This window comes from Hibiscus syriacus, unplaced genomic scaffold (assembly GCF_006381635.1).
Source record: "Hibiscus syriacus cultivar Baekdansim isolate YM2019G1 unplaced genomic scaffold, ASM638163v2 tig00110831_pilon, whole genome shotgun sequence".
Lineage (NCBI taxonomy): Eukaryota > Viridiplantae > Streptophyta > Magnoliopsida > Malvales > Malvaceae > Hibiscus > Hibiscus syriacus.
The window spans coordinates 5,840,203-5,955,629 of NW_024062882.1; the positions used below are offsets into that span (position 1 = coordinate 5,840,203).

Consider the following 115,427-nt stretch of genomic DNA (forward strand, 5'->3'; position numbering starts at 1 on the left):
GGGTCGGGTCGAGTATTTTTCACCCTAAACCCAAACCCGACCCGACCCGAATATCACACTTAAAAAAACGACCGACCCGACCCAAATATATGAATTAGAAACCCGACCCGAAATAATAAAAAATTATTTTTATTCAATAAAAATAGTGACTAATTGAAAAAATGTATATAGAGGAGTATTATTGTAATTATTTCTAAATATATAAGGTAAAATTATATATATTTTCAGGTCGGGTCAAGTATTTTTCACCCTAAACCCGAACTCGACCCGACCCGAATATCACACTTATAAAAACCGACCCGACCTGACCAAAATAAAGTTTCACCCGACCCGAATATATGAATTAGAAACCCGACCCGAAATAATAAAAAAATATTTTTATTCAATATATAAATAAAGTATCAAAAGATTGATGAGGTAGTATGATCAAATTTCAATTCCCTCCAACAAGGGAATTGAATTCTATCATAGAATGGATAATTCACTTTCCTCATTTGATGGAAAGTTGAAATCATGAGGGATTCCAATTCCCTTTGAAAACTTGAACCAAACATGGGAAATTGGTGGAATTGGATTCCAATTCCACCTAATTCGAGGGATTCCTACGAACCAAACGCCACCTAAGGGTTTGTTTGATAGGATGCCATTGGTTTTATGAAAATAGATTATTTAAAAATTATTTTATGTAAAATGAATTATCTAAAATTATTTTATATAAAATAAATTATATTTTTTGAAAAATATTTTTCGAAAATTATTTTACGGTGTTTTGATGGTATTATGTAAATTATTTTCACTAATTGTTTGTTATACTACAATTAATTTTATAGAAAATGATTAGCTAATTTACATAAATTGAATAATATTCGGTTCAGTTAATATTTTAAAAAAATTAGTTCGATTAACGATTAAAGAAAAAAAGTTTAGCTAATTCGGTTAATGATAATTCGGTTCGATTGGTGACCGAATTAACCGTTTGAACATCCCTAATTTTAATTATTAGTATTTTATTAACATAATACTAAATTATTATATTAATATTAAATATATAAATTAATATTATTCATTATTAATAATTTAATAATATTATATTTATAAAAATAATAGATAATGTTAAATATATTAATAATTTATTATACATTATTAAATTAAAAAATAATATAATATATTATTATAATATAACGGAGTACATATTAATATAATATTATTAAAATTATATTATATATTTATATTAAATATTTTAATAATTAATATTTTCACATTAAAATATTATATTAATATTAAATAAATAAAATAATATTTTTTGAATGTTTATACCTTGAAGTACAAAGTTAGGAAAATGTTTTACCGAAAAACAGATGGTAAAACATTTTACATAAAATATAAAGGAACTAGGAAAACTAACTACATTAGAAAAATCAATTACAACTATCAAACACAGGAAAACGTTTTCCGAAAAAAAAAATTCTAACTGTGAAACACAAGAAAATGAGGAAAACATTTTCCGAAAAAATATTTTTCGACTATCAAACACACCCTAAATTTATTTCTTCCTACAATCATAAAATTTATTTATTTCAATATAAAATAATGTGTCCATTACTGCTAATATATATAACACTATAACAGACTCGTAACATGTAACAGCCAATGGCTGCCTCTGTGATTGATATATATCATTACATATTACTAAGACTATTAGAATTGCCATGTTCAAATGGCTCGTTTCATTTTGATTATCTGCCGTTAAAAAATTAACAGAATTATTGAGGTGGTATTTTTATAAAAAAAATTCAATGTTGACGTAATGTTATCTTATGATGGCATCATCATCGGTATTAATTTTTTAACGGTGGGTGACCAAAATAAAACCAAAACGTAATGTTAAATATGATTTGTGACTAAAACGAAATAAAAATGATAGTTGTGATACTAAATGTATAGTTTACCCTAAAAAATTTAAAAACTCAAACCTAAATAAAATAAGGTTCATTTTGTCTTAATAGATAAACCCAAGGCCAATTCATCTCTGAATTCAATGAACCCAAACTTGGCCATAGATGGGCTCATGTCATTTGAGAACAGAACATGGGCTGTTGTTGCCATAGACATGAAATGTCAAATCCAAGTGAAGCTTGACCGATTGAGAAGTGTTGCCAATAATATCTTACTTAGTGGGGGAGGTGAGTAATGAAGTAGCCATATAAATATACGAAAGTGACCATTTTCTAGTTTTCTTTTTTGTCTTTCTATTTAATACATTTGCTTCTGCATTGGATTATCTTTGCTAATTTTATAAGCTAAGTTTCCACTATGAGCAACTTTACCCTATATATCCTACAAAGGGTCGAACCATCCACTAGAAGCATCATATTTCATTTTAAGTGAATCCCATGAAAATGATACGTATAATATAAGAATATGACTTAATTTGATTCAAGTTAAGCCAACGTTAATTTCAAGCTTCAAGCCAATTTGAGGATGACTTAATTTAATCGAAAAGCATTCATATGGTACGAATAGACGAACACACTTATAATTTACATGTATACAATGGTTCACCACTTGATTTCCGCATACATAGATGTCCATATGAACATGCAAAAAGAACAATATTCTGCTCCTCATCCTTCCATCTTTGGATTGTTGGTGAAAGGGCAACTTCAACTAACAATATTTTTCTCTTCATTTAATTTTTTTTATTAGATTTAAAGTCGTCTCGACTAATCAAGACAATGTTTATTTGATATTCTATTGATATGCACTATTTTGGACATTCTAATTGAATTTGGATATGTGGTTTGTGTTCGGAGATAGTTTCTCACGACGCTCGACTTCGATTTATGATTGTCGATGATCTTTTAGTAGTTTAATCTCATATTGTGTTTCACTTACTGATTCAATCAGTCTATTCACATATATATTATATTCAAGTTTTGGTTGATTTTTAACTTTTTTTCTTATATAATGATCCAATGCATTATTTGGGGTTTCCTCTTGTCTCTAGAAGTCTTTCTTACTCTGGTTGTGAGGGTCTAATAGGGAAGACTGTTAGAAGAATTTGCAGCTGGCAATCGAAGTGTCTTTCCTTTGTAAGGAGGCTTCAACTTATTCAAGCTATTGTGTCTAGCATCCAAAACGTTTGGAGTAGATTGTTCTTATTGCCTTCTAGGGTTCTGAAACGAATTGAGTAATTGTGTAGTGCGTTTCTTTAGAAAGGCTCGGATGGTTCGACCAAGGGTGCCAGTATTAGTTGGGAACATATTTGTTTTCCCAAATGCGAAGGACGGGCTTGGGATTAAAAATATGTTTGCTTGAAATAGGGCATGTATGATGAAGTGCTTGAGGCTCCTTCTCACACAGTCGAGTTTCTTTAGGTGGCCTGGGTTAAGGAATATGTTTTGAAGGGGTGTTCACTTTGGTAGGCCCATAATCATAGTTGGACATGGAAGAAAATTTTGGGTTTAAGGGATGACTATGCTCTTGTGGGTGGTTTGGATGGGAGCTTTCATACAAAGAAGGTTTGGGAAGTGATTTGGTGCAAGCAAGATAAGGTGCCTTGGTGTAGGATTATCTGGGTGATCTATTCATCCCCAGACACTCGTTCATTTCATGGTTGACTCTTTTTGATCGCTTGCGAACAAAGGTTCGCATGCTCCGTTGAGGGGTCATATTGATCTCTCTTGCATTCTTTGTGGTTATGGTTTTGAAAGTAGGGACCATTTGTTTGCTGAATGTAATTTTGCTAGGTAGGTCTGGTCTAGTATTTTTCAAGCCTGTCATGTTAGTTGGTTTGGGGTTTCTTAGAGTGATATGGTGATTTGGGTTGTAGCGCATAGTAAAGGAAAAACCTTATTGGAGACCATCATTCGGGTTGCTTGGTGTTGTTATATTTACCATATTTAGCAGGAGAGGAACAGTAGATTGCATGGAGTTAGTCCTAGAGGAATTGAGGTATGGTTTCACTGATAAAGAGTATTGTTACATTGAGGTTAAAGGGGTGTATTCAAAGCAAGTTTTCAGTGCTTGTTGTTGAATATGATCTATTATACGATTTGTTTTTTTTTCTTTCCATTGTTTATTATGGTGTTTATAGGTGACTTGTACAGGGTGATTCTTTGCTGGATGATGTATTTTGTAATTTGACTTGTACAACGAGATTCTTTTTAGATGAATAAAATTCAACATTTATCTAAAAAATGAAAATTTTAGAAAAAATAGATAATTTGTAATTTTTGTTGTAATGTTGCATGGTTACGGGGATGATGATGGCATGGTGACGAGATTCCATTGCTATGACCATGAAACTATATAGTGGGGGTGAGACATAGAGAGGGGTGAACCCCTCCACGCACTTTCACTAATGGGAACAATACATATTGCGCAAGCTAATAATAAGTCGCTCCCTCCCCCCAAGCGGTACTCCCATTCCTGATAGGTAGAAAAAGATTACATCATGATCTTTATTATTACCAAGAAAAAGGTCAATATGTTTATGAAACCGAAGTAGTTGTTTTAGTAGTTAAGGTCAGGACATTTTTTTAAATAATTTGAGTTGGAATAATATTATTTATAAAGTATGTATAAATTAATTAAACAGAAAATCATATTAGTATATTAAAAAGAAAATACTAACATAAGACCATATTAAAATGTCAAAAAAAAGTCAAGAAATTTACTATCGAATTACTATCAAGTGATACCGACAATGAAAAAATTCTATTATTAATATATACATGTTCATCCTAAAAAATATTTTTAGATCCATCGGCGTTAAAAATTGTTTCGGTTCTCGAGTCATGGGGAAACACAATCATGCATGCCAAAGTTTCCTCATTAAAATAACATGCCCTTATGTTTTGACAGGTAATCTCATTATGCGTTTCCACTCCTCTGCAGCCATTGGCACGCAAGTTCTTGAACTTGTCCTCTTGCTGTCAAGAATATACCATTATCAGATTACTGACATCAGGCTCCTGCAAAATGACTATGGAGAATAACTTGTTTATTAAATCAATTCAGGATTACGATCCGCACCAACCAAAAGCACGAGAGTCGTCGGATCTTTGGAACAAATTTTGGGGACAAAGGGACGACGTGATGGGGTTTTGTTGTTGTCTGTTTTAAAACATTCTAATTGTAGTTTAAGATAGACATTCCCCATGGCCTCTCCCATTAGGGCTTAAAAAGGACCTTTTTGTGATATTTTAAAAAGAAAGCGCCTTTAGTGTCATTTTCGTCCTTGGAAAATGCCCTAAAGGTGTTTTCCCAGGGGACCCTATGGGTACATATTTTAAGAGCAGGTGGAACAGATATTTCGTCTTAATAAAGTCAAAAAACTATGATGGTTCGACCTCCCTAAGAATATATATACATATACGGTCATTATTTAATCAATCTTCTCTGCAACTATTTCATCTCCCCACATGCTTCCAAACCAGGAGAATTTTAATCTGATACATGGAAATTACCACAAATTCCTCTCGTTATAGTCTAAACTTGCGGATATGATCATGGTTCCTGCTGGAAACCTGTCTAAACGAAACCATCTTCCTTGCCACGGCAGCGGCGGCGGCCTCGATATTTACGGTTGTAGAGGTGGCGGTTGTGCAGAGAATTTGGGTCTTATGAGGTGTGAATATCGGACTGAAGCTTGTTTAGGATCTGATCTAGGAGCTAATCACATGGCCGACGATGCATCGAGAACTAATAGTCTTAATGAGGTAGGCTCCAGCTCCAAGGATTACAATCATCAAGAAGAAGAGGAGGGAGATGAAGGTTGGCTCCAACTAAGTATAGGTGGTCATCAAGCAACAAGAAACCATCATAGCAAGCATGACCACGGCGGTGGGTTGACCGGACTCGATCTATTACCCGGTGGTGGCTCGCATCGAGAAAGCCGCATATGCCGGAATTTCGATCTCCTATACATCCACTGGTCATGCAAGGTTTCGCCACTTCATTATTCCTTCTACAACCAGGAAGCAGCTCCAATACATTTAGGCCTATAGGAGCAGCCGGTTCCTCCTCGTCATCGGTGCCGTCGGGCTCCTATTTTACCCGACCGTTCCGATTGCAACCCGGCATCGATGTCGCTGGGCCTAGCTCCGATGTTAGAATCATTGATCCTCCTAGAAGACCCCATTCTGGCATTTGGTTTATGTTACAAGCATCAGAAAATCAGTAAGACAAGAAATGGACTTCATTTAAAATAAATTAGAGTTTACTTCTGAACAAAATTAACTTCTTTTTTCAAACATTTCAGAGCAAAAGAACCGTTCTTGCCTCAAATACCAAAGAGCTACCTGAGAATCAAGTAATAATATTTGCTTTTCTTGTTTCATCAACAACTATTTCATGTTCTTGACTTCATTTGATTCAAAACTCTAGGGACGGGAAGATGACGGTACTGTCGGTAATGAAGTATCTGGTTAACAAGCTGAGTCTGGACAGCGAGTCCGAGGTATGACATGCAGCTCATCCGATTCCCTTTTTAATGCAACATTCCATTTGCATGTCTCATTAGCAAAACTAAATGCTGTAAATTAATGAATAATCACGATTATACGACTTGGTTGGTGTTATAGAGACATGACAGAAACCTCGGAACTAAACGCGTCTGTCAAACTGTTCTTGTTAGGTGGGAAGTACTTTTCGTTGTTAGTCTTTTAAGCCATAACCAATTGTACTTAAGATTGTCCAAATCTTTTTTAAAATGATTTAAACTTGTTGTTTTAGTTAGACATGGATGCTCTTAGTCGAAGGATTAGGGCTTGACCGTAGAAGATTAGGGATGATATAGAACCTTACCAACCACCTGCTTTTCTCTCAACTCCAAATAGAGACTCGTTGGGTTCCTTTCCCCCCCTGTAAATGGGGTTTACTGTTCCGCACCAGAAACTTATGTGAAATTAAGATATCAATAATCAACATAAGCAATGTAGTCTGTAAATTAAAGTAGGGAAATTTATGTATTTAGAAAAAAAAAAGGAAAGGAAGAACATATAAAATGATCAAGTGCAAGAAATGAGTAAGGGTGTTTTTAAGCGGAAAAATAATTAAATCGATATCAACATGAAATATATCATACACAAAAGATAAAATTTAATATTGTTCAATCCTCTCTACCTCTACAGGTGAGAAAACTAAAAATCTACTATAAACATAGGGATAACAAAGAGTTTAAATACTTAAAAGACCTATCTCTCAAACAAATATTTTAAAAAGATTACGTCTCTCCTGTAATTCTTTCTTACATTATGCTGACATACTCTGTATTTACTGAACTAAATACTTAATTATCAAAAAAAATCTTATTTCATAAGAATTATTAATCTTCAACCATTTGAATGATATCAAAGTCCAACTTGATTGTCAATTGAAATTTAAGTCAATAGATAACAAGTACCCTAAAATCCACTATCCGATCTGAATGATGTGCATTTTGCACTGACTATAACCATTGCTTAAAGCATAATTCATGGAAACTGGTATAAATGGCCTAAATTCAGAAAGGAAGATACATAAATTCTTATTATATACAATTAAAAACAGTGTGTAATCATTTACATTGTAGTTCTTTTAGGGTTTGGGCGTACGTCTATGTATGCACTCAATGGTGAAGAAAACATGCACGTAAACAGTCATTATCATAATAATTTGGGCACGAGGTACATGCTTCTGATGCACACTTCGTAATCAAATAAATTTTTTTTTCTCAAACAATGATGATGGTAAAGTTTTCTTCCTTACTAATTTAGCATCACGATACATAACCTAAGGATTTATATGCATATGCTATGTATATGAACAATATATATAGCTACTTTAAAAAAATCATACATGCATAAGTTATAGGTAAGAATATTGCAACTTCTTCTATGCAATTTGTGGGATAATAGGAGAAACATGTCGGTCCAAATGAAGAATTATTTAATGTGTTCTCTGAAGAAAATTTCAACGCGTTTCACAGCCAAGGCAGAAACATGCATTAATCTTTCCCTAGCTGTTAGCTAATAGCTTAGTTTGACATAAGCTGCTCTTCTGCTAAATTTACGTGGAAGGAGTGCCCTATTTATAAGTATTATATTTGAAAAATGTTAGTCGCATAGATGACATATTACATGGTTAGTCATTTAACTGTTTGCTATTTTTTTATTAAAGCATATTGATTTAGTCAGTCATACTACAAATACTTTTTTCTCATTTTAAAGAATATAATATTATCCTCATATGAATTAATGACATCCTCAACATTCTGTTTTGTTTTTGTCGTAATAATTTGTTGTTAGTGTCGAGTATATGTATTTAGAGTTAGGTAAACTCTCGTTTTATATTATAATTTTAATTTAAAATTAGTTTTTAATATCCTAATTATATTATTAAATCATTGGTATTTACTAATCGTAATCATTGCTAATAAAATCGTTATAAAAGTTATTAATTTTCATATAAACATAGTGTATTGTGTAATAATATTATATGGAATACAGGTAATTAGTGTTGAGTTTAAATAAAATTATGATTTGATACTAGAATATAAAAAGAATTATCAACAAATTAAGAGAAAAAAATAAAAATCAATAATCTTTTAACTTTGAAGGATATGATTCAATATCAATTATCATTTATGTCACATCATATTGTTATGTAATACACATCAATATTTACATGATAGGTAACAATTTTTTGGCAATTTTTTTTAATAAATTTTAACATCAGTAAATACTAATTAATCGAAATAAAAAGAAAAAAAACATATAGGAAGCATCATTTGACCTTTTAATGACTTCAAAGATTAGGGTTTAGTTTGAAATTTGAAATATAGAAAGCAACGTGAAGAAGACGTGCATGAGATGTCATGTTGTTGCATTGTACGTGGCAGTTGTTGGAGAAACTTAGGTTTTGTAGGAATGAATATATAAATATAAACAAAATTATTTCCCGTTCTTCGCCGGGCTTTCAGGATCCATTACAAATATTTTATTTATAATCTATGCATAGTGAATTTGAATTATTATAACATTAAATTATTTTAATGTATTTAACCCCACTAATTAACATAAAATTCTACGGATTCATGATTTTGGCTTACGAGTAAAGTCTAGGTGGGTCACCTAATGATTCATTTTTGGGCAGTTTTTTGTCCTTGTCCTGGGGAGAATGGAAAGTTAAAAGATATAAACTTTAATTTCAAGGGTAAAGCATAAGTTTAGGTTAAAGTTTAGGATAGCACGGGCAAGACGTCACCCACTCATCATGCATATTTTCATAAAAAAGTTACTAATTATATATCAATATATATATATATATATATATATATATATATATATATATATAATATTCTATTATTATAGTAAGTATGCATATATTTATAAAGAGATTCATTTATCTTGATTATTTGATGTGATTTATATAATTAGTTTAGGAGATATTGGGGCATATACCAATACTTTAACGAATGGATTATAACCCAGGGAATTTCAAAGACTAACCTAAAATTTAAATTTTAGTTTGAGGAGCAGTTCAGTTAACCTGAAAGAGTGGAAGTATATATTAGTATGTGATTATGATGTTAGATCATCTAATATTCATCTTAATAAGAAATTATAACATCAAGGTTATAATTTCACTCCATTACTTTAAAGAAACAAAACACGAGAACAATAATCTGACAAATGATTCGGTCTAATTTAGGTGTCGTCTGTTTAGGCAAGGTCCGAATTGAACTCATCGTTGATAGGGTGAATACACAATCTATTCAATCCTAAGCATAATGAGTATAACTCTATAAGGACTTCAAAATACTCTTTTCATCGAATGAATTTTAAGGCATATGAAGTTTCATTTTTAATAAGGAGGATAGAGATAATAGCGTCTGCTTATAACTTTTATAGTTAATTAACAATGGACGTGCACACATCTTGCAGAGAAATAACTATTTGAATATGAGATATTTAGAAAAAATAATACTCCATTTTATCATTAAAATTGTTTTATGAGTTCAACTCTAGCATGAAAACATGTTTAGAATACGAATATGATGTGGAATTTGGATGGGTGGACAAGCAGGTGGCGATAAGGTGTAGAGAGGAAGAGCTCCAACCTTCCTTGACGTTGCAGCATGTGAGAGATGAAATATGGAGTACTACTTCAAGAGACGGCGTCGCTTTGCTTCCACATACCCCAACGCCACCTCATCACCCCAATCTCATGCTTCTGCTCTATGGTAGGAGAGCTTGAAACTTGAATTCAAACACATTTATTTTTTTGTTTTTTTAATTTAATTTCTTATAATTTAATCTTCACCTCTCTAATGTATCATTCTTAAGTTATGTCCGTTCCTAAATTTCTTATACTAAGCTTGTAATTATATTTTTATTTTAATGGGCAAATAGCATGACTAAAACTGAATTTGCAAGCTCTGCTGGTTCTATATTATATTTTTATTTGAAAAGTCAGACTTTTATTTGTAATTATATTTTTATTATACGTGACAAAAAGTCAAAAATAGCATTTATTTTTGTAAACAATCTTGAGATGATATTAATTTCATAAATAATTTTAAAAGTAAGATGTGTGTCTTTTTTTATCATTAACAACACATATATAATTGTTCTAATATCATATCATTTTTTTTAGTTTTCTTTCGTTGCTATATCGTACATCCCCTTTTTTTCATCTTTGTTGATGAGTAGCATCACTAATTTTAAGTTTAGTTGTCGACTGTCAATATTCTTTATTATCCTTTTATTTTCTTATATCATATTTTTATTTTCTTTTATATTTTTATTTTCAATAAATATGTCTGTATGACACGTTTTCTTATGTCTTTTGACATGTTTTTCGATCGTTTGGTTGTTGTTATTACTTATTTTTTCTTAAGGATTGATTTGACATTGCCTTGATTGATCAAGATGGCACTTCTATGTTATATTGTTGATATTCCCTGTTTTAGACTCCCAGATTGGATTTGGATACCCGTTATGCGTTCGTGGATAACTTTTCACATTGCTCGAGTCTAATTTGTGGCTTGTCGGTGGTCTTTCAGTAGCTTGATTCCCTTTTTTTAGTTCGTTTGTCTATGCGATTAGATCTGTTTGTATCTATCTTTATTCGAGTTTCTTGGGTAGGTTTTAATATTTTCTTGTATGGTCCTTATGTTACCTTAAGTTTCTAGTTTTGTTTTAATGATTATATGAATTTGTCCTAATTATATGCTTAATTTACGATTATGATTGTAAATGACTTAATAATAAAATTACCCCATGTTTGCACAAATGGTCCCTTTGCCCTCTATCTTTTTCTTTTTGGAGCAGTTTGGTCTCCAACATTTCATTTTGGAGCAAAATGTCCCCTGGTTCGATCAAATTTAGTAGTTGACTAATTGTCAATGTTTCATACGAACGTGTCAAATCCATGTGTGATGTCACTTCAGGAAAAAATATTTTTAGAGTAAACTATAATTTTAAACTAATTACATATAAACTTATAAAAAATATATTTAAAAATAGTTTTAAAATATTTTTTGATGGCATGACATCATACGTAGACCTATCACATCAATAGGAAGCGTTAATCGTTAGTCAGTTAATGATTTTCATCCACCCATGGGGCATTTTATTCCAAAATAAAACATTAAGGGTTAAAATGCTTAAAAAAAGGATATGGGACCATGTAAATCTTCATTGTAATTCAAATATTTTCTATTTTAAATAAAATTAGTGGATTCTAAGAAAAATAACAATACACATATTATACAAGCGCATCTATTCAAATATAATTTTTTTAGAGTGAACAATATTTTCTTTTTTCATTTATCTCAATCAATGAATTTAGTATATATGCATAATAAAGTTTTATAATACTCTCTTGTATTCATTTAAGGTTTAGAAATTAGAGTTTTAATTTTTAAAATTTAGTGTCAATGAATTAAAATTTAGAGTCAATGAATTAAAATTCTGAATTGAAATGAAACCAAATTAAAATTTTAGTGACTATTCTCTGTCTTTTTGACACACTCTCTTCTGCTCCTGCAGCACGCTCTCTGTCTTTGTGATACGCTTTTTTCTTTTTTCTTATCTTTGTTCTTGTTCTGGTCATATCCCTTATGGATCAAACAGTACAAGCAAATCTGGCCGAACTGAATCTTGAGGATGAAGTGATACTGTTAATCTACCACAGCAGGATTAAGGTATTTCTTTTACAAACTGTTTCGAGGGCACTTTCTTAACAACGAGTATTATTTATTTCCAGGCCATGAGCACTATCTGGCTAGTGTTTGGCGTCCTCTTGGTGGCATTTCTATCACTGATATAGAAGAAGAAAGATTCCTTTTTTCGACTATATCATGAGGTCGATGTGGAATGAATTGAAGCGTGAGGACCTTGAAATTTTAATAACTATATGCTGATATTACATTGCCTTCATGAGGGTGAGAATCCTTTTAGAGTAGAGTTGAATCACATTGATTTATGGATGCTGGTGCATGATGTCCCCCTGGGTTTGTCTCTACTTAGTTGCACAATCGCTGGGTAACTTTGTGGGAGCTTTCTTGGATTATGATTCTGATGACGTTACTATGAATTACAAGAGGATGCGTATTGGAGTTCGTATTGACATCAAGAAACCTTTGAAACGTCGGAAAAAAACTTGCAACTCCGGGTGGCACCTCCTATTATGTCCAGTTTGAATACGAAAAAATACAGATTTTCTGCTTCATCTGTGGTAAACTCGGGCATGGCGAGAGTTTTTGTCCGGTGAGGCTGACTATGGACAAGTCTAAAATTGTGATCGCATGGGATATCAGTCTCTGGGCCCCTACTCGACGGACGACAATGCAGAAGTGTCGGTGGCTGCGTGAGGAATGGAACAAAAATTATGGGGATTCATCAGGATTTGGGGCAATCTCAAGAGAATTCTGCTTCAATTTTTAAAAATTTTCCTTCTTTGTCAAAGGTTCCCTCTAAAAACCAAGGGACTGATTATTCTAATCCCTTTGATCCCGCACATGCAGGAAATTCTATACAATAAAAAAAGAAGGTCAATTGTCATGTTTTGGATCCTTATCTACTGACCCAAATGCATGAGGATATTTCTACGGGCCTGGACATTGAGATGACCCAATCTGGAGAGGAGAGCCCTGTTATCCAAGTGAATGGAACTAAGCGACCAAGGGTCCAAAATCTATCATTGGGTGTTTCTGGTTTTGTTTCAAACGATGTTTCTAATTCTTCATCGGTCGACCTAGATAATCAGGCCTGCCGTTCCCAATAAAAATCTTAAGCTGGAATGTCCGAGGCCTTGGGAAGTCTCGGACAACTAAACGTCTCCAGCATATGCTGCGGACATCAGCCCCTATGTAATCTTCCTGATTAAAATGAAATTACAGGGTAATAGAATGTATAAGGTTAGCAAAATGTGTGGTTTCACAAATAGAATAGATATTGTTTCTAATGGTCGTAGTGGTGGATTTCTTGTTAGAAATTAAACGAGCAATTTCCCTATAACCAGATTAGTGAGAATGTGAAATAAAAGCGGAAAAATAATACCCGAAATTGATAACGGAGTTCAACCAATTATGCCTACGTCTATGGACTGCTGCAGATCTTTTACTGAAGAGAGAAAATTTACAGGTGTTTACAAAACACTCACAACTGCTTAAGGATTAATCTTATAAATATCCTAAAGTATAGGGACTAAATTATAATTATCCCTTGCCAAAAAATCAATATTGCCTAATTAGCCGCTCATTTTCCTGCCCAAGTTGCCAAAGAATTTTGCAGCCACTAAAATTGACTTTCAACAATCTCCCACTTGAAGACTTTTTTTAATCTGCCTTCACACATCGATCAATGCATCAGCATTTCTGGTATTGTTACTCTACATACCAACTGAAGTTGAACACAACTTCAGTTTGTCTGTAGTCACCGTCTTTGTTAACATGTCTATCGGATTTTGAGCTCACTAATCTTTTCAAGTTTCAAAATCCCATCTTCCAGAAGAGATCGGATAAAATGATATCACAATTGTATGCGCTTCATCCTAGAATGAAAAGACAAATTTTTCGCTAGATGGATATCACTTTGATTATCGCAATACAAGACATTATTTTCTTGTTTCTTGTTTCTTCGCTTCAGTTGTGGAGAGAGCAACTATCTTCTGTAGTTGAGAAACCCAACTCACTGCAATACCTCTTAGAGTATAGACATACCATGTAGTGCTCCTTCTGATGTCAATATTTCTGGCTAAATCAGTATCTACATAGCCTATCAGTATCATATCCACCTTTGAAACAAAGTGCTTTGTTTGTGGTACCCCGCAGATATCTGAGGATCCATTTGACTACTTCCCAGTGTACCTTGCTCGGATTATTCATGTACTGCTAACAACTCCCACTGCTTGAGTAATATCTGGTCTAGTACAAACCATGGCATACATTAGGCTTCCAATTGCTGAGGCATACAAACCACCATATATGCACGTTCTTCCTCCGTATTTGGTGACTGTTCTTTAGATAGTCTAAAATGAACACCTAAATGTGTACTTACTGGTTTATCATCTTGCATGTTGAACCTAGAGAGTTCTTTGTTGATGTACTCAGTCTGTGATAACATCAAAGTTCCCGAGTTTGTGTCTCTCTTGATCTTCATCCCAAGAATATGCTTTGTAGCGCCCAGATCTTTCATTGTAAACTGCTTCGACAATTTTTGCTTCAAGTTTATAATCTCTTGCATGTCTGAGCTTGCAACGAGCATGTCATCAACGTGCAACAATAAAATAATAAAGTTGTTGTCGAACTTCTTGATGTAGCAACAATGATCTGCTTGGCATCTGGTAAAACCACTGTTACCCATGAAATTATCGAACTTCTTGTACCACTGTCTAGGAGTTTTTTTAAAACCATACAAGCTCTTCTTCAACCAGCATACCGGTTTTTATTGTCTGTCTCTATGAAGCCTTCTGGCTGCCTCATATAGATTTTCCTCCAAATCACCATGAAGGAAAGCTGTCTTCACATCTAACTGCTCAAGATGTAGATTCTTTGCAGCTATAATTTTCAACACCAGTCTGATTGTATATAATTTCACGACTGGAGAGAAAATTTAATTGTAGTCAATACCTTCTTTTTGCTGAAAACCTTTGACAACCAATCTTTCTTTGTAGCGTTTTCTCCCATTGTGGTCTTCTTTGATCCTGTAAACCCACTTGTTATGGAGCATTTTCTTGCCTGGTGGTAATTAAGCTAATTTCCACATCTGATTTGACATAAGCGAGTCCATATAATCTTTCATGGAAGACTCTCACTTGACTGAATCCTCCACCTGCATTGCTTCATCATAGCACTCTGGTTCACTATTGTCAGTCAGCAACAAGTAGTGCAAAGAAGGCGAATAACGCTGGGTTGGTTTAGGAATTCTGGAGGAGCGTCTCAGTTTTGCTGTGACTGGTTCTTCTTGAACTGTTTCAGAACTGATCTAACATCATTTCCAAAATCTCCTCAAACTCAACAAATTCCTTTCTTTCAACTTCGGTATTGGATCTACTTGATTCTATGGTTGACTTGTCTTTGTACATCACATTTTCATTGAAAATGACATCTCTGCTTCTGATTATCTTTCGATTTTCGTAGTCCTAAAATCGGTAACCGAACTCATCACCACCATAACCAACAAAGACATATTTGTTGGACTTGGCATCAAGTTTACTTCTTTCAGCAGAATTTATGTGTACATAAGAAATACAACCAAACACTTTAAGTGTGAAAGGTTTATTTCTTTCTCGCTCCAAATCCTCTGGTATTCTACCATCCAAGGGAACTGAGGGCCCACGGTTGATCAGATAAGCTGCAGTGTTGATAGCTTCAACCCATATCAATTTGGGTAATCCGACATGTATCCTCATACTTCTGGCACGTTCATTTAGAGTTCTGTTCATACGCTCTGCTACACCATTCTGCTACGGTGTCATAGGAACTGTTGTCTCCATCTTGATCCTATTGTTTGCGCAGAAATCTCTGAATCTACTATTTCTGTACTCTCCTTCATGATCAGACCTCAAATGCTTAACTTTCAAACCAGTCTCATTTTCCACCATGGCCTTCCATTTTCTGAAGGTATCAAAGACTTCTGATTTCTTCTTCAGAAAATAAACCCACACATTCCTTGTAGAATCATCGATGAAGGTGACATAATATAGTGAGCCTGCAAGAGATGAAACTGGAGATGGTCCCTATACATCAGTATGAACCAACTCTAACTTTTCAGCCTTGGGTGTATTGCCAATCTTTGCAAAACTGACTTTATTTTATTTATCAAAGATGTAATCCTCATATAGTCCAACATCTATATTCTTTAGATCCGGAAGCTTCCCTTTTGACAAAAGTGTCTTCATCCCTTTCTCGCTCATATGGCCAAGCCTTTGGTGCCATAGGTTTGATTTTCCATCAGCCTCTGCTACTGCAATGATATTATCCAAATTTGAGGTTACATAGAGAGTACTGGTCTTTTTACCACGAGCAATGACGAGTGCTCCTTTGGTAATCTTCCATTCACAACCTGAAAAGGTTGTACTATATATACTTCTCCATCAAGCTGTCCTACAAAAATCAAATTTCTTTTGAGGTCAGGAATATGTCTCACTCTTTCAGCTTCTAGGTGGTCTGGTTTGGCAACTTTAATCGGATGTCTCATTTTTGACGATCTTCAAGGTTTCATCATCAGCTAGATGAACCTTCCCAAAATCATCACTGACATAGTTCTCCATGATTTCTTGGCATGGGGAGGAGTGGAAAGATCCCCTGAATCCAAGATCCCCTGAATCCAAGATCCATGATTCAATCAGACTGTTGACGCTTAGAATCATGGCATCACCTGTCTCCTCTGTTATGTTGGCATATTCTATGCGCTAGTATCTTTTTTTGGTGCTCGATAATCTCTTTTAAAGTGGCCCTCCTTGCCACAATTATAACAGTTAAAATCTTTCTTTCCCGTTCTTGATTTTTCCTTTCTGGATTTTGATCTGCCATGATTTGAATTTCTTTCTCAAGTTCTCCCTCTAGACTTCGTGTGCAAGGCTAAGGAGCTTGATGCTTCACCCGATTCTCTCTGTCGAATTTCTTCACTCAATACCAGATTTCGAACATCATTGAATTTCAATTTATTGTTTCCCGATGAGCTATGACTGATGTAACAGTAGCATTCCAACTGTCTGGTAAAGATGATAAGATAATTAACCTCGAACTTCATCATCAAATTCAATTTCCACGGAACTCATCTGGGTTGTGATTGTGTTGAGTTCATTTAGGTGTTGTGCCACTGATGCCCCTTCCGCCATCCACAAATTGAATAATCGCCTCATCAAGTGAACTTTGTTTGAGGTTGATGGCTTCTCATACATACTGGAGAGAGCCGCCATAAGACCCGCTGTGGTCTTTTCATTTACTATGTTGAAAGCAACATTGCGGGATAACGTCAGTCGGATAACTGAGGGCTTGTTTATCGAGAAGAGCTCAATCTTCATTCTTCATACCCTCTGGTTGCTTTTCTGAGAGAGGTTGATATAGATTTTTCTGGTACAAAAAATCTTCAATCTGCATCTTCCAAAAGTAAAGTTCGCACCATCGAACTTCTCAATTTTCACATTCCATTCATCTGCAGCCATCGCTCCCACTCGAATTTGGCTTCTTTGGATCGCTTCTGACAATTTCGAACCACATGTATTAGAACACCTCCGTCGACAAATTTGTATCACAGACAAAATTTTACTATTCACAAAATTCACTATTTGCGTGAATAGTAACATCAGAAAAACTGACAAAATTAACTACCAAAAGCTATTGATACCAGTTGTTGGAAATTAAACGAGTAATTTCCCTATAACTAGATTAATGAGAATACGAAATAAAAGCGAAAAAATAATACCCAAAATTGATAACGGAGTTCAGCCAATTATGCCTACGTCTCCGGACTGTTGCATATCTTTTACTAAAGAGAGAAAAATTACAAGTGTTTACAAACACTCATAACTCACAAGAAAGCTCTCTAGTATTGGGAGAAAGAAATAATTTGGGTTGATTTTGAAGCTAAATGTGATAGGGTATTTATAGTTGAAGCTTAAGGACTAATCGTATAAATACTATAAAGTATAGAGACTAAATTACAATTATCTCTTATCAAAAATTCAATAATTGCTGCCTAATTAGCCGCCCATGTTTCTAGTCGCCCAAGTTGCCTAAGACCTATGTTTCCAGCTGCTCCCAAAGAATTTTGCAGCCACTAAAATTGACTTTCAACATTTTTTTTCAACATTTCTATCGGTTGGAAAAATGTTGTTCAAGTTTCTCTAAAATCTTTTTCGGATCGCCACATTGATGTTTTCTTTCAAGATGACTCTAACGGGAAAGCTTTGAGATTTACCGGCTTCTATGGAGCACTTGAAGAATATAACAGACCTGCTTCTTGGGATCTACTTCGTCATCTTAATGATTCCCCATCTACTCTTTGGCTCGTTATGGGGGATTTCAATGAGATAGCTTTTTCTCATGAAAAAAGAGGGGGTTTACCTCGGAGTGAGAGACAAATAAGTGGCTTTCTCTCAATGATGACTGATTGCAATCTTGAGAATTTGGGCTTTTCTGGAAATTGGTTCACGTGGGAGAGAGGCATGATGGAGTTTACCAATATTAGGGAAAGATTGGACCGTGGGATTGTAAACCCAAAATGGTGGGATATTACTGAATTTCAGGCTTGGTCACTTGCCCCACTATTTCTCGGATCATTGCCCTCTTCTTCTCAATACTGATGTGGATTCCCCGGGTTCTCTGAAGATTTGGAATTTCTGTTTTGAAGCCTCTTGGCTCTTAGAGGCCTCATGTATGAATGAAGTGGAGAATTTATGGAAGAATTCAAGGGGGTCGGTTCTTGACCGTTTGAAAATGGTTGGTCGAGGTTTGGATAGCTGGTTTAAATGTATTACGAGAGAAAAATGTTTATCAATAAAAGACTTGCGTAATCGTTTGGAGTCTCTAAATGCTGCTGCCCCGGATGATGATGTTCTTAGTGAAATTACTGATGTCAATATGGCAATGAACCTTAAGGTTGATCGTGAAGAGCTTTATTGGGAACATAGAGCAAGGGCCAATTGGCTCAAATATGACGATCACAACACTGGTTTCTTTCATAGATACGCTTCGAATAGGAGACTCTCAAAGAAATATCTTCACTAACAAGTGATGCAGGTGTGGCTTGTGATGTAGAATGAGTAATTCATAGCTTAGCTCGTAACTATTTTAATTCCTTATTTACTTCTCAAGGTGTGAGCGACTCTACCATTATCTTGGAGGGAGTCCATCAGTGTATAACAGAATCTATGAATATGGAGATAAGCCGAAGTTATACATTTGAAGAGATGGCTATTGCTGTTCGATCTATGGGTCCCTTAAAGGCCTCGGGGGAAGACGATTTGGGATCCATATTTTACTAGCGTTTTTAGAGAACTGTTGGGAAATATATCTTGGATTATTGCATTGGTGTGTTTAGGGGTGACTGGCCTATTGCCGAAATAAATAAAATACATACCGTACTCATCCCGAAGGTTAGTAACCCCACGCGCATGATTCACTTCCGCCCAAATAGCTATAAGATTATAGCGAAAATGATGGCTAATAGACTCCAAGGGGTTCTCCACTTGTGTATCGACGAAGCCCAAAGTGCGTTCGTTCCGGGTCGGCTGATTTTGGATAACATTATAACTACGTACGAAGTGCTCCACTCCCTAAAGAATAAAAAAGAAGGGCAACATGGTTCATTTACGCTTAAACAGGGGCGTGGCTGAGGGTGTGCAGGGTGGGCGATCGCGTAGGTCCCCAAAAAAAGGGGCCCCAAAATCGAGTATATCTATCAGTTGTTGCCATTAATAAGCATAAAAATAGGTGCCTCAAAATTGAGTATATCTATCAGTTATTACCATTAAGAATCATAAAAATAGAGGCCCCGAAATTGAGTATATGTATCAGCTGTTGCCATTAAAAAGCATAAAAATAGGAGCCCCGAAATTGAATATATCTAGAAAATATAGGTCCCTTTATAAGAATTTACACAGGACCCCCAACAACTTAACCACGACCCTGCGCTTAAACTCGATATGAGTAAAGCGTATGACCGAGTATTCAAGGTGGTCGATTCCTGACCATTTGAAAATGGTTGGTCGAGGTTTGGATAGCTGGTTTAAACGTATTACGAGAGAAAAGAATTTATCAATGAAAGACTTGCGTAATCGTTTGGAGTCTCTAAATGCTGCTGGCTCGGATGATGATGTTCTTAGTGAAATTACTGATGTCAATCTGGCAATGAACCTTGAGGCTGATCGTGAAGAGCTTTATTGGGAACAGAGAGCAAGGGCCAATTGGCTCAAATACGACGATCGCAACACCAGTTTCTTTCATAGATACGCTTCGAATAGGAGACGCTCAAAGAAAATATCTTCACTAACAAGTGATGCAGGTTTGGCTTGTGATGTAGAAGGAGTAATTCATAGCTTAGCTCGTGACTATTTTAATTCCTTATTTACTTCTCAAGACGTGAACGACTCTACCATTATCTTGGAGGGAGTCCATCAGTGTATAACAAAATCCATGAATATGGAGATAAGCTGAAGTTATACCTTTGAATAGATGGCTATTGCTGTTCGATCTATGGGTCCCTTAAAGGCCTCGGGGGAAGACGATTTGGGATCCATATTTTACTAGCGTTTTTAGAGAACTGTTGGGAAATACATCTTGGATTATTGCATTGGTGGGTTTCGGGGTGACTAGCCTATTGTCGAAATAAATAAAATACATATACTCATCCCGAAGGTTAGCAACCCAACGCACATGATTCACTTTCGCCCAAATAGCCTTTGCAACGTCTTGTATAAGATTATAGCGAAAATGATGGCTAATAGACTCCAAGGGGTTCTCCACTTGTGTATCGACGAAGCCCAAAGTGCGTTCATTCCGGGTCGACTGATTTTGGATAACATTATAACTGCGTACGAAGTGCTCCACTCCCTAAAGAATAAAAGAGAAGGGCAACATGGTTCATTTGCGCTTAAACAGGGGCGTGGCTGAGGGTGTGCAGGGTGGGCGATCGCGCAGGTCCCCCAAAAAAAGGGCCCCCAAAATCGAGTATATCTATCAGTTGTTGCCATTAATAAGCATAAAAATAGGGGCCTCAAAATCGAGTATATCTATAGGTTGTTGCCATTAAGAATCATAAAAATAGAGGCCCCGAAATTGAGTATATGTATCAGTTGTTTCCATTAAGAAGCATAAAAATAGGGGCCCCGAAATCGAATATATCTAGAAAATATGGGTCTCTTTATAAGAATTTACACAGGGCCCCAGACAACTTAACCACGACCCTGCGCTTAAACTTGATATGAGTAAAGCGTAACACCAAGTATTCAAGAGGGTCGGTTCCTGACCGTTTGAAAATGGTTGGTCGAGGTTTGGATAGCTGGTTTAAACGTATTACGAGAGAAAAGAATTTATCAATGAAAGACTTGCGTAATCGTTTGGAGTCTCTAAATGTTATTGCCCCGGATGATGATGTTCTTAGTGAAATTACAATGAACCTTGAGGCTGATCGTGAAGAGCTTTATTGGGAACAGAGAGCAAGGGCCAATTGGCTCAAATACGACGATTGCAACACCGGTTTCTTTCATAGATACGCTTCGAATAGGAGACGCTCAAAGAAAATATCTTCACTAACAAGTGATGCAGGTGTGGCTTGTGATGTAGAAGGAGTAATTCATAGCTTAGCTCGTGACTATTTTAATTCCTTATTTACTTCTCAAGGCGTGAGCGACTCTACCATTATCTTGGAGGGAGTCCATCAGTGTATAACAGAATCAATGAATATGGAGATAAGCCGAAGTTATACCTTTGAAGAGATGGTTATTGTTGTTCGATCTATGGGTCCCTTAAAGGCCTCGGGGGAAGACGATTTGGGATCCATATTTTACTAGCGTTTTTAGAGAACTGTTGGGAAATACATCTTGGATTATTGCATTGGTGTGTTTCGGGGTGACTGGCCTATTGCCGAAATAAATAAAATACATATCGTACTCATCCCGAAGGTTAGCAACCCCACGCGCATGATTCACTTCCTCCCAAATAGCCTTTGCAACGTCTTGTATAAGATTATAGCAAAAATGATGGATAATAGACTCCAAGGGGTTCTCCACTTGTGTATCGACGAAGCCCAAAGTGCGTTCGTTCCGGGTCGGCTGATTTTGGATAACATTATCACTGCGTATGAAGTGTTCCACTCCCTAAAGAATAAAAGAGAATGGCAACATGGTTCATTTGAGCTTAAACAGGGGCGTGGCTGAGGGTGTGCAGGGTGGGCAATCGCGCAGGTCCCCAAAAAAAGAGTCCCGAAATCGAGTATATCTATCAGTTGTTGCCATTAATAAGCATAAAAATAGGGGCCTCAAAATCGAGTATATCTATCAATTGTTGCCATTAAGAATCATAAAAATAGAGGCCCCAAAATTGAGTATATGTATCAGTTATTGTCATTAAGAAGCATAAAAATAGGGCCCCAAAATCGAATATATCTAAAAAATATGGGTCTCTTTATAAGAATTTACACAGGACCCCGACAACTTAACCACGACCCTGCGCTTAAACTCGATATGAGTTTTGCTTCGTGGAATGGGTTTTGCTGATCCTTGGATCTCTACTATTATGGGTTTTCTGTCCTCAGTAACATATTCAGTGATTCTCAATGGAAATGCGGGAGAATCTTTCCAACCTTCAAGGGGATTGCGTCAGGGCGATCCATTGAGTCCTTACCTTTTCTTGATTTGTAGTGAAGGTCTTTCAACCATTCTCCGTCTAACCGCTCATCAAAATTCCCTCAAAGGTATCCGTATTAACCTATCGGCTCCTCTACAGCTCTACTTACTCATTTACTTTTCGCCGATGATAGCATTATTTTTAATGAAGCCACGGTCATGGGAGCTATACATTTAAAGGACTCTTTGGATATTTACTCGAAGTGTTCAGGTCAGCTTATTAATTTCGATAAGTCTGGCCTGTTTTCAGTACCAACACAAGCCAAGATGTTAGATCAGAAATTGGACATGTTTTGGAAGTAAACGGTACCACATATATGGAAAGGTACCTAGGACTCCCTTCTATTGTAGGGCGAAATAAGAGGAGGGCTTTCAAAGGAATTTTGGATAGATGCCACTCGTTTATCTAAAATTGGAATAACCATTCTCTGTCTATGGGTGGAAAGGAAGTCTTCATAAAGTCCGTTTTACAGGCCATTCCGGTTTATGCAATGTCATGTTTCCTGCTTCCAAATTCTATTTGTTCCGATCTACAGAACCTTTTTGCAAAGTTTTGGTAGCAGCACTCAACGAGCAGAAAAGGTACATTGGTGCCCGTGGAAATCGATGTGTATCCCAAAGGAAAATGGTGGTATGGGTTTTCGGGATCTAGGCAAACTCAACATCGCTTTGCGCGCTAGGCAAGGTTGGCACATCATGAAGGATCTGGGTTCACTCATGGCCCGTGTTGTTAGTGCTAAATATTTCTCTTGTTCGACTTTTGACAAAAACCCGTTTCGAGCCTCACATATATTAGGAGTATAAGCGAACATCACATTTATTAGGAGTATGATCATTCATTATCAAATGATCAAGTCTTTAAATAGATATTACCTTGTATATACATCATATTTATTAAAAAAGTTCTATAAGATTTCAAATTTCAAATTCAAAATTAGAGAGTATAAAAACGCTTAAATGGATAATTAGAGTCATTTCCTAAAATTGGGCATAATTAGAGTTATTTCCTAAAAAATAGATAGTTGAGCCCCATATACAAATCTAAAAAAAATAAATTTCAGGTAAATTAAATCAATTTTTATAAAAACAAATAATTTATAGAAAAAATCGATTAAGTTAAATTTTACTCCCTAATAGGTTTTTGTTAGTGAAGAAACTGCTACCTTCACATGGAGAAAGAAGAGCAAGAAGAAGAAGAGGCTGCTCTTCTTTCTCGAGTTGACAGCCAAGCTCTCCGTCAGCAATCTCAATGGCTTCAAACTATTCTTTATGGTATCGATATTTTCTTTATATTTTTCTATTGATAATATATTTTCGTTCATAAAATTTTATAAGTTCATCTCTAGCACAAAATCCCGTTCCTCAGTTTACTCGAGCAATATAACTGTTGCATTTGCTTTTGCTATAATGAGACACAAGCCCCATCACCTTCCTTGGCTCACACATGAAGGAAAACAAAACTTTTACTTGAGTCACAAGCATCCATAACCAATTTTTTCTTTAGCTCTGTGGGGGTGTTTTGTATGAGAGGGATTTACTATTGTTTCAGTGCTCAATGGAGTCTGGTTATAGATATAGATTCAATGGAACACACTAATGTCACTGCCTGCAATGGTAATAGTTATACAGCTGTAGAGATGCTTTGCTTCATGGCTTGTAATGTACCAGTAATTATGTGTTTGTATGCAGATTTGGATACGAAGATCAATTTGATTCTTAGCATTATCGTGCAAGACGACGGTGATACATTCTCCAAGAGGGCTGAGATGTACTATCAGAAGAGACCCGAACTCGTCGGAATGGTTGAAGAGCTGCAGAAATCGTACCGCTTGTTGGCTGAGAAGTATGATCAGCTGAGATCCCAAGGAATGCAAAATCATGTTCACGGTGAAGAGGGACTTAAAAGAGTTCGGTATTCTAATTTCGGTACCAAATCGACTGCTGGAGACCCCGATCACGAGATCGAATTCGATCAAGATCACTCTAATGGTATGTTCACTGCAGCTGAGTCTACCTAGACCTCAAATCTGAAACCATAAGACGAGGAAAAAAATAATGTCACCGCCGGTACCGCGTTCCAGCGCAATATGAGTAATGGTTCTGTACTAATGGAGAATGAGAAGCTGTGGAATGAATTAAGGTTCGAGGTCTCGGAACTGGTGAAGGATAATATGAGCCAGCAGGATGAGTTGATAAAGAGAAACAAAAACGGGAAAACATCAGAATTAAGCCACGAAGTTCCTGCTAAGAGAACTCGGCCTCGATTATCATGGCTGAAGAGACTATTCTGTGGAAGGAGTATGAAATCAGATGCTAGTTAGCTACCTAATTGTTTTCTCCTGGACTTCAATTTAAAACCATTTTTGCGTTTGATCTGTTACCGAATCATTAATTTATACTCTTTCTGAGGTTTTTTTTGGTCGGTGTGTTAATGCTACTACTATTATGATGTAATTCTTCGGGTGATAATGCCTACTAGTCTCAGCATTTGCATCTACCCTTGCTTAGATAAAACTACATGCTAGTATTTATGATGGGAGAATCGATCACGCGCTTATCGACGTTGACGATGACGTTATTGAATCGTCGACTCAGTTCTGTTTTTGGTGATGCGTCGGTAAGTTGATTGGCCGAGGAAGCATGAGACGCACCAAGAACATCATCACATATATGATAGGCAGGAGGTTGAAGCCATCTAGCGCGCAAATGCTCACATTTATGTCTACGGTTCTCGACAGAGCACATGAGATGAAACCCTGGCACTAGAAGGAGCTTCATGGCTCCCAATTGTCGGCCTGGCTTTATCTTTAAATTTCTTACCCTCGGCCCAAAATCCTGCTTCTCGGCTTGTGGATCGGTTCTTCATCTTCTATTTAAGTTGAAAGAACTCTCATATGACATAAAAGTGTAAATGAATATATCATTCGATAAAATATTTTTGAATTTTTGTATAACATTCATTTATACATATTTATTAAAATAAATAAATAATTATAAACAAAATTTCTATGTTCATTTAATAAACGAACAAATATGGACATTTGTGTATTCAGTTTGTTTATGTTTTGTCGCAACCGTCTTTCGGTTGGGCCCCGTAATTGGGCTTCGACTTGAATGAATTGGGTTAGAGTCGCCACCGACCATTTTAAAAACGTTTAGGTAGGTCGGACACCATCTTACCTGATCTGCGTTTTACCAGAGATATATCGGATTCGGGAGTCGGTTACAGTCAAGGAAGGATTAGCACCCTTGAACCGTCCTTTCGGTACCAATTAATTTATCTATTGTCTTAATTACAAAAATTAAAAAATTTAATTTTAAATAATTACATTTGATCGTTTGAAATTACCCAAAACAAAAATTAAAAAAGGTTAGATCGTGAAATATGGAGAAGTGTGGCTTATCTCATAAAGCAATTTCAAAATAAGAAATTCAAATACCCGTGTATTGCACTTTAAAATGAAAAAGACAAAAGTAGATCAAATATAAAAGTATAGGAGTGATAAGTTACTGTCTTTAAAGAACTATAAAAAAGTCAACAATCCACAGTATGAAATTGAAATTCAGCAAGAGACAAGTACGATCTTATAACCCACTAAATCATAGAACCAATATGCCCATAAATCTATAACCGTGAGTCCCATTAATCTATAGTAACCGTACACATGCATGCCCTGAATAATAGCAACAATATAACACTAACCACGAGCAACAAGGTCTAGAAACTTAAGCTGTAACGGTATGCGAATGAGTTGGGAAAGTTTAGTTATGCAAGCAGTATCTTAATTACAAAAATTAAAAAATTTAATTTTAAATAATTACATTTGATCGTTTGAAATTACCCAAAACAAAAATTAAAAAAGGTTAGATCGTGAAATATGGAGAAGTGTGGCTTATCTCATAAAGCAATTTCAAAATAAGAATTCAAATACCCGTGTATTGCACTTTAAAATGAAAAGCAAAAGTAGATCAAATATAAAAGTAGGAGTGATAAGTACTGTCTTTAAAGAACTATAAGAAAAGTCAACAATCCACAGTAATGGAAATTGAAATTCATTCTCAATCTAAGTTGGAGAAGAGAACACCCAATTATTGTGCAAACCACCCAAATATTCGTGATGAGGAAGGAAACAACAGCAAGAGACAAGTACGATCTATATAAAACCCACTAAATCATAGAACCAATATGCCCATAAAAATCTATAACCGTGAGTTCCCATTAATCTATAGTAACCGTACACATGCATGCCCTGAATAATAGCAACAATAAACACATAACCACGAGCAACAAAGGTCTAGAAATTAAGCTGTAACGGTATGCGAATGAGTTGGGAAAAGTTTAGTTATGCAAGCAGTATAAATTCATACTCTGAAAGACCAATGACTGCTCTCAATGCTTTTTCACCTTGTTAAGCTCTATTACCACTGTAACCCTCCATCATAGACAGTGCATGAGATCTCATAGCCATTGCAGAAGTAATAACATCTGGAATAGGTTCAGTAGTATCACCAATTCCAAGGCTAATCACTTGTGCGTTCGGGTACTTTAGCAAGTGTGCAACCCTTCTTCTAGCAACTTCTGGAAACAGGTAACCAGCTTGAAGCTTGGCTATGTTCGTATTGCGAGAAAACTTTGTCTTGTAAGCAGTCTGTTGTTCTTGAGGAGTGGCTATACATTTAACTATACGGAGTCTTTTCAGTGGAACCGAAACATTATGGGTTCTTGAATTGAAACTGGTTGGAACCAAGAAAACAGAGAAAGATGAAGAAATCATTGAAGTTGATAGATTGTTCATCCGATACTTCTTTCAGATTTCCCCCCCCCTCTTTCCTTCGTGTAGGTCCCCTTTTAAATTAAAAAAAATGCTAAAAGTCATTTGAAAGTGAGAGCAATGAGCTTCAGGAGGAGTGGTCCACAACTCCCATGAAAAACAAAACCCACGTGATTTGTGGTGAAAGTGGTGGAGATAATGGTGGGTAGTGTATGGGGCCTACAAAAAATAAAATAAATAAAATATTAATAATAATAACAAGTAAATAAATGTTTTAAAATCATATAATATAATTTCAAAAAATTATTTTTAAAAACTATATATTATATGTATTTCAAAAATGGGGTTTTAAAAACTATATTATATATATAGATATAGATATATATGTATAAAATAAAAATAAAAAATATGGATGAAAATGAGTGTCTACAGCTGCCCATCTTTGTCCTTTTTCGGGAAACGAAAAATAGGACAAAGATAAAAAGACACAAATTTTCGTTCAGTGGAGTTAAAATTGGAATAGAATAACTCCCTGTCGAATTAATTTGCGGATGATTCTTCCGTCGCGAAATCGATTTCATCTTGAAATGATCTGGAATTGAAGCCGTAATCCGAAATTTGAATCAGGATGCAGCTTCTTGTTGCCCAATTGTAGTCAACTTCGGTCTTCTTCTCGGTTTAAAGACCTTGGTTTAAAAATTCGACTAGGAAGTAGTTTCTTGACTCCACCCTATGGTTGATAGGCCCTCGAGCTGAATGAAATCGAACTCAGAAGGTCTTCGTTGGCAGATAGCCCTTCCCGACTTAAGCTATGCTGCAAATGACATGCGTTGGAGCTGAGCGTTGTCGAACTCAAAGGTCTTTGGTTGGCACGATTCCCTTCGTCGTGAAGTTGAAACCATGGATGGCCTCTCGTTGTGAAGTTGAGCCTCGAATTGGATATCATTCGTCGTGAAGTTGAAATCTGAGTAAGTTGTATTGTTCCGAGTCCAATATCCTCCGCCGTGAAATTGAAATTGGCTCTGGAACTGGAAAATTGTTTATTGACAACCAGCGGTCCCTTCGTTGTGAAGTTGAACTTGTGTTGCATGGAGTCCAATATCCTTCGTTGTGAAGTTGAAATTGGCTCTGAAATTGAGAAGTTATTTATTGACAACCAGCGGTCCCTTCGTCGTGAAGTTGAACTTGCGTTGTCTGGAGTCCAATATCCTTCGTTGTGAAGTTGAAATTGGTTCTGAAATTGAGAAGTTGTTTATTGACAACCAGTGGTCCCTTCGTCGTGAAGTTGAACTTGCGTTGTCTGGAGTCCAATATCCTTCGTTGTGAAGTTGAAATTGGGAAATTGTTTATTGACAACCAGCGGTCCCTTCGTCGTGAAGTTGAACTTGCGTTGTCTGGAGTCCAATATCCTTCGTTGTGAAGTTGAAATTGGCTCTGAAATTGAGAAGTTGTTTATTGACAACCAGCGGTCCCTTCGTCGTGAAGTTGAACTTGCGTTGTCTGGAGTCCAATATCCTTCGTTGTGAAGTTGAAGTTGGGAAATTGTTTATTGACAACCAGCGGTCCCTTCGTCGTGAAGTTGAACTTGCGTTGTCTGGAGTCCAATATCCTTCGTTGTGAAGTTGAAATTGGCTCTGAAATTGAGAAGTTGTTTATTGACAACCAGCGGTCCCTTCGTCGTGAAGTTGAACTTGCGTTGTCTGGAGTCCAATATCCTTCGTTGTGAAGTTGAAATTGGGAAATTGTTTATTGACAACCAGCGGTACCTTCGTCGTGAAGTTGAACTTGCGTTGTCTGGAGTCCAATATCCTTCGTTGTGAAGTTGAAATTGGCTCTGAAATTGAGAAGTTGTTTATTGACAGTCAGCGGTCCCTTCGTCGTGAAGTTGAACTTGTACTGTCTTGAGTCCAATATCCTTCGTTGTGAAGTTGAAATTGGGAAATTGTTTATTGACAACCAGCGGTCCCTTCGTCGTGAAGTTGAACTTGCGTTGTCTGGAGTTCAATATCCTTCGTTGTGAAGTTGAAATTGGCTCTGAAATTGAGAAGTTGACAGTCAGCGGTCCCTTCGTCGTGAAGTTGAACTTGTACTGTCTTGAGTCCAATGAGCGGATGTCTTCCGTCGTGGAATTGAAATCTGGCTTGAAAGTGTTAACTGGAAACATGCTGCTCATGGTTGAGTTTGAGTCGAACTAGACTTGTTTTGAACTGGTTCTCGAACCTATCTGAAATTGATTCTGAGATGTCAAGTCAGTTGAGGTGTAGCTTATTACTGCCGAGTTAAGCAACCACCATCGTTCTTTAAAGGCGCTTACAAGTCGAGTAGCCTTCATCCTGAAGTCGAAGCTTGACTCTAAAAGCTGCAAAAATTATGTATGCTAAAATGATGAATGTGATGCACCTAAGTATGTCTGAGATGCATGTAACAATGAGTTATGTTTATCTCTTGGATTGGAGTCCTGTGTTTTGCCTGCCAATCTGGTTCATGGAATTGACCGTGCCCCATTTGCTTCTCGAGCTTTGGCTTACAGACCTTTCATATTTGAGACTGTCATGTGTAAAAATGTTTTTCCTCCTTTTCTTGTTTTGGGGGGAAAAGGATAAAATTCTGTAAAATATTGTTTGCAATTGATCAAATTATAACATGAGTTCGGAGTATATCAAAGGAATCAATAGCTCTTTTAATGCTTTCAGAGTTACAGCTCTTTGACAGTTTCAAATGGATGAGTTGGCTTTAGGTTGGTCTCCTTTCTAAGGTTTTGGTAACCCAAATGTCATTTTTTTTAAATATCGACATATGCTTTGGCATTTCATTTGGGTGCGGACATAATGACGCAACTAGAATGACCACTTACTACATTTTATTTCGGTCCTCTGAAATCTTCCATTTGTTCAAGCTTTGTAGGCTCTCCAACAAAGGCAGTGCGAAAGATATCGTCTAAAAATGAAATTCTTGAGTACTCGTGTGTATCGACTATAACAGGTGTTCCTTAACTCCCTTAGTTCAACATTACCGAAAATTTCTTGCTCAGATAAATTTGATTTAATTTGTCATTATCTGGCAAGCTGGATCCATAAAGCCGGGGCGTTTAACCAATTGCTTTTAGAGGGACCACTTAATATTATAATCAGTTTTATCAAGTTCACTGAAGGGTTCATTTCATCACAGAGTCTTCAGCTGACAAGCAGTGGAGCAAACACCGAATTGCCAAGTGTCCGAGCAATGTCATGGTTTGAACGTAATCTACTCATAAGACCAGGGCTTTCGAGTTTCCTCTATAACCAATTGCCTTAGTGGAATATCTCAGCTTTACGGTTTTAATTTCTTAAGATTGTCAAGAGAACCTTTATAGCCTAGGTGTTTGTTGAAAGTCAAAATTTCATCTTTAGAGTTCAATTTTCAAGCAATTGACCTAAACTGGATTCACCTACTCGACTCTTTCATTGTAAAGACCATCATCGTTATTGAACATCTTAAATAAAAACATAGTAATTGTCATATGCAAATGATGCCCCATGTTTGTCCGTACTTATGAAAGGAAAAGGTTGTATTGGTTAATTGTAAGAGCAGGTACGGTTTTTAGGGTATATTCTGGGTAAGGTCAAGGTCCTTGTTTTAAAACATGTACTTTGTCAAAGATCCGTAACTTTGAACCATTCACATTTTCTTAATTCAAATGATATTCAAGAATTGCAAGTTTGCAAATGTGATTCATTGATCGTCATCATTAAATAACATAAATGTTCTTACAAACTTGAAAAAGTGAGAAAAACAAGTTCAAACAGAATGCCTCAAATGATGAAATGATCTTCCTCACTTGGATGCCCCCAAGTTGTTGAAGTCGATCCAGTTATGGTTACACATCTTCTGTACGACTTTCTTGAATGTGGAGTAGTTCTTGATAGTGCGCCCTGAGACACCGCTATGATATTCACAATGAACGTTCTCATCATACTACCTAGGGTACAAGGGCTTCATGGATTTCTCTGGATATGGTGACATCACATGTGCGTCAAACAACTGTTGGTAAAGCTCCTTATATGTCATAGGATCGAAATGTTCTCATTTTTTATGAGACATGTGAATGTAATAAAAAAGAGAAAAATAATGCGAAATATGCAGGAATGCATGATGCATGCAATGTTCGAGGCATTGATCCAAAAATGTGTATGTTATTAAAAATAATCCTTATGGGACAAAAGTGTTTATCTTTTAAGAGACAAAAATATCCTGACAGCTTCTGACATGTTGACTAGTTTTTGCCTTCGTCTGTCACCAGTTGAAACCCTGTCGAACCGTTCCGGCTCATTTGGCTAAAATGTGCAACTGACAAGCTGTTTGCCTCGAAGGACTGCATCTCCGACTTTCACTCTCTGTCGAGCTTGTTTCTAACGAAAGTGCCATTGAAGCCCTCCATCCGAAGCTTATCGACTTGTTTATGGAATTCATCTTATTCTCGTAGTTTTCCGAAAGGAATCTTCGGGTTAGTAACTTTTTCCTCGTCTTGCCCCCTGCAATCTTTGCCAAAAAATTTGACTTTAGTGTGCTCGGTGTAAATTTCGGTCCATTCGAAGTCCTTTACAATGTAGCAAAGTGACATATTCTTCGATGCGGGTACCCCGTCTTCTGGATTGAATGTGACACATAGTCACTTGTAGACTGTCCTCTCTTGTATTACAACCCCTTTGTCCATTAATGCAAATTATTCATGTTTAACAAACACATTTTTGGTGGATCAACACCTCTTTTAAATGATCGAATGAAAAACAAAATAAAAGAGGACAAATAAAAAGTTAGTGAGGTAAATCAAATAATAAATTGAAATCCTACCCCACATGATATCTACCCCACATGCTTATAATTCCTACCGGACATGATCTCTATTCCACATGTTAATTTTGAACCAATCCTAACCACATAAATTCTAGTTCACATGCTTTGAACAGAAAATAAGATAGGAATATATCAAAGCAGCATAGGGTTTGAAATGAGGTTTTAGGGTAGGCTCTAATTCTCCATAGTCTCCTTTAGGTTCTAAAAAGGGTACCCGTTTCTCCTTGCTGGTGCCCCATTGGACTTGCCAGACCCTTAGTCCTAAGCCCATTATAAGCTTATGTGGACTAAGTTAAACTCGAGAGGATACATTCTCTTATGCCCATACGGAGAATAAATTCACACGAAGACATAAGGTATATGAATCCCGAAGGTTACTTGCTAGGCCCATACGGAGAATAAATTCCCACGAAGGCGTCGCTTTCACCCCCACTTAAAAGGGTTCGGAGCTCGGGTATAGAGCTAGAGATGACAATTTTGAAAAAAATCTGAAATCATTAAAAAAACGTTAGTACAACTATTTATTTGAAAAAAATAATCAAAGGTAAATATTTGGAACCGAATAAATAAATTTAAATTTAAATTTACAATTTTCGCATAAAAAGACAACCGGAAATTAATTCTGGCCTGACTCACTTACCTTTCCCCAGCAGAGTCGCCAAACTGTCGCAACCGTCTTTCGGTTGGGCCCCGTAATTGGGCTTCGACTTGAATGAATTGGGTTAGAGTCGCCATCGACCATTTTAAAAACGTTTAGGTAGGTCGGACACCATCTTACCTGATCTGCGTTTTACCAGAGATATATCGGATTCGGGAGTCGGTTACAGTCAAGGAAGGATTAGCACCCTTGAACCGTCCTTTCGGTACCAATTAATTTATCGATTGTCTTAATTACAAAAATTAAAAAATTTAAATAAGAATTTAAAAAATTTAATTTTAAATAATTACATTTGATCGTTTGAAATTACCCAAAACAAAAATTAAAAAAGGTTAGATCGTGAAATATGGAGAAGTGTGGCTTATCTCATAAAGCAATTTCAAAATAAGAAATTCAAATACCCGTGTATTGCACTTTAAAATGAAAAAGACAAAAGTAGATCAAATATAAAAGTATAGGAGTGATAAGTTACTGTCTTTAAAGAACTATAAGAAAAGTCAACAATCCACAGTAATGGAAATTGAAATTCATTCTCAATCTAAGTTGGAGAAGAGAACACCAATTATTGTGAAAACCGCCCAAATATCCGTGATGAGGAAGGAAACAACAGCAAGAGACAAGTACGATCTATATAAACCCACTAAATCATAGAACCAATATGCCCATAAAATCTATAACCGTGAGTCCCATTAATCTATAGTAACCGTACACATGCATGCCCTGAATAATAGCAACAATATACATAACCACAGCAACAAAGGTCTAGAACTTAAGCTGTAACGGTATGCGAATGAGTTGGAAAAGTTTAGTTATGCAAGCAGTAGTAAATTCATACTCTGACCAATTGACTGCTCTCAATGCTTTTTCACCTTGTTAAGCTCTATTACCACTGTAACCCTCCATCATAGACAGTGCATGAGATCTCATAGCCATTGCAGAAGTAATAACTCTGGAATAGGTTCAGTAGTATCACCAATTCCAAGGCTAATCACTTGTGCGTTCGGGTACTTTTCAAGTGTGCAACCCTTCTTCTAGCAACTTCTGGAAACAGGTAACCAGCTTGAAGCTTGGCTATGTTCGTATGCGAGAAACTTTGTCTTGTAAGCAGTCTGTTGTTCTTGAGGAGTGGCTATACATTTAACTATACGTCTTTTTAGTGGAACCGAAACATTATGGGGTTCTTGAATTGAAACTGGTTGGAACCAAGAAAACAGAGAAAGATGAAGAAATCATTGAAGTTGATAGATTGTTCATCCGATACTTCTTTCAGATTCCCCCCCCCTCTTTCCTTCGTGCAGGTCCCCTTTTAAATTAAAAAAAATGCTAAAAGTCATTGAAAGTGGAGAGCAATGAGCTTCAGGGAGGAGTGGTCCACAACTCCCATGAAAAAACAAAACCCACGTGATTTGTGGTGAAAGTGGTGGAGATAATGGTGGGTAGTGTATGGGGCCTACAAAAAATAAAAATAAATAAAAATATTAATAATAATAACAAGTAAATAAATTTTTAAATCATATAATATATAATTTCAAAAATTATTTTAAAAACTATATATATGTATTTCAGAATGGGGTTTTAAAAACTATATTATATAATATATAGATATATATGTATAAAATAAAAATAAAAAATATGGATGAAAATGAGTGTCTACATGTTTATGAACAAATTTGTTTATTGACTCGTTAATAAGCTTGTTTATTCATTTCTCCTCTTTTTTAGTTTTTTTATATTTTAAATATCGATGTAGGTTGAGATTAAATTGAACACATGATGAATTTTAGAATTCAACTAAAAAATCTAAGGAGCTTAAGAATTAATAATATAATTTCATAAATAATTTTGATGACAAATAAAAGAATAAAAAGAGAGTGTAAAAAATATATTCATGAACGTTAAACAAGTATTTTGATAAATACCTTAAAAATAAATAAATAACACAAATATAATCTTATTTATTCTATAATTTACACCCTAAGTACATGGTTATTTTACGAGTACATAGTACCACTTGGAAAAGCTACCATTAATTCTGCTTTTAAAAATAGGGAATGTCTAAGGTACGGCAACATTAATATACTATAAAGGAAAAGCGCTACTGAAAACGTTAATATCTTTTAATATTTTCGGTAAAATACTAACTAAAACATCATTTTTTTACAGGAAATGTTAATATTAGGCGCTACCTAAAATATTATTTTTTCTAACAAAAATTAGATAGCGAAATTAACATTTTTGTTAAAAAATAATATTTTAAGTATCGTTTTATAGAAAATATTAAAAAAATATTAACATTTTTGATATGACATTTTATTAGCAGTATATTAAAGCTGCGATATAAAAAAAACTATCCTTAAAAACACTGTCAGCAACAATTAAATTACCTGTAAATGAACTGAACGTTCATCGAACCGTTCATGAACCGTGCGGCGGGAAGTTCGTTTATGTGCGTTTATTTATTAAATGAACGAACATGAACAAGATTTTGTGTTCGTTTAATTAAATGAATGAACATGAACATAGGTCTCGTTCGTTCATTTACGTTCGTGAACGTTCAGTTATGTTCGTTTATATTCGTTCATTTATGTTTAACCCAATCTTCTTAAATCAATTTTGGTGACAAATTTATAAGTATCTTAAAAATATTAATTAATATGATATTCTAATGACCAACTCTATAATTAACCTAATTTTATCTGGAGATTAAATCCAATATGTTAACCCGTGAGGCACCTCGCACCCATATTCATTTTCTCCCTTTTTTCCCAAACCCTAGTGTTCACTGGAGAGTGGAGACGATCTGTGAAAGCTTCAAAACAAGTTATATTATAGTACAATTTGAAGTTTTACAGGTCTGTTTTCGTCTCTTTCTCTGTTTTATTTGGCTTAATAGTTGATATGTAAAGTTATTGTGGGTATCTTCACATCTAAAACTCAAGAAAACATCATACTTCTTTCTAGAAATAGATGAGAAGATAAAAGTAACAATCAGAAGTATATGAGAATCAGTAAAGAGAAAAATATATAGAATTTGCCAAAAAATAAAACAAATGTTTCTACGTAATTTCTGAAAAAGAGTGTAATACCGGGAGTAATGGGTTTTCCAGGAAGAACCCATTAATAAGTAGAAAATACACTTTGACAATGAACTTTTGTTTTCATAGTTCTTGTGTGACATTTAGTTGTGGAATAGACTTTAGATACGTTAAAATTTTAAATGGTGGTTTAGCAATAATATCAGTTAGATATGTAGGATCGGAGGGATTTCGGATCTATGTTATTGTCTTGTAAAATCTTCATGCTGTTAAATTTTCTACTCTGCCAATGGAAATGATTATTATTAACAAATCTCACTAAAGTCTGACATTGATGTCACAAAACTTTTAGTCGACGAATTTATTAGAATAACGTAGTGGAAAATGATTGTTCATATGTAATCATGGACTACTAAGATAAATGTTATAACATTAAATTAAAGTCGCGTGAATCATTTAATATTTTTAAAAGATCGATCGAAATATCTGATATCTTTAGACATTTCATCACTGCTAATCAGCACTTACGCTATTTATCACTGTATTTGGTTGATTTACATTGTCGACTATTTTTCATAAAAGAACAATGGAAGGGGTCTCCAACGTTTATTTTGTTTATTTATGTTCGTGTTCGTTTATGTTCGTTTATTTTTAATGAACGAACATGAACAAGCTATATTCCTTAATAGACGAACATGAACAAAAAAAATTTATTCGTTTATGTTCGTGTTCGTTTATGTTCGTTTATTTATTAAATGAACGAACATAAACATACTTCCATTCGTGTGTGTTGAATTCGTTTACATGCGTAATTCTCAGTTCAGTAAATTAAAGTTTTGCTTTTTTTTCTTTAAAGAAATTACTTTTACAAAAGCTAAAGCTTATCGGCCTAATATTCTTTGAGAAACATTTTAATATTGAAGAAACAAGGGCAGTGGATTCAGATGTGAATTATGCAAGACTAGAATATATATATATATATATATATATAGCATTTGATATGAGTGAGGATGAATACACAGCTGTAAGGGACAGAGCTTGAACTGTGTGATTTACCATCCCAAATCATCCCATCCCATTCCATCAAATCACATCACTTCCAACATTTGAGGCCTGCAACAGCATGTGCATGACTCCCTTCTCAATCTCCCCACCACATTCTTTTTCTCTTACTTTATTCAAGCTCTCTATGCTTGATGACACCTTTCTGAATGATTTCCCGAACAATTTCCACCGAAAATGTTGATTAATCTAATCTAAACTCGTAAATGAAACAAGACAGTGAATAAGTTCAAACTTTAAATAAATTCCTAATTATATTTAATAATATTTAGAAGCTGAAAAATATGAATGATTTAGAAGCTGAAAGCATAGATAAACTATATTTAATTTACATCGACTGCTATTGCATGCAGACCTGCCCAAAGTAGAATAGAGTCTCTTATCACTGCAAACAAAGTCAATATCTTACCTAACCTCCATAACCCTTTTTAATTGTACTTTCCCCAAAATTCTATTCAACCAAATGTTCGAGTTCAAGATTGGCATGAAAATAAGGTCGAGTCCAAATCTTCATTTCAAAGTCATGCATATATGGCGCCTTGGATAACAAGTTGATTTTATTGCAAAAGCATCCGTGATTTTCAAAAAGGGTTTCCCAACAAAACGACAAGAAAGAAAAAACCCCACCATGATTAGTTGTTCTAAGAACACAATAATGCAGATATGTCTCCCATGGTTATCATATCAAATAGTCAATGCATGTACTATGGAATCCTTTCATCATCAATCTTCATTTATAAGAATCATCCATGCATGCAATGCTGCAAGCTCAAATTATGATATTGGAAATGAGTGATCTTAGTTGTAAGATTCGAACAATTATATCTGCATAATGGGTGCATTAACAGAATGTTCTGGAGTCGATCAAGCACAAAGAGCAACGTTTTTGGTCTCTTTAACTTGTTGCAAAATGGTTGAGTCCAATTCCTACAATTCTCAAAGGCTTGGATATATTTATATTTACATTTGCATCAGAAACTATGCAGCTGGGTTAACATGGTTACAAGCTCATCACTCGAAGGCCTATCGGCAGGCAAATCCGATAGGCAGACAATGGCAATTCTCGCTGCCATCAGCATTTCGTCTTCCTCTACTTCTTCCCCGAAATACTTTTATCCAAAGCTTCACGCGACTCCCCTGCCTGCTGCAAATGCCGGAGCCACTGTCCTAGACTCCCTCCGCTGGCCGCTTCCCGGAAAAAGGGATCGGTGGGATATGTACCGGTCAATAGAACCCCAATATCATCCCGAAGCTATAGATATCGCTCTTATCGGTATACCTGTTGGAATCGAAATCATCCATCTTGTGTTAGAACAAGCAATCTGGTTTAATTCGACAAGTGCCTCACAGATTAGGAATAGAATCAATAATCATTGATGCTAAGGTAACAGAACATAGAGGCTTCCATTTTACTTCAACATGTCAACCTAGGATTCTACAACAAAATCTAGATTATTAACAAGCCTAAGAATTCTATTACCGATTGCCAGAAACCAGATACAAATCATATGCATTAAGCTTGAACATCGAATACTTGGAGTACCTGCAGTTCTGGACACACTCAGGAGCACAATAACCCGAAGTTGCCCGATCGATGTTAGCCATGAGCTTAGCCAATCCGCAATCGGCCAGCCTCGGTTCGTACTCGGCATCCAACATCACATTTGTGGGTTTCAAATTGTAGTGCAAAATCTGAGGGTCACAAGTGAAGTGAAGATATTGAAGACCCTTAATCACCCCCACAGCAATCCTAAGCCTGACATCCCATCTAAGCTGCAGGTGGTTTTCCCTTACACCATTCATGGCATCCTCAAGGCTCCCCATTGGCATATAATCATAACCAAAGAAAACCTATTAGATTCACGGACATATGCCCTTAAGCTCCTCAAATGCCTGTGTCTCAAGCCAGCAAGACCTCAAGCTCATGTTGTATCCTCCTCTTCACCGACTTGGTCGGCGTCTTCGGCGAGCCGATGACGAAGGGCTCGAGCACTTTGACGGCGACGGTGAGACCGTTGTCGAGTGCCGTTTTGTAGTACTTCCCATTGGAGCTTGACCCCAACAACTGGTTCTCATTTGCAAGGGCTGAATGAAGAGTCTTGGAAGATATCTTGGGGGAGAATAACTGGACCTTTGAGGAATGGGGTTTGATTGATGTACTGAAGAACACTTTTGATTAGTAAAGCAAACAGAAGAGCTCCAATCAATCCAGTTAGAATTCCCAGCACAATGCTGAGAATCACCCTTTTGAGTCCAATCTTGAAGCCTTGAGGCTGAGAAGAGAGTCGTCTAATGAATCGCACTTTGCAGTCTATAGTTGTTGTTTGGTGAAAGAATAGAACCAGAAGCAGAAGCAAACCCAGATTGATTCTGCAACTTCTCATTTTCGCCATGGAAGCAAAAAGGAGCTACCAACGAGCATCAAAACAAAATTTAACCAGATAATATGAGACAAGCACACATAAACGGACGGTTCTTTTTTCTTATCTTAAAGCAGCTTCAAAACCCCATAATAATCCTCCACGTTTCTTCAGCATCTTACAGAAAAAAAAGACCAGACCGGAACTCAAAGGAACTTAAATTTACTTTCCCCGCACAATACCTAAGAAAAGCTTCATTTTTTTTCTATTTCAAAACTGGACTTGGCTTTTCTTTAGTGTCCAACTTTTTTGTACATAAATGACAAGAAACCCTCCAGAGGAATTCGAACTTGGTGCGGTGAGAGTAACAGATAAAAAAAATCGAATTTTTCTCTGTTTTCAACCTAAAGAATCAATTTGTCTCTGAGTTTTAATTGTTCATTCACCTGCAACACCAAACGAATCGAATCTGCACATTTCAAACAAAAAATAAAAAGAAAATTTTTGTTCTCAACTTCAGCAACGGATAAGATACCCACATTTGACTGAGAAAAAATATGCTTTTTTCGTTCAGATATTAAAACCAGCAGGAAAAGTAAAATGAATCCCAGATTTAATTTCTCCCTCTGTCAGACCATGACACAACTACTACAAGTTTCTTTTTTTCTTTCGATTTTCTTGATAAATAAGTGATGGGGTTCAAAGTATCATAACGAAACGAATAGAGCACTAACTGTTTCCATTTTCCGCTAGTTCAATTATAACCAAAACCTGTGCAAGAAAAGGACAGCTTTGTTTTTGTTATCTTGTTCACTCCAATGCTACTAAATTAGGGGCCGAGCTTCCCCTTGTTTTGCATTCCCGCCTTAGAGAAAACAGGAGATGAAATGCGTGTGGAGGGGAAAGGTGGGGTCTTGGTGCGCCACGCAGGCGGAGGGCATCGGTATCACGAGGCCGAAAGCAAGACATCGAAGTGCGTGTGAGTGAGCGAGTACAATGGGAGGATCCTGACCGTTGGTTAAGTTAGAGGGGTTAGCTGGCAGGTAATAATAGATCATACTGCTTTTGGCAGTGGCTGGGAGTTTGTGCGATATGGTTTGGGTTTTTTCTCCTTGGGTAAACTACAAATTTAGTATCTAAATTATTATATATGTTCTATTTTGATACTCAAACTTTATGTTTTTTCAAAATCATACATAATATTTAGTTTATATTTAATATGTCGCCATAAAATACTATTACATCATTATCGAAAAATGTTATGTTATTAGTTTTTGTTGATTTTTCATCGATGGGTACCAATTGAGACATAAACTAAACCTTATATATGATTTTAAAAAAAATAAAGTTTGAATACTAAAACGAAACAAAAAATAATAATTTAGATAGTATACATGTAGTTTACCCTTTCTCCTTTTTTGTTAATGTAATTCATATTTTTTGCAAAATCAATAAAAAAATAATTAAAAAAGGGTAAAGGACAGCACTTTTTACTCTATATTATTAAGTTTGTAATTGGATCATCATATTTAAAAACTTAAGCTAGGGCATTCAATTAATCAATTATGAATAAATGTATCAACTTTTAAATGCAAGTCAATTTTTAAGGGTTTTTCTTTTCTAATTTCCTATAAATTTGTTAAATATCAATTTTGTATTATCTTGGTATTTTCTTAAACAATAATTATTGTATATTATTTTTGTTTTGCTTAATAGATTCACAAAGTTAAAAAAGTATTGAAGAACTTTTATTCAAGAACATCAACAAATGCTAAATGGGGCTCAAGAAAAACAATGGCTTCGAGGCCCAAAAATCTAAGCTAGCCGGAGCTTGCAACCCTTATCTCCTCAAAAAAATATATAATTAAATTAAAATTATACATATAATTAATCATATTAAAATTCATGTATTATACATCCAATAAAAAATTAACAGGATTAGTTCAAGTAGTAAACAGCTTGATATCATTTAAGTAATATCTTAGGTTTGAGTTTTTATATATATAAAAAATTTGATGAGAGACTCACCACTAAAACCAAATATATAATCACAATCAATTAAGATTAATCAAGATAAAATTTTAAAAATAAAAATAACTAATAAAATAAAATAAAAAAACACATCATTTAATTTTTAAAAGTTACAAAAAGAAAAGAAGGGGAGAAGTAGTATGATAATGTTTGGTCGCATATAGGGAGGTGTGAAAGGTGGCAATGCGTGAAGCTTTTGAGATCTTTTCCCCATTCTTGTTTGCTTTTACAAAAGCTTTTCCAACCAATCCAAAGCATCCCCTGTATTTCGACGGTTTTACCCAAAGCACCCTAACAATAAATAATTACCTATTAAATATCGTTTTTCTAAATATTATCGATTTATAATCCTTTCTGACAGATGGACGAAAGACTCATATAAAAAAGTGTGCCTTCCTAGGGTTACGTCCGAGATGGTATTACGGTGGAAAGGCGCAACTCATGAAATACGTCTTCGCGAGGAAATCTGACACATGGAGAAGGCGCGGATCATGAGACGCGCATTCCATTATTTCCCTTCAATTATTGCCTCCACCATCCAATTCTCCCGACCAATTACCCATCCCCCTCCCCATATAAATACCTCCCCGAATCCAAATATCAAATCACACCAAAATTACTTTCACATACTTCATTCTATTAATTTCCTCTATAAAGCTAAGTAGATTTTGTTACAGTTTTTAAAAGATGTCAAACTATTTTTATTATATTATATTTATTTCATATTTAATTATTTGATCAAATTTTATTGTACTAATTATTTTTTATTATTTTTTGCAGTTGTCAAATGGAAGGCGAGATCATATCTCTATATATTTTGTCAATACAGTAACAATATTAAATTGTGTTATTTATATTATTGTGAATATTTTTTAATGTTTTTAGTATTATTTTATAGTTTAATTCGTATACTATTTATTTAATTAGGAGAATGATCTTATATTAGAAACAATTATTTGTTTCTGTAGATGTAAAACTTTCAATCTTTCAAACTCTCAAAATGAAGCATATTTAAGCTATTGTTTACTATGATGGAGAAATTCGGGAAGATGAAACCGGCGTTGTCTTCGCATCAAATCATTTTGTCACCTTATCCTTCAAAAGAAATATCACTCTTGAGGAGTTGATCACTAAAATTTCAAGGAAGGTTCATGTTGAGAGTACTAGAAAATTGTCCTCACTTCAGTACAGATTTCTGACTGCATTATTCTCGTTAACTTATACAATGTTTGTACTCTCTAACGATGACGATGTTGCTATGATGGTTGATGCTCAGAATCAAAATTCAGACGCTGTTACACAAATGTATGCCATATTTTGTTGAAGTGTCTGTGATTCGTGGTATGCCATTATGCTCTCACTATGGGCTGACTCAACAACTAATCAAGTTGACAGTTTAACTCAAGTAATGTGTAATGATTTTACCTCGTTAATGGCAAATCTGCATCTTGATACCATTCCATCAAGTTCAATGGGGAGACATTCATCAGTAACTTGTTACGATCTGTATCGAGGTGACTCTATGAATAATCTATATAGAAACATCGCTTCCAGTTCAAAGGAAAGAAATTCATCTGTTAATTTTTTTTGACTTGAATATCGAGATGACCTCGACACAATAATCTATTCAATACTTATTTGACATGATGCCTTCAAGTTCCAAGGGAGGCATTTGATTGCAAGCTTCTTTAACTTCAATGTGGAGATTCTTGCGACACAATATTCAGTTCAAAACTCGTATGACACGATGCCTTCAAGTTTAAGAGGAAGACATTCAAATACTAGCTTGTTTGACCTAAATATCGATATCACGGATGAACCCTCATCTCCACCAAAAGAACCTCTTTATAAGCCAAGTGCAGATAGTGTTGAGACTGGACTATACGTTGAGCCAGAATCACCATAGTTCAATATGGACTCCTATGAAGATGCAGTTCCTACAAATACGGTACACGCCGAACCCTCAAAACACATGTATGAAGCTTACTATGATGCAATATGGGGCCATAATTTACGAATATGCCTAATGTTGGTAACTAAGAATTTAACTCATTAATAAATGATGGTGAGTTACATATCAGAATGAAGGTTCCATCCAAAGAAAAAGCGATGATTGTAATTAAGAATTACAATATTCATAATTATGTTCACTCTATAGTCGACTAATCTACCACTGAAAAGTATGTATTCCACTGTGTCCAACGTGATAACAAAATGCAATTAGATGGTTCGTGTGTCGAAGAGGAAGATGAAAAATAACATATAGGAACTAACAGTATACAACGGTCCTCATACATGTTGTGCTAGAAGGATCAACCAGGACTATCCCAACTTGGACTCCGACATTATCTGCCAAGTCATCATGCCCATAGTCAAAGCAAACTCCCATATAGCTATTGCAGTGTTGATTTCAGCTATACAGTCTCAATATGGGTACACCGTCTCCTATAGGAAAATATGGAAGGCAAAATAGAATATCATTAAAAAACTTCACGACGAGTGTGATTCATCTTACAACGAACTACCAAGTTAGTTTAACGTAGTGCGCAGACTGAATCATGAGACAATAGTTAACTTCGAAACTTGTCATGCATACCATAATGATCGAGTGCTTCGAGATCGATGCCAATTCCACCGACTTTTTTGGACTTACCCATAGTGAATTAATATTGTGAAATACTGCAAGTTGTGGTCCAAATTGATTGGACATTATTATATGGAAAATACAAGCAATTTTTACTACTGAAAGTTATCCAATATAGTAATCGTAACATTCTTTCAGTTGTTTTTGCTCTTGTTGAAGGTGAAAATACATATTCTTGGGCTTTTTTCCTTAGAAACTTACGCTTACATGTTGTCACGAGGGAAAAAAATTGCATCATTTCAGACTGCGGAGCTGGGATCAAAGCAACAATGAACTCTTTGGGTACAATGTGACAATTTCCCCATGTTTAACATTGATATTGTATCCGACACATATTGTAGCAAACTATCATAGAAAATTTAAGAAGAATGATGAACGCCAATTACTTATGCGTATGGGTATGTCACGATGTCTAATTTCATTTCTCAATCAACAACAACAACAACAACAACAAAACCCAATTCCCATATGCAATGGGGTAAGGGGGAGGTAGGGTAGTAGGCTACCCCCAACGCTAGGTTGAGAGTAGCTTCCGTGGAAGATCTCCGGCAGTCAGAAAATTAAAAATATAGATAAAATGCAATGCATGTATAAATAAATACAAAAATACATAGTTGAACAATATTCATATGCAGTTATTAATATCATTAATATCATATGCGTGTCTGTAATGGGCAGTAATCCCTGCAAAAAAAATCCCTGCGAAAAAATCTCTGTATATAGACAGAAACGTAAGACCCGACTAAAATTAAAAGTGGAGAGAATGATATACAGAAGTCAAACGATAGCAAACCCAGTTCTAAGCCTTCATAAATACCAATAACAGAAACGAATAAAAAGTAGAAGTCATGGAAATTACTACAAAGGCATTAAAAGAAGACAGAGATGATACACCCTAGAGATGTGACCCACACTACTCAACTATCCTAGTCTTAAGTCTCCATACTTTCCTATCAGAGGTCATGTCCTCGGTAAGGGCTAAATCCATCAAATCAGATCTCAAGCAGTCTTCCCACTTCCGCCTTGGTCGTCCTCTCCTTCTGGCACCGTCGACTATAATCGACTCTACCCTCCTGACCGCATCTGACGGTAGTCGCCTAAGGACATGTCCAACCCACCGTAGTCTTCCTTCCCTCAATTTTTTTGGAAACAGGCACCACCCCCAAGGACATCCTAATAGCAGAGTTTGTATTCATATCCCACAGAGTCCTACCGCATATCCATCGAAGCATTCTCATTTCTACGACCTCTATCATCCTTACATGATCCTTCTTGGTTGCCCAACATTCTGATCCATACAACAGCGCTGGTCTTATTGCCATTTTATAAAATTTTCATTTTTTATGGAAACTTAAAAGTAAATACTACATTTAGCATGTAGGTTATGAAATATTACCTCAAACGTTTGAGCCCATGCTTCAAGATTTACGAAGAAAAAACGAGCAATGATACAATTACATTAGCCTCATCAACAAAGAAATGTTGACAAATGTATACGATGGTGGATATCGATATGGACATATGACAACTAACTTGGATGAGACTATCAATTCAACCTTAATGAGAGAGCGCCATTTACCAGTAACAACTTTGGTTAAAATGACATATTTTTGTTTGTGAGCGCTTTTTGCCAAGCTCGGGGGGGACAATCTCTAACTTGGTGCAAAATGACCATGCTTATCATCCAAGATTAGTTGCAGACCTATAAAAAAGTGCTATATCAAATGGAATATATGTAACAAGCTTTTCTCGAACTCATGAATTATCTTATGTCATATAAATGCCTTGACCACTTCAAGGGATTGAAGTTAGGTCGTTTATAGTTAATCTATAAGACATATGGTGTGACTGTAGATTTTTTCAAGCTTTGAAGTATCCATGCTCCAATGTCATAGCAGCTTGCTCTTATACGTCAAGACTATAATCGTTTTTAGATCTCGTATACCGACTTTTAATCGTATTTAATGTATATGAATTTGATTTCCCCCGATAGACAATGAGAAAGACCCATACAAGGTTCAGAATTGGCTTATGATTGTATCATATCTATCCTTATTAAGGGAGGTAGGTCGTCCAAAATCCACTCAAATTCATTGTGATATGGATATTCGAGAGACTTCCTAAGAAAACAAAAGACGTGGGCATTGTAGAAACCTAGGCCACAATAGGAAAAAAATTCCTTCTCTTTTATCATCACGTAACCGTTGAGTATCACCATGTAATTATGGTTTCTAAAATCTCAGTTTGTGTTATTTCAGTTTCGTTTACTTTTAGTGAATGTCATTTGAACATCACCAAATAAATAGAAACAATAATACATTAATAAAATTAAAAAAAAATTTTACAAACTAAAATAAATAAACAAAAGTCCATAATTCATTACATTTACTGATAAACAAAATAAATAAATAAAAAATATATCAATGTTTGCGTCTTGAATGTGTTACACAGGGTGGTGGCTGTCTATTTTGCTGAGGGTTTATTGTATAACTTGCTCTTCCTCCTCAATCTCATTATCATCATCATCAGTAGTAGCAGCTATATTTTGTTGATTAGGGACGGATGACGATGTAGCACCTCTAAAGAATAATGACCTTTGGAGGTGTATGAGTAACCATCCCACCGCTCATAGAGAACTGTGAAAACTGCAAAAACATCAACATCGATGACTGTGATCCATACTGAGCCAGAGGTGTCTATGTTTGTAGTGTAGCACCACCTACCAAATAAGCAACATATGAAGACCATGTTGGATCCATAACTATGTCGTGGTGGTTCCATCTGAACTGGTTGCGGTGCCTTCTAAATCGAAGATGGACCAATATATATTGACAGGCTGGGAATGTAAACTGGTGTATATGGTGGATGTTATGATAATTCCAGTGTTGCAATTGAGGACGAGCTGAAAGTGTCTGCTCTCCGTCCATGAGTCGGGGGACGATGATGCTGTGACGGTGGACATTTTTCTCGGTGTCGATGAATACTCTCACCTCGTACTTCCTCCGAAAATAGGAATAGATCCACGTTCGTGTTAAACCATTGATAATAATCAGCCACAATCAAATAATGATCCACATAAATCAGCTTTATATAGGGAATGTGTCGACGTCGATCCTCCCAGATCTTTATTTACTCGTTGTGCTTGATCAGCCAATTGACATCCTTTTTGCCCCGTCTATCGACGTTATGCATATTGTCGAGATTCCTATGTGCTTCAAGAATATATTGTACGAAGCTAAATTAGCGAAGCACGCAATCAGTAAGATGCCACTCGACAATGGCATAACATATCAGAAGGACCATCGCCATCCATACATCTAATGAGCCACTCAAATGAGGTGGAATGTAAATCCTCATTTCTTCAATAGAATAAAAAGCTCATTGAAACTAAAATATATATATATAATTCTTATAAAAATAATATTCTAATTATATAACGATAATTAAAGTTAATAATAAAATACAAATATATACCTTTGTATTAGTATTCTGATCAATGAATAGTCGAATTTCTTCCAATTCGTCTGCTATATCACAATGTTTTTTCCTTGTACATGACCACTTATTCAATGTAAAAAAATATTTCTTTGTATACTCAAAAATATTATTTATATACGAACTTAGTATTGAAATCACCTCAACAATAACGGGAAGACCAACAAGATATTCACAACCGGATGTAAAAAGGGCATGTGATACCACACCCATGATTGGAGAAGAAGGAATCATTCATCGATAGCATTTTTTCGATAATCAGTTGTCTGACACATTTCTCTATATAGAAATGCCAAAATTGTGGAGTCCCAACTAGGTAAGCCGGCAACGCAAAAACCTTTGAGATGACACAACTACATACAATGAACTTGGTTGCGAGATTTTTCGGACATCAAGATTCATTCTAGAAGTTCTAATATGCAAGCCTAAGAAAATATTTTAACTTGTTCCGAGGAACAATCTTTACTTAAATGTTGAAAATTTATAGCAACCATGATAATTGTATTCGACCACCTTTAAAATTAGGAGGGATACCTCCAAGATACTCCTCGCACAAGGAATGACAATGACTATCCGCCACACCAAAAATAACATCCGTATCTACAGGAAGCCCCAAATTTATAAAAGTATCCTCCAACGTATAGTGCATCCCCATATAGAAAATGGAATGTGTATGTCTCTGGTCTCTACCTCTTAATCAGTACAAAAATAAGATTGAGTTTAAGGTTACAATGTCCTTCATATTTCTCTATGTAACCGAATCCAACCTCGGTTAAATACAACCAGACACGACTCGGTATCTCTAACTTAGCGTTACGAATAAATGGATCTAATATACGGTCATTCCCCTAATTAAATAAATAGTTTACAAATTAAAATATAATTAATACTAAAATAAATAAATAAAAAATTCACAATAATTAAAATAAAAAAATTTAAAATTGTTACCATATCGACAAAAAGACTCGAGATATGATTCTCATCTAAACGCAACAACCCACATTCCATTTTATAACAGCGAAAAGCAAAAAAAAAATAATATAGTAAAATATAATAAAATAATAAACTATTAAATAATTATAACATAATAAAAAATACCTTAAAAACGATAATAAAACCTATTTAAAACTTGATAGAAGGATTGATAAAATGAAAAAGAAAATTTTTTGGTATGATTTGAGGGTTGTATGAGAGAGGATATTTATAGGGGAGGGGGAGGGGCGGTATTAAAGGGGGTTGATGATAATTAAAGATATGGGGACAGACGGTTGGGCAATATTAAAGGGGTATTGATGGGATACGTGCCTCAAGATCTGCGCCTTCCCCTACGTGTCAGATTTCCCGTGAAGGCGCGCTTTGTGAGTTATGCCTTTCCACCGTGGTACCAGTTCGGACATAACCCTAGGAAAGCACACTTCCCAATCCGCGCTTTTCGTCCAACTGTAAGAAATGGTGGCAGATCGGTAAAATTTGGAGAAACGGTGCATGACAGGTAATTATTTACTATTAGTATGATTTTTGGGTAAAGACGCTATGTATTTCATCTTAAAATGTTATATTGTTTAATCTAAAAATATTTATAATTAATAATAATTTCGATTATAACTGAAAATATTACGTTACGTTGAATTTTAACCTAAAATGTTGCGTAATTGATAATAATGTTGACTATAACCGAGTTATATTTTCGATTTCAACTTAAATTATTTGTCAATTTGCTCTAAAGAGTTACACGCTTAATAAACTTTTCGGTTAACTGATTGTAATTAAAATTAAAATTTTATATTAACCAATTGTATTTTGACTTTTCCTCCTTCATGTTCATATTAGGTTGTATTCGATTTAAATACATTATTAATTCTATTATTTTATAAGGTTAATCAATTAATTCAGATTTAATATTACAAGATTATATTATGGGATGGACATTTCTCACCTCTTAAAATTCCATTTTTATATGAATCTCAATTTATTCTCATTTTAAACTGTCCATTTTGTATAATCTTATTGTAAATTCTAATTACTTTAAGCTATAAAAATAAATAATAGCTAGTAAAAAGGTGAAAGTTAATAAAATATAAAGTAAAAATAATTTTGAGTAGTTATAAATGATTAATAATTATAATAAAAATATAGATATAAATCCAAGTTATGTGTTGTTAAAATATATGTTGGATCACGTTTTGAACCACAAATGAAACAGTTGGATCAGTTATATCCAGACCCATTAGTACATGTTGTAGGCCTAACTGTTAATATTAGTCGACTGAGAATTTTATTAAAAAAAAAGAATAAAAATTATAATAAAATTTATAAATTTTGAATATTTCATTAAATGAATATAGATGATATAAAAATAACAGTTCGGAACAATAGTGGAACATATGGTTGCATCGCAACTCGATGACGTTTACTTTGGATGGTATAGACGCTCGTTCTATTTGGTGAAGAGCCGTCAGTTATTGGAGACGACCAGGGCATTGGCGTTAGAAAATAACTAGTGGAAACGGCCACCGGTTGGTAGATGAAAATAAATTCTGACGGGGCTCGCCATCGTAGCTCCAGTAGCTCTTCTTGTGGAGGTGTTATTCGAAATCATGAAGGTATTTGGAAAATGGGGTTCACTAAGTTCATCGGTATATGTTCTGTTGCGGAAGCAAAGCTTTGAGGCATCTACGTCGGGTTGTTATGTGCTTGGGAGTTGGGCTGTCGCCGAGTGATCGTTGAGGTTGACAGCACTGAGGTGTTGAGGATGATTCAAATTGCTAAGGATGGTCCGTACAGGGTTACAAGTTTGGCTTATGTTGCGGATTTGTTAAAGAAGGATTGGGAGGTGTGCTTCCATCATGTGATGTGATTGGGGAATCAAGTCGCGGATGGTATAGCAAAGTTGGCATGAAGGGATACGTATGAGTGCGTTAAGTTTCAGGTCGCGCCGGGGGATGTGATCACGCTGGTTGAAGAGGACCTGCGAAGCTCGGGGGATGTTTAATTCGGGCTACTAGTCGTTTCTTTACCCCAAAAAAAATTAATTATAGAATTCTCAGTTATAGAAATGAAAGATCCAACCATAATAGGATTAAGCTGTGTATAATATATGCAAGCTGTTCATCTTTATAAAAAAATGAAAAAAAAAGAAGTTTCACTCTTTCTCATTTAAAATGAGAGTTGCAGTAGATGATGTATCTATCGTTAGTCAGTGTCAAAGTGTCATATTTCTATAAAGAGATATAAAAGATATGACCAGGGATGAGTGGTTCTATTCGAGTTTCTTCTCTTCTCTCGATCTTTATGGAGAGATTTTATAGTGAGTTTTAGAGCTGGTGTTAAATGCAAGGTCATTCATTATGAGTACTTGTAGAGTAATAAGTTAAGTGAATATGATCAACAGTAGATTTAGCTCTGATAAATCACGTGGACTTATTAGAAATCATGTCAACGGGTCACAACTTTTCGAGAGATCTTTAGTATTTAAGACATTTCTTCTAAAGACATTCTTTCAAAGATTATAAAATATAAAATGGATATACATAAGACCTTTGATCGGGCTATAAAAACGAAAACAAATAACCCTTAGGAACAAACAAACGAAAATGCAAATACAGGACCAATTAATGAACCAAAATATCTTCATGTACATAGTTTTTTTTAGGTTAAAGTGGGCCGTCAATTATCTAAAAGAAATGCTTGGGTTTCTTTTATGACATTAATTGTCATTAAAATTTGACAAAAGGTTTCACCTTATCATCATTTATGTAAGTTTATTTGAACGTTCATGTGACAAAATATGTTGGCATTATTTTTTTTATAATAATATGTTGACATTAATTAATTATAAAGAGTTCGTTGAATGTGATCGGTTCATTTCCATGAATGATCTCATGTAACAAGACATTTATTTATTGACCGTATTTGTTTCTCAATTTTCATGCTTTAGGCGTTTACTTCGATGGCAATGATCCTTTTTACCTATAGTAATTTTTTATTTTTATAGAATCAACTATTTCTATTCAAATAAAAAATATCTCAAACTATAATAAAGATTTACAATACAATCATAAATTAAGCACATAATTCGAAATTTTTTGTATAATTATTGAAACAAAACTAGTAACTTAAGATCACATAAGAACCATACAAAGAAATATTAAATTTAACCAAGAAACTCAAACAATGATAGATACAAACAGATCTGATTGCATTGACAAATGAACCACAAAAATCGATTAAGTTATTGACAGACCACCGAAAAACATCAAATCATACTTTAGCGACGTGAAAAGTTATCCATGAACGCAAATCGAGTATCCAAATCCAATTCGATGGTCCAAAGCAAGAAATATCACTAGATATCAGATAAGCGCCATCTTGATTAGTCGTGGCGATGTCAAATCAACTCTTAGAAGAAAAAAATTACCAAAAAACCGAAAAAACATGCCAAATAACATAAAAAAGTGTCATAAAAACATATGAAAAATGTGCAACACAGATAAACTTATTAAAAATAAAAAATAAAGATGCTATATAAAAAAGAAAAAGAAAATAAAGAATATCAACGGTCGGTAACCAACATTAAAATTAATACTACCGTTGATAAACAAAGTCGAAAAAAAGATGACCACACATCAATAAGAAAAAAAATTAAGTTTTTAGGGTTTTTTTTTCTTTTAATAGGGTGTCCGATTACATGTTTCTAGAGGAGTTCCATATAGTAATTACTAATTAAAAACCACATGTCAATGCAAATTAAATATAGTAATAATATGTTATTGTTAATTAATTTCCACTGTTCATTTAATCATTTGAGCTAAAAGTTTGTAATAGTAAAAGATTAAAATCGCATGATAATATAAAGAAACGTGTCACCCTCCCACACCAGCGTAGTTTCCCATACGTATTTGGTTAATAAAGATAAATCATATATAATTTAGTGATATTCGCTAATTAAAAACGAAAGATTTGTATTTTGATTTTGTTGGTGGTTAAATATTGTAAATCATCTTTTTGGTAAGTATAATTATTGATATAATTAGAATTGTGTAATAAATTAATCTATCAGATAGTTTGATTCGTTCATCATTCTTTTATCACTTTGTAAAATGTCTTGTTCTACAGAAACAATGAGTTTTTATGTATGTTACTGAATTAATTTGATGTTAGTCATCATTCTCAAGGGAATATTTTATTTTTCTTCGGATCTTTAAATTTAATATTTTTACTTTTATGAGTTTTTTGTGTGACTATTGTCTCTATTGTTTCTCGGTGCATTGTACTTCTAATTCTTTCTTTCATTTTTTTATTAATGATATCTAGTTACCATTGTTTAGAGATAAAAGATTTAAAATCATCATGTTTAATTATTTTAATATTATAATAATTGGAAAGTATTATTTTTTATAAAAAAGTTGCTACTTTTGTTAAAATATATTTAAAATTATAACAAAAATTATAATCATAAACTAAATATGTAATTAGGATATTTTTTATAAATAATTGACACACGAAATTAGTCATTTGAGATTATACCCGGATCATACAAAGAAAATATTAAAAATTAACCAAAAAACTCGAATGAAAGATTGATATGAACAGATCTGACTGTATCAACAAACTAACCACAAAAATAGATCAAACTATTGAAAGACCATCACTAAACCGCATATTAGAGCCAAGCGAATCGAAAAAACTATCTACAAATACAAACCGCATCTAAATCCAATCTGATTGTTCAAATAGGGAAGATCAACATGATATCCAATAAGCAACATTTAATTTAACGAAATCTATCAATTACAATAGTTATTGAAACATTACATGATAAATCCCGAATACAAATTTATTTTCTTTTCACGCTTTTCCCAAAAAAATTTAATCGTCTCAGATTTTTTTCTAAAAAGGTAGAAGATAGAATCCGAATCATTTCGGATTAAAGGGAAATATTAAAATTTCATCTACCTAATTGACTTCATCGTTTGTCAACCAAAATTTGAATTCTTGATCAAAATTTATCGAACCTACAAATCTCTTTGAACCGCAATTTACTTTGACTTTTGCGTGCAAATTATACACCAACTTGTATAGCCCATAAATAACTTTTGGGAATCAACTTTGTTCCTTCTCCATCATGGCCTGTTTGATCATATATTACAAAAAATAATAATTATGGAAAACCACAATTAATACACCAAACTTAGCAAATCGTTAAAGCCAGGCATGCAACATTATAGACGTTTAAACAGGCAACATTAAACATGTTACCCATTACTAACTTTGTAACGCCTTAATCCAATTAGGCATGAAGATCCGTGGATTATAATGTTACTCGGGACTACCAAAATAGTGACCCAAAATTTACTTTTAAAACTGCTTGTAAATCTCTGAAATTTAGACATTTATAAAATAAAATAAAATAAAAACATAATAATGAATTGGGTTTAAAAATAATGGGGAACTCCCAAAATACATCCGTAAAATAATATAAAATACTGAGTTTCAAAAGAGTCACGACTGAATACATAACAAGATTCATAACAGTACATGCCCTCTAAAGACGACTCAAGACGTACTTTAAAAGGTCTCTATAAATCTGAATTTGTTGTACTGGAATATCTAGATGACGATAGCTCCCCACGATCCGCTTCCCAAGAACATGTGCACAGAAACACATTCAGAATGCTGAGTTTATGAGCTCAGTGCCTCACTAAAACTTGTACTATACTATATGCATTCACTAATGAAATGGCAAGTGGCACAAGTCTGACTGTACAACTATTGGACTGCTAATCTGTGGCTGGCATCATGGTGCGGCTGAGGAATTCTGCATCTCGGAGCTCATGCACTCCTCTAGCACTTTCGAAGCATCGTCGGGTACTCATGGGTGAGATCCAGAATTCTGCACCAGAACGTACACCCACTGACTTACTTCGTTGAGTCTTGGGGCATCTGGCGCCCAATCAACTGCTATAGTACTGTGGCACTGACTTGGACCCACTAACTGACGTATTTCTGCTAAAATGAACTCTAGTGTCCTGATTATTTCCCGAGCGTCAAACAAGACTAGTTTTATGTAAACCTAGCTAATTTTGTTTCTACGGTTCTCGTATTAATTATTGTTCTCACCTGAAATCTTATTTGAGGATATACTGAAGTGGTGGGGTACCTCGAGTCAAATTCCCTTAAAAACTGGCCTTTTTTCCTAAAAAGACTAAAAATATCGATAATAGCCCAAGAGTATCGATACTTCTGAAAATGTTTTGATACTTTATGTAAGTATCGATACTTTAGAACAATCTGTAATGCCCAGTTTCGATACTTTTTGGGAGTTTCTAAACTATGACCCAAAATATTGATACTCTTGAAAGAGTATCGATACTCTTGCCCAGAAACTCACGATTTTGCCCAAGAAGAAGAACAAGTTTCAATACTATCCCTCTAGTATCAAAACTCAACCTGTAAAGAGCATAAAATAGGTGCAAAAACTCATTCTACTATCCCAAAGACCTTAGTGAGGTCTCCAAACATTATTAATGTTTTATGAAGATACAAGAAGTATAAATAGGGCTTTAAACATGTTTATAACTCTAAAACATGAAATCTACCATAGGAATGCTTCAAGCTTATGAAACCTACTAAATTTCATCTAAATGACTTACATATGGTATAGTTGAGTCAAGAGTGAGTTGCCTTAGATGTTAAAATGCTAAAAACACCCAATGATCAACAAAGAGTGAATTTTCCTTTTCTTTTGCTTTGGAGTTCTCTCCAACTTCCCTCACTATAAGATAATCAAATGCATTGGTTACTAATTGATTTTAGGGGTTAAAGAGGGTTTAAAACACTTCATAAGACTAAAAATATCTAAAAAATGGATTTGAACCATCTAGTTTCTTAAGCCATTCTAAAACTCGTTCTTGAAAACTATGGTGTAATGGGTGGTTTTAGAGCTTGAACCAAACCTTGAGATGCAAGGGTTATGATTCTTACCTTTAAAACACTGATTAGAGACTGTAAAATGATAAAGTTCACACCTTTACCTTGCAAGGGAGGAGAAAAATAGGAAGAAGAGGATATGAAGAAGACAAGGAATAAAGAAAAGGATGAAGCTTTCTCATTTGGTGATATAACCCAATTTTAATGATATTTAGCTTTATTTTGAATAATGGTAAAATTGCTTTCTTGGTCCCTCTAATTTTGACTATAGATTAAAAACACCATTTTGATTACTATTGGGCTAAATCCAAGCCCAATTTCACTTGTTTTTGGCTCAAATTTTCCTACAAGTTAGAGATTTAATCCAAGGCATATCTCGGGTTAACCCAAAACTCCTAACCCAGGATCCGGGGCATTACAAACTTAGAAAGACATAAACCAATATTATAGTATGTGATACGCCTCACAAACTATACATGTCTGCGGCAAAACAACACAATAGCCGTAAATTGAATCTATTCGTCTTGGATTAAAATATAGTCATGTCTTAAAATTGTTAGAGGTATAACAATCTGAGATGAAAAGAAAATAAAAATAAAATATTTTATAGATCCACAATTTGTTTCTATGGTGATTCATACAATTTGTAGCAAACTATACTCAATTCCTGTTGGGATTAGTGGAAGCTCGAATCGACAACCGAAAGTGTTAGCCAAGAGGGGTCAGGTCTGTTTTTGTTTTTAGGGAGTAAGGAGATTTAAAGATAGAGAATTGCACAGCGATTTATAGTGGTTCGACTTCTCAACCAAGTCTACATCCACTACCTTAACTCTTCACCAAGGATTTTCCAACAAATTCACTAATTTGTTTATTCTTTTTACAGGACAAAGAGATAACCTTTACAACTCCCTAGTTTTTCAATGGCTAAACTAGAACCAATCCCTAGCTTTTACACGGCTCAGCTAGAACCAAAACCCCTTTACAAAAGAAAAGGAAATGTAAACAAGAAAACCTCTCTAAGGTAGGTGTTTACAAGATTTAAGCTCACGAGAACACAATATTTACAAGAGAATAGAAAAATAAGATTGAAAAGCTCTTCTCTTGTGTTTGAATGCTTGGATAGATGTTCTCTTATTTCTTCAAGTGTCCTCAGCTTGTATTTATAGCTTGAAATGAGTTTGAAGTTGTATATAGCCGTTGGAATGTTTTGGAGCCGTTGGGGATTCATTTTTTGCAAAATAAAACTGCCCAGAATAGGGTGTATCGATATACTATCAAGGTGTATCGGTACCCCTTCATTAAATTCAAATTTTATGATCGTTGGGCTGAAATTACTGTAGCAGTGTATCGATACACTATAGCAGTATCGATACACATTTTACATTCTATGTTTTTGAGCATCGGTACTGTCCATTACTGTTCACATAGTATCGGTACTATTCATACTGTATCGGTACTATTCATATAGTACAATACTATTCATATAGTGCAGTACTATTCATAAAAAACATTTTTGTGCTCAATTCCAAATTAAATGGACTTTGAATTATTTTTGTAAACTTTGAAAACTTTGAATAAATTCAATTCAAGTCCAAAAACATTTTGCCATAAATTGTTATATCAAAACATAATTCAACAATTCCTCAGCAGAATCTTGTCATAAAATTCGTGTACATGAATCAAGAATAAAACAAACACAATTAATAACATGGAAAATATTCAATTAAATAATATGAATATAAAAACCATAAATATATGAATAGAAATAAGTTGAGGCATGTATCCTTAAGACAAATTTTCGGCCACTCCTTGGTGCTCGAGATCTTTGGTCGTTTGTCTCCCATGATACAACAACGAGATGATCAGTGCACAGTAGCACAACTACCGAGATCACGAACTATTTATTGTCTTCTCCTAACACGAAAAACTAGGAAAAATAATTCCTTTGAATTGGTTTTGATTTGTGTTTAATCTAGTAGATTAAGATGGTATGTATAGGGAGTTCACATTGTGAATAATTGAAAATTTTTGACCTAATGAAACATTAATGATAATCAAGCAATTAAGCAATTTCCAAAATTACTGTTTTGATTAATGAAACATTTTTAATATTTATCTTTTTAATTCCAAAACAGATTTTGAAAAGATATGTTCTATTTGAGGAAAAATTATTTCACCTTTGGGTTAAAATATCTGCAAGCCCACAAAGAGCTAAACCGGTTCGGACATTCACGTTACCTGCATCGTGCACGTCTGCACATTTATGAATCAACAATTGGTTCCACATTTTCCTCAACAACGTTTATATCAATTTCTCATTCAAAGCTTCAAAATTATCAATAAATTTTCTACATACATAAGAACTCGAACTTCATACATGCTTAAACGATATCAAGCTACTTACCACTTAAACCAACTCGTTAGTTACTTAACCACTAATTTGTAGTCTATTGATTAATTGATTTAAATTGTATATTATATAGGTCCATTATGGGACGAATCTTTCAATCTAATTTTCTTTATTCACAATGTTAAATTTTGAATTTTTAACATTGCTTAAAAAATTAATACATCATCTCAGTAAAATAACTAGTTAATGGTTAAAATTAATTCTTCTTATACCATTAAACAACATATAACTTTGAAGTTTTAAGGTGTATTTTTAGAAATAGATTGAGATTCACAATCTCCACATAAAATCAGCTAATCATTGTGCTTAAAATTCATTTACCAATCAAACCTTTTGTGGCTTTTAACACTAGCACCAAGTCATTTAAGGCCACGTTTAAAATAAATTAGTAAGAAAATAAAAGCTTTTTTAATTAGGTAGAGAGCAAATCCCAAAAGAAAGGGAAGATAAGATGAAATTAAAAAGGAAATGGCGCACCAAATTCGGACCCCATACGTGATGCAAGCTAGACCAAGTTTCTAGAATTCATCGTTTGATTCAGTATCGAATTTAAAAATATTATTAAGAACCAGCACATATATATTAAAAATAAATAATATCTTACAAGAGAACACAAATAAAATTTTAAGATAAACATCATTAATAAAAAATAATAATTAATATAAAAAATTTTGAATTTTAAAACAAACAAAGATAACATTCCGGTATCTAAGTTTACCCCACCACCGAATGCCAATAATTATGGTGCTTGTTGTAATCTCCAGCAATAATTTATATGGAGCTCAACTGGCTCGACCGAGGCCGGGGAGCCACAAGTTCCAGGGCACAACCCCCTCGACCGAGGGGCGTTCAAGGAGTGGTTGGTTCCATCGCACGCACGCTATTTAATATCTGCCGCCTCCTCCTTCACTCATAGTTCATGGTTTCGTCGGTACAATTATATGGGGGCATGTGTCAATGTCCATCTCCAAATCAAAAAATTAATAAATAATTGAAGTCGATTCGAGTTAACTCAACTTAAAGTTGAACTCGACTTGAAACCTTAATAAGTCAAATAAAAAGAGGCCCAGAAGTTCACAAGCAACCTATTAAACTTTTTAATAATTTTGTAGGACATTATTTATCTTATTTTTAGGTTTCTTAAACCTTTTTCTAAAGTATAATTGTAATATGTTAGTTTGGTGTACTTGTGGATTGTTACTTTAGTTGTAATATGTTATTTTGATGTATTTGTGGAATGTTACTTTGGTTGTAATATGTTATTTTAGTGTATTTATGGATTATTACTTTGGAGTTTAAAATCTAGAATTTCTTCGCACACTATTTTGATCATTTTTTTGTTAAATTTGTTAATTTATGTTAAGATTAAACTCTATATAGAATTACTAGATTTTACATATATTTTTTTTAAAAGTAAGATAAAATTCTGGCAAGTATAACGCAATGACGAGTCCAGAAATATTTTTGAGGTTGGACATGCATATGTTAACAACACAATTTTTTTAAAATAAATTTGACACAGATAAAATACACTTGACTCACAATAATATAATTACTTAAAATACACACAGAACAAAATCTAAACCACAATAATTCTAAATAAAATCATATATGATCTATGCATGATAAAGACTTAAATCTTATCATTTCAAGGAGGCCTGATTTAATACAAATATAAAGAAGCCAGCCCGGGGTGGCTATGGAACTTTGATTGAGAAATAGAGAAAGGCAATCCGTTTTTCATGATTAGTTAATTCATTGAATGCATGCCATTTTATTACCTAAGATCAAGCACTCAGAAAAGTTGAATATAATACAAAGGAAAAAGAGAGGGTTGATATCGCCATGAAAATAAAAACAAGAAAGAGGAGAGAAAATCTTCATTTTGTCAATGTGAAATAGGGGAGTCATTGAGTAGGCAATGCAGTGTGGGGTATGGAGAAGTTAGATTTTGCTATGTTTTATTCATGATTGAAATTGGGGGGAGCCTATCATGCGTCAGAAGTGCAAACTTTTACACCTGAAATCAACAAAGTAGATTAGGGTTTCGATTCTGATAATACAATGACATCAAACATTAACAGGGGCAAGTGGTTTATTAAATATTTTTTTTCATAGATTGGTTGAATATGAGATAATATCTTTTCAGAATTTTTCTTAATCTATTGACAATACACACACTCTATAGATATAATTGCTGAAACCCGTGTCTTTTAGAGAGAACAATATTCTTTCTTACTACAGAGGTCACTCAATGACATCAAACATTAAGAGGGATAAGTGATTTATTAACATTAAGAGAGTGTTGTTCTTCCTATATGATTCGGGTTTGACAATTGTAACTGCAAGATGTGTGCGTTGTCGATAGATTAAGAAAATTGATCACATGTTCAGACCTTATAGCAATGAATTTGGCATTCTCCTAATATGTCCACCTAGCATTCCATGACAAATAATTAGTCGCCCTCAATAATACATGATTAGTAGCATTGTTTGTTTGCAGATCATATATACTTTCTTTGTCCTTTTTTTCATATAACTGCAAGAAGACTTGTAGGAGAAAAAAGTCAAGATTCTGTTATGTGTCACGAAACCCTTCGATAAGAACACAGATGCATGCAATCAAGCAACAGTAAGTGGAATTTTCCATCGGAGAAGGTTTTCAAAGAGAAAGAGAAGCGTTTTTCATAGCTTCATCACGTGAATCGGGGCTTTTCCATGGACGCCTTTGCGGTGTATGTGTAACGTAAATGAAATTCTGGTTTATGCCATCATGCAATTACAAGAAATTCATGGAAAAGAGGATGCCTTTTCAGCACATGAAAACGGAGATATTTCATGAAATTGTAAGCTTAACAATAGCACTTAAAGACCATTATTGGTTGGAGTGAAAACTGTTAGAAAATAGTAATGATGTCAAATAAAAAATATCAGCATTGACTAGCAGTAAATAATAGAGGAAATATAATAATTTATTGTGTCGTGATAAAAATTATTGTGTTAGAAGTAATTTTATTTTGAGAAAATAATCTCAGTGACCAAAAATCCCATATAATATACGATTTTAACCAACTTTTTCCGGATTTGCCAAAATGACCAACAAAATCGCAATGCGATCGCTAATTCGCAACGCGATCTCCATTATCGCAAATTCGCGTTGCATTTCGCGTTGCGATAGTTGGAAATCGCGTTGCGATGGTATACAATGTCGTTGCGATTTTCCCAATTCGTAATGCGAATAAGTAAATCGCAACGCGAATTGGGAAAATCGCAATGCGATACTGACTATCGCAATGCGATACTTACTATCGCAATGCGATAATACAAAATCGCAACGAGATACTGACTTTCGCAACGCGATTCTAACTTTCGCAACGCGATTCTAACTTTCGCAACGCGATTTACATAGCGCCATCCGTATTAACGCGTATTTTTTTTTTCAAATTCCAAACACGAATTTTTTCTTAATAAATCGGAAACTGAACCGTCCACAGTAATCGCAACTCATAACCTCAAACCCAAAAACACAACACTCAGTCTGATCTCCATCTCTCACTCTCTACGGCGAAATCCGTCCCCATCTCCGAAGATTTCCGTCCCCATCGCCGGCGAAATCCCTCACAACCATTCACAGTCAAAAATCCCTCACAATCATTCAGAAATGGAAAATCAACCTCCGAGGGTTAGTTTTTTTTTATTTTTATTTTGAAATTTTTGCATTATTTTAGGTTTTTCATATTGAGATTGATGATAAGTTTACTGGTAATTTCAATAATAGATTAACCATTTCACTTAGATTTCTTATTAAATTCATTCGATTGCTGCCAATACTGCTAAACTGTTTGGCCTGTGAAGTTAGTATTTGTCTTTACTTTGTCTTTTGGTTGAAGTAATGCAGAAGAAGAATAGTTTCGAGAATGAAAATCGCAACGCGGAAATAACTATCGCAACGCGAAATAAAAAACGCAACGCGAAACAAAAATCGCATTGCGATTTTTATTTCGCGTTGCGATTTTCATTTCGCGTTGCGATTTTCATTTCGCGTTGCGATTTTTATTTCGCGGTTGCGATTTTCATTTCGCGTTGCGATTGTCTGGTCGCGATAGTCATTTCGCGTTGCGATTCTCTCGTTGCGATAGTCATTTCCGCGTTGCGATTCTCATTATCTCGTTGCGATTTTCATTTCAACCAAAAGACAAAAACAGTGTTGCAAATTTTAGTTTCAAGAATAAACTACTATTTATGTTTATTGTTTTGTTTTTGGTATATCTAACTTGGTATGTTTATTGTTTTTTTGTAGAATTTTTTTTCGGCTTCATTGACATTAAGGAATAAAGTTAGCCTAGCCACTACAATTGCTTCGAAGCTTTCACCTGTACAAAGAAAATTGTTTAAAGAAACCTGCTTCGGGCCATGGCTGAGAGTACAGCATCCGGGTGGAGATGCTAGTTTGACCCATTTGTGGCTTCAGACCATGACTAGCGATCTACCCGACAGTATACAACGTGGTGAGGAAGAGATATGGTTTCATTTTCCACTGGCGTATACTTGTTTTGGGCGGAAGGAGTTCTGCTTAATCACTGGTCTACGATTCGGACACGATGATGTAGGCCGGTACACTCGTCATATCACCCGCCCATCATGGTTATCCAGGGTTTTTCCTGATGAGTCAATAGAGAAGCCGAACTTACACGTCGACGACATGAAGAAATTATTTAATAAGAAAGATGGTTTTACTCGGATGAATGACGTCGATGTTGTCCGAGTATGCCTTCTACTACTTTTGTATGCCGACTTTTTAGGCAGAGAGGCCAGACAACCTATTCCTCAGGAGCTAATATTATTGGTAGAGGACCTAAATGCATGGAATCTGTTTCCGTGGGGTTCGTATATATGGAAAGCTACCTGGACTAAGTTGTCGTCTGCCTTTGATGACCGCAAAAGTTTGTGGGGCGATGGGTCGAAATACACTTTGTCAGGCTTTGTTTGGGCCTTTAAGGTAAGAATTTCTATATAATGTTTTCAAAATTATAATTAATTATTTAACAATTACTAATGTTTGTTATTATATTGTTTGTAGATTTGGATATTCGAGGCCTTTCCCGCCATGAAGACATATGCAATAAAAACTTCAAATGATATTCCCAGGGCTATTTCCTGGAAGAGGAAACGTCTGTTGGATTGGGAATACTTAATACCATATGCGACAATAAATAATGTAAGTTAACACAAATACTATCATATATAAACAAGTTATTAATATTAGACGTTTAACTTTGTTTGAGTTTTTATATTTTTAGGAGGCCAACATTCCATTAATGAGACAACGTTTTCTTGATGGCACGAATGATGAGCAGCCTCCACTTCCTCCACTTCGAGAGCATCACCTCACCTAGAGCCATCACCTGATCGACCCGACTATACACCTCTACAACGAGAGCCATCACCTATCCCGTCACATCATCGAGCCTCTTCTCCACCATCACCTCATGATAGGCGACCGGCAAAGATGCCACGACTTCTATCTCCCTATTCTCCACCTCCACGGGATGAGTCAAGGGAGTTACGTGATGAGGTCAATGCCTTGCGTGAGGAGATCGGTACTCTACTTGATAACGATGGTGCATGGCGTGTGGAGGTGTCTACTTTACGTGGTGAGGTTGCCGCTCTAAGTGAGATGGTAGTATCGTTGCAGAATGAGGTTCATACTCTACGCAACGAGGTAAGTTTAAGATTTTCCATATTTAACTTGATGATAAATTTACTCATAATTTCACTTAAATTAACCATTTCACTTAGATTGCTTAGTAAATTTATTCGGTTGCTGCCAAAACTGCTACACTTTTTACTTTAACACTGTGAAGTTAGTATTTGTCTTTGTTTTGTCTTTTGGTTGAAAGTTTGAAATATATTTATCTTTGTTTTCACTGTTTAAATATCATGTCTGTTTATTTACTGATATTTGTATTTTTATTTAGCGGACCGATAAGGTGGATGCTTTACGTCGGGTTTTTCTTGCACGACAGAGTTCACGCATCAGACGGCGTGCACGTGCTATTAAGTCTCTGTATACCCCAATAGTGCGAAGACACCGCAAGAAGAAGCCCGACTCGCCTATCATCCCTCAAGAGTCCACTCCTATCGTTGAAGAGGCCCCTATCATTCCTCGAGAGTCCCCTCCCACCGTTCAAGAGGCCACTGTCATCGTTGAAGAGGTCCCTCCCACCATTCAAGAGCCCGATTCACATGGCATCATATGTAGGATTCTTGAGAAACCCTCTGACGTGCCGGACATGATGGATTCAAGTTGGCTCTCGTATGAGTTACCGGCCAGTACCATACCGGTATCTGAAGAGGAGAGGAAACAACTACCAGACACAATTCTGGATAACACCTTTTGGGCTAAGACCGCAGTTGATTTTTATCTACATGAGCGAAGCCAGGGGTGTTTCACTGACATATGCAAGCTCAATGATGATATCTATTTGTTGCTTGATCGATCTTGGTGGGGCGTATTATTAGGGGTCGAAGACAATGGCTATTTCGATGGAGGGGTAAGTCTTATATTTTTCTTATATTTTCATTTGATTATTTTTTTTGTAAATTTATGTAAGTTACTAATATGTCTTTTTTTGTAAAACAGCATATCGATGCGTGGGTGTCACGTCTTCTAATAATTAGGAAACTTAAGGAAAATAAAAGAAATACACGGTATACAATTATGCCGACGTCTTTTAACGCCGTTCACTTGAAGAATCAACGAGATGAATCATTTGCGTTGGGCAATGGACAAGCTAAACTTTATCCTGCATGGTGGGAGGTCGATAAGGTTAGTGTTTATTTTAGATTGAGTTTAAAGGTATTCATAAATAAGTGCGCAAATGAATGAATTATTACTTATGATTGCAGGTGTTTATCCCTGTTTTGGAACGTAACCATTGGCTTCTCGTCGAGCTTCAGATCCCATCCCTTAAGGCAATAGTATATGACAGCATGATAAATTACATATCATTGGCTGATTTAAGAGATATTATTAAGGGATGGATCTCTTATTTGGCTAAATACTTGGATGCGATAAATTATTGGACTCGTTCTGGAAACAAGAAGCCAAAGAAGCTCAATATTACAGTTAGCAGAGACGAGACCGCACCACAACAAACGAAAGAACCCAGAGGGGATTGTGGTCCTCTCGTATGCTTGGCGTTGGACCGTTTGATCACAGGAAGTATAAAGTATCTACCTCCCACCGATATAGATAGAGCTGCAGTAGGCTTGTGGTTTTGACATTATATGGCTAGATCGATATATACGAGACGCTGCCTACCTGCATCCGCGTTATAAAAATGTCCATAAATAATTGGTATGTTTATAGGCTTGTGGTTTGAAAATGTTTGGTTAAGTACCTAGAATTCAATAATTTGCTGTTTGTAGGTTTTAGATGTGTAGAAAGTGTTGTTTGAGCAAATGTTTGGTTTATGCAGGTTAATCTCAGAAGTGAGCTGCGTGAAAATGATGTATGGCTCCAAAAGTTGATTCAATAGTAGAAGTGTTATTTTCTCTAATAATTATTGCTTATTTTTTGATTGTTTAATTGATTTGTAAAAGGTGATTTGTAAAAGTTGATTTGTTTAATTGATGTTAACATAATTCTTATTTGTGCTTGTTTAATTGATTGAAATGTAATGGTTGATTTTGTTGATTTCAATCTGCATTATGTTGAAGGCAAAAAGTACTATCGCAATGCGAAATGAAAATCGCAACGAGAGAATCGCAACGCGAAATTAAATTCGCGTTGCGATTCCCTCGTTGCGATTTTCATTTCGCATTGCGAAATTAGTGTTGCGATTTTCATTTCGCATTGTGATTCTCTCGTTGCGATTTTCATTTCGCATTGCGATAGTAATTTCCGCGTTGCGATAGACATTAAGATGATTGCCTATTAATTGATAACAACTGGAACAGATCATAGCAATTTTCAAACTCAAGTTACTAATACATGCCTAACTGAAAATGTTAAAAGTTCACACATAAAATCTATATAATACAATGTTTGCATTTAAAAATCACCTAAGTTAACAGTCCCAAAAGGTGAAGCCAGTTGTGATTGGGATTTTAAAGATGATTGCGATTTTGATTGCCTTTTTCTTGACACCATATGAGCTTTAGATTTTGATGATGATCCATATTTTGGTAGAGGAAAAGATGATTGTGATGGCACTGGTGATCCACATATCAACCTTGTATGACCACTTTCCTTGCACCGACTACATGTCGATCTCTTCTTCTCTTCACCCTTAGATGGTATACGATCGTGACTTTTTGGTCGGCCAGGTAGCCTTCTGTCCATGGCTGGTGGCAAAACTGTTTGTAAGTCATCTGGTATGTCCCACTCAGAAGGATGTGAAATAGGGTAGACAATCTCGGCATAAGTCTGTCGATATACTTCTGTAGTGTAGCAATCCATAGCGTATGTGCTTGAATCATCTTGGTTTAGATGAAGAGCAACTTTTATAACATGGCCACATGGATAACCAGATGTTTGCCATTTCATACAACTACACGTCCTTGCATTTAGATCGACAAGCCCATTTAAGTTATTATCCAGTACTTCAAACAAAGTGTTTGAACATGGTTCAACTCTCCATGACGTTGACTTCACAACACGTTTCGTTATCTTTTTTTCAGTCCATGGTGTAACACGATGTTCCAATGTTCCTGTAAATTTAAATAAATAATACTTAGTAAAATATATGATAAGTTACGAATTTAAAGAAATAATACCTGCATGGTTTCTTTTCTTGTAGTACCACTGTTGAATAGAGGCTCGAAAAAACTCCATTAACATAGTAATGGGTAATTTCCGGGAATGACGACTTAGAGCGTTAATTGATTCTGCACTATTAGACGTCATGAAACCATATCTTGCTCCAAGTTGATGTACTCTTGACCATCTTTCAAACCCGACATCTTCTAGTGTTTGAGCACACTGAGGCAAAACACGTCTTAAACAGTTTTATATGCTTATTGAAATCCACTTCCCGATAAGCCTTTACAGCCTTCCAGTATGTCCATTTGTGCTTTTTTATACCAGCAGACCTTGATTTTAGATTTCTATACAAATGAACACCACAAAGTCCATGAAAAGCATCTGGGAAACACCTTCTAACAGCGTTGTCAATTGAGTTTGCCCTATCGGATATGATTGTCATATTGCTAATAGGACCTATGCAATCCCTAAGATGCCCCATAAACCATGTCCATAAATCAGAGGTTTCAGATTTGCCAACCCCGTAAGCTATTGGCAATATCCCATTGTTAGCATCCATGGCTACTGCTAATAAGTTTACTCCAAGGTATCGACCTTTCAAATGTGCTCCGTCAACTATAATAACTGGGCGCATGCAAGTAATAAAAGAACGAATCTACAAAATAATATACACAAGAAATATAATCATTTAAATGTGAAATGCATGTAACTAACAGAAATGAGTCAACAGAATTATATTGATTTACTAACCGCAGCACCAATGGCGATAAACATCAACTCAAAGCGTCCATCTCTATCTGTTTTGATATGAGTTATCGACCCAGGATTTTTCAGCTTTAAATTGTGACAATAAGCCGGCAGTTGGGCAAACGATGCTTCTGGCGACCCCCTCAACAATTCCAAGGCATAACATTTGGCTCTCCAAGCTTGAGAATATGATATACTAATCTTGAACCGAGCATTCATGTCAGTCATAATTTCATGTCCCCGATATACCCTGCCATTCAAAACATTAACTCAGCCAGAAAACCACCCAACACCTTTTTTTTTGCCTGTCTATGGTGAGGAAAAACTTGGGTTCTTGAACATGTATGTTTATCAATAAAAGTCCTAACTTGAAACATTGCGCAATCTTTTATCCTCTTTGCAATCATACGCCACGTACAGTTTTTGTCAATCGTACACCTTGTTTCGAAACGATCTTTGCTTGATTTGTTAACTTTTAGTTGATAGCCATCTTCCACACATTTCGTATACAAAGCTATCTTCAAGTCTTCCTTTGTATCAAAACAATCATCTTTCTTGATACGAATAACTTTTGTGTAACAATCAACTGCTTTCTTTGCCAACTCTTCTTCCGGTAACTGAAGTAATTCTGGCATATTCCAGTTATACTCCCGTGGCATTTTCTTTTCTTCGGGGACTTTTTCTTCTTCTTTTTCTTCTTCAGGATTATATGAATTACAGAATGGATGTTCAACATGTTCATTCACAGTCGTAACTTCCTCCTCATTATCATCAACAACATCTTCCTCGGCAACGGGTGTTTCATCATCAAAATTCGGGTATTGACCAATATCAAAATCATTACACGCAGGGTCTGTTTCTTCTTCTGAAACATCATCAAAATCCATGTATTGACCAATATCAAAGTCCAGGTATTGACCAAGATCAAATTTTGAATACTGACTAGTACTCACAATTTTTTCTCTTGGCTCATCATCGTCTAATTGGTCAATACGAAAACTGGAATTTGGTGCTGAAAGTTGATTTGGATTTGGATTAGAGAAAGGCTGTGGGTTTTGAGACCCACTTAGTTGATTACTACCCGCTACTGACCCAACAATACTACTTCTAGGTTCAACAACATACAATGTAACATCATCACTTGACACATTAATGTAAGCAATGAATCGTTCAACATCTTCATTGCCGGTTAACAAATAAACTTTACCATTTCTCTGATAAGATAGCCTAAATCTACTTAGGGCTCTAAATTCAATTTCTTTGAAACACGTAACATTAGGGTTTCATAAGTTAACTTCTTTAATGACAGTTTTAGTTGAAGATTCATGGGTAAAGGCATATATTGTAAAACACCATGAACATTCTCCCATGACCCTCCAAAACACAAATCTATCCAAACATGATCAACATTAGATGATTTTATGGTTGTAACTAAACAAACGAGATGCGAAACTAAGACCTGTTGCCGGATGAGGAAGGATGTCGTTGGATATTGGAACGGATGTCGCCGGAGAGAGTGATAGATGGAGATGGAATGAGTTGCAATTTAGGGATTTAGGTTATGAGTTGTTGCTGCTGCGTATATATATACACAAAAAATTTGGCTTGTGAAACTAAAACCTGTTGCGAACTTTGAAACTCGCATTGCGATTCTGTATTATCTCGTTGCGAAAGTCAGAATCGCGTTGCGAAAGGCAATCATTTGACCATCGCAATGCGAAATGCAAATCGCAACGATAGAATCGCAATGCGAAATGAAAAAGGCAACGAGGATTAACATGCATAAACTTTTAACAATTATTGAATTCTAGGTACTTAACCAAACATTTTCAAACCAAAAGGAGTATATATGTTAACAAAACTTGCATTATGTGTATTTATGTGTGCACTTTTAACATTTTCAGTTAGGCATGTATTAGTAACTTGAGTTTGAACATTGCTATGATCTGTTCAGTTGTTATCACTTATTAGACATTCATTTGACTATCGCAACGCGAAAATGGCTATCGCAACGCGAAAATGGCTATCGCAACGAGAAAATCGCAATGCGAAATGAAAATCGCATTGCGATTTTCTCGTTGCGATTTTCATTTCGCATTGCGATTTTCATTTCGCATTGCGATTTTCTCGTTGCGATAGCCATTTCGAGTTGCGATAGTCTGTTTTGCCTTCAACATAAAGCAGATTGAAAATCAACAAATCAACTATTACATTTCAACACAAATTATGTACACATCAATTAAACAAATCAACATTTACAAATCATCTTTTACAAATCAATTAAACAATCAAAAATAATAATAATTCTTATTTCTTCATCAATTATTGAATCAATGAATCAACAACTTTGTGACCCCGTACATCCATTTCACGCAGCTCACTTAAGGATTAACCTGCAGAAACCAAACATTTGCTCAAACAAGACTTCCTACACATCTAAAACCTACAAACAGCAAATTATTGAATTCTAGGTACTTAACCAAACATTTTCAAACCAAAAGGAGTATATATGTTAACAAAACTTGCATTTGACTTACCAATTAACAATGGACACTTTCATAACGCGGATGCAGGTAGGCAGCGTCTCGAATATATTGCTCTAGCCATATAATGCCGAAACCACAAGCCTACTGCAGCTCTATCTCTATTGGTGGGAGGTAAAAACTCTGTGCTTCCCGTCGTCAAACGCGCCAAGCAAAGGCATACGAGAGGACCACAATCCCCTCTGGCTCCCGGCGATTGCTGTGGCGCGGTCTCGTCTCTGACAACTGTGACATTGAACTTTTTTTGGCTTCTTGTGTCCAGAATGACTCCAATACTTAATCCCATCCAAGAATTTAGCCAAATGAGAGCTCCATCCCTTGAAAATATCTCTCAAATCAGACAGTGATATGTAATTGATCATGCTGTCATATACTATTATCTTCAGGGATGGGAGCTGAAGTTGGACGAGAAGCCAGTGACGACGTTCCAAAACAGGGATAAACACCTGCGATCATAAGTAATAATTCATTTATTTGCGCACTTATTTATGAACACCTTTAAAAATTTAAAAAATAAACACTAACCTTATCGACCTCCCACCATGCAGGATAAAGTTTAGCTTGTCCATTGCCCAACAAAAATGATTCATCTCGTTGATTCTTCAAGTGAACTGCGTGAAAAGCCGTCGGCATTATTGTATATAGCGAATTTTTTTATTTTTCCTAAGCTTCCTTATTATTAGTAGACGTGACACCCACGCATCGATATGCTGTTTTACAAAAAATACATATATTAGTGAATTACATTAATTTTTAAACAAATTAATCAAAATCATATATAAGACAAATATAAGACTTACCTCCCCATCCAAATAGCCACTGTCTTCAACCCCTAATAGCACACCCCACCAAGACCGATCAAGCAACAAAAACATTTCATCGTTGAGTTTGCTGATGTCAGTGTAACACCCTTGGCTCCGCTCATGTAGATAAAAATCAACTGCGGTCTTAGCCCAAAGGGTATTATCCACAATTATTTCCGGTAGTTGTCTCCTCTCCACTTCAGATACTGGAAGGGTACTAGCCGGTAACTCATACGAGAACCAACTCTCATCCATCATGTCCGGAACCGGTGGGGGTTTCTCAATACTTCGATATATTACCCCATGTGAATCGGGCTCTGGAATGGTGGGAGGGACCTCTTCAACGATGACAGTGGCCTCTTGAACGGTGGGGGGGGAATCTTGAGGGAGAATAGGGGCCTCTTGAACGATTGGAGGGGACTCTTGAGGGATGACCGGTGAGTCGGGCTTCTTCTTGCGGAGTCTTCGCACCATTGGGGTGAACGGAGACGTAATAGCACGTCCACGCCGTCTGATGCGTGAACTCCGTCGTGCAAGGAAAACCCGACGTAAAGCATCCACCTTATCGGGCCGCTAAAAAAATTAATACATAAATCAGTAAATAAACAGACATGATATTAAACAAAGACAAATATATTTCAAACTAGCATTGTATTCACCCAAATCATTATTCTATCATAGTTCACAAAATGCTCAGATAACATTCCAGAAGTAAGCACTTATATAAACATTTAAAAGGACAACATATATAAACATTCCAGAAGAAGAATAGTTTACTTTCGCAACACGAAACTTAAAATCGCAACGCGAAATGACTATCGCAACGCGGAAATGGCTATCACAATGCGAAATGAAAATCGCAACGACAAAATCGCAACGCGAAATGAAATCGTAACGACAAAATCGCAACGTGAAACACAAATCGCATTGCGATTTTCATTTCGCGTTGCGATTTTGTCGTTGCGATTTCATTTCGCGTTGCGATTTTGTCGTTGCGATTTTCATTTCGCATTGCGATAGCCATTTCCGCGTTGCGATAGTCATTTTCGTGTTGCGAAAGTAAACTATTCTTCTTCTGCAAATTGAAACTTGAATGGATTTCATTACTTCAACCAAAAGACAAAAACAAAACCAAAAACAAATACTAACAAAAACAATTTAGCAGTATTGGCAGCAACCGAATGAATTACGAGTATGAAAAATCTTAAACTTACCTCGTTGCGTAGAGTATGAACCTCATTCTGCAACGATGCTACCATCTCACGTTGAGCGGCTACCTCACCGCGTAATGTAGACACCTCAACACGCCATGCACCATCGTCTTTGCGTAAAGTACCGACCTCCTCACGCAAGGCATTGACCTCATCACGTAACTCCCCTAACTCATCCCGTTGAGGTGGAGGTGGAGAACAGGGAGATAAACGTCGTGGCATCTTTGCCGGTCGCCTATCTTGCGGTGATGGTGGAGAAGAGGCTCGATGATGTGACAGAATAGGTGATGGCTGTCGTTGTGGAGGTGTATAGCCGGGTCGATCAGATGATGGCTCTGGGTGAGGTGATAGCTCTGGGCGAGGTGATGGCTCCCGAAGTGGAGGCTGTTCATCAACCGTTCCATCAAAAAAACGCTTACTAGCTTGCCACCAATCAGTGGCAAACTCAGCTTCCGTGGGTGTCAGCCTCTGTAGAGGAGTGTTGGCCTCCTAACAATATAAAAGCTCAAACAAAGTTAAACGTGTACTAGTAATAACTTGTTTATAAACATATGGTAGTATTTATGTTAACTTACATTATTTATTGTCGTATACCGTAGTAAATCTTCCCATTGCAAGGTCCGTTTCCTCTTCCAGGAAATAGCCCTGGGAATATCATTTGAAGTTTTTATTGCATATGTCTTCATGGCGGGAAAGGCCTCAAATATCCAAATCTACAAACAATATAATAACAAACATTAGTAATTGTTAAATAATTACTTATAATTTTGGAAACATCATATAAAAATTCTTACCTTAAAGGCCCAAATAAAGCCTGTCAAAGTGTATTTGGAACCATCGACATGCAAACTTTTTCGATCATCCAAGGCAAACGATAACTTATTCCATGTAGCTTTCCATAAATACGAGCCCCACGGAAACAGGTTCCACGCATTTAGGTCTTCTACCAATTTGATTAGATCATTTGGAATAGGTTGTCTGGCCTCTCTGCCTAAAAAGCCGGCATGCAAAAGAATTAGAAGGCATACTCGGACAACGTCGACGTCATCCATCCGAGTAAAACCATCTTTATTATTCAAAAATCTTGTCAGGTCTTCTATGTGTAGACTCGGCCTCTCCAGCTCAGGAAAAACCCGGGATAGCCATGATGGGCGGGTAATGTGTCTAGTGTACCGACCTACATCATCGTGTCCGAAGCGTAGACCGGTGATTAAGCAAAACTCCTCCCGCCCAAAACACGTATACGCCGGTGGAAAATCAAACCATATCTCTTCATCACGACGTTGTGTAGTCTCTGGTAGATCGCTAGTCATGGTTTGAAGAAACAGGTGTGTCAACATCGCATCTCCACCGGGATGTTGTACTTTCAGCCATGGCCCGAAGCATGTATCCTCAAATATTTTTCTTTGTGCAGGTGAAAGCTTCGACGCAATTGTTTTGGCCAGGCTGACTTTATTTCTCAAGGTCAATTGAGCCGAATAAAAGTTCTACAAAAACAATAAACATACTAAATTAGATATACCAAAAACTACACTGTGAAGATATACCAAAAACAATAATAAACATAAATAGTAGTAGTTTATTCTTCAAACTTAAATATGCAACACTGTGAATTTCGTATTTGTCTTTGTTTTTTGGTTGAAGTAATGCAATTCATTCAAGTTTCAATTTGCAGAAGAAGAATAGTTTCTGAAAATGAAAATCGCAACACGAAAATGAAAATCGCAACGCGAATTCGACTATCGCAACACGAAACTAAAATCGCGTTTCGATTTGCATTTCGCGTTGCGATTCTCGGTTGATTTAATAAGCAATCTAAGTGAAATGGTTAATCTATTATTGAAATTACCAGTAAACTTATCATCAATTTCAATATGAAAAACCTAATAATAATGCAAAAATTTCAAAAAGAAAATAATTAAAAAAACTAACCCTCGTTGGTTGATTTGGTTGATTTTCCATTTCTGATTGTGAGGGTGGCTCTGAGAGATGGAGATAGACGGATTTCGTCGGAGATGGGGACGGATTTCGTCGGAGATGGGTGAGAGAGTGAGAGATGGAGATGGGACTGAGTTGTGATTTTAGGTTTTAGGTTATGAGTTGCGATTACGGGATATACTGTGGACAGTTCAGTGTTCCAATATATTAATATTCGTGTTTGGAATTTAAAAATAAAATACTTGGCCAGGATACTAATGGCGCTTTGAAAATCGCATTGCGATTATGTATTATCGCGTTGCGAAAGTCAGTATCGCGTTGCGAAAGTAAGTATCTCGTTGCGATTTTTTATTATCGCATTGCGATAGTCAGTATCGCATTGCGATTTTCCCAATTCGCGTTGCGATTTACTTATTCGCATTGCGATTTTCCCAATTTGCGTTGCGATTTACTTATTCGCATTGCGAATTGGGAAAATCGCAACGATACTGTAGACCATCGCAACGCGATTTTCAACTATCGCATTGCGAAAATGCAACGCGAATTTGCGATAATGGAGATCGCGTTGCGAATTAGCGATCGCATTGCGATTTTGTTGGTCATTTTGGCAAATCCGGAAAAAGTTGGTTAAAATCGTATATTATATGGGATTTTTTGTCACTGAGGTTATTTTCTCAATCAAAATTAATTAACAGTGTCTTTTAAACTTCGTACATCTAAAATAAAAACTCATTTGTGCTACTCGCTTCCAAACCTCCTACACTTTATATGAATAAGTGAAAATACTATTTACCCTACATGAAAATCTAGATATTTCATAGAATTTGAAGCTTAACAAGAACATTTAAAGAATATTAGTTGTGAACCCATTAAGTGATTTTTGTGGCTAAGAGTAGGGACGGAGCTATGTCCCCTCAAATTTTTTATTATTAAAAAATATATAAGTATAAATATTTAAGTAGACCATCAAGTTTTAATTTATTTTTGACTTAGTTCTTTCCATTTTTATTATTAATTATATTTTGTCTCTCATTTTTTATTGTTAATTATATTTTGTCCCTTTGAACTGGAATCTTGATTCCGTTCCTATTTAAGAGGAGTGTTGTTCTCTAGAAGTCATGGGCGTCCACAGGATATACGTATATTATCAATGACTAAGAAAAAATATAAACATATATTATCTTATAATCATCTTAGACTATTTATAAAAAAATATAAATGGTTAGAGTAAAAAAATGTGGATGCCAATTAGGTCGGAAAGGTGTACACGTTACTAAAATGTAAACAAAAAATGAGGTTAATTTTATGCGACCGAACCTACCTACTACTGACGTCTGCACTTGGCAATTTGTGATGCAATAAAAAGGAGTTAAATGCGCGCACACAATTATGTGCTCACATCACCATTTACCACCACCTTCCCCACTTTTCTCTCTTATAACCCCCCCCCCCTTCTCCATTCGGCATTCCATAAGAGAGTGTGCCACAAAAGAGAGCTATAGGGTACATTCCCCTTCCCTCTCTGCAGTTTTCTTTTGTTAAATAAGGGAGATATGGCCTTAACGGGTGACCACCATACCTTGGCTGTCGTTTTTGGTGTCTTAGGTAATGCTGATATGCTCTTGTTATCTTTTTTCTTCTCCGTTCCAACTCGTTTTTACTTGAGATCTATTGGACTAGATCGGATTCTTCATTTTTCATGAAATTCTCCTGAATACTTGAGTCGTATTTGACTTTCACACTCATTAATTTTAGAATTTTCCATTTTAGTCATTTTCCTTGTACCCCAAGTAATGTAAATGTAGTACTCTTAAGAAAATCACTCACGACACCACAACCGCATATACCATCTTAAATTTTTCCTTGTTTTCTTCTCATTTAGTTCTCTCTTTTTCATTAATTTCGTCTTTCTCCAATGGTAGATGCACCTAGCTTTTAGACCAGGAACGTGACAACCGAAAAAATTGAATTTGTTTTAGTTAGTTGTTTATTTTATTAGTTATGTCCACTCTAAAATTTTATTTGTGTTTATCCTATACATAAAAATTTTACATTATTAAGATACAATTTTGGTTGAGTTGCAAAAGAGAATAATGCATAACATGTTATTTTCTTTTTGTTTAACTATTTTCGGCTTAAACAAAATGTTTGTCAGAATTGGCTCCAATTTATACCTAATAAATGCATTAATTTAATGATTAGTAATACGTAGTTTTTTTCTAACAAAAACGAAAAATCAATCATTCTGCATGCAACATTCTACCGGATTTTCAAGAAGAAATCAACGGAAAGTTTCCAGTCGCTGCCGTACCAGGTGGCATTGTTCAGTTGCATGCTGTGGCTGTACTACGCGTTGGTTAAAAAGGGTGCTTTCCTCCTCATCACCATCAACTCATTCGGATGCGTTGTCGAGACTGTTTACATATCTATGTACTTGGCTTATGCTTCGAAGGATAGCAGGGTGAGTAAATATTATAGGTATATAATTTCCTAAGTTTGCAATCTTAACGTAAAATCATACGTCGGTTCCTATGTATATGATGAGTGTACGTATGAAATTTTGCAGAAGTCTGCCATGAAACTTTTTGTGGCAATGAACGTGGTGATCTTCTCTTTCATTCTCATCCTCACACACTTTATGCTCAAGAGTTCGATTCGTGTCCCGGTTATTGGCTGGATTTGTGTTTCCATCTCTGTGTCAGTCTTCGCAGCACCCTTGAATATCATGGTGAGTATCCATTTTCATTTTTTTCTTAATTGCAGATTAATTAATTAATTTAATATGATTTTATTTTTTCTTTTGTTGTTTCAGGCAAGAGTTGTTCGAACAAAGAGTGTTGAGTTCATGCCTTTCAACTTATCATTCTTCCTCACACTGAGTGCAGTCATGTGGTTCTCCTGCGGGCTCTTCATTAAGGACCTCTGCGTAGCTGTAAGCCAATTTCCTTCTCCATGTAGGACACTGACAAGGGACACAACATCCTTCACTTGAGGCCACTAACTTTATTGTTTTCCCTTGTGAAAATCGACAGCTCCCTAACGTACTAGGCTTCATACTGGGAATGCTCCAGATGATCCTATACGCAGTCTACAGACACAGCGAAAGGGCAACTGCCATGGACGAGAAGAAGCTTCCAGAACAAACGAAAAACATCGTCGTACTCGGCACATTAAGCGCCTCCGAAGTTCATCCCGTAGCTTTAGACATTCAACATGCTGATAAGCAACCAGTGGCTGCAGATTCGAATGAATGTCCAGTTTGAAATAAACACAAACTGATCATCAGACGCTGTACCCTTTATTTTGAAGAAGATGACTACATATAGATATATAATAGAGACGTGTTGTATTTTTCAGTTTCCATGTTGAAATGATATTTGTAGTTATTGTTTAAAAATACAAACCATGAATTGTTCTGGGCATTTATTTCCCATTTGTAAAGTACCGTGTTGATGAGGAAAGATGAATGAATTGGAACTACGAGAAGGGGGGCGGGGCGTTCACACTGATCGGGATCGTATTAAATTGGTTTCCAGCTCTGACAAGGCAAAGCTAGCGAGTTGCGAGCTGTGTGGTTGGAATCTTTTCATTCATTAATAGGAGAAAGGAACCATGTTTGTTTCATTAGGAAACATATTTCTTCTTCTTCTTCTTCCAGTTGGCTATGGCAGATATTTTAGCTGCTCCTCCATTTCTCTATTTCACGTGTTCCAAAAGAGAAAGTGCATTTCCCATCTCACATTCAAACTAATCAATAACATATTTGCTTAACGTAAGATAAATACACACCATTAGTTAAAACACTGTCCAACCAGCGATGAGTAAAATTTGATCTAATTCGAAAAATTAACTTTTTTAATTCGACTTGAAAAAAATCGATTCGAATTGATTTCGAGTTGTAATTTCATAAACTCAATTTAGAAAAAAAATTCAAATTCAAACTGAGTTGTAAAATACAACTCGAATAATTCGAAATTTTTAATAATTAGTAGATTGATTTTCAAGTTTAAGTTGAAGTTTGAATCGAACCCCTTGATTTTGTATGATATATGTAAATCACATATAAATACAATATTAAAAATATATATATGCATTACATATGGTTATAAAATACAATTTAAATTAGAATCAAATAATATCATAATATTGTAAATATTTATAATTAAATTTAAATAGAAACTCGAAAATTTAACTTGACTTGAATTTTATAAGCTCGACTTGACTCAACTCCGAGTTATAAAATAGGATTTACCAACTCGAATAACTCAAATTTTTTTGACTCGACTCGATTCGATCGAGCTCACCCCTATCCAACATTATCAATATCGTATGAGTTAATTGCATCAAATGTCCTCAAAGTATGACACTTATTTTAAATCGGTCCTTAACTTTTTAAATATTTTAATTTTTTTCTCTAAATTATTACTATCATTCTAAATTAGTCCTAAAACTTTTGAATATTTTAATTTCATCACCAAACTATGACCTTCATTCTAAATTGGCCCTGAACTTTTTGAACATTCCAATTTCATCCCAAACTATACACTTTGAAAAAAAACAAAATTTAGGTTAAATTATGGTTGAAACTAATTACATATTTGGATGAATTTGGGGATAAAATTGGAATATTCAAAAGTTTGGGGACTAATGTAGAAATATGGTGATAGTTTAAGGATGAAATTAGAATGTTCAACAGTTCAAGGACTAATTTAGAATGATACCCATAGTTTGGGATAAAATTAGAATATTCAAAAGTTTAAGGACCAATTTAAAAGAAGGGTTATAGTTTATAGACATATTATGCAATTAACTCATGATATTTGAATTAAGGTGATCTCAATGGTAAAAGGAAGTGTTTTTCTTTTTAAAATACTCTAATTCGAGAAACTACATCTGTTGGATCTGTACACTATCAAAATTAAGAAATATTCTAAACATATATTATCTCATAACCCCTCGTACTATTAAAAAACCATACTTCAAAAGGTTTCCAAATAAATTATATATAAATTTTGATCTGATGTATATTTTGATATATAAATTGTTTTGTATAATTCTATATTTATAGCACATACAAATATTTATATTTATCCAATATAAAATAATTTGATATATTTTTTTATTGTGTAAAATTAAACCAATTAAAATTTCTTATATACTTTTAAACCACAACAAAATGTTATATGTATAACTACATTAACTCTCAAAATTTTGTGAAAAAAAGGTCTTGCTTTTCTAATTCATTCTCATGCTCTCCTTGTTCATGATAATGTACACTCCATTTGTCCATTGTCCTTTCCATCATCATCTTTTTCTATGCTTCATTGAAAGGAAAGGAAAGTAAAGCATTGTCAAGCTTTTTGGATGAACTATGCACAAGAAAGAAATGTTTCTTCACCTCGTCGAGTCGGAAAGGTGGATAAACGGTGGCGCCAAAGGAGACTGCAAAGTTTACTTGGGAACGGTATACTAGCCATTAGTCCCATCGAAACTACCATGACCATTTTGTCGCCTTTTTTCTCTCAAATTCTCTCCCCACATCTTGGCCTCGGCCACAGCTCTTTCCCGTTCCAAATCCCTATTCAACATCCTGGCAGTTTCTCTGGGGGAGTCCTTCTCGGACATTTCCAAATCCCACCTACGACCAGATGGTTCTCCTTCATCGCTCTTTGACACCCTTCCTCCTCTGTCATCTCTGTGTCTTTTATCATCCTTATCTCCAGAACCTCGGTAGCCGTGGCCTGCTGCATTAGGATCATATGCCTGGTTTGCCAAATACGAGAGAGCGATGACCACATCCCCAATTAGAGGACGTGTGGCAGCCTCCTCCTGAATGCACATAGAGGCCACAGCTAGAGCTTGGTAAAGACCTCGCATTGGATACCGTCCTTGCAATCTTGGATCTGCGAATTTTGAAAATTTGCGACGGTCGTTGAACAATGGACGTGCCTGCACATTCATTAAAAAAATATATACTATTATATAGTCTCAGCCATGGCTTGCTACACAGGCCAACCCAAACTACAAAAGCACTTCAAATGCATTACCCATGTAACAATGTTTTGTTCTCCATGGGGCCGTGCGCTATCAATAGCTTTCCGTCCAGTAATTAGCTCTAAGAAGACAACGCCGAAACTATAAACATCAGATTTTACTGTCAATTGACCCGTCATGGCATACTCGGGAGCACAATAGCCATATGTGCCCATAACTCGCGTGGAAACATGTGATTTATCTCCTGTCGGACCAAGCTTCGCAAGCCCGAAATCAGATAACTTCGGCTGGAATCCTTCCTCCAGTAATATGTTGGAGGACTTGAAGTCCCTGTAAATAACAGGAGGATTTGCTTTATCATGGAGGTATTCCAAACCTTTAGCCGCACCAGCTGCTATCTTCATTCTTGTGTTCCAATCTAGCGGTTCCTTCTCAGGTGGTAGATCTGTAGAGAAACTGATGACAGATTAGACTATAATCTAGAATTCCGCTTCCTGCTACATTATAGATGTATTTAACTGACACCGGTAGAACACAAGCAAAATATGGCCGAGGGCATGACACGGTAAAACCTGTGCATATCCATTTGTGTTAACTAAAACCCTGAATTTATCCAGCAATGAGATGTGACTATTATCTGTATGTTATTGGTAGTAAAGGGCTAAAGTCGAACATTCTGAAGCCTCCCGACTACTAAAAGCATAAGACGGCTTGCTAGTGAACCGCAAAACAGATCAATTATGAGAACGATGTGATTCATAGTTCAGTATCAGTTCCGACATTAATTAGACTAAAATGTTTTTGCTGAAAGGGAGGCCATAACCTACAAATAGGAGAAGGAATTACAGATGCTGGGACTCAAATCCTTAAGACTTTTGGATGCCAACTCAGCTAAGCTCCGGGTTCATAATTAGGCTTAGTTCAATATTATAACCGGTACGATTCCGATGTGATAATAGGGTTTAGAAAACCACAATGGAAATCCACCAGTTTAGTCAAGACTTAGTTTAGAAAGAAATGTTGAACTTGTGCAGTGCAAACCATGATTTTGCATATCAATCACAATGCCAAACTCGACCAAATACTAGAAGACATTACAAGAGTATCTTGATATCAGACAATAAGAAAGATTGACACGAAATGAAAGAGCGAATAATGCAAAGCAGGCCTAAAATATTGAATTAATATGTGTAAGGCTGTTGGGACAATATATATGACATGATATGACAAGGGTTTTAAGCATGTTTAGTGTTGTTTAAGGAGAAATAGTAGCAAATCAATGAAAATAAGGCTAAAAAGAAGATAAGAAGTTGGAACTCTTGGAAAATGTAGGACTAGATAAACCTCTAGTCTTCGGAACCTATTAAAAAAATAAACAAATAAGGTGGAATTACAACTTATTTAAACTAGGTTAACAAGTCATTCAGCATCATGTCCAGTTAAAGATGCACCATCCATAATCTTTGTTTTCACAAGTACACGCTCCGATGTGACAAAGCACGACTGGACACACCTGAACATGCCCCAAAATGACAAGACGTGCAATTTGCATTTCCCCCCCCCCCCCCTTAAATAGGGAGTCAACCATGAACAAAATGTTAAATCCTAAGGAACTCAAATGCTCGAAATCTATAAAGAAAATGAAGAAAACTGAAAGAGACAATAATGGAGAGTTAAATACCAGAAAGGTTGGGAGTAGAACATAAAGTATCATTGTAAATATGTTACAGGAGAGAGAATGCTAAAGAAAGAAGGTAAAGATGACCAAACAATGAGACAAGTATGAGAGGAGTTAACAATTCATAGCATGATAATTTAAGGTATTTTTAAGACTTTGAGTTCGAGCTATTTGATCCTAATGAATTTATTAAGGTTCAAGTTTTTAAACTCAAATTTGATTTTGAGAAATTGGAAAATTAATAGCATTTGCATGTTGACATTTGATTGAGAAGTATCCAATTATATTTTATACTATTATATAATATATATATATATATATTGTGTGTCTTGTCAATGTCCTAATTTTCTAAACATTCCAGTGTCTTCGTGCCTATGCCATATTGTACCCGTATTGTGAGTCAGTATCCATGCTTTCTAGATTAATACTAATTATCACTTCACAATAGTAATGAGTCCATTAAAATTATGAGGAGCTCAGAGAATATTTGTATATGAAAAAATGAATAAGATCCTTAACCTAACATTGGCATTCCTACATTGAGCTCAAAATGATAACATTGTCGACTTGAATATAACTTTACAAAGATCCATATGCAGAAGGACTAGTTGCTCTAGATATAATGAAGTAATACGAGAAAGAACTATATCGTTGGAGCACTAATGTGCACCAAACATTACCGTGAAGGTGATCTTCCAATGATCCCAAGGGCATGAATTCATAAACAAGAAGCCGTTGATCTCCATCAGCACAATAACCAATCAGGTTAACAAGATTGGGATGATGAAGAAGGCTGAGCATGAGAACCTCAACCAGAAATTCCCTGTTACCCTGGAGACCGTTTCTATCCAACTGTTTGACTGCAACTACCTGCACAGGTAAAAATTACATAGATAAGAGACATGATGACATGAGCTCCTCACGCTATACAAGATTGATCTTGTTATCCCAATTACGAGAACCTTTAGTTTGTGTAAATTCAGAAGAAAATGTAGAGGTCCTCTTTCGCACATCTTATAGAAATGCATAACCATCTTCTCGAAAAGGAATATTTTTTTTCAAAGAAGCATAAACTTCATTGTCCAAATTGCAGCGTTAGATATATTCGGCATTAGTTTATTCTCTAGTTCCCAAAAAATGATTAACAATTAAAATTCATGTTGCATGCAACGGTAGAACTTTCAGACTCATCTCAGACCTCAGCTACATCATGACAACATCAAGCGGAGGATATAGATGGGAAAACCACGCTTTATCAGCAAGACAAACTCCATGAGGATGGATGCTGCTCCCTTTTAGCAGAGTATCAGGTACGTCAAGTAGCAAGAATCACAGCAAAAGATACAGATATAATCGAACATTAATTAGATCATCTTCAATGGACAAAAGATTGAAACTTATCAGATAAAGGAGCTGCATCCAAGTTCAATAATTGAACTTTTCAATAGATTTACTCTTAAGATTCAACTGTATATAGCTGTTTCACTAGGAGCAAGACCAGAATACATATTAAGAAATTTAGAGGACTTGAAATCCTAATAAAGTTATTGGTACTATACGAAATATATTAATCGCGCAATTACCAATTTTAATGCATCACTTGCTATGCAAATAAATGTTAGAATCTAGGAAAAAAACAGAGTATTTTCTATCCAAACACTCAGTCTGCAGTATTAAACATCTGTATAACCAGAATGGTCGAATTTCAAGAACATGACAATGTATGAGCAAATCGAGCAAAGTCCTAGAAGTGATAAAACATCTATAATAAGATTACCTGACCAGTACTCTCGAGCCGCCCTTTATAAACACTTCCAAATCCACCTTCCTAAAAAAGATTCTGGCCTGAAATTCTTTGTTGCAGCTGCAAGCTCGCGAAAGGTAAAAACCTGAGCAGCAATTTGGACACCAGGCCCATCTTTGGGACTTTGTACTTCCCTTTTGGACCCTCCATTACTTCTTGCTCTAAGCCTGTCCCCTCCTGTCAGCTCCACAAAAATTGATACCATGAGAAATCTGATTACCATTTTAATGCAAACAAAAGAACCTAAAAAGGAAAGGGAATACAATCCAAATTCAAAAAGCTCGGTGATTCAAGAACGAAAAAAAGTTTAATTGTCAAGGCAATAATAAGCTCCCATCAAGCTAAGATTTCCGGATGATGGACTTTGCTTATCATATTCAGTATGCTAATTTGAGTTTAAGTTATTGAATTACTATAAATTACAAGACATCTATCAGTGGATTTTGAACTAATTACAAATTTTCAACCTAATCCACTATCGAACATATCACCATGCAATCAAAATCATCTTAAGATCCTACTTCGGGTGGGGAATACCACAAGAAAAACCCAAAATTTATATCTCTAAAAGTTTTATGAAGGTAAATCAAACAAGGAATAATAGTACACTGAGAATATTACATAACAAAGTAAGGACCATCATCATCAAAGTTAACAGTAAAATAATCATCATCATCATCAAAGTTGGGAAAGAAACTAATAATTCAGAAAGACACAGATCAGATCAAGTGATTAAGTAATATATATATATATATATATATATATATATAAAATAAAAATTAGTTTCCATTATTCGCATATGTAATGAGTAAAATTCAGTTTTGTCACGTCAAAATTACGTCAAAATTATGAATTGTCCGCCGTGAACTCAATCCCACTACTACTGGACGGGCAATTCATATATATGTATATGTATATATTCCAAAACAAAAGAAAAAACGTTTATCGCTAACCTGAAGATAATTTGGAAATATTAGAGGAAACAGTTGGGTGGCCTTGTTTTCTCTCAACAGTTTCATTGACAGGGTTTAGCTTCTCTTCTTCCTTAGAATCGAAACAAGGAAAACAGCCCATTCCCTCGAAAATCAAACGAAGCCCAGAAATAATCCGAAGCTTTTTGAGATATATATCAGATTTACAATCAAAAACAGGGAAAAATTGATCAACGTGCCATATCCGATCCTGTTTTCTTACAATTTTCTAATCTGAAAATATGGGCAATCTCCCCTCGCTTGTTTTACCTGATCAAATAATCAAACCTAAAAGATAAAACGAATCCCAAGTGAAAGCGAAAAAAAGAGAACAAAGAGAAACTTTTAAGAGTGCGAACAATGGAGAAATTTGAAGCAACACAGAGAGGTTGAAGAAGAGGAGAAAAAAGAAGCCGGCTTTAGTGTACGGCTTCGTGCACACTTCACATATAACTTACAGCTCTTACGCTGTTTCTCATTTTGACCCTAGATTTGTTTCATTTATATTAAAAATGACAACAAAATCTTCCCCTTTCTCTCTTTAGATTCCCTCATCTTCTTTAACATTCTTTCTCTATTTAACTTCGCAGTTATTTCCCTCACCGAAATCCACGTTCGTGGTGGTGCTGAAATTGAAAGAAAGATCAGATATTTATGCGTCAACTGGCAGAACACACGGGAAAGTGAGGAATTGATGGAAACCTCAGCACATTTCGATCCCATTGGACACATTTCTCATTCAATTTATTGCTGAAGTTTTTTTTAGTCCTGTTTGTTGATTGGGTCTTACTTCTTTTAAAGTTAAACTACATAAATGATCATGTATGTTTCATCAAGTTTATTTTCTTTCCACTCATGTTTCAAAACTAACTATTTAATCACACGTTATTGATTTATAACAAATCGATCACGTAGTGTTATTTGAGGTGACAGAACGATGATCAGCCTAAATATTTTGAGTTTCAAATCATCTTTTGAGTGTAAAAATTATTATACATGATCTAAGATGTTTTTGTTGGTGAATCGACTTTCATACCCACCCAATCTTTATACGAAACTCAACATTATCTTATGAGGGGTTATTTTTATAAAAAATGTATATATTAACTTAAATATTTTAGTGTTTTTATCGATAAAAATTATAGATTTATATATCAAAACATCATACTAGTAAAAGAAAATTGTATAAATCCTTAAAATTTATATCTTTACGTAAAAATTTAAAGAATTTATTCGGTCCTTTTTTATAATATATCAGTATAATTTTATAATAAACTCACATAAAATAAAAATTTAATCAATATTTTTTAATAACATATTTATATAATCAAGATATTTAGAGACATTTTAAAAATATTTTCACATATATATTGTCTAAGTTTTTTATGTTTAGAGATGAAAATTAATAAACATGCATAACAAATATAGATATTTGAAATAAAACTATAAATTTAAATTGAATCGAAAAATATTTGAAAAAATTCTTTCAACTAAAATGAAATAACTAATAACTTGATTGAAATCTCAACTTAAAGAAGATAAATAACTCAGTAGATAAATCAAAGAAGATGAACAACCAAACATGAAAAATACGAAACTTTTTTGTTCCTTGAAATAAAAAATACCAAATGAAAATAAATTTTCATTCGTTTATAAATAAAAAATAACAAAAGAAATGAATGCTAACTATTCTAAATAAATAATATTTAAGTGATTTTTAAATTTAATATATATATATATATATATATATATATATAATTAAATTTAATAATTTATTAATAAATATTTTTTGAGAGATCAAATTTAATAATTTATTATATATATATATATATATATATTGGGTGGGGTGGGGGCCATGGCCCCTCTAGTCCTAAATTTGTGCCACAACATGTGGTGGTCTGTATATTTGAGTGTGATCCATGTAGTTCTACTTCATAAATAGTTTTCGTATCTTCCGGTTGAATCGATAGCTATCATGAACAAAATCGCTAGCACAATGATCTTTGCAGGATACAAGGCAGAGTGCTGCATTACTTATACCGGTCTTAGGCTAAAAGCTTTGGATGCCGAGTTATCGTTTGAGACTATCAATGCCGGCGATGCTGAAAGGATGAGTTGGGAATCGCTCGAAGTCGAGATCGGTAATTGGATTAATGTTATCAAACATCGCACCGACAATCTCGTTTCGGCTGAACGAAAGCTCTGTGATTCGGTGTTTTCCAAGCATCCTTTGATCGGTCGGAGATTGTTCGGCGAACTCGTGACATCCTTGACCACAAGGTTTCTTAATTTTCCAAATGCACTGGTGTGGCCTAGACAATACTCCATGGAGAAATTATTCAAGTTCTTAGATATATACGAGGCATTGAGTGAATTGAGAAAACTGGATATTGGCAATTACTTATCAGCCAAGGAACTCGTGTCGGAGACATCTCTGGTTCAATGTAAGATCGGTGAAACCGCGGTGAGCATTTTCTCTCAGCTTGAAAATTCAATCAAGAATGACAATGCAGGCAGAATCCTGGTCCCCGGCGGTGCAGTTCACCCCTGGACACGCTATACAATGAATTATCTAAAGTATGCTTGTATAAGAACACATTAGAGGGAGTATTTCGAAAGCGTGAAGAGGGATCGACCGTGGAGAAAGTTCCGGAGAACGACATTCAAAAGGATGATAGGTGCCTTCCGGCATCCCCTTTTGCATTAAAGCTAATGAAGTCCATGGATTTGTTAGAAGCCAACATCGAGATGAAATCCACGCTCTATAAGAGCCCGTCATTGCGTTACATTTTCTTAATGAACAACGGGAGATACATCTTGCATAAGATCAAGGAGTCGACCGAAGTGCACGAATTGATCGGTCATGCTTGGTCTCGGAAACGAACCTCGGAGTTAAGGCGGTACCATAAAATGTACCAAAAAGAAACATGGGGCAATGTGTTGCAGACCATAAGCCATGAGGGTGTACAAGTTAATGGGAAAGTGTCAAAGACTAAACTAAAAGAAAGGTTCAAGAACTTTATCTTGTTCGACGAAATCCTCAGGACACATAGCACTTGGGTGGTAAGCTACGGAGAGCTCAAATCGGTGCTTAGAGTGTCGATATCATCGGTGATGATCACGGCATACAGGTTGTCGTAACCGGATTTCACCCGGGCACGAAATTTTACTTGGTGGGAATAATGTGGATAAAAAAATGATTTTAAAAAAATGTTTTGAGAGTTGCCATCGGCCTTTAAGGTCAGGTAGGTCGAATACCTAAAAATTATCTTTTAAAAGAGTTTTTAAGAAAACATCAGTTAAAAGATAAATTGATATGCGTTTAACCAAAAATTCATTCTTTTTAGAAATAAAAAGAGATTCGTGGTCGGTTACGTTTAGAGAATGATTAGCACCCCTACAACGCCCAAAATTTGTACTTATTAATTATAAATTGTCTCTATTATTGGAAATTTAAAAGTTCAAAAATATATTTAATTCATAATTCTGTTAAAGTTTATTAATATAAGTTTAAAATAATATATTAATATATATATTTTATTAAACAATATATTTATTTTTTTAGAAATATCAAAAAAGGGCTTCTAGGTGCTTTAAGACAGCTCCTTTCTTAATATTAAAAAATAAATAAATTTTAATAGAACATAAAAATAGATTTATATATTAAAATATTTATTTTTAAAAATATCAGAAAATGAACATCCAGTTGTTTTAAGACTATCATTTCTTAATATTGATAAATATATATTAAAATATGATTAAAATGATTTAAAACTAATATATTAAATTTATAAATAGGATTTTCATAGAAAACAAATACAATAAATAAATAAATATTATATATATATTTATACTACTTAAGATAATAATAAAATAATAATAATAATTTAAACATATATAAAAATAACAAAATAAAATAATAATGATCAAAATTTAAAGGCAATAATATTAAAATACAAAATATATTAAATGAAAAATATCAAATTGTTAGGGATTAAAATATAAAATATATAAATTAATGGGCCTTATTAGAAGTATTATAAAAATATAATTACTAATAGTTTAATTAACCCTTAATTATTTAAACAATGATTAAAATGAAATTTATCAAAGTTATGGGGGTTAAATCTGTTATTTAATATATATTTTTACCGATTAATGACCAAAACATAATAAGGTAAAATTAGAAGACAATATTAATATGCTCATAAATGTAATTCCAGTGACTAAAATGTAAAATTACAAAATACAGATGAGGGTATAAAACCCCTCTAACCGGCCCCCCTAAAGGGCCATAATTTCCATTTTTCATTTCTCCCTCTCGCCTTCTCTCTAAACTCTCTCAACAGAGAGAGTCGGTCGCCAACAACTACCGTTAATAGCCACCGTCGGCCACCGTTCACGGTGGCCGGAACTTGGAAAATAGCCTAAATTGAAGCCTTATTTCCCCTTAAGCCTAAATCTAGCATATTTTCCTCTTAAAACCCTTTCAATAGCCATAAATCTAAACAAAACCGAAGGATTCTACCTTTGATTAAACGACGGTTGGACGACGTTTGGCTTCCGATAACGCTTGGTAAGTCTCTTCACTCTTCTCTCGGTTGTTTTTCGTTGCTCTATGTCGTCGGTGTTGCTGTGGTTTGCTCGTTTCTCTTGTGTGTGTTTGCTGCTCGTGTTCTATGCTCTGTCCGTTCCTCCCCTGGTTCTTGGTTTCTTGTTTTTTTCTTGCAGGTGGGGTGGCTTTTATAGCCACCACCGAGGCTCTCGTTGGACCGGTCCCAGAGATGAGTTCTGGTGAGTCAACGAACCTGTGGTGACTCACCGAAGAACGGGACGCGTGGACGGTTGGACTGACTCTTCTAGGAGCTTCGACGGGCGTCGTGGCAGTGGTAGCGTCGGCAGCAGCTGGTTGGACCATCTGGCTTGGGAGATGTCGGCAAAGGCGACTGCTGGGAGTTCTTGGAGGCGGCGGCGGCAATGCTAGGGTTTAGAAACCCTAGCTAAAACCCTAAATGTTTAGGGTTTTCCTCTAGTCTGGGCCAACTGTAAATGGGCCTTGTAAATGGGTTTAAGGTTTTGTAATATTTAATTTATTTATTAATAATATATAATAATATATAATAATAATAATAATAATTAAATAATAAAAATAAAAGTAAACTGAAAAATTAGTGTCTACACAGGTCATTTGTGGGGATATTCCAGTCATGTTTTGATAACAGTAAACAGGCAGGGAAATACATCAAGTATCAACCGGAAGATATCGAGGAGTTGCTCGAACAACAACAACAAAACCCTATTCTCATATGCAATGATACTTTATTTATTAAAATGTTTAATTTAATACATATATTTATTTATTAAAATGTTTAATTTAATACATATATATTGATCGAATGTTTGCTATTATATATGTATTTTATGAAAATTAATGAATTATTTTTAGTTTAAGCATTTAAAATGTATAGAACTTAAAAATTACATGGGTATAAACTCTCAATATAAAGGGAAAGTTTGCAGCTTAATTACTTTTATCACTCTATATTTAAAACAAGTTCAGTTTAGCTTCGACATAAAAAATACATGCAAAACCAAGACGTTTCGACCAAGATATTGTGTTAAAAGAACATTAAATAATAACCACATATATTGTTTAAATTATTGGTAAAATTAAACAAATTGATTCCTCCTTTAGATTGTTTAGTTCATGCTAATTTTGAAAATGGTATCTAAATCATGTCAAAAATAGCAACTCAATACAATTAATTGTAATTTTAAGGCAGCGCCTGTAATAGACTCGATTTATCATTTTCGACCTTATCGTATTGTCGCATTAATTTAATTTTCGAAGTTGCTCAATTACATCATTCTATACCATCTCTTGACTAAAAACCCTAAATTATAAACCATAAACTCTAAACCATAACCCTGTTACCCCTAAACACAAACTTATGATTTATAATTTAGGGTTTTAAGTTTGAAGAAAGATATGAAATAATGCAATTAAATAATTTTGAGTGCTAAATTGATGCGAAAATGATAAATTAAGTATACTACAGGAGACAAAACTTTGATGTTTTCATCTATTTTATATAACTTTGATTAATATAATAACAAATATAATCCTCAATATCTATACATTATATTAATGTAATCTTAATTATAAAAAAATCCAACATAATTTTATAAATGATGAGGGGACAAAAATCTAACAAAGTCTAGCTGTAGGATACAACAACGGCAGACGCTATTCCAGCTAATAACTAGTACATAACTCAACCACAACAACAGAAGCCGGCATGCAAAACAGAGCCACTACAAAAACACTATCAAATAGCATGCGTCAATCAGACCTGCAAACTAAGAGATAGAAGATAACTGATTCTACATAATCCTTACAAAAAAAAATTAGAATTCTATGCAATGCGATGAAATTCTCCTACAAAAGGATTGCGAGAGAGCTACATTACATTGCATGCCAAATCTTGGGGGTGAAAAATAATGAACTACTTCTACTCTGAACCTCTACGCCATAAAACTGTAGGACTCAACTCATTGCCCCAGTACGAGAACGACCATCTCCGGAGAAACAAGCGAAGAAGCATGGGCAATCAATGGTTTGTAATGATCGGCACCCGCACCACACCAACCTGAAACATTAGGTGAATCTTAAGAGTGTGAACTTGCAGTTGTTGGGAAATAAACCGAGTACGAGTAATTTCTTATAACCAGATTAGTGAGAATGCGAAAGAAAAGCGGAAAAATAATACCTGAAATTGATAACGGAGTTCAGCCAATTTGTTTTTTTCTCTGGACTGCTGCAGGTCTTTTACTAAGAGAGAAAATTTACAGGTGTTTACAAAACACTCTCTACTCACATGAAAGCTCTCTAGTATTGGGAGAAAGAAATGATTTTGGGATGGTTTTGAAGCTAAATGAGCTAGGGTATTTATAGTTGAAACTTAAGGACTTAATCTTATAAATAACCTAAAGCCTAGGGATTAATTGTGATTATCTCATTATCATTTTTCAACAAACATCTACCAAACTTTGAAAAACTATTTTTCAAAGAAACATTTACCAAACTTTGAAAACCATTTTCAAAGAAACATTTACCAAACTTTGAAAACCATTTTTTCAAAGTTGGTTACCAAACTTGAAAACCATTTTAATACTTTCAACAATCTCCCACTTGAAGACTGGTTTTAATCTGTCTTCACACCTCGATCAATGCAACAGCTTTTCTAGTCTTGTTACTCTAGCATGCCAACTGAAGTTGAACACAATTTCAGTTTGTCTGTAGTCACCGTCTTTGTCAACATGTCTGTCGGATTTTGAGCTCCACTGATCTTTTCAAGTTTCAAAATCCCATCTTCCAGAAGAGACCGGATAAAATGATATCACAATTGTATGTGCTTTGTCCTGGAATGAAAAGACGGATTCTTTGCTAGATGTATAACACTTTGACTGTCGCAATACAAGACATTGTTTTCTTGTTTCTTGCCTAACTCTTCCAAGAAACTTTGGAGCCAAACCATCTCCTTGTTGGCTTCCGTAACAGCGATATATTCTGCTTCAGTTGTGGAGAGAGCAACTATCTTCTGTAGTTGAGAAACCCAACTCACTGCCGGTTCCTTCTAGAGTATAGACATACCCTGTAGTGCTCCTTCTGATGTCAACATTTCCGGCTAAGTCAGCATCTACATAGCCTGTCAGTATCGTATCTCTACCTTTGAAACAACGTGTTTTGTTTATGGTACCCCGCAGATATCTGAGGATCCATTTGACTGCTTCCCAGTGTACTTTGCCCGGATTATTCATGTACCTGCTAACAGCTCCCACTGCTTGAGCAATATCTGGTCTGGTACAAACCATGGCATACATCAGACTTCCAATTGCTGAGGCATATGGCACCTTCACCATGTGTGCACGTTCTTCCTCCGTCTTTGGTGACTGTTCTTTGGAGAGTCTGAAATGAACACCTAAAGGTGTACTTACTGGTTTAGCATCTTGCATGTTGAACCTGGAGAGTACTTTGTTGATGTACTCAGCCTGTGATAATATCAAAGTCCCCAAATTTGTGTATCTCTTGATCCTCATCCCAAGAATCTGTTTTGTAGCGCCCAGATCCTTCATAGCAAACTGCTTTGACAATTTTTGCTTCAAGTTTATAATCTCTTGCATGTCTGAGCCTACAACGAGCATGTCATCAACGTACAATAATAAAATAATGAAGTTATTGTCGAACCTCTTGATGTAGCAACAATGATCTGCTTGGCATCTGGTAAAACCATTGCTACCTATGAAGCTATCGAACTTCTTGTACCACTGCCTAGAAGCTTGTTTTAAACCATACAAGCTCTTCTTCAACCTGCATACCAGGTTTTTCTTGCCTGCCTCTATGAAGCCTTCTGGCTGCCTCATATAGATTTCTTCCTCCAAATCACCATGAAGGAAATCTGTCTTCACATCTAACTGCTCAAGATGTAAATTCTCTGCAGCTACAATTTTTAACACCAGTCTATTTGTAGATAGCTTCACGACTGGAGAGAAATTTTCATTGTAGTCAATACCTTCTTTTTGCTGAAAGCCTTTGACAACCAATCTTGCTTTGTAGCGTTTGCTCCCATCATGCTCTTCTTTGATCCTGTAAATCCACTTGTTATGGAGTGCTTTCTTTCCTGATGGTAATTCAGCTAATTCCCATGTCTGATTTGACATAAGTGAGTCCATCTCATCTTTCATGGTAGACTCCCACTTGACTAAATCCTCCACTTGCATTGCTTCATCATAGTACTCTGGTTCACCATTGTCAGTCAACAACAAGTAGTGCAAAGAAGGAGAATACCGTTGGGTTGGTTTAGGAATTCTGGAGGAGCGTCTCAGTTCTGGTGTGACTGGCTCTTCTTGAACTGCTTCAGGAGCGATCTGAACATCATTTCCAGAAATCTCTTCAAACTCAAAAAATTCCTTTATTTCAGCTTCGGTGTTGGAGCTACTTGATTCTATGGTTGACCTGTATTTGTACATCACATTCTCATTGAAAATGACATCTCTGTTTCTGATGATCTTCCGATTTTCATAGTCCCAAAATCGGTAAACGAACTCATCACTACCATAACCAACAAAGACATATTTGTTGGACTTGGCATCAAGTTTACTTCTTTCAGCAGAATCTATATGTACATAAGAAATACAACCAAACACTCTTAAGTGTGAAAGGTTTATTTCTTTCTTGCTCAAAACTTCCTTTGGTATTTTGCCATTCAAAGGAACTGAGGGCTCACGGTTGATCAGGTAAGCTGCAGTGTTGATAGCTTCAGCCCATAGAAATTTGGGCAATCCGGCATGTATCCTCATGCTTCTGGCACGTTCATTCAGAGTTCTGTTCATGCGCTCTGCTACGCCATTCTGCTGCAGTGTCATGGGAACTGTTGTCTCCATCTTAATCCCATTATTTGTGCATAAATCTCTGAATCTTCTATTTTTGTACTCTCCTCCATTATCAGACCTTAACCGCTTAACTTTCAAACCAGTCTCATTTTCCACCATGGCCTTCCATTTTCTGAAGGTATCAAAGACTTCTGATTTCTTCTTCAGAAAATAAACCCACACCTTCCTTGTAGAATCATCGATGAAGGTGACATAATATAATGAGCCTGGAAGAGATGGAACTGGAGATGGTCCTCATACATCAGTATGAACCAACTCTAACTTTTCAGCCTTGGGTGTCTTACCAATCTTTGCAAAGCTGACTTTCTTTTGTTTGCCAAAGATGCAATCCTCGCATAGTCTGACATCTACATTCTTTAGATCCGGCAGCTTCCCTTTTGACAAAAGTGTCTTCATCCCTTTCTCGCTCATATGACCAAGCCTTTGGTGCCATAGGTTTGATTTTCCATCAGCATCTGCTGCAGCAATGATATTCTCTAAGTTTGAGGTTACATAGAGAGTACCAGTCTTCTTACCACGAGCAATGACGAGTGCTCTTTTGGTAATCTTCTATTCACAGCCTGAAAAAGTTGTACTATAACCTTCTTCATCAAGCTGTCCTACAGAAATCGGATTTCTTTTGAGGCTAGGAATATGTTTCACTCCTTTCAGCGTCCAGGTGGTCTGGTTTGGCAACTTTAGTCGGATGTCTCCTTTTCCGACGATCTTCAAGGTTTCATCATCAGCTAGATGAACCTTCCCAAAATAACCACTGACATAATTTTCCATGATTTCTCGGCATGGGTTGGAGTGGAAAGATGCCCCTGAATCCAAGATCCATGATTTAATCGGACTGTTGACGCTTAGAATCATGACATCACCTGTCTCCTCTGTCACGTTGGCAGATTCTTGTACGCCGGTATTTTTCTTCAGTGCTAGGCAATCTCTTTTAAAGTGACCCTTCTTGCCACAATTATAACAGGTAAAATCTTTCTTTCCCGTTCTAGATTTTCCCCGTCTGGATTTCGATCTGCCATGATTTGAATTTCTTTCTGAAGTTCTCCCTCTAGACTCCGTGTGCAAGGCTGAGGAGGTTGATGCTTCACCCGATTCTCTCCGTCGAATTTCTTCGCTCAGTACCAGATCTCAAACATTATCGAATTTTAATTTACTATTTCCCGACGAGCTGCTAATTGCTGTAACAGTAGCATTCCAACTGTCTGGTAAAGATGATAAGAGAATTAAAGCTCGAACTTCATCATCGAATTCAATTTCCACTGAACTCAACTGGGTTGTGATTGTGTTGAGTTCATTTAGGTGTTGTGCCATCGATGCCCCTTCCGTCATCCGTAAATTGAATAATCGCCTCATCAAGTGCACTTTGTTTGAGGCTGATGGCTTCTCATACATACTGGAGAGAGCCGCCATAAGACCCCCCGTGGACTTTTCCTTTGCTATGTTGAAAGCAACATTGCGGGATAACGTCAGTCGGATAACTCCGAGGGCTTGTCTGTCGAGAAGAGCCCGGTTTTCATTCTTCATGCCCTCTGGTTGCTTTCCTGATAGAGGTTGATATAGATTTTTCTGGTACAGAAAATATCCAATCTGCATCTTCCAAAAGCCAAAGTCCGCACCATCGAACTTTTCAATTTTCACATTCCCTTCGTCTACAGCCATCGCTCCCACTCGAATCTGTTTTCGTTTGGATCGTTTCTGATAATTCTTGTGAACCACCGTGCATTAGAACACCTCCCTCGACAAGCTCGTATCGCCGATAAAATTTTTACTATTCATGAAATTCACTATTCATGTGAATAGTAGTGAATAGTAACCTCGCAAAAAAATAACAAAATTCACAACCAAAAGCTCTGATACCAGTTGTTGGGAAATAACCCGAGTACGAGTAATTTCTTTATAACCAGATTAGTGAGAATGTGAAATAAAAGCGGAAAAATAATACCCGAAATTGATAACGGAGTTCAGCCAATTTGCTTACGTCTCCGGACTGCTGCAAATCTTTTACTAAGAGAGAAAATTTACAGGTGTTTAAAAAACACTCTCTACTCACAAGAAAGCTTTATAGTATTGGGAGAAAGAAATGATTTTGGGATGGTTTTAAAGCTAAATGAGCTAGGGTATTTATAGTTGAAACTTAAGGACTTAATCTTGTAAATACCCTAAAGCCTAGGGATTAATTATGATTATCTCATTATCATTTTTCAACAAACATCTACCAAACTTTGAAAAAACTATTTTTCAAAGAAACATTTACCAAACTTTGAAAACCATTTTCAAAGAACCATTTACCAAACTTTGAAAACCATTTTTTCAAAGTTGGTTACCAAACTTGAAAATCATTTTAATACTTTCAATAGCAGTTCGATGAAAGAAGAGTAAGAAAAAATCAAAAACTTGTTCATTTCAAAAACAGAAAGGAGGTTCACATATTTCACTCCTCGGACGATATGGGAGGAAGAAAACACAGTTGTCTTCGTCGACCATGGCATCCGATCCATGTGCTTGAACCTGTAATGGATGAGTTCAAAGAATGAGCTTCAAACTAAGCTAAAGGAAAATGTTGATACAGATACAAGTTCTGGGTAATTAGATGCAATACATAGCCAATGTGATAAAAAAATGGCTATGGAAGTACCAATCAAACAGAAAAATTCATATGATAAACCATAGCTTCAACTTACTACATATATCTCGCGATTGAACTCTGTTGCAAGACATTCGACAGCAATATCATCTCCAAATGTGGTGGCGCGACCTTCTCTATTCTCATCTACAGATAATAAACCCTCCTCAATATATTGTAAAGTGATGATATCATATTGATCATCAGGTGGACCAGAAATCGACATGTATTTGGCCCAGCTCGAGCCATTATTCATAGGAATACACCTCTCTTTGTAAATAGATTCGGCTACCAATTCTCTTCAATAAGAAAAAAATGATGGACAAAAAACCATATCAAATAGAGGGTTGATACAATAATCTCATATAAACATGTCTGGTTTAATTTAATGCAGTGAAATGTCAAAATATGCATTAACTCTTTCAAAAAAATGTCGGGTTCGGGTCTCATGCCCATCCCTACGTATAAGTTACAACAAAGGCTTCTCAAGTATTAATAAGATTACAAATAGCTCATCTACTTTCAAAATGTTATAAACTAATCCTTCAATTAATCGATGGTCAAACAAATCATTGAATCGTTAAATATCAAATAGATTTACACGATGGAAAATTGTACTTCAAAGAGGTAAAATCAAGTCAATTAATTGATTATAACAAGTATGTTGCTTGATTGATGGATCATGTTACATTGCACTAACTATCGTTAATTGTTGTATTTTTCGATTGATGAACTTGAATTTCATCATAAAATATCTTGATCTTCTCATTCAATTATTCAGAATATATTCCCGAGAATCTCTCTCAAAGGTCATAAATCAACCAAAAAAAACTTCTGAATTTTTTCAACTTAATCTACACCGTCGATCGTCAAATACTTTTCAGTCTCGATTATGTTATTCCTCTTACCAATGCTACTTTATCCCTTGTTTGGATCATCAAATAGAGCCTTCGATCTTTGAGAAGCCTAAGATCCAAAATGCATTTTCTTTTATGATTAATTGAGTAATTTATTTGTAACTTTCTAAATTAAGTGATTCATTTATAATCTTACTAATTATTGGTTGACCTATTTATAATCTTACTAATAGTTAGATGATTTATGGTGTAATTTAACTAACAACAAAATAATAACGTTTCATAATCACGTCTTCTAATGTTTGTCATATATATTATTTTAAAGGGTAAACTACATAAATGGTTATTAATATTTGAATAAGTTTTAATTTTTCTTACTAAAATTTTAAGAGTAACAAATTGATCACTAACGTTATTGATTTATAACAAATATGTCACTTGACACTAATAGCTCGTTAATATTAATGATGGAAGGCTTACCTTGACCATTTATCATCTACTTGGATCGTTGACTGCCAGCGAAAGAACTGTTAAATTCCCTGAAGCTTAAAACTTATTTTCACCATTTTCCCTCCACAAACACAAACACATGGGTCAAAATTCAAACTGGGTGATCCAACGTCACTGCCAATCGTCGTCTCTAGGCATGAAACCTGAACCCGACGAGTTTCGACCTGACCCAACCCAATCGAGTTAGGTTTTTTTTAAAAAAAATAGGTTTGAGTCGAGTCAAGTTTTTTAAAAGTTATATATTTAGGGATAATTATATTAATACCCCTCTATAGATTATTTTTTTCCAATTAAATCCATATTTTTACTAAATAAAAATAATATTTTTAATAAATATATTATTTTGGGTCGATGTAAAATCGACTCAAGCCATCCCTACTCGTCTCACCCACTTCCTTAATTATTAGAGCTCTCCAACTTCCACAACTTCCATATTCTCCTCTAACATCTCCATTGATGACGTTTGCAAACCTTTAAGTTCGTCTTTACTACACCCTCTTCTTCCCTTTCGCAACAACTAATGTCGTTCTAATTTTCTTCAACGGAGGCGACTTTAGCTTCCTAAGTGTCACCTCCCTCTACTTCGACATGGTTTGTCGTAATTTCGTCTCTAAGCTCTATGCTATCAGCATCTATGTCAACTACTGTCTAGCTCCTGAACACCATTACCCTCCACAACACAAAGACGAATTCAATGCCCTTAACTTCATTGACCTAAACTGGGCCACAATTTCACCGAAAAATGCTGACCAAACTCGTTGCTTCTTTGCCGATGACAGCGTAGGTGCCAATCTAACTCTTTACGTGACTTTCCTTGCATGCCAAACCAAATTTCGAACAATGAAAATCATTGGGTTGATCTCCATACAACCTTTTTTTTTCTAGGTAAAAATCATGCTAGCATGAACAAACATGGAGAAGCATTTCTTTTAAACCTAAAACCTCTTTGTTTATTTTAAAATTTGTTATTTCTAATATTAATTATTGTTTGTTTAATTATTTCATATTTGTTGTGTTTATAATCCATTGATCTTGACTTTGTATTTGTCTATGAGCTATCTCAATTCTCAAAGTGTTTTAGTTTAGCCTGAGCTTTAATCCCATCCATGACCGAATGAAAATGTTGTGGGATAAAACAAATTAATAATAATATTTTCAGTAATCCACAACGCTTAAGAAGCTGAAGCCGCCTCCGTTGAAAGAAAAAAACTAGAATGGGAATGAGTTGTTGGTTGTCTAAAGATAGGAAGGGAGTGTAGAGACCAACTTAAAGGTTGCGAGCAGTGTCAATGGGGATGTTAGAGGAGAAGATGGAAGTGGTGGAAGCGAGAGAGCTCTAATAATCTAGGAAGTGAGTGAGACGGCTATTGTTGGTGCCGTTGGATCACCCAGTTTGAATTTTGTGTAACACCCCAGATTTCGTGCTAGCAGATTCGGGTTTACCTGTGAGGTTAGTGAAACCCGCAGAATTTATAATTCAAGTCGTTGGGCTTAATTGGATGGAGGATCGATGCACAGGATGTACCGCCGAGAGGTATGACCAAGAAATCAGTTTATGAAACAGCAGTGTCGTATATCGAAAAGAAAAAACCGAGAATGTTAGTCATACATATGTTCCTTTAATCCAATGGTGAATTGAGGGGAAAGCATAGTATTAGCTAATAGAGTATTGCTACCCAGAAATGAACGCGTAGAGATTTCCTCAGAGTCAGAGAATGACTATTAAGTGGTGAGCAACCAAACCAGTACAAATTATCAGTAAGAACTCAAAACAGCTAGAAAAAAGTAACAGTAACAACTAGGATGTCATAAAACTAGCATTTGTGTGACACTCGGGAAATAACTAGGACACCCGAGTTACTTTAGCAGCAGGGTGATTGTCTTGTTATCAGTATGTCCAGATACCAACTAGTGCCAAGGCACTTCTTTTGCCAGTTGGGCACAGATGCCCCGAGACTCTTCGGAATAAGTTAGAGGTGTACATTTCCGATACAGCTCCGGATCTCACCCCATATATCCGAAGGGTCAGGTGTACGTTTCTGATGTAGTTTTGGATCTCAACTCAGGTACCTGGGGATATTCCTGCAAGATAGAGGGGTGCTTGAGCTCCGAGATGCAGCCCCTCAGTTGCACCATATTACCTTCCACGACTTTATGTCTGTTGTGTTGTATCATATATTAGTATCTGGCAGGATAGAGGGGTGTGTGAGCTCCGAGATGCAACCCCTCAGCTGCACCATAATATCTACCTTAGCTAGTGTATGAGTCACAACATAATCAACATTGCATTCAGATAATGCACAATAGAATCAGTAGTGCATTCAGATAATGTACAATAGAATCAATAGTGTATTCAGATAATGCACAGTAGAGTTAGTATGGCATTCAAATAATGCACAGTAGAGCCAGTATCGTATTTAGATAATGCGTAGCGGATTCATATATTAGGGTTAGAGACCCCTACTTCAGAGATAGAACAGCTAATCCTTAAGTAGATAGCGTTTGATCTAGATCATGCATGAACCTACTGCTTAGAGCCACGTCTTCAGCATGCTTACGTTTATGAAATTCTTATGCTGTTCTAGATTAGCGATTATACTGTTAAGCCTTGTAAACTCAGCCTTCGGATGTTTTCGCCGGCATGTTAGTAGCATGAGCAGTTCGTGGAGCACTGTCGCTACAGGACTTCCAGCATCTCTTTCAAATTATTGTACCATAGTTTAGCGAACATATGCATTCATAGTACCTTATGTATTTAATTTATTAAACTCATAGTTGTATTATTTTGATTTTAAATTGTGTGTCACGGAGCTCTAGTTTTGTAATTGGTTTTTTGATAACGGTATGTATGTTTTATTTATGATACCATTCAGTATGTTTAAAAAGAAAACAAACATGTTTTGAAAATCAGGGGTTGTCTCGGTAGCCTAATGTGGTACTTTAGGCCCAATTGGGTCTAGGGTGTTACATTTTGACCCATGTGTTTGTGTTTGTGGCGATAAAAAATGGTGAAAATACAAGTTTTAAGCATCAGGTAGTTCAACGATTCTTCGGCTAGCATTAAACAATCCAGGCAGATGATTAATGGTCCAGGTAAGCCTTCCATAGTTAATATGAATGGCTATTAACGTCGAGTGATTGATTTGTTACATATCGATAACCTTAGTGATCAGTTTGTTACTTTTAAAACTTCAATAAAAAAATAAAATTTACTCAAATATTAATGATCATTTGTGTAGTTTTTTAAATGAATGTATAAAAATATAATGCTTGGTAACTTGTTTTGTTTAAATTCTTTTACCTAACATATAAAATTTATGTATTCGAATATGCTTTAATCTTTTGGTCTATCTCAGGTCGAATGAATAGAGGATCACTGAGAACAAACATAATTCTAAACTGACATCCTAAAATTAATCAACAAAAAATACAAAAATAATCACTAGATAATATATTAATTATTAATATTATAAGTATCATAAATATAATGCTAATAAAAACATATTAAATATTAAAATACCATCAAGTATTTAGTTGTTTGTAACACCATTTAAATATTGAATTAATTTAAAATAAATTAATAAATGTATATCTTAAAATAAATAATTAGCTACCTAATTAAAAAATATGATATAAATAATTAACTTTAATCCCTTAGAGTATGTTGGTTCACGGAATGTAAAATTACTTTTGAAAATAAGATCACTGGAATGTAACAATACTCTGAGAAAGGATTACTTATATGCATGTTTTACGCAATTATCCTTGTAATATATGTTTTTTTAACAAGTGAAACTTTAATATTAAATTATAAATATTTAAATAAAAATATTTTAATTATTACCCTATCCAAGTTTAAAGAAAAAACATTTAACATATAATTAATATAATTAGTAAATCAAACGTATATTTTTAAATAATTTTTATAAGTATCATATTTATTTATATAAAAATATAATATAATATAAAAATAGTATTATTGTCTCAAACAAATATATTATTTTTTAATATATAATATCTACTTTTTACTAACTCAAAATTAAATATTATTTTAAATAATTACTTTTTTATAATAATAACATTTTCATCTCATAAAATTACAAAATGATTAATATAAAAAATATGAAATAATTTTAACTACTCAAATTTATTAATATATTACTAAATTAAATTATTTTTATATTATTATTAAGTTTATAGTTTTGATTAAAGCATAAAGAATAAGATTGAGAATGACTCATATAAAAAGAATGCATCATTTTAGGGTATCTATGTCCAAAGTGGTGAGAATTTTTCATTACTTAAAATTTTATAGGTACAGACATTCTAACCATTTTAACCAAAAAATGCTACTATTGGTAATAAGTTATTACCTTATAATGATCTTTTTTGCGAACATAACAGGAGAATACAATTCCGAAAAGATTATTTCCCGTGATAATGATCTTTTCCGTTAACCTAACGCCCCCTAAGAAAATTGGAGAGAATCACATTCCTACAATTTGATAAAAAAAAAAGTATTACTATTGATAATAATTTTTTTCATCGTAGTGGAAATCACTTCAAATTAAACATGGGTATAGATCTTTTCTATGAACCAAACAACCCCTAATAATGGAATCTATTAATTTTGTACATATTAAAAACTGCGTATAATAATTTTATTTTTAACATATCAATTAATAATAAGTTAACTTTTTATTAGTTTGAGTGATCATATGGGTAGTATATGTTTAAAATATTATTAATCATTTGACAATGAATGTTCAAACACCCTTATAAAAAGGGGCATTGAAACTAACGTCCAATGATCCAAAGCATTTTGGATACCAAAATCCAAATAAATGTCTCTTGTAGATGTGTGAGAGCAATGGCGATGAAAGTAATGATACTCAAATGCTCTAGCCACACTTGAAAAAGGAATGGGAAACCTCTAATCTTAATGCTTTTAATTTTGGTTATTAGGTTGCTCATTTAGTTTATGCATGCATGAATTTTGATTTTAAATGATTATGCATTGTTTTTAATCTCATGATTGTTGAAAAATGCTTTATGATGAACATTATCAAGTGTTAATGATTTTTCATAATTTTTAGTTCATCATAATGAATTTTTGTCAAAATTGATTTTCAATGCAAATGATATCTCTCTAACAATTGATATCAACTTTTCAAATGGTTTGATTTTACAAATTTTAAATTTTTGACCTAAATTTAAATGTTTATGTATGTGTTTTATGCAAAAGATATCTCTCTAACAATTGATATCAAATTCTTCAAATGCATAACATTTTTGAAAGCTTTATGCTTCAATAATTAGTATTGCATAAAGTATTTTAGACTTGGATATATTGAATTTCACGTGTTACTAACATGTTTGTTACTATTTGTTGAAATTCAATTTTGTTTAAGTGTCAAGCTTTTAGAGTCAAACTTTGTTTGGGATGCACTTTTTTTTAGGGGGGCTTTTTATTTTTTTCAAATGCTTTTAATGTTAAATTTATCACTAACTCTCCAATGTTATTTTTGAACTTTAAAGTTGAATCATTTTTTATATAAAAAGGGGGAGAAATATGGTTTAAAAAATTCAATTTCTTAATGAAAAAGGAGGAGTTGAACATTTTCACATATTTTCCAACAATTGGTATCTTTTTCATTAAATATTTTATTAAGGGGAAGTTTTTTTTAAAAAATAATTTTTCAAATGTTTTTGTTATATCAAAAAGGGGGAGATTGTTGAACTATATTTTGATATAACAATTAAGACAAAATGTTTTTTGGATTTGAATTGAATTTATTCAAAGTTTTAAAAAATAATTCAAAGTCCTTAAAAGTGGATTTGAGCACAAACTGATTTTCACGTCAAGAAGTATCTATACTGTTCTTACATTATCGATACCTCGTGAACAGTACCAATACTATTCATATGGTACTGATACAGGTAAGAGAAGTATCGATACTACCAGTATTGCTCAAATTCCAGAATGCAAAAATGGTACTGATACCCAAATGGGTACCGATACTACTTTATATAGTAGTATCGATACCATCATGCCCCAACGGCTAGTTGATTTAAAAATAACAAATGTAGTACCGTACTCCCTTTAGGAGTACCGATACCCTCTATACTGGGTAGTTTTGTTTTGCAGATATTTCATCCCAAAACGGCTATAAATCATCCCCAACTACTAGAAACAACTTCATTCCAACATATAAATACAAGTTCAAGACACTTGTAAAAGGGTTAGTACATCTATCCAAGCATTCAAACACAAGAGAAGAGTTTTCCATTCTTATTTTACTATCTCTTGTAAATATTTTGTTCTTGTGAACTTTAATTTGTAAACAACCTACATTTGAGAAGTTTTATTTGTTTACTTCTTTTTACCATTTGTAAAGGGGATTGGTTCTAGTTTAGCCAAGTGAAAAACTAGGGAGTTGTAAAGGTTATCTCTTGATCCTGTAAAAAGAAAAAATAAATTAGTGAATTTGTTAGAAAATCCTTAGTGATGAGCTAAGGTAGTGGATGTAAACTTGGTTGAGAAGTCGAACCACTATAAATCTCTGTGCAAACTTTTTATCTTTTATTTCTCCTAACTCCCTCAATCGTTTTTGCCAATTCACCCCTCTTGCACATTTTTTGGTTGTTCAATTAAGCCTCTTCGATCCTAAAAATTTGATTATTTGAAGATTGATGCAGGCCAACCATAACAACTCCATCCTCATCATCAATCTGGATTGCTCCATATTTGAGCGGAGTCTCTGAAATAATGTGTCGATAACTTAAACATGAAATAGAAGGTCCAAGTTTTTTTTTTCAATTTTCTACTTCATTTGACAATGAGATACATATACAAGGAACACCATGTTTACGGGCCTCTTTGACATAAACCCAACACCATTATCAGTTTGGATAACTTGGCCATTTGAGTGGATGATTATGAAAAATTTGTTAGCCATAGCTTGAGAAAGGTTTTTGGTTGTTCAATGCAATTGTGAAAAGTAAAAAAGTTTTGTGAAGATTCACATGAAGTAAGCCAATTTAAAAGAAAAATGAGCTATCATCAATGATAATTCAATTTCGTGACAGAAACTTTTCAGTGAAATGTCATCTCATAGGCAAAATAATGCAGCATGGCAGAATCTAAGTGTGCCAAATTAATCATCTTTAGCAACGTTTCAGTGATATATCAACTCATTTTAGAAAACTTTCACTAATGATATATCAATTCATATTAGAAAAATGTGCATTTTTCATAGGCAAAATAATGAACCATTTCAGTAAATTTTTAGTGCCCAATTAATCATCTTTAGCATCTTTTCAGTGATATATCAACTCATTTTAGAAAACTTTTCAGTGATGATATATCACTTTATATAAGAAAAACGTTTATTTCTCACATGCAAAATAATGCAGAATGAAAGAAACTTTTCGGTGCCCAATTAATCATCTTCAATAACTTTTTTGTGCCCAATTAATCATCTTTAGCAACTTTTCAGTGATATATCAACTCATTTCATAAAACTTTTCAGTGGTGATATATCATTTCATATAAGAAAAACGTGTATTTCTCATAGGCAAAATAATGTACCATGGCAGAAACTTTTCAATGCCCAATTAATCATCTTCAGTTACTTTTCAATGATATATTAACTCATTTCAGAAAACTTTTTAATAGTGATATATCACTTCATATAAGAAAAAATATGTATTTCTCATAGGCAAAATAATGCACCGTGACAGAAATATTTTAGTGCCCAATTAATCATCTTCAACAACTTTTATGCGATATATCAACTCATTTCAGAAAACTTTCCAGTGGTGATATATCACTTCATATCAACAAAAACGTGCAATTCCTATATACAAAATAATGCACCATGACATAAACTTTTCAGTCCACAAACTTTTCATAAACATATTAATATGTGTATGGTGAAAGCTATTTTATTCATTTGAAGCAAAAAAATCTAAAACAACTTCAGTCTTTCACTTCCAAAACTTGAGTTTTTTGCGAACATGGCAAATATTTGTGCAACTATTTTTTATGATTGTAAATCTTTAACCATGTGTTTCGAAAAAATATTCAACTAGACGAGTTGAAGATCAATATAGAAACAAGGGTTCGATTCGAAAGTAGTGAAAGAACATCTTCGTTATATTATAAATTGCCACTATCTTGCACGAGGTTTCAAATAATCGATGACGTCGACCTTGCTGGTATAATTGAGACATACTTCTATCATTCTTTGTATAATGTCGATTTGTTCGTAGAGTTCGCTGATCTCGACCTTGCTCGTACGGTTGAGGATGATGCTTCCAATTCGAATATCCCACCAACTCAGACAAATGACGAAGAATCAAACATAAATGATGGAGACCCAGAAGCATGGTTCCATTTTGTACGTGAACGACAACAAGAAAAAGCATGGAGAATTGTAGAACTTAATATTACTTCTAACGAGTCTACTAATTACAAGATTAAAGCATCATAATGAATACTACTATGTTTATGATTTTATTTAATGTTTAAGGTGTGTGTAAGGTTAGTCTTATTTACGTCCTTAAGGTAATTGTTGTTTTTTCTTCTTAATGTGCATTTCTCATGGTTCATTGTTTTTTTCTCCATAATGTAATGTTTAATGGTTTAATGTAATGTTTATAGTTCAATGTTCTTTTAAACAAAATTTATTACAATCTGTTTAACTTTTCAGTCATATATCAGTATGATCGTTTGAACTCCTCGCATTAAGAAGATAAAAACAACAACCGAATATGATCACTCAAATCGCGTCACCTCAACATTACCACTTTCTTTTTTAAATATAATATTAACAAATAACTACGAAAAAAATAATATTATTTTAAAGAAATTCTTTACTTTAAGGTGACGAATTTTAATATTTTTCCAATTTTCAATTTAAATTAAATCACTGGAAAAATAATATTATTTTAATAAAACTCATCATTTCGAGATGATAAGTTTATTTAAAATAATATTATTTTTATGGTTATAATTTAATATTATATTTAAAAAAGAAATTCGTAACGCTAGTGACGTGATTTCGCTGGTCATATTCAATTGTCGTTTTTATCTTCTCAGGATAAAACTCCGACAGCAGTTTTATTTATCTGGATGCCCTATTGGGCCAAAAATACAGTGCTGGAAACCTGTGTTTGGGCTTTTCTTTTCTTTTTTGCCAACGTCCGTCCCCCCCCCCCCCTCTCTCCAGTAAATCCAACATCTCTCCTCCGGCGAAGTAACATGGCTGCAGCTGTGGGCAAGGACGAAGAGTATGATGTATGGGGAAAACCCAGAAAAGCAGCTGATGATTTGTACGAGATTAGAGACACTTTTTTCCCTCTAAACCCAGATGATAAAACATCTAAACTTCAACACGAATCAGATCTCGCTCTCAAGCTCCTCGATTCCATTCCTGCTGGTATTTTCTCAAATCGTACCTTGATTCTTCTTTCGTTTGCTCTATTCTCCTGGATTAAGTAAAGTTGCGTTTGAAAATGCTTTTAGTTTTCCATTTTTGGGTTGCAAGCAAATAGATTGGTGTTCTACATTCAAATTTATTGCCCTTTTAATTTGTTGTTTCCATCCTCTTTGCCTTGAAAGGAAGAATGATGAGTTGAAGTTTGTTTGAGAATACTGTGATAACTGGAATGCTTATCACTAGACGTTTATGCATATATTTTGGTCTAAAAGTCTGAAGTTGGCCCTTCTACTAATTCTAAACTATTTTAATTTGAAGTTTTTGTTGATGTTTGTGCTCCAATAAGAAAGTGGAATGCTGTTATTTTGATGCCACGCCATCGCCAAAATGCTGCATTATCCAAATTAGCAGTAAAGTTTTTACTTGGGTTCTGAATTGTAATGCAAGGATTCGATTCATTAATATTGAGGTAAAGACTAGAAAGTCTAAACTGTCGAATTAAAAATAGTGAAGGGACAGAATTCGGACTTACACCTTCATGTTTCTGTTAGATGGGTGTTCCTATATTTCTTTTTCATGTTGGTATAACCCATTGATGTGCAGTGACACCATGGTATTAAACAAGCAGAAATGGGACTGGGAATTTTCATCTTTTTTTAACCTGTATGTTTATATCTATCTTTTTTGCCCATTAAACAATTAACTTACCATTTTCACTACAGAACAAAGAAAATTGCCTGTACAGCGCGCAACATACGAGTATTTGAGAGGGAAGATATTAGATGCTGTACCTGACTATAGGAAAGAAGCAGAGGACCATCTCTCGAAAGCAGTAAGTGGGAACAGAGTGTTGTCTTGGTTTAATGGTTTTCCATAATGCTTGGATTCTGAGTAAGGCTCATACTTTTTATCTAATATTTTCCTTCTCCAGGTTAAACTGAATCCATCTCTTGCAGATGCATGGCTCTGTTTGGGTAACTGCATTTGGAAGAAGGGAGATTTTACTTCAGCTAAGAACTGCTTTAATCTTGCACTTAGCAAGGTTATCACCCACATTAGAGCTTTGACTTTTAAGTGTGCATTTTTAGTTGTTATGCCTTATTTATAGTTCATGACAATTAGTTGTACATTTTGTTTTTGTATCATACAGGGTCCAAATAAGAAGATTCTGTGCCAATTATCAATGCTGGAAAGAAGAATGGCTCAAGGCAAGGGATTTTGTTTCTTTTTTCTTAGTCACTTTTGGTTATTCTGTTGTGCATGGTTTTCGGATACTTAAGGAGTTGGGAATCCAACTAATCTGTTCTTTGACTTAAAATTACCGGCCTTTTGGGGATTATTAGTAGTCAATCAGTCATTTTTAAAGTGTTGTTGGAATGCTTTGTTAGGTGGGTTTTGGAAATTGAGAAGCTGAGCATGAGAACTCAGGCAAAACACATTAGCAAACTTGCACTTTCAAAAGGGAATTTGTTTTCACAGAGAAATTAGGAAAAATAACAAATGTATAAATAATTTCTTTCGTTTACTTGGACCCAACTTGTTTCAACTGAAGAACAAATTGAACATGCTTGATATTAGTATAAGCGTATGGGTTTCTTGATCTTCTGTGTGGTTTAGTTGCTTTTGATTCTTGATCCGTGTCTAGAAGACATTGCTTCCTTAAAGCAGGGTAACCTGCTGCTGGTGCATTCAACAATTTCTATTGGATCCTTTCTTTACTACCAAACCAATAAAATGTTGGATTTCAACAAAGGAAGTCGTTATTGACTTTTGGGCAGCCACACTCTTTTATTTTGTCGGTGGCAATTTAAAGACAATACAACTATCAAGTAGCCAATTTGTTGATGCTTTTAGGTCCTGATATTTCCTCATCCAAACAAACTGTTAAGGTTTTGAAAAGCTACAGCTTAGGTGGCTGAGCATCAGAAAACTGCCTTGAGTTTTACCCCTCATGCAAAACAAATTAATTGACATGGAAATCTGTATCATCATTTGTCAAGCAATATGGTTGCTCTTATTTGGGGATTGTTCCTGGCTTGATCATGAGCAAAGGTGCTTCATAGTTTCTAACAAAGGTGTTCCGCCTTTTGTAGGTGCCGATAATCAGTCTGCAATGGTTGAGGAGAGCATTCAACATGCTAAGGAAGCTATAACTTTGGATGTCAAGGATGGTTATTCTTGGTGTAAGATTCTTCAAACCTGTATCATGCTTTAAACCATACAGCCTTCAAAATGAAACAGAGTATGTAGCAGGCCTGCTTTTTCAGCTAATTTTAAATTTTATTAGGGATAATGTTCAAATGTACCTTTTCACAAGATTGGAACTCCAAAATTTACCTCTACTATTTTTTTGGGTGTTAGTTTATGTTCTTGTACATTTTGTCACATAGGGATGAAAAAGAATATTGTCAAAGATTTCATTTTCTTATGAATTGCCCGTCCAGCTCAGTTGGTAGAGCGCAAGGCTCTTAACCTTGTAGTCGTGGGATCGAGTCCCACGGTGGGCAATTCATAATTGCCGGAGGTCTTCCATGGAAGTTGCTCTCAACCTAGCGTTGGGGGCAGCCTACTACCCTATCTCCCCCTTACCGCATTACATATGGGAATAAGGTCAGCTAATTTATTTCATTTTCTTATGCTATTATTTTTTAACATAAAAATAAAACATAATTTATATATTTTTTTGAATCCAACTATGATAATATGTAAAGTGCCAATGAGCATTTTTTTGGTTTGAGGTAAAAACGTAATTGGATTCTGCAACCTGAAAGGGTGGGTTCTGTTCCTAATGCAGTACTTGACCGCTTTGGTTTTCCTCAATACCAAATTCCGTAGTTGACTTCAAGCACATGTATGCCTGGTTTTCATTTCTTGTTTTATGTGCATGTTAGAAAATGTAATTGTTGCCTTTACCCTTAATTCTTAACGGTGCGAAATGTGAACGCTGATTCCCAACAGTGGCGATTGCAAATGGTTTCGAAGGTGGGCAAGTGCCTACACTGAAATCCGAATTTATTTATGTTAGTTGTTCATTTAATTTTACTGAAGGTGCCCACCTTGAAATTTTATTTGTACCTATCCTATGCGAAAAATTTACATAATTAGTATATATGTGTCCACCCTCAAAAATATTTTTGGATCCGCCACTGATTCCCAACGTGGAATAATTTTCCTATGACAGATAATCTGGGAAATGCTTGCTTGACAAGTTTTTTTGTAACTGGAACTTGGGATCATAGCAAACTTCTTCAATCCTTAAAAGCGTACCAAAATTCTGTAAGTTGGTGGCTTCAGAACTTCAGTGCATTATTCAATTGTTTAGGCTTATCATATGATTGTCAGTGTGGCAACAATAATGTTTTTTCTGTATTGGTTTGTATTTTGCTTTTTTTAACATTATGTAATTATGTGACAATGTAGTGATGTTACGTTATGGGATGTGGTTTAATTATTGTTTACATGTGACAGGAGAAGGATGAAAAAATGAAGTCAAATCCGGACCTGTATTTTAATTGTGCAACAGTGAGTTTACTACTTAATCCACCATTTACTTTGATCCCTTTGTCTGGAAAGATGAATTATGAGAATGAAATGACCTCCCATGCACAAATTAGTCAAGATTTAATACTGATATTTGAAAGGTATGAAAAGACGAATTTTAAATTCACAAGCACCTATATGTATTTGAAATTCACAACTAAGCAGGCTCCTAGCAAATCCATAAACTTGAAAAAGATTCATGAAAGTAATATTTGAATGTGTTTTATCACACTATTGCATTAGCCCTTAAATTCAAATTCTTTCTTTCAAATCCTAGTAATCAAACAAAACCTGAGAGCCTTTTAAATTATTTGTGCCTGATCTCTTAGAATTCCTGGTCTCTCTTTATGACAAGTGACTAATTACATTGGTATATTGCTCCCTTTTCAGTTTAAAAGATTGACGGGCTAAAAAAATTACTCTCTTGTCAGATGAAATGTGTGTCTCACTTCAATTTGTCTCTTGTCAGATGAAACGTGTGTCTCACTTCAATTTGTTAACTATCTTATGCAGTATACATGTCTGATATAAGATCTACTTATTCACTTAATAGGATATGCTGCTGCTGGTCATTTCTGCTATGGATTTGATGAACTTTCTACTTTCAGGTAAACAGATATCTAGAGAATTATGATAGGGCTCTTGCTGGATTTGAAGCTGCTGCCTTGAAGGATCCAAGTCTCAATGCATCTCAGGAGGTTGAAAAGATGGTCAATCTTCTTGACAAACTGGAGAATTTGCTTAGGGTAATGTATTTTTTTTCTCTCTAAGAAGCCAAAAGAATGGTTATGGATAAATGCTGAATCAGTTGTCTTATGCAATGGCCCTTATTCTGGTGATTCATTTTCAACACTTTTCCTTTATGGAGAAATTACTCCCCACATTCAAACCAGCTTATGAAGATTTGCTTCTTTTTATACACAATTTCTTGCCAGATCTCATTACCACTTAAAATGCATATTTTGAACAAGTTCCACTGTAGAAGCTTGCAATGTATATTACATGTACAATTCTAAATGTCATTAGTATTCACATTGAAATAGGATAAAAGAAGGATGAGGTAAAAATATTAATTCATAAATGTTCTTATGTCCGTCAGTATTCAAATAATCTCGAGCATTAATGTGAAACAGAAATTTTTATGAAATACGTGCAAACATTCATTATAGATGCACATGTCTATATTGAATGCGTGAAAGAATATATAGTTGGATCCAATTTTCTTTTGATATATTTCTTGGGTATAAGAGCAATGCTGTACTTCTTTCCTTTTCTTTTTCATTTTTAAAACCTGCTTCCTAAGCCTCATTTTCAAAGGTTTAAATATGCTAGGGGTCGATATACTATCTCAAAATTTAAAGTGTAGTCCCTATACTTTTTTTGTTTGTAAAATTGAGTTCTTATTCTATTTTTTATTTGACAATCTTGGTCCTGCCCTAACTTTTGTTCAATTTTAGTGTTAATTGCTGACCTGGCAACTATCTTCATTTAGAGATTTTTATCAATTTGACCCTTAATCTTTAAAAATAAATAATTATTATCGTTAATTGAACAATACAATTTTCAATCATCTACATTTGCAGCTTTTAAAGGTCTAATGGATTAATTGCAAGTGTATAGGACTAGAAAATATAACGGCAGAACTAACAGAAGTTAGGGGAGAGACCAAGATTTTCAAATAAAACTAGTCAATGTAGCAAAAATAAGTATAGGGACTAGATTTTTAAATTTTAAAATAGTACAAAGAAAAACCTTTGACATATTTAATCCTTTTTCAAATAAACTAATATGTACCATTCATTCCTAATTGCCTAATATAGTGATGCAGAACAGGTAAGCAAAAAAGCCAGATAAATGGTGAACAGAGAAAACTATAGAGGGTGATCAAATAGATGAATCTATTGAAAGATAGAATAATTGGTAGAAAAAATGGAGAAACCATGAAGCCAATAGTTTAAATCTTAAAATCCTAATTATCACAATTTAGGGACTTCTTGAAATTGAGAATAAAATAAGCACTTATAGGTATTTTCCCTAAATTTAAAGGGAAATACAAAAATGCTGAATATATCCCTAAACCCTTGTATCATAATGATTTGGTAATATAAGTTAGAAGTGAACCTCAATAGACTACAATGCTATGTGAATCATTTCAATATTGAAGCCTTAGTTTCTTTTAATATATTTTGCATGTAAAAACACTTGTGGCTTTTCCCTATTAAATCTCATCAGAAAAGCAAATTAAAGTTGCCATTTAAAATGAAAGCATAATTTTCTCGCATATTTGTGTATTCATCTGGTACTTGGAAGAGACAAGGGATAGGGGGATGGTTTCCAACAATTTTGATTCGTTGTCTACGGTTCTATTGATGTCTCTTCTTAATGGTCTTGTGAACATCTATTTCCAATTTGTTGGCTTTTCATTCCACTCACATTGATAATGCTACATGCTTTCATAGGTTTGTTTTGATAATGAAGAGTGCATAACGCAAAACTTATTTTGTGAAATCGCTAGTGTAAATTATAGTTTCAGTGATTTGGCTATTGGCTATAGGCTATGGCATCATGAGAGAATACTTGCTTTTCCTTACTGGTATCAGTTAACATTCTGTGATGGTTGTGTAATATTATTTTCCACTGAAAATTTGATAGATAGGTTTATACAGGGACATTCCAAGGCAAAAAGACTTGCTTCATCAACAATTGGTGCTGTTAATTGTAAGCGGTCTGATCTTTCTACTGTGTTTTGGTCGTTTGTTCATATTAATCTAAGTGAGCTGCTTACCAAAATTATTATCAATTGGAATGCACTGAGTACCTTTTATTTGCATTTTCTTGTGTTAGTGAACTCCTCGTATAGAAAGGCCACTATAGATGTGCTATCAGAAGGTCTGAATAAAGCAGTTGCTGTACAGGGAAAAGTGCTGTTGTTTGTTAAGCATGAGAATATAACCCCCCTGTACGAGTTCTACTTCACATCTCCATTTGTTCTATTTATTTTCTTTTTGTAGTGCTTATAAAGTTATATATACGTATCTAACTTGTATGATTTTTCTTTTTAAGCCATGATCTCAAAATTATGGATGTAAGCAGTAAGCACATTGAATGTCATTTGTGTTGTTACTCTAAAAATGTCATATGGTATATTTTGCTAATCATTAAATGGACTTCCACAAGCAGAATGCTGGCCTGCAATGTTGCTGCAGACTTAATTGCTATTGGGGTTTCTTATGGTTTAAAAGTAAGTTCAATGTGGGATTTATGTAAAATGTTAGTGCTACATCTTGAGATCATAGATATATTATGGGCAATGTTCGTTCGGCTTTAAGACTATTTTAGATCTTTAAAAGATGTAACAATTTCAATATGATTTTTGGGTTTTCTGGCTTAGGTTGCTTGAGGTTCTGATTCTTGTAGGTTTGGATTTTTAGTTGTAAAATGTGGCTTTCTTTTGTTTTAAACTAATAGTTTATTTTCCTTTCCTATCTGTTGAATTCTTAGGCAAAATATGAGAAATTTATTTTGGTTTAGCAGTTACTATTTGGTGTGCGATTCAAATCAAAGTTGCTTTGTTCTATCAGTATATGGCATACGCAACGATACGGTAAGTGTTCTGCTTCACTGCTTACTTCGACTCAAGCCTCGATGCTATTTTTTTCCTCCTGTTTCAATTTGGTTCTGATTATTAGTCATCCAGAGCTGTGTATCTGAATCTATCAAACCTTCTGGTCGCAGATTAAAGAAGGAGATCAACTCACTTTGTTGGATCCTCATTTTCGCCAGGTCGACTTTTTTTGGAAAGGAAAGGTATTTTCTCCTGGAGTTTACTCTCTTTTTTTTTCTGGTTGGGAAGGGCTCAAAATATGAACATGCTGTAGTATTTGATGGGGGGTGCAATGATTGCAGTGTTACAAGTTCAAGTCGATTCGTGTTGATTTCTTGGAGCAAGTGCTCGTAAACGGAAAAGCTCTTCCCCGTCATCAGGCCATTCAAACATCGATCTATGCTCAACATAAACCATGAATATTGTGTGGAGTTTGATGATTATTTGTGCCTATTGCTTACATAAACCATTTTTATTTTACTTTTTATGTTGATACATACAGGAAAAGATGCAGGGCAGTGGATGTGTGTAATGGCTAAAGTTGTTGGTTGCATGAGAATGAACAAAGTCTTACAGCCAAACTTTGTATTATAGGTTTGAAATTAAAAATATATATATAATTTGTCTTAAAAAAATATGCATGTTATGTGTCGTAGAAACAACATAAACTGGACCATATAGTTGTTGTTTCTGAGGTCATGGGTTCAAGGATTAGTGACTGCAATTGAGATATTGAATTTTCATTCTCAATTGGATGAGAGTATTTAAAACAAATATTACTTTGTAATCATCTTAGTTTAATAAAAAAAAACTTAAAAAAAACAATATATAACTTGTCTTCAAACTAATTAGTTATAAATAACTTTAGTGTAA

General features: G+C 34.9%; 4 protein-coding genes, 1 long non-coding RNA gene, 1 other non-coding gene and 3 pseudogenes across 6 annotated transcripts; 6 read left to right on the plus strand and 3 right to left on the minus strand.

Annotated features, from left to right (window-relative positions):
- The first annotated feature begins 5,507 nt into the window (after positions 1–5,507).
- LOC120142891 (E3 ubiquitin protein ligase DRIP1-like) lies at positions 5,508–10,242 on the plus strand. Its single transcript, XM_039157366.1, has 5 exons — positions 5,508–5,847; positions 5,949–6,183; positions 6,266–6,316; positions 6,391–6,463; positions 10,072–10,242. The coding sequence occupies exons 1-5, from the start codon at positions 5,508–5,510 to the stop codon at positions 10,240–10,242; spliced, it is 870 nt and encodes a 289-aa protein (XP_039013297.1).
- Positions 10,243–24,011: 13,769 nt separating this feature from the next.
- On the plus strand, positions 24,012–25,196 carry LOC120142752 (annotated as a pseudogene).
- Positions 25,197–38,120: 12,924 nt separating this feature from the next.
- Positions 38,121–40,417, minus strand: LOC120142764 (annotated as a pseudogene).
- An 8,607-nt stretch (positions 40,418–49,024) lies between these two features.
- Positions 49,025–89,315, plus strand: LOC120142892 (bidirectional sugar transporter SWEET15-like). The gene is made up of 6 exons (XM_039157367.1): positions 49,025–49,195; positions 76,293–76,541; positions 76,647–76,808; positions 76,893–77,012; positions 77,113–77,310; positions 89,277–89,315. The coding sequence occupies exons 1-6, from the start codon at positions 49,025–49,027 to the stop codon at positions 89,313–89,315; spliced, it is 939 nt and encodes a 312-aa protein (XP_039013298.1).
- On the plus strand, positions 77,863–83,293 carry LOC120142701. Its single transcript, XR_005517875.1, has 3 exons — positions 77,863–77,874; positions 82,153–82,155; positions 83,142–83,293. It is a non-coding gene; the product is annotated as an uncharacterized LOC120142701 (long non-coding RNA).
- Positions 79,413–85,104, minus strand: LOC120142698 (annotated as a pseudogene).
- A 1,631-nt stretch (positions 89,316–90,946) lies between the features above and the next one.
- Positions 90,947–98,421, minus strand: LOC120142893. Its single transcript, XM_039157368.1, has 5 exons — positions 98,386–98,421; positions 97,938–97,969; positions 96,659–96,899; positions 96,389–96,485; positions 90,947–91,195 (listed from the first exon to the last, which is right to left on the minus strand). The coding sequence occupies exons 1-5, from the start codon at positions 98,419–98,421 to the stop codon at positions 91,080–91,082; spliced, it is 522 nt and encodes a 173-aa protein (XP_039013299.1). The 3' UTR covers positions 90,947–91,079.
- An 8,736-nt stretch (positions 98,422–107,157) lies between these two features.
- Positions 107,158–115,094, plus strand: LOC120142700 (tetratricopeptide repeat protein 5-like). The gene is made up of 13 exons (XM_039157216.1): positions 107,158–107,410; positions 108,133–108,242; positions 108,342–108,452; positions 108,561–108,618; positions 109,504–109,593; positions 110,592–110,686; positions 110,879–110,932; positions 111,559–111,696; positions 113,617–113,668; positions 113,795–113,909; positions 114,485–114,554; positions 114,686–114,757; positions 114,857–115,094. Exons 1-13 carry the CDS (start codon positions 107,233–107,235, stop codon positions 114,971–114,973), a joined length of 1,260 nt encoding a protein of 419 aa, XP_039013147.1. The 5' UTR covers positions 107,158–107,232; the 3' UTR covers positions 114,974–115,094.
- Positions 109,845–109,917, plus strand: TRNAK-CUU. Its single transcript has one exon. It is a non-coding gene; the product is annotated as a tRNA-Lys (tRNA).
- Positions 115,095–115,427: the final 333 nt, after the last annotated feature.

Excerpts from the sequence above, each read along its gene's own strand:
- LOC120142700 (XM_039157216.1), top strand. The coding sequence starts at position 107,233 with ATGGCTGCAGCTGTGGGCAAGGACGAAGAGTATGATGTATGGGGAAAA. Across the intron at positions 108,243-108,341 it reads AGGACCATCTCTCGAAAGCA|GTTAAACTGAATCCATCTCT; the intron begins GTAAGTGGGAAC and ends TTCCTTCTCCAG. Across the intron at positions 114,758-114,856 it reads ACTTTTTTTGGAAAGGAAAG|TGTTACAAGTTCAAGTCGAT; the intron begins GTATTTTCTCCT and ends CAATGATTGCAG.
- LOC120142891 (XM_039157366.1), top strand. The coding sequence starts at position 5,508 with ATGATCATGGTTCCTGCTGGAAACCTGTCTAAACGAAACCATCTTCCT. Across the intron at positions 6,317-6,390 it reads AAGAGCTACCTGAGAATCAA|GGACGGGAAGATGACGGTAC; the intron begins GTAATAATATTT and ends TCAAAACTCTAG. Across the intron at positions 6,464-10,071 it reads GTCTGGACAGCGAGTCCGAG|GTGGCGATAAGGTGTAGAGA; the intron begins GTATGACATGCA and ends GTGGACAAGCAG.
- LOC120142893 (XM_039157368.1), bottom strand. The coding sequence starts at position 98,421 with ATGGAGATGTTAGAGGAGAATATGGAAGTTGTGGAA. Across the intron at positions 96,900-97,937 it reads GTAGATGATAAATGGTCAAG|AGAATTGGTAGCCGAATCTA; the intron begins GTAAGCCTTCCA and ends TTCTTATTGAAG. Across the intron at positions 91,196-96,388 it reads AATATGTGAACCTCCTTTCT|ATTCACCTAATGTTTCAGGT; the intron begins GTTTTTGAAATG and ends CACACTCTTAAG.
- LOC120142892 (XM_039157367.1), top strand. The coding sequence starts at position 49,025 with ATGGGATACGTGCCTCAAGATCTGCGCCTTCCCCTACGTGTCAGATTT. Across the intron at positions 76,809-76,892 it reads CAGCACCCTTGAATATCATG|GCAAGAGTTGTTCGAACAAA; the intron begins GTGAGTATCCAT and ends TTGTTGTTTCAG. Across the intron at positions 77,311-89,276 it reads AACATGCTGATAAGCAACCA|CCACCACCGAGGCTCTCGTT; the intron begins GTGGCTGCAGAT and ends TGGCTTTTATAG.